Source organism: Scleropages formosus, chromosome 11 (genome assembly GCF_900964775.1).
Source record: "Scleropages formosus chromosome 11, fSclFor1.1, whole genome shotgun sequence".
NCBI classification, from domain to species: Eukaryota; Metazoa; Chordata; class Actinopteri; order Osteoglossiformes; family Osteoglossidae; genus Scleropages; species Scleropages formosus.
In genome coordinates this window covers 27,619,710-27,722,959 of record NC_041816.1, presented here as the reverse complement: position 1 = coordinate 27,722,959, position 103,250 = coordinate 27,619,710, and the positions used below count along the sequence as shown (strand labels likewise).

Genomic DNA, 103,250 nt, shown 5'->3' with positions numbered 1-103,250 from the left:
TGTCTTTTCTCAGACATTTATGAATAATATAAATAACTTCACATGATGGTATAAGTTCCAATAAACTTGTCTATACAACAAAAACATAATGTAGTATGTGTTGGTAGTGTGGATTGTTTTTAAAAGCATTTTGAAACGGGTCATGATTCCACAAAAGCAGCATGAGCATTGGCATTTGCAAACTAGTACCGTTTTTGAATTTCATTCTCAATCAACTCAAATGATGAAAACCCAAAATGCAATAAAATTCATAAAGATAAAAAGCAGAGATGTTAGCCTTGTTGTCTGAATACAACACTTGATAGTTAACTATTTTAGGACTAAAAGGACCCAGTTGAAAATGAAAACCCAAAAGTTCGTGCTATAAAAGTTAGTCTTCAAAACATCTTGACTGGTCTTAAATTAAAATAATGAACGAAACCAGAGCAGGTAAGTCGGCAACCAAGCGATGCGGCCAAACGCAGTCTGTGGCAGACTGACCACCTGGGCCGAGTGATGGCCAAGACATGACTGATGATGATGGTTTAGTTGATTTATTGAAACTAACTTGACAACCTCCACCAACGTAAGAGCTGGTGTAAAAAAAAAAAAAAAAAAAAAAGACAAATATTTAACATTTAGCTTCCGTTCAGTCCGGCAATATATTATATATATATATATATATATATATACACACACACATACATACATGCCAGAGAGTAACAGAGCCGTAACCATCTCATTTCCATGGACAAAACAAGAACAATTACATCAACAAAAAAAAAAAAAAAAAAAAGAGAAAACATTTACAACAATATACATGTACAAATCTTGTGCCTCTTCGGAGGGTTGCGAATCCTTATATTAAACAAAATTATTTAGTTCTTGCAGCACGCAGCTAACCACAAGTTGGGATAACATATCTGCGCGCCAACCGCATTAAACTAATTCGTCGAATCTAAATGCAGGCCTGGGTGTGTCCCCTCCCCCTCCGGCCTTACGCCCCGAGTTGCCGGGTAGGCTCCGGTTCCCCGCGACCCCACATGGGACAAGCGGTTCAGAAAGTGTGTGTGTGTGTGTGTGTGTGTGTGTGTGTGTGTGTGTGTGTAAATGCAGGGCTCTTGGGAATACAAGACCGTGTCAAAATAAAAGCCCCCTTATAATGACCGTATGCCATTGCAGTTATATGACAAAATAAAAGTACAAATACAAAAGGAAAAATTTTACGAAAAAGGTATTCACAAAGGAAGACAAGTTTTAAACATCAACTGGGGTCCTTTACAGTCTGCGTGTAACGGATATCAGTGGTGTGTGTGCGCACCATATTCACACTAGGAATTCACCTTGAATAATAAATAAGCATGAACTGTCCATGACTCCATACATTTGCAGTTAACTTATTTATACACCTATTTTAAAACACCTCAATATAAAATGTACCTTCATGAGATAAAAAGCCTTGTACTTTTAACCCAGTGATCAGCATGAAACGCACAGTTATTTGGAAAGACATTTATTATGCGACATTGTATCATTGTGAATAACCTAAAGCCCAGAACGTTTTGCATATTTTGTAACACATCATGGCGATTACAGATACACTCAGGTAACAAATTGACAATGTAATGGTTTAAAATGTGTGAAAACGGCTCACGGAAATGAACACCCGCTCGTCTTCAGCTCTTATCGCTGCAACCACAATCTAAGAGCACTGGAGTCCAAAGTACACCGTGCCAAGTTAAACATGTTCTGTACTACAACGGAAGAAAGCAAAGCAACTCGAAGATCAACGCGAAAATCCCGTTAACCCTTGCAGCCCCCCTTCATCTGAGCAGTTCTCAAATTCAGAGAAAAATGTTGCCCTACCAGAAGAGGCGTTCTTCGTCTTCGACTGATCTGACCTTCCAGGGAGAACGTGTAGGTCCTCGGTGTCTTTCAGTCAAAGTCATACGGAAATTGTGTCCGAAACCCTCCCTCTCAAGGGCTGGGAGTGTTTTCCTGGGTCATAAAACACTGATGAGGTGCGTCCCAGTACTCAGAGTCTCAGGTTCAGAGCAGAAGAATCAGACTCGACCCCTGGAGGTCTATGTGAACGCAGGGAGGGTTTCAAACATCCCTGGCCTGTTCTCCTGACTGAATCTGTCAAATACCCAGTCAGTGATCTCTGCCTCTTGCACCATATTTACCACAGTACATATCAGTCAAGAATAAATAGCCACATGGCTGCAGTCTTGAATTTTACCTCACCGTTACTGAAAGCGGTCAACACGGTATTAACGTGGGAGGAAGCAGGAGAATGAACCTCTGGTCTTGGTACACTTAGATGGCTTAGGATGCTGATGATGCTATGATAGGAGTCACAGATGCACAGAACCCAAGTGTCTTTTCAATCAATCAATCACAGGAGTCCAATACAAAGGACTAGAGAGGTAGCCACCAATTTACTGCAAAGATAATTTAGACCAGAACAACGTGTTTCATGCATCATTTTGTAATTATCCTGAGTCAACATGTAAATTACACTGAAAAAGAAAATACTGTTCTGTTTCTACAGTTACAAAAATGAGGAAAAATTAACATTTCATGTCGGAAGGAAAAAAGTTTGAGCAAGAGAAATGAGAAGCACTAGACAGGAACATCATGTAGACACACACACTTATAAACAAATAGATGCTGACAGTGCATTTATAAATAACTACACACACAATTTTTATGATAGGATTCACTATATTTTGATGATGGGGGTGATAATGAGAGGGCCGGTATTTTCAGGGGAAGTATTGAGACAGGGACTAAAGATTGGATAGAGTTTCTCGGTGAAGGTATAGTTGGTGAACGTGCAGATGCAACACTTTTTAGATACATCGTAGAAGGAGACCTGACCCTCCTCATAATCCACATAGATTCCAACCTTCAGGGGCTTCTCTGTCAGTTCGAGGACAACAGGGGGTGAGCAGTTGGCAGACAACTCTTTCCCATTTCTGAGCCAAATTGTCCAGAAGCCGTTTTCAGGGAACGCAATGAGCTCGCCCTTCCGATTGATGGATCCTCTGACCACTCCAATGTCCCAGTTTGTCTTTCCGCCTACAAACACTTCCCAGTAATGGCGTCCACATGCAAAGCCCTTCGTACCCAGGACACACAGACAGGAGTCAAACCTCTCTGGGTTGTTGGGGACGCACAGTTCTGTGGTCCCATCACTCACCTGCTTCCCATCCTCTGAGACAATAAGAGCTGGGTGTGAGGTGTTGGGGTCAAGTGTCACTTCAACTGGAAAAAATAATTTTTTTTTTTTTTTTTTTAAATCTGGCAACAAGAGACACTTCTGACTGATAAATATTTCAGCAGATATTTCGCTACCAACCTGCATACTTCTGTATTCTTTGAAATTCTGAGATGACAAAAAAAAAAAAAAAAAACTTGTTAGTATGGTGTCTTTTTACAGAAAATTTATTAAAATACAGATTTATTAACACTGAATGTGGGAGTTATATGGATGTTACATTTCCTACAAACCTTTGAACCCTGATACACACCAGTCTCCAATTGCTCATCAATAGCTTTGTTGATGGTCTCTCCCAGCAGATTGTAAGCCTCCAGTTTGCTACCCACACACATGTCGGTGTGGACCATGACCTCAGACCAGTCCTTAGTGTGTGGAAGGGTGGACAGAGATGGGAAACTCTGCAGCAGAACACAAAAGAGATCCTTGACCATGAAGAACTGTCTATTGGCACTTGTGGAAATTCAATTCCTGCTGACCAACAATGACTAGTAGAGGTCAGTGACCTGTAGGAAGTGGATGTGGTCATCAGTGTTAGAGAGCTGCTCCAACTCAGCATTTTTCTTCTCAAGCTCAGCTATCTCCCGCTCCAGCTCCTCAACAACCCCTTCAGCCCTTTTCTCCATTGCTCTTTGCTTCTCCTCCAGCACCTCAATAAGATCTGCCTGGCTTTTCTTGATGGAGAAGACCAAATCAGTGAACACGTGCACAGTGTTCTCGATCTCCTTGTCTGTGTTGGTCTTGGAAGCAAGAAGAACAGTAAATACACACTTCTCACAATGAGTTGCATACAGACCAGACTAAAGGGTCAAAAAACACCTGTTGATGAAAACTCACCTTGCTAAGCTGGATTGATTCTTTTATTAAAATCACTTTATTTTTTCTGTTTTGGATCATCTGCTGAACTTCTGCTTCAGTCTTTTCGAGCTCAAACTAGAAAGAATAAAACAATTTCTTCAGCAAATCACTTTTCAAAACAACTAATAACTGAAATATAGAATATTACTTTTTAGCTGATGCCTTTACACTAAGCAACTAACAATCATTTACCAGTTAGGTACCATAAAAGGAGTGTTACCTGAAACAGCAGCCTTTGGATTAAGGCTGTAACCACCACCCTACAATATGCTGACCCCTGGCCTGGTATTTCCATTGCTCACCTTTCTCTCTTTCCACTCTTTCTCCCCTGGCAATGTGTTGTGTCCATTGTGGTCCATTAGACTGCATAGCATACAGATACATGTCTGGTCCTTTCTGCAGAACAGCTCCAAGGGTCTCTCATGTTTTCTACACATCCTGTCTTCCAGGTCATTCACAGGGTCAATGAGCTTGTGCCCCTTCAGGGTTACCACCCTTTTGTGAGGCTCCAGGTGGGTCTCGCAGTACGAGGTGAGACACACTAAGCAGGACTTCATGGCCTTGACCTTCCTTCTTGTGCATATGTCACAGGTCACCTCCCCAGGTCCCGCCAAACACATGATACCCATGGTCTTGAAGTTCTCAGTCATTTCAGCAATAAAAGTATTTACACGGAGTTCCGGTCTGTTTTTAAAGACCTGCATGCACAGTGGGCACTGGCAAAGGTCACTGCTGCCCCAGTAGCATTCAATGCAGGACATACAGAAGTTGTGGCCGCATGAGAGGGAGACGGGAGAGGTGAACACATCCAGGCATATGGAGCAATAGTACTGTTCTTCAGACATAAAGTCATATATGGTGGTCATTCTTCAGGATTATGTGCAAGAGGTTGTTTCCCTATATTAATAAATAGATGTCAAGTCATTTCCAAAATATACAAGAATCTATCATGGAACACCCCTAGGGAAAGATCGCAGCCATGAACTTCCCGCATGAGACATTTCTGACAGTCTTTACCATATGGCAATAATTTGAGCTTTAAGATCACCAAAATACTTCAGTCATCCAAATACAGTGGCTCAGTGGAAGAAGAGAATGTGTCCTCAAAGGGGCTACTGTAGGACTAACCATAAGCAGGACTGTAAATGTTAATTACTTTTCCAAAACAGTATCAGCAAATACAGCAAGTTTAATTCTGTTGGTACCGTGTTAGTGTTGAGTTCAGGTTATCAAGTCTGGAACATGTGTACTACATTTTACATTACATTATTCATTTAGCTGATGCTTTTCTCCAAACCAACTAACAATGTCAAGGTACTTACAATTTTTTACCCATTATACGGCTGGATAACGTTATTGGAGCAATTCAGGGTAAGTACCTTGCTCAAGGATACGACAGCCAGAGGTGGGGATTCAACCTGCAACCTTTGGGTCTAAAGGCAGTACTAACCACTACGCTACCAGCACCTCATAACTATACATACACCACTGCTGAAAGATTTATGAAAATAAACCCCCCCCTCATTTTCCAACTCACAAAATACATATTGTGACAACTCCACTGTTTGGAAAAAGGAGTTTTCCCAACATCCCTAGGACTTAAAAATATGTCCCCATTAGCAGTCTTACTAAAGACAGTAAGAAGACTTTTTATTTAGCCTCAGAAAGGCGATATCGGGGTGGGGGGGGGGTATCAGAATCCCAGAACCAACGTACTCATTCTGAATTGCCTTCAAAAATCAAGAACCAAAACACAAACTGGTTCATTTCAACCCTGAATTATTTAAACAGGGCCCTCTGTGCACAATAGGAAGTGATCTACATGCCACTTTTGTTTTGGCAAATAGTAAAAATATTTATGAAATGCTTGAATAACCGAGGTATACGCGGTGTATCAGTGAGTAAGTAGTTACATATTAGCTACAGAGTTCAACTATCATTAACTAAGTAGATGAGGTCATCTGGGAGGATTTAAAGTGCTCACCCCTTGGTAAGTGGTCCCACAGCCTCTGGCTACTCTGTTCAAACAGATTGCCGATCAAGCAACACAGGAAGCGTTTGTTTTGCTCCGAGTATCTTCAAGTTTCACTTCAGCAGCATGACATCGTTGAGGCCCCGCCCACCTAACACAGCTGAAAGGCTTCCACTGTGTGTCCATGGGGTAGCATGTTTGTCTGAGCTCGTTTGTAGTCTTTCCTATTTTTTTCTTTTTTTTTTTCTGGGTGTGTCCGGAATTTAAAAGCATAGCTGATCCGGCATAGCTGCAGTAATGAGGCTGTTTATTGGATGCGTTGCATTGGGGGGATGGTAAAAGACAAAGAAGCAACTCCATGAACTGAGTAATTGGTTTGTTTACATTGTTTACATTATAGCAGCAGAGCCTAAAGATTTCAGGATGGCTTGATGGAGATTGTTTGCACCTGTCTTGTGAAGAAAGACTTTTTGTCTTGCTTCTGTATATTTAATATTTTATTTATATATATTAATCATTTTAATTATATTGAATTCATATGGGGGGCGTGGTGGCACAGTGGGTTGGACCACAGTCCTGCTGTCCGGTGGGTCTGGGGTTCGAGTCCCGCTTGGGGTACCTTGCGACGGACTGGCGTCCCGTCCTGGGTGTGTCCCTTCCCCCTCCGGCCTTACGCCCTGTGTTGCCGGGTAGGCTCCGGTTCCCCGTGACCCCGTAAGGGACAGGCGGCTCTGAAGATGTGTGTGTGTATATTAATCATTTTAATTATATTGAATTCATATGGGGGGCGTGGTGGCACAGTGGGCTGGACCGGGTCCTGCTCTCCGGTGGGTCTGGGGTTCGAGTCCCGCTTGGGGTGCCTTGCGGTGGACTGGCGTCCCGCCCTGGGTGTGTCTCCTCCCCCTCCGGCCTTACGCCCTGTGTTGCCGGGGTAGGCTCCGGTTCCCTGCAACCCCGTATGGAACAAGCGGTTTGGAAAATGTGTGTGTGTGTGTGTGTGTGTGTACATATGTATTGAACACTTTTAGTAGTATAGAATATATGCAGTTGCTTAGTTAATTTGCAAAACAGAATGATTCTCATTAATTATCAGCATAGAATATTTGTTGTTCCAAGATAATTTTATTGGGAGGGTGGTTGTGTGGAGAGAGGATGCAGTGGTGCAGTGGGTTTGACCTGTGCTTGCTCTCTGGTGGGTCTGGGGTTTGAGTCCTGCTTGGGGTGCCTTCTGATGGGCTGGTGTTGTGTCCTGTCCTGTCCTGTCCTGGGTGTGTCCCCTCCTCCTCCAGCCTTAGGTCCTGTGTTACCAGGTTAGGCTCTGGCTTGCTGCAACCCTGCTTTGGATAAGTGGTTTCAGTGTGTGTGGTTGTTGTGAGATTTATGAAAGGGTGACTTAATAATGAGGATGGTTAATAAAAGAGCTCTAATTGTTTTGTAATTAGATGAAAAATTATCATAGTGGGTAATTATTACCATAGTCCAGCTACCATTCTCAGTCAGCTTGTACAAAGGTTTTAGCTACATATAAGTTAAGTGGGGAGCTGCAGTTTTTTTTCTTCTTCTTTATCAACATTTTCATTTTGTTGAACAAAGAACATAATTGGAGAAAAATGCGTTCAAATTTTTGGAAAATTTTTGGTCCTTATATTGAGATCCATGATGAAGTTGTTTTTATAGGCAGGAGTTTAAAGTGTTAAATGTTATATTGACATTCGGAACCATTTCTCCATTCATCTCGTCCTTGTATGAAGGGAAGTGATAAGAGAAGGAGTGAAATAACAGGATCCAACATCTGAGAATGAGTGGATAAGTGGCTGTGGACTGCACCAGTGGGCAATTTCCAGCTACATTTTGATTATCCTGTAGAAGAAACTATCTGGTCAAAGTTTGTGATACGTATTTGAAGGCTTGGGACAGTTATACAGCATTATTGTGACATTGCTGATAGCATATTTAAATGTGGTTGTGATAGTTGGATGAATCATTGGCCTGTCATTTAGCCATTTCACAGCACTCCAAACATAGTCTTGTTGCAGAGGCCTGTAAACCACAAAAGCAGAGCACATCCAATCTTCATATTTACATTTATTTATTTAACAGATGCTTTTCTCTAAAGCATCTTCCAACTCTATGTAGTGTTATCAGTCCACACACCTTATTCACCATACTGACTTACACTGCTAGATAGACTACTTACAATGGGTCACTCACCCATACATCAATGGAACACACTTGCTCTGTCACTCAGACACAGTGGGTGAACCTGAACAGCATGTCTTTGGACTGTGGGAGGAAACCAGAGCACCCAGAGGATACCCACACAGACATCAAGAGAACATGCAAACTCCCCACAGACAAAGCAGGGATCAAACCCATGTCCTCTCACACCAGCCAGATGCTGTGAGACAGCAATGCTACTCACTGTGCCACCATGCCACCCAGGATAGTGGGAAACTTGTTATGCAGATACTAAAACAACTGGGAATTTGGATATCCTCGAATCAGCGGGGTTGGGCTAGGAAGGGTACACGGTGAACTGGTCACCAGCCAATTTGAGGGTAGCCACACACACACACACACACACACACACACACACACACACACACACACACACACACACACACACAGACAGACAGACAGACAGACAGAGTCATACTTCACGGGACACCACACACAAAAGCACGTCTGCTGGGCAGTTGGTGTCAGGAGGATGCACTACTGCCATATTTAGTGAGAGGCTATATCCTTTGGCGGAATCATGGATTGTATTATTTAAATACATGAAAAATCACTCATTTCATTTCAACATGCCATTCAGGAAATGAATTCAACTTCTACTTTCATTCTATATGTCCTTTATGGGATGATAATTTGGTAGATTATTAGACATTATAGCTCTTCACAAAGATACCTGGATCTTACATGTATATATATTATATATATATATACACATACACACAGCCTAAAACCACTTGTCCCAAGCAGGGTCATGGCAAGCCAGAGCCTAACCCAGCAACACACAGGGCATAAGGTTGAAGAGAGAGGGGACACACCCAGGACAGGACACCAGTCCATCAGAAGGCACCCCAAGCAGGATTTGAACCCCAGACTCACCGAAGAGCAGGACCTGGTCAAACTAGCTGTGTCAACACACCACTGTGCCCCCTCTTTTTGTTAAATAGTTTTACTTAATATTTATTAGTGTTACATAATTCCTACTATGTTCCACTTTACAAATGTTTTTAATTTTTTTGTAATCTTAATGCATGTTGTTACTTTTTTATCACCCCCCTCCCCACCAAGCTTGCAGAAAAAGACATTTCATTGCCAGGAACCACTGCTGTGCTGTATTGTTGTGCATTTGATAAAAAAACCATTGACTGATTGACACACCACGAGCATTTTTTTTTTTAAATTAATACTATAATTAGGAGGGGCGCGGTGGCGCAGTGGATTGGACCGCAGTCCTGCTCTCCGGTGGGTCTGGGGTTCAAGTCCCGCTTGGGGTGCCTTGCGACGGACTGGCGTCCCGTCCTGGGTGTGTCCCCTACCTCTCTCCAGCCTTACGCCCTGTGTTGCCGGGTAGGCTCCGGTTCCCCGTGACCCCGTATGGGACAAGCGGTTCTGAAAGTGTGTGTGTGTGTGTGTGTGTACTATAGTTAATGAAATCCTTTTTTCATGCTGTTCCTGCAGGGAGTGGTACGCTATAACTAATTGTGTGCATTTCATGTGCAGGGAATCAAAATCACTTCAGGTCTGTGATCAGGTCAAGAGCTGGAAGCATTACTGGCAGAGAATTGCTTCCAATAAAACAATATAATTAAATTATTAACCAGCCAATGGGGGGGGTGCGGTGGCGCAGTGGGTTGGACCGGGTCCTGCTCTCCGGTGGGTCTGGGATTCGAGTCCCGCTTGGGGTGCCTTGCGACGGACTGGCGTCCCGTCCTGGGTGTGTCCCCTCCCCTTCCGGCCTTACGCCCTGTGTTGCTGGGTTAGGCTCCAGTTCCCCGCCACCCCGTATGGGACAAGCGGTTCAGAAAATGTGTGTGTGTGTGTGTATATATGTGTATATATTAACCAGCCATCTGAATGGTCTTACAGATTTATAGTGAAAAGGTGGAGTGCTGAAAGTGGCACCGACTTGGCAGGCTTATCAGGAAATATAAATCGGTAGGCTAAGAAAAAAGCACACAACTTAGTGAAAGCTTAATGGATGTGAAGAAGTCTGCAAGCTCCGCCCAAAACTCAGAAAGGAGAAACTTCCTGCTTCTCTCCCTGTTGTTACAAAAAGTGGATCTCACTTGAAACTCGGTGCTCTGCTTCTTGTTTTTGCAGTAACTCCTCCAGAAGCACTGACTCAACATGGCAGACATTCACTCCTTGCTTTTCTCTGCTCTGGATGATCTGGAACGAGATGATCTGAAGCGCTTCAAGATGTACTTGCAGCAGGGCGTCGCTGAAGGTCTAGGCCGCATTCCGAAGGGTCAGTTGGAGGACAAGGGGGTGACCGATGTGGTTGAAAAGATGGTGGTGAGCTTTGGAAGAGAGGAGGCCCTCAGAGTGACTCTTCTGATCCTGAAGAAGATCAACCAAAATGACCTCGCTCAACAGCTGGAAAAAGAATACGAAAAGCGTGAGATTACTTTACATTTACATTTATTAATTTATCAGACACTTTTCTCCAGAACGACGTACATGTCATAGAAAATACAGTGTGTTCATTACATTAACAGAAAGAGACACTTAGATGCAGACGTGTGATTCTAGTACAGTCAGTTTGTTTCCACCTTATGAACCAATGCTCATCAGACAAGTAGCTACATAAGACATTATCTCAATATCCATGATTCCAAATCACCTTTCTTGTAATATATTATATATATATGTATATACAGAAATGAACATTTATGTTACATTGCAGAAGTAGCTGTGTAAAGGTTTATCCGGGCATGATCTTAAAGTTATAGGGCATGAACATTTACACCTTATATGAACTTAAGAGATCATGGGCAAAGTGAGTCTGGAAGAGGAGGGTTTTCAGACCCTTTTTAAATCTGGACAGAGATTCAGCAGTTTTGAGTGAGAAGGGGAGGTCATTCCACCACAACGGAGCCAGAACCAAGAACTTTTGCACTTTACCTTTCGTACGTGGGAACGCCAAAGAGATGCATAACTTCGGCTGTGGGTTCTTTCAGTGGCAGTCCTTTGTATGCATAGTTCGGACACAACGCTCTCTGACAAGTTTGTTGTATGGAGGACATTATCTTGGATGTATGGTATATGGAGCACTAATGTTTTACTCATGTCAGAAGTATGATGTGAAGTAAGAAAAAACCTTGCCAAAGAAACTCCTGCTTAATTCTGTGCTGTACAGAATGACACATGTTCATTCATAACGATGCATATTGATACATGAACTTCTCAGTTTGCTCAATGAGTGTAAATTATTTCCTAATACATAAATTTTACATATTTATCTTCTATTTATTCTTATCTACAATATCTGTGTGACTATTGCAAAATCTGTCTCCAAAAGTACTCTAGTGTCCTGTTTTGGGTTAAGGAACTACTCAGTGTTGTTGGGTTAAGGAACTACTCAGTGTTGTTGGGTTAGGGAGCTACTCAGTTTTATTGGGTTAAGGAGCTGCTCGACGTTGTTGGGTTAAGGAGCTACTCAATGTAGTTAGGATAGGGAGCTACTCGATGTTGCTGTGTTAGGGAGCTACTCAATGTTTTTGGCTTAGGGAGCTACTCAATGTAGTTAGGATAGGTAGCTATTCAATGCTGTTGGGTTAAGGAGCTACTCAGTATTTCTGGTTAAGGGAGCTACTCAATGTTCTTGTAAGCAGTGTGCTATTTGCTGCACCACAGGTCAGTTAAGTACTCAGATTAACACCTGGTTCAACTGTTTTGTTTCCCTACAGAGATCAGTGAACAGCAGAGGGATATGAGGAGGGCTGAGGCTGAGAATCAGATTGAGGAGCACATTCAGAAGCTGGAGCAGGAAATTGCTGAGCTGAGGAGGAGAAATTCAGAGTTGGAGCAGCTTCCACTTGGGGAGGACTTTGTGAGCCCCACGCAAGTGCGTGCTGAGAATAGGACTGGAGCTGTGTTTGTGAATGAACTGTTGTGAGATTACACAACTGTGAATTAAAACATACAAAATTCACAATTTCAAGAAAAAAAAAAAAACTGCTAATCCAAACAATTTCTTTCTTAAAAAAGAGCACCTGCATTTCTTACAATGTCTTACCCACTTGTGCCCATCACTCAAGCTGTCAGTGTTTGTTTAAAAAACTAAGAGAAATGCACATGAAGACATTGTGTCCTCTGTCCTGCTGTAGAGCTCCCCAACCCAGTTCCCATCCAGTGCGGAGGAGGACACATCCAACAAGCCTAATCAAGCGACCAAACCAAAAGAGTTATTGAAAAAAGATGTGGTTAAACTGGAGGACAAGCTCAGGAGAGAAAGACTGAGTCTTAAAGAGCTCAGTGAGTAACATTTTGCAGTTATTTTTCAAACTAGTCTTTGGAACAGTCCTCATAAGGTAAGGCCTTACTCCTAGTCTAAAACACATTAAAACTTTAGTTCTTGTATAAAACCTTGCATGAAACAAACTGCTACCAAAATAGGATATTATGATACTGATAATTATAATTTATCAAGGTCATGACAAGCAGAATATTTGCATAATTTACCCATTTGCTGAAATTCTTTTTTTTCACAGAGGAAAGAAGACAGCAGAAAAGTCAAGGTAAGGAAGTCCATTAAATACTTGTTTAGCTTGCTGAACCCATTCCCTGTTGATACTGATGTGAAGCTCTAGTTTATTCATGGTCCTTTATTTGTTTTTCAGATTCTACACAGGAATTGAATTCCAAGTGCTGCGATGTAAAGAAACCTCAGCCTCAGCCACGCTCTCCCCAAACATGCGACAAGTCAGATCTGCCCAGTTCTGTCTTAGTTTCTTCGTCTTCTTCTCCATGTTCCACAGCCTACAAAGAACCAGAACCTTTGATTCAGTGTAATACCAGTCCTACTGGGTTTGTGCCCCAGAATCCAACTCAACCCACTTATCCTTCTGGATCACCTGGAAGGTTCACAGCCAACAATCCTACAGAGTCTTTCTCACCAACAAGTTCTACACGTGAAAGTTCTATGAACAAGAATCCAGCAGGACCTTCTTTTGTGTCCAGTTCTGTTTTCAGAAGTTCTACTACTTCAAATCCAAGATCAAAGTTCCCTCTGTCTTACACATCCCATTCCACATTTGTTAGTTCAACCATACAGAAAACAGCAGACCCAGTCTCCTTCTCCAGGTCCTTGCCTCGTTCCACTGCTATGCCCTCAACAGGGTCTCGTGAGTCTCACTTTATTTTTATCACAAAACATGGTAAAGTGCTTTTTTTCTATTGTTCTGCTTATTAGTTTAAGTAAAGGGAAAATATATAACGTGAACATCATTTACTTTGAAAGTAGAATATAATAAGGATATATTTTATCTGCGAGTAGGACAGTTAATAATAATAATAATAATAATAATAATAAAATCTGAAATTGCTTTATCGACCAATAGGCAGGTCTCTGTCTTCTTGTGCAGCACTGACTCAGTACAGTTCCTTGATAGTGTACTATCTGTGACTATCAGCAAATCCCAAGTAATGGTAAAATTTATGATATTTACTTTGATGAATCTTCTTTGGCTTAATCTCGTAGTACTTCACACTGAGTTGGACACCAAGGTGCTTGCATAGTGCCCTGTGGATATAGCTAGTCACCTTGTATCTGTTAATGTGTTCAGACATGGTTTGAGCGATTTGCAGATATTGGGTTTATATGTTGATCCTTCTAATTATTATTATTGTTCTTGTGTTGTGTTGTCTTGAACTGGTTCCTTTCTCAGTGGTGTAGTGGTTGCCCGACCTTTTCTTGGGGGGCCCCAGCTGCTCTTTATTTTGGACTAATTTTGCCACAATAACAACACATTTCTTATTGTATAATAATTTTAATCAAGCACCGATGATGGAATAGAGCAAATATGCGGGACAGTCCGTGAGGAAGGAAGTACCTGGGAAAAATGTGTTATGGTGCCACTTTTTATTTACTTTTTTGCTTAAAAACTGAAATATTTGTGAAATACAGAAAACGGTATGATCTTACACTGCAAATTGATCTTGGCATTCGAATATAATTTATTTATTCATTCAATCTTTCATTGATTCTGACCAGATCAGTTTCGTATTCACCAACAGGCCCTTGCAGACCATTTAATCTTATTTCTGAAGAACATCAACCATCTTCTCAGGATGTGGAACATTTCTTCTGTCTTTTGTACTAATACAAAAGCTAACTGCTGTTTATTCCTCTTTTTTTCCACCAAAGAGCTGAGGAATGTGCCCCACTTTTCACGTATGTGTAACTTTTTGAAATTTTTAATATTTTGCTGTGTGTTTTTTGGTGATGCTCGTTGTGTTCTCTGTTCTCCCGTATCCAGTGTAATCTCATTCCTCCTATTGCTTTATGTGGCCTTTTCTTTCTGTGTCTTTCCCATATTTTAAATATTTCTGAGGATACCTTGCATAGTCTGTGTGTTAGATGTGCTCCATACAATGTTGCTTGGAATTATGTGAAGCCCTGGTGTCCCTTAGTTTTTCCATGAAGTGGTAAGATTTAGACTTTATAAGTTTAATATTTTATTCAGGAGTACTGACCATCCCTACAGGGTTCGCATAATTTCAAGTAGCACTGAATTTTACTTTCAATATTCTTTATTTCCCATATGTTTCGCGTGCCTTTTATGTATCTCGCTTCAGGTGTGCTACGCTTCCTTCCACCATGAAAATTTCCTTGTGTCAGTGTGAGGGTCAGCACTAAAAACAGGTGTATGTGCCTCTTTCTTCTAGTGGAGGAAGCTTTGGACTATACCTCATCCGCTCCTCAGTTCATGCCCAAAACTGCCACCCTTGCTGCTGTACAGCAGGACCTTCTGAGAAGTAGACCGGGAGACCTTCTCAACATGCCAGGGATGTTCACAGGGCCCTCAGGTGTCCTGAGAAGCCCACAACTCACAGCTGGAACTCACCTAATGAATTCCAATGTCATAAGAGACATCAGTGCACTGCATTTAGGAGTCCCCCGGTCAACAGGAAAGCGTCTTTCTCTGCCTGATATCAATACTTTTGGTTTATAAGTGTTCTTAAAAGTTAAGATGAAACTTGTAACCTCAGTGGAATGTTTTTTTTTTTATTATTATTTTAAAATGATTTAAATTAATAATTTAAGACCCTTCCATACATTTAAGGGGGTTCTCAAAACTCACATCTTTCATGCTTTACCCCAGCCTCATAAGTGCTTGATAAACATATACATGCTTGTTACATGTAATAATTTTTAATAAGTGTTTTTTTTTTTTTTTTTTTTTTCATAATGGCAAGACTTTGTTCAGCTATTCATGTGATGTGTACCGGTTCACATGGTGGAGTGTGACAAACTGACTGAAGAATCTTGTGTCTGCACCCAAATCGCTCCTCATCTTGATGTAATGCACTCTTTATATTATTCTTTGAGATGTATGTCACTTTCGAGAAAAGTGTCTGCTAAATGAATACATTTAAATATAACTTCAATGGACAAAGTACAGTTTTACCTGAGGTATGTTGTAAGACATATTTTGAAAACCTGAGTAATGTTTTTAAAGACATCTGTAAAATATTTAAAGGTATCTTTAAATGCATCTGAATATTGTAATTAGTAACACATCGAAATAGATTGTTTTGTTGTTTTTGTATGTACTGATGTCTATGTTCATATTATTTTTGTGTATAAAATTTCTTGTAGTTAAATGAACACACTAGAATTCCTTAAAGTGCCAGAACATCCCTCCACTCACTTTTACTTGTTGTTTCTTCTAAAGATGATCTCTTTTTTTGGTGAATTTAATGATTTTTTTTAAAAAAATTCTTTCCCAGAAAACTGGGAAATAAATGTTTAGGACATACTGTAACTGACAGTACATGTTTTAGGCAATTCTCCAATAAAATGTCATTTCTTCTGCAGGCCAACAATCTTTGTTTTAATTGTTTTATTTGTATTTTATGTGTGCAAAGTTAGTGCAAACAAATCATTTCAACACTGGCTACGCTGTTTATTTTTTTAATGTTCAGTTTTACCCTGAGATAGCATCTTACACCACTTTGGCTGTTCAGACACACTCAAGTATATGTTCTTTTTCTGTGTGTGTGGGGGGTTTGCTACCGTGCGAAGGATGTTTGTCCTGTCCAGACGGGACCCTGCACTTCTGGGATAGGCACCGGACTGAAAGGATCCTGAGTGCTAAGCGATTAACGATACTGAGTGAGATTCACTCTGATTTTTCATTTAATCTGTGATTTTTTTTCTCATTGCAAAATGCTGGATTACAGCTAAAAACAGACAGCAGATTAACATACTCAAAATATTAACAATATGTTGTCTATCAAAGGCAAAGGCAGAATTTTCTTAACACACACTTCTTATGCTATATGAGAAAGGACCTTTAATACATAGTACTGGTACAGAATAATTATGAAAAAAACCTCCACCAACTGTAATTTTATCCATACAAATCCTACATTAAAATATCCTCTTGAATAAATTGTCTCAAATATTTTCAGTTACATCCATACGGAAACATGCAAAATAATTGTAGAAAAAAACAAAATCATGATCTCAGTTTTCAAATTACATTTACAGTTATTCATTTAGCTGATGCTTTTCTCCAAAGCAACTTACAAAGTTAATTACGTGTCAAAGCATTCCACTGAATCTTAGAAGACCTCAGATGAACGGTGCAGATTTGGTGCAGAAAGACACCGGATTCCCTGAAGGAGAAAGAAATGAAAGAGGAGCATTTAAAATCTCTTCTTCTCCTCATGGGAATACGTGGATAATGTTGGAAGCACTGAGCAGAAGCCCTTGAATCACCTTAACAATGGAAGCAGATGAAGTTGAGTTTCTGAGTCTCAGGCAGACTGACCCACTGATGTTCTCCTCCAGATTGTACAGCCCCAGTGTTCCCACAGTGTCCAGTTCCAGTCCCATTACCTAGGAACCAGTTGTCATAGCAGACAGGTTCTGCACTGACCCAGAACCAGAAGCTCAGAGTACAAGAGAAGCGCAGACCCAACCACACATGATCACTGGTGGCATTTTCAGCCATCCTCGCCACCCACTGCTGAGTCTCATTACTGTGGACAGACACCAGGTCTGTGTAGTTTTCTCTGCAGTAGTTCAAGGCTTCATTCCAGGTCATGTTCTCCTGGACCAAAATCAGGTGATCTGGAAGCGAAGGCTGATTATGAACAACTACAGCAAAAGCATTCATTTGAAGACTGGAATAATTTCTACTGTATTCTCTTTTTCAGCGTAGCTCTATCGCTGTATAATTTCTTTTAAACACATCATTGTCACTATTATAAGTGGAAGTTGAGCCATGAACGAATACAGTAGAAAAGGTTACTGCCCTGCTGTTTTACTGCTGATGTAAAACTGAAATGAAAGCTGATTACTAGAAATAAAGGCTGATTATGAACAACTATAGCAAAAAAAAACATTAATTTAGGAACTGGAGTAATTTATAGTGTGTTCTTTTTCAGTGTAGAACTGTCACCATATATATGTTATCGCGGCACGTCCTGTTTTTCTTCTCCTTTTTTTTAAATTTTTAAACACATCTTTCCTCATTAATTTAATAATTAATTGGAAATGGAGCCCGTGAACTAATATAACACAAAAGGCTACTACCCTGCTGTTTTACAATATTAAACTGAAATATTTATTAGTACATGTACAAATGTTAATGGACATAGAAAATATAGATTGAAAAAGCAGAGTTCATTAGGCAGCCATCTCTGTTGTCAGTGAAAATGATGGATTTTGTGAAAAGTCACCTTTTTTAGCAGAAATAGGGAAAGTGCTAAATACAGGCTTGTTTACAGAATGAATTTCTACTATTGTTTGTAATATCTTGGTTTTCAGTATGTAAACATAAGATCAGAACGACTGAAAATGATGCAAAACAGCAAAGAAATGTAATGTAACAGCTGCAAATTGTGTATCTGTGAACACGCAGTGTAGATCAAACTCAACTCACCATCATAACATATGAACGGGTGATTTTCACCACACTGTCGATCATCCCACGTTCCATCGAGTGTCTGTGTGATCGAGGCTATAGTACACTTCTCATTCCCATCAAAATTATCAGGTTTTCCTGGTGCCCAGTAGCGGAATGAGGAGTTTCTCTGGTCTGACCACTGCCAGTTGTCTTTGTACAGACCGATCCACACAAAGGTTCCACTTCTAAACATGTTGTGTATGAGATCATTCTCAGTCTGGTTCCTCACACTGACCAGGTCTGTATAATTCTCTCTGCAGTATCTCTGTGCCTCCGACCAGGTCTTATTACTTTGATTAATGAAGACGTAGCTCTGATTGGTTTGTTTTCTCCCTGGAAAGAGTCCAGTGGTTTTCAAAAAGACATTAAAATCAGGGCTTAAAAGATACATTTTGCAGACATCTCATGGCTATGACACACACACACACACACACACACACACACACACACACACACACACACACTGAAACCGCTTGTCCCAAGCAGGGTCGCAGCAAACCAGAGCCTAACCTGACAAAACAGAGCACAAGGCTGGAAGGGGAGGGGACACACCCAGGACGGGACACCGGTCCATCGCATGGCACCCCAGGCCACCGCAGCGCAGGACCTGGCCAAACCTGCTGTGACACGACGCCCCTGCAGGGCAGTCACTTCTTTCTAATTTAATTACTTTAAAACTTTTTTAGACTATGTATACAGTCATTTTAAAACTGCTGCTGCAGTGACATGTAGGTGTGAGTCCAGCTCAGTGTTGGCAGTTTGCCTGTTCAGCGTGGTTTCATGTATGTTTTTTCCAGAGGCCACCATCACACTCTGTGTGTTTCCAGTTAACTGGTCACTATACTTTTTATACAGTGTGTCTCCCTTGTGACGGATTGACATCCAGTCCAGGTTTAATTTACATTTACTTATTTAGCAGACATTGGGTCTGGGTTCAAGTCCTGCTTGGGGTACCTTGTACACACTGACATCCTGTCTGGGGTGTGTCCTCTCCCCCTCCAGCCTTGCACTCTGTGTTGCCAGGTCAGGCTCCAGATCATCACGACAAATGGTTGTAGACATTCTGTCTGTGTATTTAGCAGATGCTTTTCTCCAAAGCAACTTCCAATGAGCTCTATATGCAGTATCAGCCCACACACCTTATTCACTGCGGAGACTTACACTCCAAGATACACTACTTACACTGGGTCACTCATCCATACTTCAGTGGAACACACACACTCTCTCTGTCTTACACACACACACTCTTTTTATCGACTTACAGTCATTTTCCCATTTATACAATATAATTCTTTTTCTTCACCACTGTGTAGTACTCACTGCTCTGGTAATAACATGTACTTTTCTACCTGTATTAGTGGTGTATAATGAGGACCATCAGGAAATAAACTGTATGTAAGTAAATCTCCCAAGAAAATATATTTCTGAGAGTATTTTAAAGTTGTGAAAATCACACTATTTAAAAGATCCCAAATAATGTTTTGTGCTTTAGAAAACAAATTTCTCACGACTCACCATCATAACAAACAAAGAATCCTGTGGGAGATTTAGAGGCACAGCCAATATCATTCCATTTCCCATTGTGTCTCATCCCCACACAGTTGGTATTCCCATCCGCAGTGTGAGGTGCTCCTACGCTGGTGTCCCAGTTCCAAAACCCAGTCTGTCCATCACTGTAGAGACGTCTCTCTTCCAGGGACCACTGCCATTTCCACGAATTTCCCTTCTTCAGTCCTATCCATGCTGGTCCAGTATAACCAGTGAGGTTTACCCTGTTAATCAATCTGTTCATTTCCTCTGGGTTGTCAATGGTAACCAGGTCAGTGTACTTCTCTCTGCAGTAACTCTGTGCTTCGGTCCAGTTCTTAGTCATGTTCACAAAGTGATATTGATGAGTGAAACATGAGGACAGTGTACAGAGTCCTGGTATTTACAAAAACACACAAGCATTAGATGCATTTAAATGTCATACTATGATACTATGTCACTACAGTTTAAAACCTGGCTTTGAAAACACAGACATACACTTAGAAAAAGAAGCATATATCAGTAAGATTTGTTCTTTTTTTTCTTGTGTTTTTTTAACCTTACAGCAAAGGTTAATGCAGGGAACACTGGCCTGGAATGAGCAGGAGGAGAATCATGGTACTCTGCATGACTGTTGTTTGTCACCCTGCAGAGACACATGTACAGAAAAAAAGAGGGTTTTTTTATATTAATAATGTAGTTTAATTTACACAGGGATAGATGTACTGAACTCACAAAGAGAAACATAGACATGTAAAGATTAAAAGACACAGCTTGTAGTGAAAACATTAGGGGTAAACAATCCAAATGATGCCTTTCTGACCCGCTGTGTAAAATATTTTTTTATGATTTCTATAATTATAATTTTTGCCCTTGGTGATAATATCCATTTATTAGATCAACACATATTTGCTCACATAATGTCATTTACTTGAAAGTGAAGACTGTGTTAAACACCAATAAGAGTCACAAAGTCCCTTTATTTCTTTAACAAAAAAGCCCAGGTTTCACGATCCTCTCACAGCCGGGTTTGCTTTCCCACAGGACTTAGCACTACACGGTACTTGTCCTTATGACAATAAACCTTGAACTTGAACCTGAACTTGACTTTCTCATATTTACTTAAGCTGCTGTGTGTTTAACAGTCTGCCAGCTCTCCTGCTGCAATCTGTATAAAGTACTCATGTTGAACAGGTCACTGTAAAAAATTTTAATTTTTGCAGGAATATACTGTATTCCGACCAGATTAAATTAAATACCCTGTAATACTGTGTAACTGATAAACAGGCTGCAATCATACAGTAAGTTGGTGCATTATGTTCAGTATAACCCTGCTAAAAATATTTACACCATGGTACTGTATTAATGAAGGGGAGCAACAAATGCCCATTTAATTATCTCTTCACTTGCTCTGAAGTCCACTGGCTGTTCATTACTGCAGAACATTCTGGAAGGAATGATGGGTCCAAAGATGACTCCTGTCCCAATAAGTAATCTTTCTGTTGGAATAAACTTTCCTTCAACCTTGCCTTCAACCACCTGGGATTGTGACATCTCTCTATTATATTTAGTTTTGCAGTCACACATGTTAATGAAGGGTCCTTCAGGTTTCTAAAACATGTTTAAATTATGTGAATCCCTTGCGGGTGAAGACGTCTGTGTTCCACTTGCTGAATTAGTGTTAAGTGAGTTTCAGAATTATTTGACTGGGAAAAGAAATGTTGAGCAAACAGTGCACCTCTGAACGGTTACATCTAAGTAACTAGTAACTATTTTGTAACATCTAAGTAAGCAGTAGCTGTGCATCATAATTTTTTGTTTAAAGTAGCTCAAATGCACCAAAAAAACCTTACAGTGAACATTCAGATCATAATAGAATACACACACACACACACACACACACACACTTTCTGAACCGCTTGTCCCATACGGGGTCGAGGGGAACCGGAGCCGAACCCGGTAACACAGGGCGTAAGGCCGGAGGGGGAGGGGACACACCCAGGACGGGACGCCAGTCCATCGCAAGGCACCCCAAGCAGGACTCAAACCCCAGACCCACCGGAGAGCAGGACTGTAGTTCAACCCACTGCGCCACTGCACCCCCTATCATAATAGAATAGTGATTCCAAAGTGATTCTAATCACTTGTTTCCGCTCGGCTGATCGAACCCGATTTATTACTTTGAACAAATAGATGTAAGTTTCACAAACTTGTCGCAAATTGTTAGTTATCTGTCAGTGCTCTTAGGGGTGTTAAAGGAGAGCAGCTCAATATACTTGATTTTAAAACCCTAAAATCATTAGCCATGTTACTATGACAAGGAAATGTCCAGTCAGCAAAACAAGGAACAGCTTTAATTTGTTCAGTTAAGACTGAGCAGGTCTGTCCTGCAAAGTGAACACCTCCTGATCCAATCAAGCATATTCAAGTGTTACTGTACCCTGTCTGAGTAATAAACGACTCTGGTTACAGCCATCAAGCCCTGCGCCCTGATACCTACAGGATCCGAAAACTTGCTACACCCCAACCGGACTGCGACACACCTCCACCTCCACCTGCCTGGTGGTCACCCACACCAGCGGTCTCATGTTGTCTCAAAACACTTTCTCCCCTGATGTCCATGGTAAACATGTACTACCTTCTCTGTTTGTATAAAAGTAAGAGAGACAGACAAGTAACATAAGTGTCATCCAGAGACACAAAAAAAAAGAGGAAAAAAAATAATGAAATGAAATAACTTTAATGTTCAAGGTGCCACAGCAAAGATATAAATAGATGAAAATAACTATAAATAGATGAAAGAAGGTCGAGCTTTGGATAACATAAGTGCATCAGTTTTTTCGTAATAATAGTCATTAATTTTCATTCATGAAGATTTTTGCTCAACTGAACATAAATACTTATACCAATATAAAGTACATCTGGTAATTATTCTTGCATAAAATATCAAAATAAACCTTTAAATTATATGATTTAAAGCAGCATATGGAATTGGTCATTACAGACCTATTATGTCACAAGCAAAAGACTGATTCTCATTAAATAACCATTTCGTGGTAAAAATAAGGGACACACATGTTTTCAAGTAGCACTGTACAGCTTTCTCTATAAAGCTGTGTCACTTTTTTTTGCTCAACTATTTCCCGAGTAGGAGGGAGCGGGGGCACAGTGGGACAGTGGGTTTGGCCAAGTCCTTCTTACCTGTGGGTCTGAGGTTCAAGTCCTGTTTGGGATGCCCTATGATGGACTGGCATCCTGTTCTGGGTGTTGCCCCTCCCGCCTTATGGCCAGTGTTGCCGAGTTAGGCTCTGGTTAGCTGCAACCTCGCTTGGGACAAGCGGTTTCAGACAATGTGTGTGTGTGTGTGTGTGTGTGTTTGTACTTCCCTTGTGAGCTGTTTTTTTCTGTGGCTGATATATTCAAATCCCTCAGAGCCTCAGTAAAAATGTTCTGTCCCTGTATAATAAGGCTTTGTGTCAGTTACTTTCTCCCTGTTTCCCCTAGTAAGTTCACCTTAATAGTGTTAATAAAATTAATCATAATTTATGGATGAGTAACCGATTGCAAGTAGTGTATCTAGCAGTGTAAGTCACCGCGGTGAATAAGGTGTGTTGGCTCATAACACTACATAGAGTTCATTGGAAGTTGCTTTGGGGAAAAGTGTCAACTAAATAAATAAATGTCAATTTAAATGTTAGATTCCCTTTGTGTTCAAGTGTTGGAAAAATCACTGCACATAATAACAACATACTGAAAATGAATTTGAATGGGAATAAAAATTAAGAAATGAATAAAAAAGAGAATAAAAGAGAGAAGAAATAATAAAGAGACCAAAAAAACCTTACCTGTGTCACACCTCTTTACCGCCCTACAGGTATCTTCTCCTCAGTGTTTGATCTCTGATCCTGAGCAGTTTTCAGTGTTGATTTCAAGTCAGCTTTACTGTAGTGAAAAGGTGCTCATGCCATCAAAGCAGTTTTACAGAAATCAGTGGTGAATATTGTTTGTACATAGAATTTCAAAGAAAGAAAAACTTACCGCAGTAAATTACTGACTTTTGGAAACCAGAAGGAAACCTGCTCGCTGCTTACACTGCTCCTTTTTATGTATAATCTGCAAAGCACCGGCAAAGCATCACACTTTTCTGTGTAAATTTCCATTAATGCAAATGTAACACAATAAACCTTATTAAGAAAATTTACCCAAAGGTTCAAGGTTCAGGTATTGGCAGGTAAATGCAAAATCCTTGAGATGTGTAGTTTGTTAACCATTTCCAGAGTACCGTTATTGCAGCAGTGGAACACAGCACAGTTACTGAGCACCATGTACAACTTTTGGAGAAGAAGGAAACCAGAACTATTTAAATGCAGAACAGCTTTTCATTAGAATATCATGAAAAACATTCTCAAACTTGGTCATTTCTCAAATGTTTTAAATCTCAGGTCTCCAAATTTCTTTATTTATTTAGTTAACAGTTTAGAGATAGGAATAAAAATTCAGAGAACTGGCAAAGTGGACAGTTTGGAGACAGGAAGCACAGACAAGTAGTACAGTGTGTTTTAAAGGTGGCACAGCATGTAGTACCCCTGAGCAAGGTATTTACCCTAAATTGCTCCAGTAAAATTACCCAGGTGTATATATGTGTGATAGTTGTAACCTTAGCACTGTAAGTCGCTTTAGAGAAAAGTGTCAGCTAGAGGAGTAAATTCCTACTGGCCACGGAGGGAAGGAACAAAAGAAACTGAAAGTCGAGGGAGAAAAAACCTCTGGGGGTCCAAGTACCAGTGGCTGCCCACCCCTCCTGGGCATCCTTCATTAAATAGGACTTCTAAGTCAGATAACAGGTAATAATAGCATTGTTGCTGTATGGTAGCTTGATTTCCCAGTTCAGCAAGGTATGTCTCGCCCATCGCAGCGGTTGGTCATCATCTCCACTCAGCATGGGATGCTTCTGTAACAGCCTGTCGGACTCCTCAGGTCTTTTTATAGGGAAACAATACTCAGACGTTCAATGTTTGATCCCGGTTCAGTCTGTGTGGAGTTTGCATGTTCTCCCTGTGCCTGCAGAGGTTCCCTATGGGTGCTCTGGTTTCCTCCCACAGTCCAAAGACACACTGTTCAAGTTCACCTATAGTGTGTGAGTGACAGAGAGCAAGAGTGTGTTCCACTGATGTATGGATGAGTGACCCAGTGTAAGTAGTGTATCTAGCAGTGTAAGTCACCATGGTGAATAAGGTGTGTGGGCTGATAACACTACATACAGTTCGCTGGAAGTCGCTTTGGAGAAAAGTGTCTCCTAAAAGTAATTAAATTAAAATTAATGTGAAGAAAAAGGGGTAAGTTAGCCAAAGACAGTAGGGTTGTTTCACCAGAACACTTCTGATGGTCCAGTGTCAGATGGAAGCATCACTTTCCAGGGTCTTGAGATGAGGTCTGGTGGACGATGGAAACCTCTGGAATGCTGAAGGCGGAATTATGGTTTTTTTAATTTTTTATTTTTTTTTTCAATCAGAGCAATGTGAAATGTGGTGAGTTTGTATAGAAAAGTGTCTCAGGGTAGAGCTGGAGATATACAGAGGAATAAACCTTAGCTGGATGATTAAATGAGCTGAACATTGAACACTTCAGTTAAAGGAAAAAGAAAAGCTTTTGGTGTAAACAATTTGTGACATATGCTGTTTGCACCGTGTTATTTTAGGAAAAGAGCTGTGTCAGTCTTTATTTCACTCATCTGTTGTATTGATTCGGAGTGGACAACACCCATCCTGGTTCAGCAAAGAAATGCAAATACGCTTCCTGAAAAAAAACAATAAAACAAGTGATGTTTTCAGGAGGCGACATAAACGAGACAAGTCATTTGTTTATTGTGCGTAGGGATGGCACCACCTTATTTCCACAGACGCACGAAGGATTTTTTGACAGTGGTTTGTCTGTTCAAGAGCTTCAACATGACTTGTGTCCCGTATGTTTCGAAATTTCCATAGAAATACTATCATACAGGTCACTGCTGCTTTTGCTGTTTCTATCGCAAAATTCAATTCAGAGCATAAAAACTTCAATGTAAACATGAACCCCCCTCCCCCCCAACCAAAAGTAACATCATGGTACTAATTTGTGGTGCATGAAAACAAAAGATTTTCTTTTTCCTTTAGAGATTCTATTCTTATTTGAAAGCCTTTCTGTTTGACAGCCTTCTGAGATGCTACACTTCTGTAAGTGTTCTGCCTGCACTACCCTAATTTGATGCTACAATCTTAAAGAAATCCTTAATACATGTTTATTTGGGATTTTTATACGATTGTAAGAGTTGTGTTGTTCTGAGTTCATGTTACAAATAACAAAGCCACAAACACACACATTGGCTGAAACTGCTTGTCCTGAGTGGGGTTGCGATGAGGAGGGTGGGACACACCCAGGACGGGACGCCCGTCTGGTACAAGGCACCCCAAGCAGGACACGAACCCCAGACCCACTAGAGAGCAAGACACGGCCAAACCTGCTGTGCCACCACACCTCCCTGAATTTTATGATCAGAAAAACCAAATTAATTTGTCTCTTAAATTAATAAGTAGATGGCCATATGTACAGGCTGAGGATGCTGGGAAAGCATAATGTTTACTAGAGACACTACATCAAGTTCTTGGTACCCAACTCTATTTTAACTGATCCTGGTGCTTTGTGAGCAGTTTGTGTAGATGTTCATGTGAAACTTAAGTTTGGTACTTGATTTTTAAAATAAGTTATGACTTATGTTTTGATTCACTGGAAAAAACACACAAGGCTGGAGCTTTTCCAAAGTTTAATACACCAGGGACATTTCCATTAGTTTACATTCTCATGAATAAAAAACCCTGCTGACACTGGGCAAATATTGACAGTTATTTTCAGTTTTGAACAAGCACAGAACACTGAAACGCACAAAAGCACACAATAAAAGCTCAGAGGAGATACTATACCACAGGAAATCCTAAAACCATGAAAATATAAATTAAAAATTAGTGCTCTTCAGATAATCTATATCGAGATATGCAGAATGCTCTTGTTCCCATGAGATTAACCCTGATTGACTAAGACCCTATTTGAACAAACCATCAGTGAAAATGAACTTACAGTGAAATTAATCTGTCCAGAAAGATTCAGGAGATTGAAACCAAAGTTGAAAGTATAACTGAAAACTAACAAACCTTTATTAATATCACAATACTACACAAAAAACTCAACCACCATTACATAAATCACCAAAGGGAGACATGGCTAGAGCTGCCACTAGACCTATAGGTTGCAGGTTTAAATCCCAGCTCCAGCTGTTGTAGTACCCTTGAGCAAGGTACTTACCCGAAATTGCTCCAGTAAAATTACCCAGCTCTCTAAATGAGTAAAATGTTAGAAGTCCCCTTGAAGAAGATCATCAGCTAAACATTTTGCTTTTCTGCAAATAAGCAAAAAAATTTTGAAATGATAACCTCACCCTGACATTTTTAACTGTGCTTATGTTTCAAATGAATTTCAACATTTAAAAGAAAAGTCAACTCAACTCAACCATAACAAGAATGATGATAATAACAGGAAAAATAGCTCTTTCTTAAGTTCAACCTCAGAGATGTTCAGAATCTCAGAGGATCCAGTGCTGAAGATGTAGGAACTGATTAGATGTCTAGAGCAGAACAAACAAGAAATAGTTAGAAGAGCATCTGCACACCTCCGCCCGTAAAACACCTGAGTAATCATACAGGTTCTGCGTGAAGGTCTGTAGGTTATATGTTCATGCGCAGGTTATATTGCAGGAGGTGAGTAGAACTTTCGATCAGACTCACCTTGACATTTCACACAGATGAAGTTGAGTTTCTGAGTCTCAGGCAGACTGACCCACCGATGTTCTCCTCTAGATTGTACAGCCCCAGTGTTTCCACAGTGTCCAGTTCCAGTCCCATTATCTGAAGACCAGTGGACATAGCAGACAGGTTCTGCACTGACCCAGAACCAGAAGCTCAAAGTACAGGAGAAGCGCAGACCCAACCACACATGGGCACTGGTGGCATTTCTAGCCTTCCTCTCCACCCACTGCTGGATCTCCTCATCGTGGACAGACACCAGGTCTGTGTAGTTTTCTCTGCAGTAGTTCAAGGCTTCATTCCAGGTCATGTTCTCCTGGACCAAAATCAGGTGATCTGGAAGCGAAGGCTGATTATGAACAACTACAGGAAAAAGCATTAATTTGAAAACTGGAATGAATACAGTAGCAAAGGCTGCTGCCCTGCTCTTTTACTGTTAATATAAACAGAAATTTTTATTTCCTTTACTTTACTGTACTTTATCCGAACAGCAAAGGGTTCATGCGAAAGTCGTGGTCCAATGAACAAGGACCGATGGACATGCAATCTCCGCAGAGATTCCGTAAGTGTTTGTGGTCAGAACCCCTGTTTGTTTTTTTTAACACTGCTTAGCTGTGTAAAGAGCTTTAAATGTGGCCTTTCACGCTGTTGGCCCAAGGTCATGATATTAGGCAGCAGTTATCTTTGTTGTCAGTCAACCTGAAGAATTTGGATGAAGTTGCAGTTTTCAATTTTTAAAAACTGATGAAAGAAGCAGACTTGTTTACAGAAAGAATTTCTACTATTGGTTGTAATTTCTTGGTTTTCCGTATCAGTACGACTGAAAATGATGCAAAACAGCAAAGAAATGTAACATCTGCAAATTATGTATCTGTGAACACACAGTGTAGTTCAAACTCAACTCACCATCATAACACAGGAACGGGTGATTTTCACCACACTGTCGATCATCCCACGTTCCACTGAGTGTCTGTGTGATCGTGGCTACAGTACACTTCTCATTCCCAGTATTATTATCAGGTTTTCCTGGTGCCCAGTAGCGGAATGAGGAGTTTCTCTGGTCTGACCACTGCCAGTAGTCTCTGTACAGACTGATCCACACAAAGGTTTGAGTTTTTATCATGGTGTGTATGAGATCATTCTCAGTCTGGTTCCTCACACTGACCAGGTCTGTGTGATTCTCTCTGCAGTATCTCTGTGCCTCCGACCAGGTCTTATTACTTTGATTAATGAAGACGTATCTCTGATTGGTTTGTTTTCTCCCTGAAAAGAGTCCAGTGGTTTTCAAAAAGACATTAAAATCAGAGCATAAAAGATATGTATTGCAGACATCTCATGGCTATAACACACACAGAAACTGCTTGTCCCAAGCAGGGTCGTAGCGAACCGGAGCCTAACCTGCCAACACAGGGAGGGAAGGGGAGGGGACACACCCAGGACAGGACGCCAGTCCATCGCATGGTACCCCAAGCAGGATTCAAACCCCAGACCCACCGCAGAGCAGGACCTGGCCAAACCCACTGCACCACCACACCAACGCAGGGAAGTTTCTTCATTTTAACTTAATTACTTTAAAACTTTTTTAGACTATGCATACAATCATTTAAAAACTGCTGCTGCAGTGACATGTAGGTGTGAGTCCAGCTCAGTGTGTTCGCAGTTCTCCTGTTCAGCATGGCTTTATGTGTGTTTTTCCCAGAGGCCACCACGACACTCTGTGTGTTTCCAGCTAACTGGTCACTATAGATTTTATACAGTGTGTCTGCATGTGTGTCTCCCTTGTGATGGATTGACATCCAGTCCAGGTTTAATTTACATTTATTTATTTAGATTGGGTCTGGGTTCAAGTCCTGCTTGGGGTACCTTGTGAGAGACTGACATCCAGTCCATCCTTGCAGCTTGTGTTGCCTGGTTAGGCTGCAGATCATCACAACCCCATGTGGGATGAACAGTTGTAGACATTGTGTGTGCACATTTAGCAGACACTTTTGTCCAAAGTGACTTCCAATGAACTCAATTTAGTGTTATCAGCCCACACACCTTATTCACCAGGGTAACTTACACTGCTAGATACACTACTTACATTGGGTCACTCATCCATACATCAGTGGAACACACTCTTGCTCTCTGTCACTCACACACTATGGGGGACCCTGACCAGCATGTCTATGGAGTGTGGGAGTAAACCAGAGCACCCATAGGGAACCTCTGTAGGCACAGGGAGAACATGCAAACTCCACACAGACTGAGCGGGGATCGAACCCGTGTCCTTTCACACCACTCAGGGGCTGTAAAACAGAAGCACTACTTGCTGTGCCACCCACACAAACCTCCTTGCTTTTTCCTGCAACACTTTCTTTTAGGTGAAAAAGAGGTTGACCTGGACATGCTGTTTTTAGAAGTTGTTTATTGTTGTTAACAGTTTTAAAAAACACAGTAAATTTGTAGTATGTCTTTTACAGTACAATACTGTATCTTTTTCCTAAAAAGAGCTTGCTTTGAGGAAAAAGAAACCATGGAAATCTGTACAGAAAATAATCATAATACACACACACACATTGTCAGAACCGCTTGTCCCATACGGGGTCACGGGGAACCGGAGCCTACCCGGCAACACAGGGCGTAAGGCCGGAAGGGGAGGGGGACACACCCAGGACGGGACGCCAGTCCGCCGCAAGGCACCCCAAGCGGGACTCGAACCCCAGACCCACCCGAGAGCAGGACTGTGGCCCAACCCACTGCGCCACCGCGCCCCTCAATAATCATAATACTCAGTTTAAAGTAATTTGTCTAACATGTATCAACTCTAAGGGGGGGCAGTGGCACAGTGGGCTGGACCGGGTCTTCTTCTCTGGTGGGTCTGGGGTTTGAGTCCTGCTTGGGGGGCCTTGTGATGGATTGGTGTCCCATCCTGGGTGTGTCCTTGCTGGGTTAGGCTCTGGTTCCCTGTGACCCTGTATGGGACAAGAGGTTCTGAAAGTGTGTGTGTGTGTGTGTGTGTGTGTGTGTGTGTGTGTGTGTGTGTGTGTGTGTTTTTTAGAAAATAAATTTCTCACGACTCACCATCATAACAAACAAAGAATCCTGTGGGAGATTTAGAGTCACAGCCAATATCATTCCATTTCCCAGTGTCTCTCATCCCCACACAGCTGGTATTCCCATCCGCAGTGTGAGGTGCTCCTTCGCTGGTGTCCCAGTTTGAGAACCCAGTCTGTCCATCACTGTAGAGACGTCTCTCTTCCAGGGACCACTGCCAGTTCCACGAGTTTCCCTTCTCCAGTCCTATCCAGGCTGGTCCAGTATAACCAGTGAGGTTTACCCTGTTAATCACTCTGTTCATTTCCTCTGGGTTGTCAATGGTAACCAGGTCAGTGTACTTCTCTCTGCAGTAACTCTGTGCTTCAGTCCAGTTCTTACTCATGTTCACAAAGTGATATTGAGGAGTGAGACATGAGAAGAGACCTATGATATGTAAGCACACATGTAAAATGATTAGATGTCTTCAAATACATTTACTAGATGTTATAATCAAATCAGAATCAAAATAGAATAGGAAATAAGTTTTTAAAACTTTTGTAGACACATATGTACAAATTAAAATAATGGGGTAAAACTTAAGGTTGCAAATGTTCATGGGTTGAGCATTTTCTCAGGTATAAAGGCAGAAACAAATGAATAGGAAAAACACTAACCTGGGAAGAGCAGTTGGAGGAGAAACACATTACAATCCATAACCGGTTTGTCGCACATGGTGAGCAAAAATGTATTTTTTCTTCTTTGCACCGAAACAGTCCGTATTACACACAAACATGTACTTCACCCACAGAAAACAATGTCCTGTACATATGAACATGCAACAAAAATGAGAGTAAAAGGATGAGTCTTTATACATCTAACAATTTTTTTCTTTAATAATCTCACTTATATGTTGCCAGTGATTTTGTATCTATTGTATTCATTCAGACAAGGAGTATAAACTTGAACCTGTTATAAATAAGCACTATAATAAATCTTGACCATGACATTGACAATTGGCATGATTCAAATACACCATAAAGGAGTACAATAATACAGTTATTTAACATCTGACTATAATTCATCTTCTGAAATGATGGCATCACTTGTAACAGATACATTGATTATTTTAAAGACAATGCATGATTTCTGATGAAAAGCTGTACAATGGACTATATCTGCTGCAGTGATCGTGTGCAGGACCTGAAAAGACTTACCTGCGTAGAATGATCGGGTTCGGTGGAGCAGGTGACACTTATTCTGTCCGTCGCTTCTCTGCTCCGTTCTCTTTTTATGCGTATAATCTGGTTAATTTGAATGAATTTTCTCTTCTGCTCGTACGGTCAGTCACTTTTTTCACTCTTATTTTCTACATGTAATTTAAATAAATTCTCCTCTCTCCCTCCCTCCCATGATCCCGCACTCACATGTACATAGTTTGACTATACTGAATATGCAAAAAGAATTCCAGAGCCCCAGAAAAATACAATGGCATATTATTTGTACACATTATTTCCTCTTTTTATAAAGGCCTGCTGCTTTTTTTTTTACAGCATGTGAGGTCACTTTCAGGAATTCCATCTCATCTTGTCTTAACTCATCTAATGTCACCTCATTTTACGAGAAGGTGGATGCATTTGCAGATTCTTACCATTAATAGCTGCTCAAGGGCAACATGATGTTGGAACTGATAATGCCGGTACTCCACGGTGTCTGAGCTGTGTGTTTGGATAGGATTGTGTGGCTGCTGTGCTGTGGGGGCTATGACATGTCATATGTGTCCCATCCAAGGAAGAGTAGTGTGTGATGTGGTCTACGGCAAAGCAATGAAAATAAACGTGTTTCCGACATCCAATTCTCTGGTGTTTAATACACACACACACACACACACACACACACACCACCTGAAACCGCTCGTTCCATACAGGGTTGCAGGGAGCTGGAGCCTAGCCCGGCAACACAGGGGGTAAGAGTGGAGGGGGAGGGGACACACCCAGGACGGGACACCAGTCCCTTGCAGGACACCCCAGACCCATTAGAGAGCAGGACCCAGTCAAACCCACTGCACCGCTCCACCGCCCCCCCCAGAAAATAATTGTAGTTATTTTTTATGTATTTACATGGAAGTTGGGGGTGTGGTGGCGCAGTGGGTTGGAACACAGTCTTGCTCCCTGGTGGGTCTGGGGTTCAAGTCCCCCTTGGGGTGCTGTGCGACGGACTGCCGTCCTGTCCTGGGTGTGTCCCCTCCCCCTCCAGCCTTACACCCTGCGTTGCTGGGTAGGCTCTGGTTCCCCCGTATGGAACAAGCGGTTCTGAAAATGTGTGTGTGTGTGTGTGTACTTGGAAGTTCAAATGATTTGTGCTATAGTAATTTATCTTGTTTCAATTATTTATTCACTACTTAGTTATTTATATTGTATTTAAATTTTTTTACACTCTCCTTTTTGACTTCACCCATTAGAGAAGAGGGGTTTTATATATTTATTACATTTTAAAAGTTTGTAAACTAAAGGACTTAAACAAGACTCATGAAGAGTGATTTTTCAGGTGAATCAAGTAAATGTCCTTCCTTTTCTCACTTTTTCTTCTCCTACCACTCCTTTACACTCACACACATTTTCAGAACCGCTTGTCCCGTATAGAGTCACAGGGAACCGGAGCCTACCCGGCAACACAGGGCATAAGGCTGGAGGGGGAGGGGACACACCCAGGACGGGACGCCAGTCCGCCGCAAGGCACCCCAAGCAGGACTCGAACCCCAGACCCACCGAAGAGCAGGACTGCGGTCCAACCCACTGCGCCACCGCACCTCTTCCTTTATACTTTCTTATGGATATTATGAGCTTTGAATTCTTCTCTGTTATTTGATCTTTCTTGACATCACTATCTGTTTTTAATCACATATGCAAACTATTTTTTTTTTCCAGAACCCCAGAGAAACACAAAGGACAACATTATTTCTGTTTTTTTGCAAAATGCAAAATGCAAAATGCTGTTTTGCAAAATGCAAAGAAGAAAAATGTGCAAAATGTACATATGTACATGTAACCTGATACAATGGAAACAAAATATCTCTCAGTTTCTGTTTCCAGGAAAAAAAAAAAAACACCCATAGAAATTTACTGGATATTAAAATTCAGCCTCTCGCACTGAAAAAAAAAAAGGCATTTTATTGAGACAGAATTAATGTCCATGATGTGAAAGTTATAAAAAAAATATAATAAAACCAAAGGAAGTGAGGTCTGGGACAAGAACTTTCAGACACACTTTACTCCGGCAGCCGCCAACAGAACTAAGAGTGAAATAGGAAACACAGAGATGATCATGGTATATGGTGTGATGCAATTTTACATAGCTGGTAGTACATCAGCAGAGAAATGGGTCCAAAAGTTATGGGTTTAATGACCCCTCTTGAATGGCATGAAGAATTCAGCAGTCCTGAGGGACAGAGGGAGTTAAATCCACCTAATAAGGGCCAAAACCGAGATCTCACAGACTTTTCATTTTGGACACTGTATAAATATAAATATGAACAGATACACTGGTAAACACAAATGTATACAGCCACATACATGCGTCTCGCCCTCATCCAGCAGCCAATCGATGACACCTGTGCCCATCCCGAGGAGCACAGCATAAAAGGGCGCCCTGGAAACACCTCAGTGCGGAACCTCCCACGAGAAACTGCAGCGCTCTTCTTCCATGCTTCCTGTTTGTGTTTTCCCGCTGTTTCTTGGATTGTCTTTGGACCATGAGTATTGCCGTATCCCCTGACCGAAGTTTGCCAGTCGCCCAACCTCCGCCTTAATTCAGACCCTCCTTAAGTCCAGTCCTGTTAATAAAACCTGCGAGCCCGGACTTGTGTCCGTCTCTCATTCTGGATCCTGTCACGACAACATGCATGAGCTCTGAGATCACAGCAAAAAGGAAACTGTCAAAAGCAGTTATTACAAAGTGAGAAGTTCAATGTCTTTTAACTGTAATTGCAATTGCTTTTGTACAACTAGAATTTTGGTGTATTTAATATGCATCCACACACACACACACACACAGATATAGATTTTAACTAATTCATGGATTTAAGTCAAACTACCACTACTGCATATTCAAATAATTTTCATTTTCCGATGCAAAGAGATACAAAGTTGACAAGAAAGAGAGAGAGTCCATAACTGTCGGGCTCTACAAGATGTTGATGGGCTCCTTGTTCCCTAAAGAAGAAACAGAGGAAAAAGAACTAAAGTGTTTCCTTGTGCAGGGGGGTGTGATGGGTTTGACTGGGTCTTGCTCTCTGGTGGGTCTGGGGTTCGAGTCCTGCTTGGGGTGCCTTGCGATGAGCTGGGATCCTGTCCTGCGTGTATCCCCTGTGCTGCCGATTTAGGCTCTGGCTCCCAGGAACAGGTAGTCTCAGATGTTGTGTGTGTTTCCTTGTTCATGTACAGCACAGACAGTCCTACAAATCAGTGGATTAGACTCACCTGCCTATTTGCAACAGATGAAGTTGAGCTCTTCAGTCAGTTTGGTTTAAATCCATACATTACTCCAAACCTGCATCTGTACTGAGATGACTTCCAGATGTTGGTCATACCCCGGAAAACTCCCCTGGCCTTTCCTAGCGTGCTGTGCATGTCATGCTTTGCTCCTCTTCTATCGTTCCTCACAACGTTACTCAAGTATGTGGACTTTCCTGTGCTCACTAGGTACACTCCAATAATTATATAATTATATATTAATATCTTTGTACTGTGTTCTCCATTGGTGAACTTGGTGTCTCTTCTCTTTTTTCTTTATTAGTTGCTTCTCTCCTGCACTCAGTCTTTATTCTTACATAATTTAGTTAATTTGGATTAAAGTTTCTTCCCTCCCTCTCAGGTTACTTATCAGGACGTTGGTTCAGATTGCGTATGCAAAGAGTACTTCGGAATCCAGTGATACATAGTGTCGAACATTGTTTTTATTTCTTATTTGGATTCCTTAAAGGAGATATGTTAAACAACAACCCCGAGGTTGTCCAGGGTGTAACATAAGGATTTTGTATCAAGCTGTGAGTTATGAATGGAAAAGATAACAAATTGTGAGTATTTAATGTTCTGGTGAAAGGGCAAATAATCAAATTGTACTAAATAAAAACCAGCAAACCTTACAAATGTGGACAGAAATCACAGGATATTCAAAAAACAAATAAAAAGCTTTTATGAATAAAATAAAAAATAGAACTTAAAAATAAAAACACATGGGGTTCTGAACAACTGATTAAACCACTAACAAGAAATTGTCCCTGTAGACAAGATAGTTTCTAACTCAAACCCGGAAACAAAAAGGGGTCCAAACGCAAAAGTGTTCCGCCACCTTCTTACCTGCACTATTTATATACTACATAAAGAAAAAAATCAAACAACCGAGAAGGTGTAGAAGCAGTATAGAAGTAGTGCAAGCAAAGAAAGAAGCAAAAATGTCAAAATACCAACAAGGATAGCAAATAATGAATAGAATAGAGTAGCCTTGCTGTCTCACAGCGCCTGGGTGGTGCGAGAGGACATGGTTCGATCCCTGCTCAGTCTGTGCGGAGTTTGCATGTTCTCCCCGTGTCTGTGAGGGTTTTCGCCGGGTGCTCTGGTTTCCTCGCACAGTCCAAAGACATGCTGTTTATGCTGTAGTGTGTGAGTGACAGAGAGAGTCTGTGTGTTCCACTGAGGTCTGGATCAGAGACCCAGAGTAAGTAGTGTACCTAGCAGTGTAAGTCACTGCAGTGAATAAGGTGTGTGGGCTGATAACACTACATAGAGCTCATTGGAAGTTGCTTTGGAGAAAAGTTTCTGCTAAGTAAATAAATGTAAATCTGTTTGTTTGTCAAACAGTCACATGGCATTGACTTGTTCTGCTGCTCCCTCCCTGCACCATCATGTGGATGTCTCCGCTCGTGTCTCGGTCACGGTCGGCATGGTGTGCCTCTTACTACTGCATCAAGTGCTGGTCGGATTGTTCCTGGATCCTGTCCACAGGTTTATGTTATGAAGGGATCTGCCAGAAGAATGGCAACCTGCAGCGTGTGGCCCAGCTCCCGGAGAGCTTCCGGAAGGAGGCTCGCAGTGTCAAACTGAAGGCTTTCGAACACCAGCTGGAGGACGTCACCGATGTGGTCAAGGGCTTTCTGGCCCAAACCGAGGATGTCATCTTGGTGAATAAGGTGTGTGGGCTGATAACACTACATAGAGTTCACCGGAGAACACTGTCTGATAAATGAATAAATATAAGTATGTGTAACGAAACACTGGAATCAGAGGTAAAATTCTGCAGTCACCTCAACAGTTGAAAAGAAGTGATTTCTGCCAAAGGGGGTAAAACCAGTTGTTGAAACTAGGGAGTGTACTTATTGTACTTATTTTTGCCATAGTAGACAATTGCATTTCTGACTTTTTATGTTAAATAAATTATTGCAACAAATAATTTTTATTGTTTTTATTATATACTTCACTTATCAGTGTTATCAAAATGAAGGTATAATATCCATACTTAGAAAAAAAGATGAAAACCACACATCTTTTCACTTTAAATAGTTTTCATTCACATGGAAATAATTATGTGATGCACACAAAGGAACCAGCTGGTTATACGGCCAATATCTAATAAAATACGAGGGATCATAAAACATCGGGTGACCAAAATAGAATGTATGCAATAAAGCTTTATTTATAATTTTCAGTTTACAAAACATTAAATGAATCACTTGCTTCAACATAATGCAGTACAAGCACTCTGTGAAAAAAATACTTTTAACACATACTGATGTTCACAACGAAATGCTTAAAGAGAAACATAATTAAACAGAGTAATGAACCTGTAGGGGGTGCAGTGGTGCAGTGGGTTGGACTGGGTCCTGCTCTCCGGTGGGTCTGGGGTTCGAGTCCTGCTTGGGGTGCCTTGCAATGGACTGGCGTCCCGCTCTGGGTGTGTCCCCTCCCCCTCCAGCCTTATGCCCTGCGCTGCCAGGTTAGGCTCTGGTTCCCCGTGACCCCCCGTATGGGACAAGCGGTTCAGACAATGTGTGTGTGATGAATCCTCACTTTTTCTTCTCACACATCTCAAAACTATATAACTATTATAATGGATTTAATAAGTATCAGTTTCAGTCTAATTCTTATTGTTTGTTTATTTCTTTATTAATTTATTTTAAGTGTTCTTTCTGCTGCTGTTTTCTGAGGATTGCCACACAAAATTTCATTGTGTTGCCTACAATTACAATAAAGTATCTTTTCTTATTTTATCTTATCATTACAGTCGAGAATTATGATGATCTAGCTGCTGTCAAGTCCTAGTCATCTAATATAGAAATATGAGAAAAAGAATAGAAAATGTAGTTTTCCCCATGTTCATAAACAGATTATATTACGGATTCTGAATTACACTGACCTAGACATTTGGAACAAATGAAATTGAGTTTTTCTGCCTCATGCAGACTGACCCACTGATGTCCTCTTTCAGATTGTACAGCCCCAGTGATCCCACAGTGTCCATTTCCAGTCTTATTACCTGGGGCCTAGTTGTCATAGCACACCGTCTGTGCACTGACCCAGAACCAGAAGTTCAGGGCACAGGAATAGCGCAGACCCAACCACACATGGGTAGTAGTTGCTTTTTCAGCCTTCTTCTCCACAATCAGCTGGATCTCCTTACTATGGACTGACACAAGGTCCATGTTGTTCTCCCTGCAGTGGTTCAGTGCTTCATTCCAGGTCTTATTCTGCTGCACCAAAATCAAGAGATCTGGAGGCAAAGGGGGTGGGTGATTATAAAGAATAAAATTCCTAGAATTTCAAAGACTGGAACAGCTGCAGATGGAGTTTTTAGAAATTACTGCTTTAGTTGTACAAAGTTTTATTTTCATAAATACTGGGTCTATATGTGTTGGAGGAGAGTTCAGCACAACATTATTTAACGTATGTTCTTCCTCCATGTCACTGTTGAGTAGCTGTGCATTGATTATTTATTGGTGTCCTGCACAGATTTTTTTAAATTGATACATTTTTTTGCACTTTTAATGTTTTATTATACTTACTATACTATACTTAATGTTTTACTATAATTAGATGTAAGGAAATGCACTGGCAGCACAGTTTTCAATAATGATGACTGAAATAAATTTGCGATCCTAAACAATTCTAGGTTCAGATTACATCTGTTGCTCTGATAGTGTTCAATAATGTAGAGTTCAGAGGTGGAGCACCTCCGTGTTCTTTAGGGTAATGATGACTAAATTTCTCTTTTATAATCAGGATTTTAGGATTCGAAAATGTGCTATATTAACATTTGACAGAATGCAGAGAGACAGAATCCTAAAATGAATGCTTAAAAATAGCAACAGATTCCCTTTTTGGTGCTTTTTTCTCAAATAAAAAAATAAACTCTAGAGTGTTAAAGGACTAAACAGCTAATTAAAGGACTCAAATGGAAAGTTACAGAGCACTGGTAAATGTTACTGTTCTGAGAGTGTATCCTTAGAAACAATATTTTGGTTAATACTTATCATGGTGTGCGATCAAAAAGTATGAAATTCATATTTATTACAAGCAGTCTTTCATGGCAAAGTTTTTAAAGTCAGGTCATAATCACTATAAATAAAAAAGGACAATAAAGTAGGATATTGGACTGATTGTCCTTCAGTTCCGACTGATTGTATAAACGAAACAAATCTTATATGCCATGGATATTTTTGTGGTTGATCACTTTTTAATTACATGACTACATGTTGTGAATCTGACTCAACTCACCATCGTAACACAGGAACGGGTGATTTTCACCACACTGTCGATCATCCCACGTTCCACTGAGTGTCTGTGTGATCGAGGCTACAGTACAGTTCTCATTCCCAGTATTATTATCAGGTTTTCCTGGTGCCCAGTAGCGGAATGAGGAGTTTCTCTGGTCTGACCACTGCCAGTAGTCTCTGTACAGACCGATCCACACCCAGGTTCCATTTCTAGTCATGTTGTGTATGAGATCATTCTCAGTCTGGTTCCTCACACTGACCAGGTCTGTGTGATTCTCTCTGCAGTATCTCTGCGCCTCCATCCAGGTCCTATTACTTTGATTAATGAAGATGTAGCTCTGGTTGGTTTGTTTTCTCCCTGTGAAAAGTCCAGTGGTTTTAAGACTTTAAAAGCAAGGAACAGCAAAAAAATGGAAATATACACATGAACTCCTAAGGAACAAGTTTTTATCTTCTCCCTAAGAAACAATGTGAATTAATCCATCCATCCATCCATCCAATTTCAATAATTGCTTTGTCCTGAGCAGGGCTGTGGTGAACCAGAGACGTATCCTGGAAGCATTGGAGTGAGAGGGGGATACACCCTGGAGTATTGCAGGAGTAAACTAATGTATGTATCCTGGAATTTCATTTTGTGTGTAAATGTGTCTGAGGCTGAAAGGCACAGTAAGACTCACTGCTGTACTCTTAGTAAGACATGTTAAGTGGAGACTGCACTGCGGGGGAAACTGCAGCCGAAACAGTAACTGTATGTCCCCCAGTCTGGGTCACAGTGATTGTGTTGAGTGCATGATTGGTGAGATCATTTTATTCTACTAAATGTTTATTTTAAACATTTCGAACAGCGTGGCAATTGAACGATTTACTTTTTAAGGATAGAGAACTGAAGGTGGCTTTGCCACGTGACAGTGCTGTAAATGGAAACAAGAGGCAGAAAAATGATTAGGGAGTCACAGGGAAGCACTCTAGTATTCACAGCTATTACCACTGAGAAAGTCCTTAGAAAAAATTTAAACTCCGTAAGCACCGCTTACCATCCATTACTCTAGTAAAATTGATTCTGTTGTGTAAATTTGCTGTATATTATCGTAAGCTGCCAGCTGCACATAGATACCATAGTTGGCCCCCTTGGATAAAATAGATCAGCTTGAATAAATAGATAAAATGAATACGAACTCTATATTTTGTGTACGTTTCCTTCCCTTTTTTGCGTACGAACTGAGGTGCTCTGGTTTCCTCCCAAGGTCCCCCTTGTGTTTCAAGTGAACTGGTAACTTTGAGTTGCCCACCTTGTGGACTGGCAACCTGACTAATGGCAGTTGCTTCCAGCATAGGCTCCAAACTGCTGCCATGTTGATTTGTGGTTAAAGAAAGTAAGCGAGAGTAATTAAAATTCCTGTGGTTGAGAATTTTAAAGGAAAACCTGTGTCATAACTGACAGGCTATTTGATGAGCAAAACTAATCCTTTATCCATCCTAAAAATAAAGTAACCAGTGAAAGTCCCACCAACGAAAATGTTCAGAATGTTGAGTTTGAGATAATAAAAGTCCCACAACTCACCATCATAACAAATGAAGAATCCATTGGAACTTCTGGAGTTACATGGAAGATCATTCCATTTCCCGTTGTCTCTCATCCCCACACAGCTGGTATTCCCATCCGCAGTGTGAGGTGCTCCTTTGCTGCTGTCCCAGTTTGAGAACCCAGTCTGTCCATCACTGTAGAGACGTCTCTCTTCCAGGGACCACTTCCATGAGTTTCCCTTCTCCAGTCCTATCCAGGCTGGTCCAGTATAACCAGTGAGGTTTACCCTGTTAATCACTCTGTTCATTTCCTCTGGGTTGTTAATGGTAACCAGGTCAGTGTAGTTCTTTCTGCAGTAACTCTGTGCTTCAGTCCAGTTTTTACTCATGTTCACAAAGTGATATTGTTGAGGGAAACATGAGGACAGTGTACAGAGTCCTGTATTGTACAAACACACATTGATTAGATAATGTAATATTCAGATCGCAATAATCGATATGGATTTAAACCACACACACTGACACACACATACTTTCCACACTCAGACACATGTTTGTTTTACTCTCATTATGAGGATTTCACACAACAATGTGAGCACCTCGATGGACTAAGGAGACACCGCAGTTCGGTACATTTATACCGTAGTACAAACAGTGGAGACACTGACCTGAGACCAGCAGGAGGAGAAACACTCGACACTCCATACCTGTGTTCTGTCAGCCTGCAGGGAACACACACAATTTAGACTTATGGGTTTTGTGGCAATGATACTGTCCGGTGCACACAGACACATGTAGGCAACAACACTGACTGGTAATCAGGACCATTTCTTCCTAGCAGTATAATCAGTAGCTTAGAGCCCCATGGGTGTTTTTTTTTTTTTTTTTTTAATATTTTATTGAACATTCCTCATTGCCTTTTCACTACAAGCTCTCTCCAATGCATGGCTCAGGCAAATGTTTCTAAGTTTTTTGTTGAAAACAATAATAGTTAAACATTTCCTGTATTTTATCTGATGTTCAAATGATTCCTTTTGGTCTTTTTGTGTTGTTATAGTGTCAGTTATGCATCATGACAGTTTGAATTTATGACTGCCCTGTAATCAACCATTTGAATACATATACCGCTATGTTGTTTATAATACACTGTTTTTGAATGAGTGTATGGAAGCTGTACCATGTTAAATTATTCTTTTACTGAAAATATGACTTTACCCATTGGAGAACAGGGTTGTTACACATTTGACACATATTAAACGCTACTAGAGTACAGGACTTACCTGTGAAGAGTAATTTTTCAGGTGAATCAGGTAAGTGTCCTTCCTGTTTTCACTTGAGCTTCTCGTACCTCTCCTCTACACTCTCTTCTGGATATTACGTGCTTTAAATTTTCTGCTCTGTTTAATTTCTCTGTTCGTTTTCACAGCTTATCACTGTCAATAGTGTAATTACATATTCAAATCCTCTTTTTTTTTTTTTTCCAGAAGCACAGAGAAACACAATAGCTGACATTATTTCTGTTTTTAGAAGGCTGCGCTGAGTTAAAACAGTGGGAGAGCAAAGTTCCTGACCCTCAGTGCTGAACAGATGAGTTAGTGTTGTACGTTCATGCACCGAAATGCGGTGGTGTTCATAGGAGAATGACAAACGTGATCTTCACGTGAAGTTACTTAAGAAAGTCATGTACGATGAGTTACTGCCTGAATAAAAGATGGAAAACACCACACGTTGTCTTGGTAGCAATTGTCCTCGTTTTTAGCAGAACCACGACAATAGACTTGTCAGATTGTGCAGTGTGAACAAGTATCGTGGTGGGAAAGTGTGTCAAAAACACACTGGACGCTGTGAGAAAACTGGAGGCCAAGTTTCATAACTGTCTGTATAAGGAATGGCAAGTTTTTGTGCAATTATATGAATGACCTTTATCATTTCCATGATGAGAACGATTTTAATGTAACTCTGATGTGGATGCGTTTTTTTAACTTTAATACAATCTGGGGAAAAAAATCCACATTTGTGTGTTTTTTTCTCCAGGTGCTTCAGTTTCCTCCTATAGACATTTTATGTGAAAGACACAGTTTAATGGATGTTTCTCTGGTATGTGGACATTTGACAAAGGTGTATGATTTTAGGTAGGAAATGAGGGTTTTGGAGTAAAGGAATGTTCCCACTGTTACTTGGTGCCAGCAAAATATTCCTCTGAGTATCAAGCTATTATTTTTTTAATGCCGGGCCTTTTTTTTTCCAATTTTTTTCACCCTCTTTTTATTTTACGGAAAAACAGAACAACTGCTGACCTGTTAAACTGAAAAAAAGTCTGTCGATGTGCAAAATTCCACTTTTAGAAATTTGTCAGTTGTGTCTTGTGCCACGGACCCTATTTATGCTCCTTTTTTAATTTTATCCCACTTCTTGTGAAGTGCTTGTGTGCATCATCAGTAAATTTACCCCGTGGGGTGTGATCAGATCAGACTTCATCAAACCCCAACCTGAACCCATGCAGTATTACAGTCATATTCAATTCTATTTATTTTGATGAAGTGCTCTTCTCACGCAGTGACACAGGGCACTTGAACACAGGCATAAGGCAAGAAAAACAAATAAATCAGATAAATAAACAAAGAAGACAGTTAACTACTGACTATCGTAATACAATATCTTTATAGAGCGATAATTATGCCTACTGGCCACGGAGAAAAGGAACAAAAACTCCCAACCGAAAATCGAGGGATAAAAAAATTGCTGGGGGTCCAAGGGCCACTGGTTGCCCACCCCTCCGGGGCATTCTAGATTAAGTAACAATTCTAAGCCAGTTTACAAGTAATAATGATATTGTTGCTGTATGGTAGCTTAAATTCCCAGCTCAGCATGGTACATTTCATCCATCATGGCAGTTGCTCATCATCTTCAGTCAGCATGGGGTATGTCTGTAACAGTCAGCCAGCCTCCTCAGGCCTCATCTAAGGAGGCAATGTTCAACAAGAAGAAATTTTAAGTAATTTGTAACTTAAACAAATAAATTTAATTGGCATTGGTATAGAAATGGAAAAAACAAACACAGCCAAGTGGAATTACATTTCGAGCTGGAATGCATGAGTAAACCTATAAGTCTTTAGTCTGGATTTGAAGATGGATACAGATGGGACATTTCTGACAGTAATTGGGACACTAGTCCACAGTTTAGGAGCTCTATAACTAAAGGCATGACCTCCTACTGAGGTCTTATTGATCACAGGTACTGTAAGGTAACCTGCATCTAATGAACGGAGATATCATCCTGGGTTATAAAAATTAAATAACATGATAATATTATGCCCACACACTGTCTGAAACTGCTTGTCCCATAAGGGGTCATGGGGAGCTGGAGCCTAACCAGGCAACACAGGGCGTAAGGCTGGAGGGGGAGGGGACACACCCAGGATGGGACACCAGTCTGCCGCAAGACACCCCAACCGGGACTCGAACCCGCGGCCCACCGGAGAGCAGGACACGATCCAACCCACTGCGCTGCCGTGCCCCCCACGTAATAATCTTATATCATAAATAAATATAATCATATAATAAAACATGACACAAATCCATTTGTAAGCTGGTAGGCAATAAGTCCATGTACAGGTGGGACAGACCAGAATGAGTTCTCCACTACCTGCTCTTTCTAATCCAGGTTTATAACAAACAGCTGGTGCCCTAGAAGAATAATCAACATAGACACATGAACAGTTTGTTTGAGAGCCATGGGGAGAAGTACAGTGTAAGTGGAGGTGAGCCCCAATAGTTTCTTGGCAAACAAAGTTGTAGTTCATGTAGTTGTAAATTTCATCTGCTTCTGTGATTGTTACGGAAAGAAACCTACCCGCACTTGGGTCCATACCATACCTCCTGGCCTTTTTACTGACACTGTGCTTAGCCTTTAAGAGACCAGGTTCCCATTTTTGTCTTCTTGATTTTCTTTACAAAACACCTTTGGCTTGGGAATTCTGCTCGTCTTTACACTGTCCGGAACACGTGGCTACCTGTACACCACAAGCAGCCTGACAGTCTGGCTCCAGCTTCTTTTTTCCCCTTATTTCCCTGTCCTTTGTGATATGCTCATGTTTTGCCTTTCTTCTGTCCTCATAAAAATGCCATGCCCTCATACTAAGCACCATATTCTTCGAACTGCTAGCTTTATTTAAATAAGCAAATCATGTTATGTGAACATACAAATGTGAACAATATGAAGTTGTTAGTAGCTCACATCCACTCCAAATTTGTTTGAGAAATGTAACGTTTTTGTTTGGGGAGCCCTGCCTTCTCAGCACTGGTCCGATTGCTGAAATGCTGTCCGGTGATGTGCTGAATAAAACCTTATTACTTTTATTTGCTGAGTGCTGATAAGTGGTAATAGTATTTCCAGGACAGTTGAACTCGGATGCAGAGTTTGTGTGCTAGTGCTGCTAGAGAAGGAGATTGTACAGAATGTACAGAAAATCACAAAAGGAAAATTTGGGACAAAGCAGTAAGATGACATCATCAACGGGACTTTATTGGACAAGGACAGGAATCAAAGACGTGGGAATTTCAGGTGAGGTACACACAGTAAATACACTAAACCTGAGTGCTGAGTGCAATTGTGAACTAGTGTGTGGGGGTGGATCCTCAATGGGAGATGTGATGAATCTAAGTACATTTTAAAGTTCAAAACTATTCCGTCAACCAACTTTAAAACATTTTGCAACCTATCAGAAAGGAAAACTGAGGAAGTCTGAGAAGATTATTTGGGCAGATGAGGCCCTGGTGATCAGCTTTTTGTATTGTGTTTTTAGAAGAGTGAATTACATTCATTTATTTAGCTGACACTTCTCTCCAAAGCAACAATGAACACTATGAAGTGTTCCAGCCCTCACACCTTATTCACTACTGTGAAGCTACTGTGGGGAAATGATCCATAGTTCTTCACCTATTCTCTATAATGAGGAATTACAACCTCTGTGAATCTGACCTCTGTGACCTCATTCGAAACAAACATGTAACATTTAGGATGGACATATGGATGTTGTTTCCCTTTGCATTGAAATGCAAGGTTTCTCAGAAGTCCAGTTTGATAGGAATTTATTCACCAACACTGATGTTCGTAAAGCACTACACTAGTGTATGAATGAATTTATCTATGACATTTCCTTCATAAAGCTACATTTTCAATACTGAAATACAAACCACCAGGACTGCAGGAATGTGAGAGTGTTTGAGATCTCTGGTTATGCTATTACAGCCTTGAAGCACTGAAAATTAAATTTAATCAGTAAAAAAGCCTTTTTAAAAAATTTGTCCCATATCCAGAGTAAGAAAATAAGATGCTGCCCTTTTCCTAGGTTGATGGTTTCAGGCTTCTCACATTTGAATATACTCTCAGCTATTGTGTTTCCTAGCAGTTCTGGGGAAGTGTTTGCATATATCTTCATAATGTTTGCATTGAAAGCCTGAAAAAAACTGGAAGAAAGAGACTCCAAAGAAGCCAAAGTGAGAGCGAAGAACAGTAGACGAAGAAGTGACACAAAGAGAATTAGACGATTCTTGCACGTAAGGTTTAGGTAAGTCTTCTGTTGCTTAGAGTTTTATATTAATTGTGTGTGTGTGTGTGTGTGTGTGTTTGTGTGTGTGTGTGTGTGTGTGTGTGTGTGTGTGCGCGTTCCAGTTAGAATATTTTCATCTAGAAAATATTTCAGTATTGGCACATTATGAATGTTTTAATGTTAAAGCAAATTTTTTAAATGGGACTGAATAAAGCAGTATCTGTGGAATGAAATTTACGATCTCATCTGTTCTTCCTTTGTGTGTCTCTGTAGGCTCATAAACCAGAATCATGGAGTGCAGAACATTTCTTTTTCTTTTCTCAGGTCTGTGTGCTTTGTTGTATCTATTATCTTTTAATGCTTACAATCACTGTATAAAAGTGTTCAGATGAGTGTGTGTTTTTATTACAGGACTCTGTACACTATCCTCATGTATCGCTCATCAATATTACTTTGTGAACATGAATAAGAGCTGGACTGAAGCACAGAGTTACTGCAGAGAGAAGTACACTGACCTGGTTACCATTGACAACCCAGAGGAAATGAACAGAGTGATTAACAGGGTAAACCTCACTGGTTATACTGGACCAGCCTGGATAGGACTGGAGAAGGGAAACTCGTGGAAGTGGCAGTGGTCCCTGGAAGAGAGACGTCTCTACAGTGATGGACAGACTGGGTTCTCAAACTGGGACAGCAGCGTAGGAGCACCTCACACTGCGGATGGGAATACCAACTGTGTGGGGATGAGAGACACTGCGAAATGGAATGATATTCCCTGTGCCTCTAAATCTCCCACAGGATTCTTTGTTTGTTATGATGGTGAGTACTATGCTACATACTCAGCAGCTGGTAGTGTAGTGGTTAGGGCTATTGCCTTTAGACGTAATGGGCAGAGGTTTGATCCCTGCTCTGGCTGTAGTACCCTTATGCAAAATTCTTACCCTACAATTGCTCTAGTAAGATTACCCAGCTGTATACATTCATAAATGATTGTGACCTTAACATTCTAAGTTGCTTTGGAGGAAAGTGTCAGCCAAATGAGTAAATATAAGTATAGTTTAATAAAGAATTTGAACAGTATATTTTCTGAAATTGTATTATCCAAGTGGGGATGCGGTGGCACAGTGGGTTGGACTGGGTCCTGCTCTCGGGTGGGTCTGGGACTCGAGTCCCGCTTGGAGTGCCTTGCAACGGACTGGTGTTCCGTCCTGGGTGTGTCCCCTCCCCCTCCAGGCTGGGTTAGGCTCTGGTTCCCCATGACCCTGTATGGGACAAGCGGTTCAGAAAGTGTGTGTATGTGTGTATTTATTATCCAACACGTGACACACATACATTTCCATTGCTGGAAAATCACCTGCAAAAGTGTTTTGGATTAAATTTGTATCGTTTTCAACCTGTATCTCAGCGATCAGGTCTACCACCTTGTACTCAATCGCAGCTCTTGCTGTTGTACCCTTGAACAAGCAGTTACCCTAACTTGTTGCAGCACAAATACCCAGCTATATAAACAAGTAAGTTATTGCAAGCTGATTTACAGAAAGGACTCAGTTGATTTTTTTTTTATTTTTTTTTATATTTATTAAGCTTTTCGGATGGAAAATCAAATTTAATTTAGGTGCATAAAATGATGCCCACTTGTACTGTATTCACACACAGTACAGTAGGACCCTGAAGTATTTGGAAATACAGGTAACACAGCAGTGAACTCCTCACAGACTGGATCTGATCTAAGACAAGATGCAAAAGTTGTGCATCAGCAGCGCTGTTCACTGCACCATCAGAACAATTACATGCAGTAAAAATTCAAAAGATTCACTTATTTTCATGTAAATGAAATAAAAATTTATTCACTTTCTCCAAAGCGACTTACAATGGACTCCATGTAGTGTTACAAGCCCACACATCTTATTCACCATGGTGACTTACACTGCTAGATACACTACTTACACGGGGTCTCTCATCCATACCTCAGTGGAACACACTCTCTCTGTGACACTCACACACTATGGGGGAACCTGAACAGCATGTCTTTGGACTGTGGGAGGAAACCAGAGCACCTGGAGAAAACCCACACAGACACAGGGAGAACATGCAAACTCCACACAGACTGAGCAGGGAGCAAACCCATGTTTTCTCATCCTACACAGGCACTGTAAGACAGCAGCACTACCCGCTGTGCCACCGTGCCACCTACTGTTGATCTCATCATGAAAACCACACTGATTTTAAAAGGAGATGAACCTGAGTCACTCTGAACTGCCTGGATTGTTTCTGGTCATCTGAATTACCTGATCCAGTTGTGTTGTTTTTTCCTCCACTTTTTCAGTTGATATTTTCTGCAGTGCAATGTCAAGCTACTTACACTTATTTACCCATTTATACAGCTGGGCATTTTTTCTTTGGACACACACACACACACACACACACACACACACACACACACACACACACACACACACACACACACACACACATTTTCAGAACCGCTTGTCCCAAACGGGGTCGCGGGGAACCGGAGCCTACCCGGCAACACAGGGCGTAAGGCCAGAGGGGGAGGGGACACACCCAGGACGGGACACCAGTCCGTCACAAGGCACCCCAAGCGGGAATTGAACCCCAGACCTACCGGAGTGCAGGACCAGGACCAGGACCAGGACCAGGACCAGGGCCAACCCACTGCTCCACCACCCCCCCCTTTAAAAATGCCTTTGATTAAAGGTACCGCAGCTAGGGGTGGGAATGCAACTTTTGGGTTTAATGAAGCCATTTTAACTATTGTGCTACCATCTTAGCTAGCTGTGACTTAGGTAATATATTTATTCAAAGCAACTTACAGTAATTTTCCTATTTATACAGGATGGTGTCCTTAAATCAGGGTCTGTGCCTTGAACAAGAGGAAAATAGTTGAAGTAGAAAAGAAATGCACTCATGTTTTTCTGTAAGATATATGTTGTTTTGGAGAAAAGTGTCTGCTCAATTAATAAATGTAAATGTTTTCACATTCAGACGTGATCAGGGGAGAAGTGAGTTCAAAAGATGGAGTTTTGGGATGCTTGATATTGAAAATGTACCCCTTTTATAAATCCAATCTTTATAGAGAGAAAACAAACCAACCAGAGCTACGTCTTCATTAATCAAAATAATATGAACTGGACGGAGACACAGAGATACTGCAGAGAGAAACACACAGACCTGGTCAGTGTGAGGAACCAGACTGAGAATGATCTCATACACAATATGTTTAGAAGTGGAACCTTTGTGTGGATCGGTCTGTACAGAGACTACTGGCAGTGGTCAGACCAGAGAAACTCCTCATTCCGCTACTGGAAATTAGGGAAACCGGACAATGGTGATGGAAATCAATGTGCTGTGGCCTGGATGACAGCGACAGATAAGGGACGATGGGATGATCAGAAATGTAATGGAAAGTACCCATTTATCTGCTATGGAGGTAAATATTGTTATTCATAGGTGCACTGAGGGTATATATGACAATAAAACAGTGAAAATATACATAATAGTGTTGTCATGACGATCAGCTGCAGTAACAAGACACACACCAGTTCCAGTCGCAGAATAAGGTGTAAAAGTCAAGCAGGAGGCTGGGGCAGCTGTGGATTCCCAACTCTTTGTGATCCCTTATCACAAACAGCGATAGATTCAGAATTAAATGGCTTTGCAAAAAATTTTTTAAACCTTCTGTGTTCAGAATGTATAGTTTTGATAATTCTGAAGAAGAAAATGATTCAGCCAGTGGTATGTTTCACTCTTCAGATAAGTACAGAGAGTCATTACGGCAAAGGAACAAATAAATCAGGAATATATAAGCAATAAGAGAATATATGAAAAAAAAATTACGGCTAAAAGTCCATGCTTCTTTTTTCAGATGAATTCACTACTCAGGTCATTCCTACCTCAGTGGATCCAGGAAGAAACATGAACTTAACCACACGTGAGTAAAATTCAGAAAGTTATTGCACAAAATCATTTGCAAAATGTGTGCGTGTGTGTGTGTGTGTGTGTGCAAAATCTCATATATAAATGTACGTATACATATATATGTATAAAGCCAATTTCTTCTTTTTGAACAATTTTTTTCAAGCATTTGCTTTGTTATGAGCCCGAGGCTGTCTCCGGTTGTGGTGGTGTATAACAAAGTTTGTACCAAGTTATTTCATTTGAATAAATAGGACTGCAAGTATTGTGCAACAAATACTACCTGCAGTCCTATTTATTGTTCTTATGAAAGAAAGGCAATAATTGACGTTCAGACAAAAAGAACACACTAGAACACCTTAGAAAAGTTGATTGAATACCAGGTGAACTAATCAAAGCAAACCATTTTAATCCTTCACAATAAGCAACATAAAATTTCAAAGTGAAAGTAAGAAAATAAAATGAGCTATGACTGAGAAATATTGCTTCCAAAAACCACCAGTTTGATGTCTTGCAGATGGAGTCACAACTCATGAAATGAGCTCTTCCACTAGTGAGTTTTGCTTTTAAAAATTGCATTTAAAATCAAGCAAAAGGGTCCAGTAGAGATAATCAAATTCATACTTACCAAATTTAACTGTAGAAACCTCAGAATTTAAGAGTTTTAAGATTCACATGACAATTAAAAGTGGAAATGAGAAAATAAAATAAGCTATCTCTGAGAAATGCTGCTACCGGAAGCCATCAGTTTGTTGTCTTGCAGATAAAGTCACTGCTCATGTCAATTCCACCACAGTCGAATCACAGTAAGTGGTTTTTTTTTATTCTTATTCTGTGAACTTCAGTTCAGAATCTTTCAATCTGAAAGAAACACCTAGATTTAAATATTTAATTTGTGGCTTCATGTTTGTTTACAGGCAAACTGGGACCCTGGGTGGAGTAACAAGTTCCTCTACAAGTGAGTTTTACTTTACAAAATTGCATTTAAAATCATAAGCAAAAGGTTTCAGTAGAGTTGATAAAATTTATGATTCACCAAAGCTCCATCTCTACTCTTTTTTTAAACTCATCAAATTGCTTTGAATTTGATCTATAAAACCAGTCCTTTCACTCAGTACGTTTTACACTCACTGTTCATAAAAATCCATCCACTGATCAATCCATTGCCTGTAACCGCTTATCCAATACAAGTTTTTCCAGAACCTTCCAAAACACCATGAGATGGGTAGATGGGCTATTGATAATAGCTGGCTGGATGGATATTCATTTAAACTGCATTGATCCTGAAGATATTTATCTCATCAGGACAAACATAAGACCCCATTTTAACACTGGTGCATTAGGTGCAAATTGTGTTTTAGTGCTGTAGAGCAAAGAACACTTTAACACACACACACACATTTACAGAACCGCTCGTCCCATACGGGGTCACGGGGAACCGGAGCCTAACCCGGCAACACAGGGCGTAAGGCCAGAGGGGGAGGGGACACACCCAGGACGGGACGCCAGTCCGTCGCAAGGCACCCCAAGCGGGACTCAAACCCCAGACCCAGCAGAGAGCAGGACCGTGGTCCAACCCACTGCGCCACCGCACCCCCTAGAAAACTTTAACATAAAACAATAATAATAAAAATAAAAATTGTAGCTACAGTATTTATAATAGAGAAACATAGAAAGATATAAGAAATATTACTACAGTATTTATAACAGAGGGGGTGCGGTGGCGCAGTTGGTTGGACCGGGTCCTTGTCTCTGGTGGGTCTGGGGTTCGAGTCCCGCTTGGGGTGCCTTGCGACGAACTGGCGTCCCGTCCTGGGTGTGTCCCCTCCCCCTCCGTCCTTACGCCCTGAGTTGCCGGGTAGGCTCCGGTTTCCTACGACCCCATATGGGACAAGTGGTTCAGAAAGTGTGTGTGTGTGTGTGTGTGTGTGTGTGTATTTATGACAGAGAGAGAGAATGTGTTTGTAGGTATAAGAAACTTTAATGTTTGCTTTTCCAGTGTTCGTTGGCGTTTCATCTTTTTCTGATAACTTTCTTATTTCCACTTTAGTTTCGGTCATGATCATTGACCTTTTCTTTGATGCATCGCCATCACTTGCATCACATTTATGCTTTGGTTCCATAGTTAGGAGTGTAAAAACAAAAAAATTAAAGCCAAAAGTAGTAACACACAAGACACTGTTAACAGCAATGTGGTCCGTGTCATACTGAGCGGGCAGGAGACTGAGGCAGGCGTGTGGACTCTATCGTGGGTTCTTTATTGTCGGTACACAAGAAAGCATGCGAGATTTGTGGTCAGGAACAGGCATGGGTCGGTCAATGCACAAACGTAGGTCTTGGGGAGAATCCACTGTAATAGTCGAGGAGACGATCCAAGCACCAGGAACCGTGGACATCAGGAAGGGGAACGAGGGATTGAGGAGAATCAGGGACTTGGAAGGACGGGTAGATTGTAATGGATCCACTGGAGAACACTGGAGAGTCTAGTTTCTCAAATGAGAGATTCCACAACCAGGGTGCGTGTGTGTGTGTGTGTGTGTGTGTGTGTGTGTGTGTGTGTGTGTTCTGATTTCAACCAGGTGCAGATGTTCAGTATGAGACAGTGGGTGTGATAATCCCACTGAAACGAGCAAAGTCTTTGTCCTATATTGAGCTCATGTACCTACAAGCCAACAAACTGCTGTAGACACAAAATATTTTGATGTGTGTCACAAAGTGGGGGGAGGGGGTGAACATACTAAAAACATACTAGAGCACCTTAGAAAAGCTTATAGAAACCCAGGTGAACTAATAAAGCATAACCATTCTAATGCTTCACAATAAGCAACATACTAATTCAGAGTGAAAGTAAATAAATAAAATGAGCTATGTATGAGAAATACTGCTTCCAATAACCACCAGTTTTTTGTCTTGCAGATGGAGTCACTACTCATAAAATGAGCTCTTCCACAAGTGAGTTTTTACTTTCAAAAATTGCATTCAAGATGATAAGCAAAAGGTTCCACTAGAGCTGGTCAGACTTGTTCTCACCATATTTAACAGTAGATGCCTCAGAATGTCAGATTTTTAAGATGGGTGCTTCACCGATCCTCATCTCCAGGGTTGGATGTGGATCCAAATATGGCTCAGTCTTTGTGAAGTTGCATGTTCTTGTAGGTTTCATCTCACAGTCCAGCACCATCGTTCAGTTGAATTGTTTATTTTAAATTGTCCGTAGTATGAGTGTGTGTGGTGACCCTCTGATGGATTGGAGTACTTCCGTAGCCTAGAACCTCATGTTTCTGACATTGGCTCCAGACCGATATGCCGCTGCATTAATGTGAGAGATTATCAATATTTCTCAGTAACATGACAATTCAAAGTAGCAGTGAGTAAGTAAAATGAGCTATGTGTGAGAAATATTGCTTCCGCAATGCAACACCAGTCTGTTTTCTTGCAGATGGAGTCACAACTGATGGAATGAGCTCTTCCGCAAGTGAGTTTTTACTTTCAAAAATTGCATTCAAAATCATGAGCAAAAGGTTCCAGTAGAGCTGATCAAATTTATTCTCACCAGATTTAACTGCAGAAGCCCCAAAATTTCACATTTTTAACATGGCTTCTTCACCAATCCTCAACTCCAGGGTTGGATGTGGATGCAAATATGGCTCAATCTTTGTGAATTTGCATGTTCTTTTAGGTTTCATCGCACAGTCAGACAACACCATCTTTCGATTGAATTGCTGATTTTAAATTGTCACTAGTATGAGTGTGTGTGGCTACCCTCTGATGGATTGGAGCACTTCCGTAGCCTAGAACCTCATGTTTCTGACATTGGCTCCAGACCGATATGCCGCTGCATTAACGTGAGAGATTATCAATATTTCTCAGTAACATGACAATTCAAAGTAGCAGTGAGTAAGTAAAATGAGCTATGTGTGAGAAATATTGCTTCCAAAATGCAACACCAGTTTGTTTTCTTGCAGATGGAGTCACAACTGACGGAATGAACTCTTCCAGAAGTGAGTTTTTACTTTCAAAAATTGCATTCAAAATCATAAGCAAAAGGTTCCAGTAGAGCTGATCAAATTTGTTCTCTCCAGATCTACCTGTAGAAGCCTCAGAATGTCAGATTTTTAAGATGGGTGCTTCACCGATCCTCGTCTCTAGGGTTGGATATAAGTGCAAATATGGCTCATTCTTTGTGAAGTTGCATGTTCTTGTAGGTTTCATCTCACAGTCCAACACCATTGTTCAATTGAATTGTTTATTTTAAATTGTCCCTAGTATGAATGTGTGTGGCTACCCTCTGATGGATTGGAGCACTCCCCTAGCCTAGAACCTCAAATTTATTCTCACCAGATTTAATTGTTCAAGCCTCAGAATTTCAGATTTTTAACATTCACCAAGGCCCCAATTAGGTACACTTTTTTACCACTAAAATCTGTACATTTTCACTGAGCGTTAAGCATTGTTCAGTAACATGTTCTGTTTATCTTAAAGTTCCCTTCAGGGACATGGTTGCTTCACTTATCCTGGACTCTAGGGTTGGATGTGGGTTTGAATTTCACTCAGTCTTTTTTTTTTAAATTTTTGTTCTCCCCATCTTCATTAAATTTCATGTTCAAGTTGTTTTTATTGTCATTCCTCTGTATAGCTTGTATACACTGGAACTTAATGTCGTTTCTCTGGAGACCATGGTGCAACACAAAACAGGAGCACAAGACTGTAAAGAAATACACAGGCATGGGCTCTGAACTTTGGGCAGTTTGTAATGTTTGGAGTCATGTTGGGTTAGCCATTTGACTGTGCCAGGGGAACGTTGGGAGGCAGCAGGGTGTTGAGTAATCTGACTGCCTCAGGAAAGAATCTGTTGTGGAGTCTGCTGGTGTTGGCACAGATTCTCCTGTACAAAGGTCCTGATGACCCCATTTTAATACAGGTGTATTAGGTGCAGATTATGTTTTCGTTCTGTGGAGCAAAGAAAACTGCATAAATCTCTTGTATAACGCATGTACCTCTGAAAAGTGCTCAAGACACTATTGCACTATGGAAAGAAAGAAAGAAACTCCTTAACCCCGTGGACATGTCCTCCTACCAGGGGACAGTGTCGGATGACTGTAGTGGATTAAAACCCTTCACTGTTTCCAGAGTTTTACGACAATGCAAGTCCTCCAGAGTGGCAGGGCTGCAGGGGTCGATGATATTTGTCCAGATATGCTAAAAGTTGGGGTTGGGGCTGTGTGGTTAATGCACCTCTTCAGTGCTATGGTTAGGAGTGTAAAAACAAAAAAATTAAAGCGAAATGCAGTATCACACAAGGCACTGTTCACAGCAATGTGGTCCATGTCAAATTGAGCAGGCAGGAGGCTGAGGTAGTGTGTGGACTCTTATCACGGGATCTTAACTGTCAGTACACAAGAGAGCAGGCTAAATTTGTGGTGAGGAACAGGCATGGGTTGGTCAAAGCCCAAACGTAGGTCTTGGGGAGAATCCACTGTCAGACTCGAGGAGGTGTTGCAAGTGTTGGGAGCAGAAACGAGGGATTGAGGCGAATGAGGGACTTGGAAGGGCGGGTAGATTGTCGTGGATTCACTCTAGAGCGGTGGAGAGACGGGTTTCTCAAATGAGATTCCACAGCCAGGGTATGCAGGTGCATCTTCTTTATACCCTGCTCTGATTTCAGGCAGGTGTGGACGTTCGTGACGAGGTCCTGAGCATGACAGTTTGACTGAACAGAACAAAGTCTTTGTCGTACCTCAAGCTCATGTGCTCACGAGCCAACGAACCGCTGTAAACGTGTAATGTTTGAATGTGTGTCACAATGTAACGCCGTAACCCGGGACTTGCAATTACTAAACAGCATTGTTTAGTAACATGTTCAGTTTATCATAACCATTACCTCATGTTTCTGAAATTGGCTCCAGACCACTGTGCCGATGCAATAACATGAGAGATTTTCAATATTTCTCAGATACATGATACCCAATTTAATTTAGTTACCTTTTCAATTTTCCCTCTAGATCCACTGCTCTTGGTCCAGGAGAATAAAACTTGGAATGAAGCCCTGAGATACTGCCGAGATAACAATATGGAGCTGGTGTCTGTCCACAATGCCGATGTCCAGAAGTGGGTGGAGGAGACGGTGAAAAATGCCACCAGTGGCCATGTGTGGCTGGGTCTGCGTTATACCTGTGTCCTAAACTTCTGGTTCTGGGTCAGCGCACAATCCATTCAGTACGAACACTGGGCTCCCAGCAATGAGACAGGAGCCATAGACTGTGGAACTACAGGAGCTGTGAAATCTTCAGAAGGTTATAAGTGGGTCCCTCTCCTTGACACTGAGAAGCTCAACTTCATCTGCTACAAATGTTTGTTAGTCTGATCCAAGGACCTGTGGTTAGTACCTGGATTGTGTTCACCGTGTAAATGTGAGCAGATGTTTGAATGTTTATTACATATAGTTTAGATTCCTTTGCTGTGGGTTCTTTAAAATTTTAAATCTGTACACTGAACACAGACATGTGTGAACAGAAAAAGTGAAGATACATTTTTAGTTTTTAATTTTTATAACTTTTGAATATATTTTGAAAAGGTGTTTTATAAGTAGGATAGTTATTTTTTGGTGATGGTATTATCTCTTATAGCCAGATTGTAGCAGAAGTTTGTCTTAACATGCCTGCAATATTACTTCACACAGACTTACATGTGTGCTTCAGTTGTAAACCTTCAAGATGAATTTTGTCAAATCTATTTAAAAAAATAATAATAAAATAATAAAGCCAGTACTCACAAATTATAACTTGTTCATCTCAGTCACTTCAGCAACCATGAACAGAAGGTAGTAAGACAAACTGTTTTACAAATAATCGGATGTATTCACTCGTGACGATGGAGACGTTGGCTGCATACCCAGTCTGAAGTTGAAAAACAATCTAGTAGATGATACCACAAGGGATGACACCCCTGCTACAACTCTATCCCACAACCCCTTTATAAGGAAGTTTAAGAATACATGTAAAATCTTTTGGAAAGAAGTTGGATTAAGAAATCTGTATCAGTTTATTCCTCGCCAGTGGTGTGTGTACAGAAAAAGAACAGTGGCTTAAACCTCTGTGTAGATTTTCAAGAGTTGAATCACAATCCCCCTGAGTTGGCATCCCCTCCCGTGGATACCAGAGCTGCTGGATAGTTTGGGTGGCAATGCATGGTTTTCCACTCTGGATCAGGGTAGTGCCTATCATCAAGGCTTTGGAAGTAAAGAATCCAGACGTGTTACAGTTTTTAGCACACCCTGAGGGCTATATGAGTGGGTCCGCATACCGTTTGAATTGACAAATGCCTCAGCAACATTTCAGAGATATATGGAAAGAGTGTTGGAGGATCTTAGAGATGTGTGCTGAGTCTTATACTTAGAAGATGTGCTTTGCTACTCAAAGACCTTTAGGGAACATGTGGACCACCTCAAAAAAGTACTGCATTGTATGTGTGAACATGGCATAAACCTTCAGCCAAAGAAGTGTGAGCTGTTTAACAGGAAAGTGAGTTACATTGGTCGCTTGGTGTCAGAGGAAGGATTTCAGGTCAATCCAAAAGACCTGGAAGCAGTAATGGCACTGAAGGATAGAAAACCTCGCACAGTTGGAGAGAAAGGTTCTACTGGCCCTTCATGCAGAAAGAGATAGAAGAATATGTGATAAAAATGTGCCTGCATAAAATAGAAGCATCATCATGTCCAGCACAAAGCACCAATGGGCTCTATTTCTACCAGTTCACCATTTGAGCTGAAGAGTGTAAACTATTTGGATCTGAAAGCAAGTAAACGGGTATATGAATACGTCCTAGTCCTGGTTGATCATTTCACACGTTTTGCTCAAGCTTACCCAAAAAAGGATTAGTCTGGAAAGACAGCTGCCGAAAAGATATTCCAAAACTTCATTCCTTGATTTAGCAACTCTGAAATAGTTTACCATGATCAAGGATGTAAGTTTGAGAATAGCCTATTCCAACGACTGCAACAACAGTAAGGAGTTACTTGCTCGCATACTACTCCATATCATCCTCATGGCACTTCTTCAGATGTTGCAGAGTTTAGAAGAGAGGAAGAAAAGTGAATGGAAAGACCACTTGCCTCATATAGTGCATGCCTGCAATTGTACAAGGCGTGACGCAACTGGATATTCTCAATTTTTTCTCCTTTATGGCAGGGCTACACGATTCCCTATTGACCTGTTGTTTAATTAGAAGTCGAAGACTGGGAAATCAGACAGTCAGGCTTCTGCGTGAAAGTGGACAGCCAGAATACAAAAAGCTTACCATGTTGCAGCAGAAAATAGTCAGAAATCTTCAGCCAAGCGAAAGAAATACTATGACCGGACAGTGAGAGGTGCTACCCAGCAGCCAGACTCTCAGGATACTACACCACAATCTCTTACTGCCCATCAGTGACTTATCCGTTGAAAACCTAGTTCCTGTAGAAAAGGAAACAAGGAGAATAAGACAAAAAAGACCGTTACAAGCTTATCCTGTCACTAAGCCAGAGAGTGATGACTCAGATGAGGAAGAATTAAAGGAAAGGACTTACCATTATGACCTTCAAAGTCAAATACCTTGTTACCAACCCTGTGAACCTCAGCAACTGAAATTGGACAAGGTACGACAGACTCCTGTGCACCACTCCAACATTTGTGCAAGAGCCAGTGAATTTTGTCCTTCCACTGTGAGTGTTACACCCTCGTTCGCCAGCCCATTGGCCATCAAGGGAACACAGGAAAAAAGGCATCCTGGAAGACCTTCCATGCAGGACCTTTTCCTAGAGCAACTGCAACGCTCCATTCTTGTTTTGTGATTCACTTTGTGCTTGGTCCTCTCGGTCCTGATCCCTTTACTGTGTGTACTTACCACCGTTTCTGTTACATCTATTGGACGACGTTTGCTGATTGCTTGACCCTTGCCTGTATTTTTATACTACTCTTTTGCCTGACCCTTCGGACCATTAAAGGATTTTGAGCCCCACTCTTGAGTACGTCACTCTATTCTTTTCGCTGCAATGACAGGCAGGAGCATCAGAGAAAGTCAGGACATGGGTGTGGTTCAAGATGAACAGGTGCAGCCTCCCCAGTCTCCTAGCCACCAGCAAGCAATTGAAGATGGGGATCGAAGAGAGATAGATCAGTTGCGGACAGAAAGGGTGGATGGGAAACAAGAGGCAAAGAATGTAGAGAGAGGAATGGATGCCATGGAAATAGAAGGGGTTGTAAGGATATCTCAAAGGATTTGAAGGCCAAGCGAAATATTTACTTATGATTGACTTGGTCAGCCATCATACAGACCATGGACAACGGAGGTGAAATCACTGTGGTCTATCCCTGTTTGGTGTACACTTCATACTCCTTTCTACCATCCTATGTTCAGTTATCCATGCTGTTACCACTGTCATGACCATACCTATTGAAGAAATAATAGTGTAGATGACATGGGACATGTAAACAAATAGGGGAGAGTGCAGTGGACTCAAAATTAGATGTATGAAAGGAATGAGAGGGCACCCAAAAGTATTTTGTTTTGTTTGCTTGTTACAGAAAAGTTCCTTATTGACCAATCCATGAATGCTGTTCCGTAGTATATCCTGTAGATGGTGCTGGCAGTGATAAGGAATCCCTGGTTCTGGCAAGAGTAAAGGGGGTCAAAAGCTAAAGAAATAAAAGTCACCGGCAGAACCAATGACACACTAACTCGTGCCTGGTCTCCTTATCACTTTGCAGTTCACTCCAACTCAGACACCCCTGAGAGTGGGGAAACAATTACAGTGTAGAAACAATAGAGATGAAAAAGGCTTCTCACAACTTAAACAAGAAGTTTTCTAGGACTTTGATGTTTCTGTTCTTCATGTGTGCAGGTTTTAACTGAAGTGCTGCAGTATGTACAGAACTGCACTTAACTGCCACAGACTCATTTTGAAGTCTTTTTAAAATGTTGTGTTACATTTCTCGGATTTCCCATTTCTAGTTAACAGGAAAGAAAAGGTTTCAACTTCAAGCTGTATTATGAAAATTTTGCTTTCTCTGTAACGGTGTAGTTCTGCCTGTTTATAATAAACACCGCACATTCTCTTTGTAGCAATTGTCCTCATTTTTAGCAAAATCACAATAATATACTTTCCAGATTTTGCAGTGTGAATAAGTATCACCGTGGAAAAGTGTGTCGAAGACACACTGGATGCTGTGAGAAAACTGGAGCCCAAGTGCCAACAACAGGCCAGGTTTCATAACGATGATCAGTCTCACTTTTGTGTTTGTTTCACTGCGTCTTGTTGAAATAAATGAAATAGAATACATACACACAATGTCTACACCCACTTTTCCTGAGCAGGGTCACTGCAAACTGGAGCCTAACCCAGAAACACAGGGCGCAAGGCTGAGGGGGGCAAGGGACACACCCCGGACAGGATGCCAGTCTGCAGTAAAGCACCTCAAGCAGAACTTAAACCCCAGACACACCACAGAGCAGGCTCTGGCCAAACCTGCTGTGCCACCGCATCCAACCCCCGAAATGGAATATGAAAATCAAAATAGAAATGCAATAAACCACATCATGAGCTCAGTTGATGAACAGTCAGGCTAAAAACGTTGGCTACATATACTGCACATGTTAATTACAACAATCCAGTTCTACACTTAGCACATAATGTCCAAGGACTTTTGGGACTTCCAGTGGAGAACATTGTCTGTATCCAGCAGAATGAGCTGTCATCCTTCTTTGACGTCACACTGGCGATCGATGAATGGTATCGAAAGGTGTTGGAGACGTGTAGGATGAGTGCTTTGCATGTGGCGCTACTCTTCTACTCCACTGAGCCTTTGTAGAGGACTGATAAGGGAGGAGGGACTGCCCACATCTTCAACTCCCTCCTGTAGGTGGATGTCATGGTAGCCTTCCTGGAGGGGTTAATCAGAGTCTTCCCTGGACACAAAGGAGAGTGGGACATTCTGGGCACCTGGAATGGACCCAGATGCTTTTTGGACCTGCGTTCTGACCCGGCATGGACAGATGGATTCAGCCACCCTCTTTTATCAGAGTCTCTCCTCCTCCTGCCTCCTGCCATTGTGTCGGTCGGGGACACACCAGTAGAAACTGTGAAAGTATGAAGTGCCAGCAGTGTTTGGAGACCAGCTTTCTGGCCAAAGACTGTGTAGACCCTCGTTACTGTGCCCAGTGTGGGGGAAAGGACTATGTTTCCCACAGCTGCCCGAAGCACAAGCCATCAGCGTTCAGCGTTCAGCGTTCAGCGTTCTGCTCCCAACACCCTGTTCCCTGGTCTTTGTTCTTGTTTCTCCTGGCTTTTGACCTCTGCTTATTTAACCATGTTCTGCGTTCTCGCCTCGCCCCTGAAAAGACGTTTGTTCCTTAAAAATCCCACGCCCATCGATTTCATCTGCTTCTGTGATTGTTACGGAAAGAAACCTACCCGCACTTGGGTCCAAACCATACCTCCTGGCCTTTTTACTGACACTGTGCTTAGCCTTTAAGAGACCAGGTTCCCATTTTTGTCTTCTTGATTTTCTTTACAAAACACCTTTGGCTTGTGAATTCTGCTTGTCTTTACTCTCTCCAGACCACATGGCCACCTCTATACCAGCAGCCTGACAGTCTGGCTCCAGCTTCTTTTTTCCCCTTATTTCCCTGTCCTTTGTGATATGCTCATGTTTTGCATTTCTTCTGTCCTCATAAAAATGCCATGCCCTCATACTAAGCACCATATTCTTGGAACTACTAGCTTTGTGTCAATAAGCAAATCATGTTAGGTAAACATATGAATGTGAACAATATGATGTTGTTAGCAGCTCACATCCACTCCAAATTTGTTTGAGAAATGTAACGTTTTTGTTTGGGGAGCCCTGCCTTCTCAGCACTGGTCCGATTGCTGAAATGCTGTCCGGTGATGTGCTGAATAAAACCTTATTACTTTTATTTGCTGAGTGCTGATAAATGGTAATAGAATTCCAGGGCAGCTGAACTCAGATGCAGAGTTTGTGTGCTAGTGCTGCTAGAGAAGGAGATTGTACAAAACGTACAGAAAATCACAAAAGGAAAATTTGGGACAAAGCAGTAAGATGACATCATCAGCTGGACTTGATTGGACAAGGACAGGAATCAAAGACAGCGGAGATTTAAGGCGAGGTAAACACAGCAAGAACACTGAACCATCTGTGTCTTCAGTAACCATGGTCGTTGAGTGTGATCGTGAACTGGTGTGTGGGGGTGGATCCTCAATGGGAGATGTGATGAATCTAAGTACATTTTAAAGTTCAAAACTATTCCGTCACCCAACTTTAAAACATTTTACAACCTATCAAAAAAGGAAACTGAGGAAGTTTGAGAACATTAGTTGGGCTGAGGAGGCCTTGGTAGTTAGCTTTTGTATTGCATTTTCAGAAGAGTGAATTACATTTATTTATTTATTTAGCTGACACTTCTTTCCAAAGCGACAATGAACACTGTGTAGTGTTACCAGCCCTCACACCTTATTCACCAAGGTGACTCACACTGATAAATACACTACTTACAATGGTCACTCATCCATACATCAGTGGAACACACACACTCTCTCTTTCACTCACACACTATGGGTGAACCTGAACAGCATGTCTTTGGAGTGTGGGAGGAAACCAGACCAAATCCACACAGACATGGGGAGAACATACAAATTCCACACAGACTGAGGGGGAATCAAACCCACATCCTCTTACACCATGAAGGGACTGTAAGACAGCAATACTACTCCCTGTGCGGCCATGCTGTCACAATAAAAGCTAAATATAACACATAAATATAAGTATAATACACTGAAAAAAAATGGAAAGCAGCTCTACTGAAAATACTAAAACAATACATTTACAATCACCTTAATACATTTATGTTTGAGATGAGAACATAATTATATTGCATAAAGTCCAAGTGAAATTCATCACAGTCATCAAAAAGTGGTATGATCACGCTGCAATAAAATGTTCCAATCTATTTAGACTTCTAACAGACATGTTCACTCAACTGGATTTTTACTGCTTGTTCAGATTTACTTAATTAAAATTAGTCGATGCAACACAATTCTTTTGCATTTGTTTCAACTTAATTTCATTGTGAACAATCCATCTATGTATATTTAATCCAGTTGTGTTAGGACTATGAGAATAATATTTCTTGGGTCAGTGTATTGCTGAAACTGACCTGAAAAAGGGAGGATCTATTAGAAATATATATCTATTTATAGAGTAAATTGTATTATATAGAGTTATAATTTATTATATAGTTTAACATTCTATCACTTTATTAAATATATATGAATGACATGTAATTAATAATAAATTTAATTAAAAATTTTATGCGGTTGACACAGGGATAGATGTTTTTTCCTCTCGTTTTCTCGAAAAAAGGAGAAAACCGCAAGTTTCTTTTCGAAAATGTTGGCTTCAGTGTGTTCCGAGTCTGAACTGCTTCCGAATGCATGCTTCCACTAAGGTTTATCACAGCTTCATTTCTATGGGAAAAAAATTAGATGGACTTCTTTTGAAACGGTGCCCATGCGTTTAGCTTGTATTCAAGAAATATCAAGTTTATTCCTCATATATTTATGTCTCTGCCTTCTGCGAGTTTTTTTTTTTTTTTTTTTTTGCACGGGAGCAACTTCAAAGCGAGCGAGCTGCTAATTGCTGCTTTTTCTCTCTATTATTTGAGGGTGTGATTCTTGTGCTTCGGGACCTCAAGAATGTGGCTTTTGCAACTCCAGTGTTGTTTAGTCTCATGTATGCTCTCAACCTTTAGTACCTATCATGAGTACTGGTACCCCTGGCATGCCTGACGACTGCGCGTCTACTGTCACGGGTACTGGCACGCCCGACGACTGCGAGTCTAGCAACTGCGTGCTCGACGACCACCTCGACCGCCCTTGTGACAACCCAGTATGAAAGCACCCACTGCGACGCACCTGGCCGCGGAACCTCCAACTGAGACATGTTCTTCTCACCTATTTCTTCCGAGGTTGATTGTTCTGCTCTGTTCTCTGGGTGCAACCCCTTGGGTGATACAAATAAAGCGAGTTAGCATCAGCACTTGAGTCTGCTCTCCTGATCCCCTGCATACTGCGTGACAGTACCCCACAAAGTTGTGCTACACTTTTGAGGTTTCAAGTTATGTAGAAGAGTGTGAGAGAACAAAGTTATTTTATTAAGTAAAATTATTAATTCTGTTATGTTCTGTTTGTTTATAGAGACATGACGTTTAATGTTTATGCAGAAATGTGAGGTGTAACTTATGTTGCTTATGGTCTTTTTTACAAAATGTTTCTTATGATGTTTGTGGCCTTCATAACGGAATAGTTAATATGTCAAGCTGTAAAATGGTTGTGTATGTATACATCAGCTCATTTTTTACATATTTTCAGGTACAAGTTGCTTTTATGTCACACAGTTGCCAATTGGCCTGTTAAAGAGATGTAATTTAAACTGTTTTCACTTAATGAAATAGAGCTTTTGAGTCTAAAGCTCTTTGTTTTATTGAAAATAAAATGGAAAATACTGAGTAACAACATAACCATTAAAACTGAACAAAGATAATGATGTAAAGAGGATGTTATTAGACTGAATAAAAATAACATGATTCAGACATGTGTCTGAATATAAAAGAATGAAGGCAAGTCAACATGACTGAATTATGTTAGGATAACTTAATTAGAGCATGTACACTTTATTAAAATACATCTGATTAACATAAAATTATTCTATTGAAACCATGTGAATGTGTAGGATACTGTGAACCCAAACAAATTATGTGGAACCAATGTCCATAATTCATTTGAGTAAATCCAACAAACTTTTTTCAGTGTGTAGCACGCCGGGGCGTTCCGAAGGGGGGACGGAGCGGGAACAGCTGGAAATAATCACCACCTCTATTTCTTCCCCGGCCGCCAACAGTGAAGAGAGAGAGCCTACGGACGTCCTGTGGCCGACGACCTCTGCCGCCGACCCAAGTCGAGATCGCCTACAGCCCTGTTCTCCGCACCCTTCCCCCTGTGACCCTGACCTGCACCTATTCCCTACACCTCCGTTCCTCCCCTCACTGATCCCTGTGTACCGCCCACTACAAAGTAAAACCCCTTCACCGCATCTTACCTGTTGTGCCGGCTCCTCTCTTGCTACACAGTGTATAAATATAATCTCAAAATACAGATCAGACATGATTAAAAAGGTGTGAAGCTACTGTGGGGAAATGATCCCTAGTTCTTCACCTATTCTCTGTAAAGAGGAATTACAAGACAAGAAACTGACCTCTGTGACCTCATTCGAAACAAACATGTAACATTTAGGATGGACATATGGATGTTGTTTCCCTTTGCATTGAAATGCAAGGTTTCTCAGAAGTCCAGCTTGATGGGAGTTTATTCACCAACACTGATGTTTGTAAAGCACTACACTAGTGTATGAATGAATTTATCTATGACATTTCCTTCATGAAGCTACATTTTCAATACTGAAATACAAACCACTAGGACTGCAAGAATGCGACAATGTCTGAGATCTCTGGTTATGCTATTACAGCCTTGCAGTGTTGAAGATTAAAGAAAATCTGTAAAAAAGTCTTTTTAAAAATTTGTCCCATATCCAGAGTAAGAAAATAAGATGCTGCCCTTTTCCTAGATTGTTGTCAAAACATGGTTTCAGGCTTCTCACATTCGCGTATAATATCAGCCATTGTTTTTCCTTGGGGTTCTGGGGAAGTGTTTGCATATATCTTCATAATGTTTGCATTGGAAGCCTAAAAAAAAACTGGAAGATACTGGAACTGGAAGAACTGGAAGAGAATAAAATGGATCCAGAGTGAAAACAAGGTTCAGTAGATGAAGAAGTGACACAAAGAGAACTAACAGATTCAGCGTAAAAATCCCTGCAAACACGTAAGGTTTAGATAAGTCTTCTGTAGCTTAGACTCCTTGTTGGTAATAAATACTGGATAGAGAAAGTTTGCAGCTATTATATGTTATTTGTTTGTGTGTGTGTGCTCCAGTTAGAATATTTCTAACTAGAAAATATTTCAGTATTGGCTCATTACAAAAATTTTAATGTTAAAAAAAAATTCTTAAATGTGACTGAATAAAGCATCTGTGATATGAAATTTACGATCTTATCTTTTCTTCGTTTGTATGTCTTTGTAGGCTCATAAACGAGAATCATGGAATGCAGAATATTTCTTCTTCTGTTCTCAGGTCCGTGTGCTTTGTTGTATTTATTATCTTTTAATGCTTACATTCACTGCAAAAGGTGTTCAAATGAGTGTGTGTGGTTACGTTACAGGACTCTGTACACTGTCCTCATGTTTCCCTCATCTATATCACTTTGTGAACATGAATAAGAGCTGGAATGAAGCACAGAGTTACTGCAGAAAGAACTACACTGACCTGGTTACCATTAACAACCCAGAGGAAATGAACAGAGTGATTAACAGTGTAAACCTCACTGGTTATACTGGACCAGCCTGGATAGGACTGGAGAAGGGAAACTCGTGGAACTGGCAGTGGTCCCTGGAAGAGAGACGTCTCTACAGTGATGGACAGACTGGGTTCTCAAACTGGGACAGCAGCGTAGGAGCACCTCACACTGCGGATGGGAATACCAACTGTGTGGGCATGAGAGACAACGGGAAATGGAATGATATTCCCTGTGCCTCTAAAACTCCCACAGGATTCTTTATTTGTTATGATGGTGAGTACTGTGCTACATAATCTCAAAAAAACATTCATGTGGAGTAAATGTTTAGTTTAGCAAAATAATTTGAACAGTATATTTTCTGAAATTGTATCATGCAACATATGACACACATACATTTCCATTGCTGGGAAAATAACCTGCAAAAGTGTTTCGGATAACATTTTTATTGTTTTCAAACTGAATCTCAGCGATCAGGTCTACCACCTTGTACTCAGTTGCAGCTCCTGCTGTTGTACCCTTGAACAAGCAGTTACCCTAACTTGCTGTAGCACAAATACCCAGCTATATAAACAAGTAAATCATTACCAGCTGCTCTGCAGAAAGGGATCAGTTGAATATTTTTTCATCTTTTTAAATCCTTTAGCACGGAAAAAAAAAAAAATTAATTTAGGTGCATAAAAATCATATTTACTTGGAATCATGTTGCAACAGACGAGGCAGGAGCCAACAGATGCGGTGCCTGTCTGTGAAGGGGTTTTATTTAGTCTCAGTTCGGGGAGAAGGAAGGGGATGGAAAAGGGGGGACAGGGAACTGGTAGAATGGGGCTTCGTGTGGGTCGGGGGGCTAGGAGCCTCAGGTCGGTCCGGGCAGCGTCGTCTCCGGGCTCGGGTTCAGGTTGGGGTTCGAATTTGTGCTCATGCTCATCTGCGTGGATTTGCTTTCCTCCTCCGTGTCTCTCTCTCACTGCTGGACACAGGGTAAGAAATAGGGAGTGCAATCAACCCTAGCTGTGACCACTTCGTCCCCATCTCCGCCCCTTTCCCTGGCCACCTCGGCATGCTACACATGTTTATATGGAAATACAGGTAACACAGCAGTAAACTCCTCACAGACTGGATCTGATCAAAGACAAGATGCAAAAGATGTGCATCAGCAGTATTTTTCACTGCACCATTACAGCAATTAGATGCAGTAAAAATTCAAAAGCTTCACTTATTTTCATGTAAATAATAATGAATATTGATCACCAGTCAGTTAAGATAACATTTTTTAAAATGCAGTGACATTTCGTAGCTTACGAGGCATAAGGTATGTCCCCAAACATCATGCAAGACGTTGCCAACCAGAGACCCCCTCTCTAGGGCACCAACAGACACCCTGCACCCCCACTCATCATGAAAACCACACAGCTTTTAAGAGGGAATGAATCTGAGTCACTTTGAGCTACCTGGGTTGTTTCTGGTCTTTTCAATTCCCTGGTCCAGTTGTGTTGCCTGTTTCTCCACTTTATCAGCTAAAAAATTTACAAACTGATTTTTTTAAGTTATTTACATTTATTCACTTAGCAGACACTTTTCTCCAATGTAAGGTAAAATGTCAAGCTACTTAGTTATTTACCCATTTATACAGCTGGGCATTTTTTTCCTGGGATAATTTAGTAAAACTTTGTTTAAAGGTACCACAGCTAGAGGTGGGAATAAAACCTGCAACCTTTGGGTCCAAATGAAGCAGTTCTAACCATTATGCTATCAGCTTAGCTAATTGTTATTTGTTAATATGTTTATTCAAAGCAACCTGCAATAATTTTCCTGTATATACAGGATGGTGTTCTTAAATCAGGGACCTTGAACAAGAGTTGTACAGTTAAAGTAGAAAAGAAATGCACAAATGTTTTTCTGCAAGATGAGAATCAGAATCAGAATCAGAACGAGCTTTATTGCCAAGTATGTTCACACATACAAGGAATTTGTCTTGGTGACAGAAACTTCCACAGCACAGACAGAATGACAGTGACAAGACACAGATGAGAAGATAGAGTATGTGAATGAAGGATAAAAAATATATAAAAAATATAAAGTAGCCAATATACAAAAATAGTCACTAGACATTGTACGTATGTACAGGTATTTTCTATACAAATGCAACGGAGTGTGAGTAAGAGATATGATGTGATAAATAGTTATAAATATAAATAGCGTTGTGTATTGCACTGGTTTACTCTCTACAGGGGATTTAGCTGTTCATGAGGTAGACGGCCTGAGGAAAGAAACTTTTCTTGTGCCCGGCTGTCCTGGTGCTCGGTGCTCCGTAGCGCCGGCCAGATGGCAAAGGTTCGAAGAGGAAGTGGCCTGGATGTGAGGGGTCTAGAATGATTTTGCTCGCCCTTTTACTGACTCTGGACGAGTGCAGTTCTTGGAGAGCTGGGGGGGATGTGCCGATGATTCTTCCAGCAGTCCGAACTATCCGCTGCAGTCTTCTGATGTCTGACTTCGTAGCTGAGCCGAACCAGACAGTTATAGAGGTGCAGAGGACAGACTCAATGACTGCGGAGTAGAATTGCATCAGTAGCTCCTGTGGCAGGTTGAACTTCCTCAGCTGGCAAAGGAAGTACAACCTCTGCTGGGCCTTTTTCACAATGGGGTCTGTGTGGGGCTCCCACTTCAGGTCCTGTGAGATGGTGGTGCCCAGGAACCTGAATGACTCCACTGTTGCCACAGTGCTGTTCATGATGGTGAGTGGGGATAATGTTGAGGTGTTTCTCCTGAAGTCTACAATCATCTCCACCGTTTTGAGCGTGTTCAGCTCCAGGTTGTTATGACTGCATCAGACAGCCAGCTCTTTAACCTCCTGTCTGTAAGCAGACTCGTCACCATCCCGGATGAGGCCAATGAGTGTGGTGTCGTCTGCGAACTTCAGAAGCTTGACAAAGGGGTCTTTTGCGGTGCAGTCATTGGTGTACAGGGAGAAGAGTAGTGGGGAGAGCACACATCCCTAGAGGGTGCCAGTACTGATCGTGCAAGTATTGGATGAACATTTTCCCAGCCTCACTAGCTGCTGCCTGTCTGTCAGAAAGTTGGTAATCAACCGACAGATGGTGGTGGGCACAGAGAGTTAGGTTAATTTGGATAGGAGGAGGTGTGGGATGATGGTGTTGAAGGCTGAGCTGAAGTCCACAAACAGGATTCTCGCATAAGTCCTTAGTTTGTCCAGATGTTGCAGGATGTAGTGCAGTCCCATGTTGACTGCATCATCCACAGACCTGTTTGCTCGATAAACAAACTGCAGGGGGTCCAGCAAGGGTCCAGTGATGTCCTTCAGGTAGTCCAACACCAGTTTTTCAAGTGACTTCATGACCACAGACGTTAAGGCGACAGGTCTGTAGTCATTAAGTCCTGTGATTTTGGGTTTCTTCGGAATGGGGATGATGGTGGAGTGTTTGAAGCAGGAAGGAACTTCGCACAGCTCCGGTGATCTGTTGAAGATCTTTGAAGATAGGGGCCAGCTGGTCAGCACAGGTTTTTAGGCAGGCCGGTGAGACACCGTCTGGGCCTAGTGCTTTTGTTGTCTTCTGTTTGACGAAGACCCGACACACCTCCTCTTCACAGATCAAAGGTGCAGGGGGGGGGTTACTGGAGGTGTTAATTGATGCGTGGAGAGAGGGTCTGAATGGGTGTTGGGTGTGAGACAGGGTTTTTCAAACCTGCAATAAAACTCATTCAAATCGTTGAGTTGACACGGTGCTGAAGGATGGTGTCTTGTCTTGTAATTGGTGATGTCTTTCAGGCCTTTCCACACTGATGCTGAGTCATTGGCTGAAAACTGTTTTTTCAGCTTTTCAAAGTAGTTCCTCTTAGCCACTGTGATCTCCTTTGTCCGTGTGTTTTTGGCTTGTTTATACAAGACTCTGTCCCCGTTCCTGCAGGCATCTTCTTTGGCCTGACGAAGCTGTCTGAGTTTTGCAGTGAACCGCGGTTTGTCACTCTCGTATGTTAAACGAGTCCTGGTAGGGATGCACATATCCTCACAGAAACTGATATATGATGTTACAAAGTCTGTGAGCTCATCCAGATCGGTAGCAGCAGCCTCAAAAACACTCCAATCCGTACACTCGAAGCAGGCTTGTAAGTCCTGCTCTGCTTCCTCAGTCCATCTTTTAAGAGTCCTTATTACAGGTTTAGCTGATTTCAGTTTCTGCCTGTAGGTCGGAATAAGATGAACCAGGCAGTGATCAGAGAGCCCCAAAGCTGCCCGTGGGACAGAGTGATATGCATCCTTTATTGAGGTGTAGCAGTGGTCCAAAATATTACTGTCTGTGGTGGGACATTAAATATGCTGTCTGTATTTTGGCAGTTCACGGGAGAGATTTGCTTTATTAAAGTCCCCGAGAATGATTATATCAGACTCCAGGTGTTGTTGCTCTGTGTCTGTGATCTGGTCGCCCAGCTGTTGCAGCGCTGCGTTCACGCACGCTTGCGGTGGAATGTAAACGCTTACGAGGATGAACGAGGAAAACTCCTGCAGCGAGTAGAAAGGCTTACAGTTGATGAAGAGCGCTTCTAGGTCGGGACAGCACATCTTCTTCAACGCTGTCACATCTGTACACCACCTTTCGTTGATGTAGAAGCATATCCCCCCGCCACGTGATTTCCCCGCTGATTCCGCGTCGCGATCCCCTCTGAACAGCTGGAATTCCGGCAGATGTAGCGCGCTGTCCGGAATTAATGGCTTCATTCAGCCAGGTTTCCGTGAAACACAGAGCAGCAGAGTTTAAAAAGTCCTTGTTTTTTTGGGACAGAAGGAGAAGTTCGTCCATTTTGTTGGGTAGGGAGCGGAGAGTTGCCAGATGGATACTAGGCAGCGCTGTTCTAAAGCCGCGCTTTCGGAGCTTGACTAGTGCGCCAGCGGCTCGCTTTCCACGCTTGTGCGTCTTGAAGCGCTTGAGCAGCACCGCTGCACCTCCGACTACAGTGATGTCCAGCAAAACGTCAGAATAATCGAAAACCGGTAAAAACCTGGGTGTGGTGTGTGCTGCCGAATGTTCAGCAGTTCTTCCCTGGTAAAACTGACTGTGGGAGTATAGCTAAAGACAGGGCAAACTAACAAAAACAGTAAAACAACTATGGAGCTCCACACCGAGGCGGCCATTCATTCGCGGCGCCATTCTATAGCAATAAGCAATAAGATATATGTTGTTTTGCAGAAAAAGTGTCCGTTAAATTAATAAATGTCAATGTTTAGCATAAACTGACATGTTCAGGAGAGAAGTGCGTTAAAAAGAGGGAATTTTGGGACAATTGATATTGAAAATGTATCCCTTTAATCCAATCTTTACAGAGAGAAAACAAACCAACCAGAGATACGTCTTCATTAATCAAAATAATAGGACCTGGACGGAGGCACAGAGATACTGCAGAGAGAATTATACAGACCTGGTCAGTGTGAGGAACCAGACTGAGAATGATCTCATACACAACATGTTTCCAAGTAAAACCTGGGTGTGGATCGGTCTGTACAGAGACTACTGGCAGTGGTCAGACCAGAGAAACTCCTCATTCCGCTACTGGGCACCAGGAAAACCTGATAATAATACTGGGAATGAGAACTGTACTGTAGCCTCGATCACACAGATACTCAATGGAACGTGGGATGATCAAGAGTGTGGTGAAAATCACCCGTTCCTGTGTTACAATGGTGAGTTGAGTCAGATTCACAACTTGTAATCACACACACACACACATTTTCAGAACCACTTGTCCCATACAGGGTCACAGGGAACCAGAGCCTAATCTGGCAACTCAGGGCATAAGGCTGGAGGGGGAGGGGACACACCCAGGATGGGACACAAGTCCATCACAAGGCACCCCAAGCAGGATTCAAACCCCAGACCCACTAGAGAGCAGGACCCGGTCCAACCCACTGCGCCACCGCACCCCCTTAACTTGTAATCATGTAATTTAAAAGTGATCAACCACAAAAATGTCCATGGCATATAAGATTTGTTTGGTTTATACAGTCAGTCAGAACTGAAGGACAATCAATCCACTATCCTACTTTATTGTCCTTTTTTATTTATAGTGATTATGACCTGACTTTCTTATGAAGGACCATTTGTAATAAATATGAATTTCACACTTTTTGATCGCACACCAGGATAAGTATTAACCAAAATATTGTTTCTAAGGATACAACCTCAGAACAGTAACATTTACCAGTACTCTGTAACTTTCCATTTGAGTCCTTTAATTAGTTAGTCCTTTAACACTCTAGAGTTTATTTTTTTATTTGAGAAAAAAGCACCAAAACAGGAATCCATTGCTATTTTTAAGCATTCATTTTAGGATTCTGTCTCTCTGCATTCTGTCAAATGTTAATTTAGGACATTTTCAGATCCTAAAATCCTAATTATAGACAAGAAATTTAGTCATTACCCTAAAGAACATGGAGGTGCTCCACCCCTGAACTCTACATTATTGAAACCAACAATAATGGAAATTAGGGAAACCGGACAATGGCAATGCAACTAAATGTGCTGTGGCCTGGATGACAGCGACAGATAAGGGGCGATGGGATGATCAACAATGTAATGAAAAGTACCCATTTATCTGCTATGGAAGTAAATATTGTTATTCCTAGATGCATTGAGGGTATATATGACAATAAAACAGTGAAAATAAACATAATAGTGTTGTCATGACGATTAGCTGTAGTAACAATCCACACACAGGTTTCAATCGCAGAATAAGGTATTAAAGTCAAGCAGAAGGCTGGAGTGGTTGTGGATCCTTGATCAGCATTACATGATGTTAGTGATGAACACTGAGCTTCCTTGGGTCTCTCATCTACTCAGACAGTGGTGTGTCTCTTGTTTTATTATGTTTCCTATCATGCTGACTGTTTTTTCTTTGTTATGTGTGCCAGGAGGAGTGATGAACAGAACCACCGGAGCTCCGGGTCCAGATCAGCTGGCAGAATCCAGCACAACTGTTCCTAGTGATTCAACTGGAGAAGAAGAAGGTATAAAAGGGACCGGACTTCCTTTGGTCTCTCATCTATTTTCCAAGTTTCCATACTTGTTGTGTTTCTCTCATCCTGATCTTCTGTCTTGTCTGCTCCCATCATCCGAGTTCTCTTCCTCATCCTGAGCTTCAGTCCTGATGTTGTCACATCGCTTTGTCCAAGTCCTGCTCTCGTCCTTCTGTGTCACTGGGGGAACTTGTTGATAAACACTCACTACATCCCTTTGTTTCATGTTTATTCTGTCACATTCACACTTTGTTTCATAAGTCACATGGTGCACTTCACTGTCACTCTGCTGTTGAGATCACGACCCCTCGTTACATTAAACAGCATCTGTGTTACTGTCATTGTCTCCTCCAGTCACATTACATGTGTTCATTAGGCAGATGTGAGAAAAAGTGAATGTTGCTGAAATTGAAAATTTTTTAAAGCTGATATGTTCAGAATACACAGTTTTGATCATTCTGAAGAAAACAACTCAACCAGTGGCGAGTCTCACTCTTCAGATAAGTGAAGAGAATAAATAAAGAATATAGAAGTGATAAGTGAATATATGGGGAAAAAAATGGCTAAAAGTACATGCTTCTTTTCCAGAAAAATGTACTACTCAGGTAATTCCTACCTCAGTGGATCTGGAAAAAGAAATTAACTCATCCACACGTGAGTATCATTCAGAAAGTTATTACATAGTGTCATGCCTCCCTCTGGGAAGTGAGTCATCAGACCAAGTGCAGCGCAGAGGCGCACAGGATGAGAGGATGATCCAAGAGTCGTGGTCAGGAAACTAGCAAGGGTCACCGAGGAGTAGATGTCGTTACGAGGAGAATCCGAAAACCATGAGTCGAGGATCAGCTAATGGGTTGAGGGAGATGAAGAGAGTGAGCAGAATCAGGGACAGGGAGAGGGACAGGGAAACGGCAAGCGAACAATCCGATGTGCAAGGGGAGCAAAGAGAAAGGCTGACCGAGGTTCCGCATCTTGCTGCGCTCCGGGCTGTCCTTATGTGCCCGGACCCTGGTCAGCCGCAGGTGTTGCTCGTTACCGAGGGCGACACATATTTCCAAAATGTTAAAGTAAAATTAAAAACAGTCATCGATATTTACAAGGTGTATGTAGGAATTCTGCCCCTGATGGGTTTAATACACTCATTTTCTGGCTCAATTTCTGGGCCCTTTCCAGGCATATCTCATTTGTATATAAATATACATACATAAAGCCAATTTTGTCTTTTTGAACCATTCTTTCAAGCATTTAATCTGTTACGAGCCCAAGGCTGTCTCCGGTTGTTGTTGTGTGTAACAAAGTTTGAACCAGGTTATTTCATATCAACAAACAGGAGTGCAAGTTGTGTGCAACAAAAAGAAGTATATTTATTGTTTTAATGAAAGAAAGGCAATTATCGACCATCAGAGAAAACAGACATACTGAAACACCGTAGAAAAGTTCATCAAAACCAAGGTGAACTAATCAAAGCCTAGCCATTCTAATCATTCACGAGAAGCAAAAGACTAAATCAAAGTGAAAGTAAGTAAATAAAATGAGTTATGTATTACAAATACTGCTTCTAACAACCACCAGTTTCTTGTTTTGCACGGATCCTCAACTCTAGGGTTGGATGTGGATCCAAATATGGCTCATTCTTCGTGAAGTTGCATGTTCTTGTAGGTTTCATCTCACAGTCCAACACCATCGTTCAGTTGAATTGTTTATTTTAAATTGTCCCTAGTATGAGTGTGTGTGGCTACCCTCTGATGGATTGGAGCACTTCCGTAGCCTAGAACCTCATGTTTCCGGCATTGGCTCCAGACCGATATTCCGCTGCATTAACGAGAGAGATTATCAATATTTCTCAGATACATGACAATTCAAAGTAGCAGTGAGTAAGTAAAATGAGCTATGTGTGAGAAATTTTGCTTCCAAAATGCAACACCAGTTTGTTTTCTTGCAGATGGAGTCACAACTGACGGAATGAACTCTTCCACAAGTGAGTTTTTACTTTCAAAAATTGCATTTAAAATCATGAGCTAAAGGTTCCAGTAGAGCTGATTGAATGTATTCTCACCAGATTTAACTGCAGAAGCCTCAGAATTTCACATTTTTAACATGGCTTCTTCACCAATCCTCAACTCCAGGGTTGGATGTGGATGCAAATATGGCTCATTCTTTGTGAAGTTGCATGTTCTTGTAGGTTTCATCTCACACTCCAACACCATCGTTCAGTTGAATTGTTTATTTTAAATTGTCCCTAGTATGAGTGTGTGTGGCTACCCTCTGATGGATTGGAGCACTTCCGTAGCCTAGAACCTCATGTTTCTGACATTGGCTCCAGACCGATATGCCGCTGCATTAACGTGAGAGATTATCAATATTTCTCAGATACATGACAATTCAAAGTAGAAGTCAGTAAATAATATGAGCTATATGTGAGAAATATTGCTTCCAAAATGCAACACCAGTTTGTTTTCTTGCAGATGGAGTCACAACTGACGGAATGAGCTCTTCCACAAGTGAGTTTTTACTTTTAAAAACTGCCTTTAAAATCATAAGCAAAAGGTTCCAGTAGAGCTGATCAAATTTGTTCTCTCCAGATCTACCTGTAGAAGCCTCAGAATGTCAGATTTTTAAGATGGGTGCTTCACCGATCCTTGTCTCTAGGGTTGGATGTGGATCCAAATATGGCTCATTCTTTGTGAAGTTGCATGTTCTTGTAGGTTTCATCTCACACTCCAACACCATCGTTCAGTTGAATTGTTTATTTTAAATTGTCCCTAGTATGAGTGTGTGTGGCTACCCTCTGATGGATTGGAGCACTTCCGTAGCCTAGAACCTCATGTTTCTGACATTGGCTCCAGACCGATATGCCGCTGCATTAACGTGAGAGATTATCAATATTTCTCAGAAATATGACAATTCAAAGTAGCAGTGAGTAAATAATATGAGCTATATGTGAGAAATTTTGCTTCCAAAATGCAACACCAGTTTGTTTTCTTGCAGATGGAGTCACAACTGACGGAATGAACTCTTCCACAAGTGAGTTTTTACTTTCAAAAATTGCATTTAAAATCATGAGCTAAAGGTTCCAGTAGAGCTGATTGAATGTATTCTCACCAGATTTAACTGCAGAAGCCTCAGAATTTCACATTTTTAACATGGCTTCTTCACCAATCCTCAACTCCAGGGTTGGATGTGGATGCAAATATGGCTCAGTCTTTGTGAATTTGCATGTTCTTGTAGGTTTCATCGCACAGTCAGACAACACCATCTTTCGATTGAATTGCTGATTTTAAATTGTCACTAGTATGAGTGTGTGTGGTGACCCTCTGAGGGTTTGGACCACTCCCTAGCCTAGAACCTCATGTTTCTGACATTGGCTCCAGACCGATATGCCGCTGCATTAATGTGAGAGATTATCAATATTTCTCAGATACATGACAATTCAAAGTAGAAGTCAGTAAATAATATGAGCTATATGTGAGAAATATTGCTTCCAAAATGCAACAGCAGTTTGTTTTCTTGCAGATGGAGTCACAACTGACGGAATGAGCTCTTCCACAAGTGAGTTTTTACTTTTAAAAACTGCCTTTAAAATCATAAGCAAAAGGTTCCAGTAGAGCTGATCAAATTTGTTCTCTCCAGATCTACCTGTAGAAGCCTCAGAATGTCAGATTTTTAAGATGGGTGCTTCACTGATCCTTGTCTCTAGGGTTGGATGTGGATCCAAATATGGCTCATTCTTTGTGAAGTTGCATGTTCTTGTAGGTTTCATCTCACACTCCAACACCATCGTTCAGTTGAATTGTTTATTTTAAATTGTCCCTAGTATGAGTGTGTGTGGCTACCCTCTGATGGATTGGAGCACTTCCGTAGCCTAGAACCTCATGTTTCCGACATTGGCTCCAGACCGATATTCCGCTGCATTAACGTGAGAGATTATCAATATTTCTCAGAAATATGACAATTCAAAGTAGCAGTGAGTAAGTAAAATGAGCTATGTGTGAGAAATATTGCTTCCAAAATGCAACACCAGTTTGTTTTCTTGCAGATGGAGTCACAACTGACGGAATGAACTCTTCCACAAGTGAGTTTTTACTTTCAAAAATTGCATTTAAAATCATGAGCTAAAGGTTCCAGTAGAGCTGATTGAATTTATTCTCACCAGATTTAACTGCAGAATCCTCAGAATTCTTTGTGAATTTGCATGTTCTTGTAGGTTTCATCGCACAGTCAGACAACACCATCTTTCGATGAATTGCTGATTTTAAATTGTCACTAGTATGAGTGTGTGTGGTGACCCTCTGAGGGTTTGGACCACTCCCTAGCCTAGAACCTCATGTTTCTGACATTGGCTCCAGACCGATATGCCGCTGCATTAATGTGAGAGATTATCAATATTTCTCAGATACATGACAATTCAAAGTAGAAGTCAGTAAATAATATGAGCTATATGTGAGAAATATTGCTTCCAAAATGCAACAGCAGTTTGTTTTCTTGCAGATGGAGTCACAACTGACGGAATGAGCTCTTCCACAAGTGAGTTTTTACTTTTAAAAACTGCCTTTAAAATCATAAGCAAAAGGTTCCAGTAGAGCTGATCAAATTTGTTCTCTCCAGATCTACCTGTAGAAGCCTCAGAATGTCAGATTTTTAAGATGGGTGCTTCACTGATCCTTGTCTCTAGGGTTGGATGTGGATCCAAATATGGCTCATTCTTTGTGAAGTTGCATGTTCTTGTAGGTTTCATCTCACACTCCAACACCATCGTTCATTGAATTGTATTTTAAATTGTCCCTAGTATGAGTGTGTGTGGACCCTCATGGATTGGAGCACTTCCGTAGCCTAGAACCTCATGTTTCCGACATTGGCTCCAGACCGATATCCGCTGCATTAACGTGAGAGATTATCAATATTTCTCAGATATGACAATTCAAAGTAGCAGTCAGTAAGTAAAATGAGCTATGTGTGAGAAATATTGCTTCCAAAATGCAACACCAGTTTGTTTTCTTGCAGATGGAGTCACAACTGACGGAATGCTCTTCCACAAGTGAGTTTTTACTTTCAAAAATTGCATTTAAAATCATGAGCTAAAGGTTCCAGTAGAGCTGATTGAATTTATTCTCACCAGATTTAACTGCAGAATCCTCAGAATTTCACATTTTAAATGTTCACCTTAGCCCCAATTTGGCACACTTTTCTACCCCTCAAATGTGAATTTTTTCACTGAGCATTAACCAATGTTTAGTAACATGTTCAATTTTTCATGAAGCTCCTATCAGGGACAACGGTGCTTCACAGATCCTTGACTCTAGGGTTGGATTTGGCTTAGAATTTTGCTTAGCCTTTGTGTAAAATCTTGTTCCCCCCATGTTCATTAGATTTCATGTTCAAGTTGTTTTTATTGTCATTCCTCTTCATAGCTTGTATACAGTGGAACTTAATGTCTTTCTTCTGGAGACCATGGTACAACACAGAACATTAGTACAAGACAGTAAATAAATACACAGGACAGGACCTGGACACAGACATGGGCTGTGAATTTTGGGCATTTTGTAGCATATGGAGTCATGTTGGGTTAGCCGTTTGACTGTGCCAGGTGAATGTTGGGAGGTAGCAAGGTGTAAAGTAATCTGACTGCCTCAGGGAAAAAACTGTTGGAGTCTCCTGATGGTGGCATGGATGCTCCTGTACAAAGGTCCTGAAGAACCCATTTTCATACCGGCGCATTGGGTTCAGATTGATTTTTAGTACTGTGGAGCAAAGAAAACTGTATAAATTTCTTATATAACACATGCACCTTTGAAAAGTGTGCAAGATACTATAGCACTGTGGGAAGAAAGAAACTCATTAACCCGGTGTCCTCCTTCCAGGGGGTAGTGTCTGATGACTGTAGTGGACTAAAACCCTTCACTGTTCCTGAATTTGCTATGACAATGCAAGGCCTCCAGAGTGGCAGGGTTACAGGGGTCGATGAACTGGAGAGTTGGGTTTTTCAAATGAGATTCTACAAACAGGGTATGCAGGGGTGGCTTCTTTATACCCCGCTGCTCTGATTTCGGGCAGGTGTGGACGTTCACAACAAGGTCGTTGGCCTGGCAGTCTGACTGAACAGAACAAAATTTTTGTCCTACCTCAAGCTCATGCGCTCACAAGCTGACGAACCGCTATTGACGTGTCATGTTTGAATGTGTCTCGCAAAGTAGCGCTCATTTATTGTTTCAAACTATTGAATATAACTCAAATTTTTAATATTATAGGCTTTGCTTGGGGGTGTGGTTCGTAACTACAGGTTGTACATAAGTCAGATGTTCATAGCCCAGGTCTTGCAATTCCTAAACAGCATTGCTTAGTAACATGTTCAGTTTATCATAACCATTACCTCATGTTTCTGAAATTGGCTCCAGATCACTGTGCCGATGCAATAACATGAGAGATTTTCAATATTTCTCAGATACATGATACCCAATTTAATTTAGTTACCTTTTCAATTTTCCCTCTAGATCCACTGCTCTTGGTCCAGGAGAATAAAACTTGGAATGAAGCCCTGAGATACTGCCGAGATAACAATATGGAGCTGGTGTCTGTCCACAATGCTGATGTCCAGAAGTGGGTGGAGGAGACGGTGAAAAATGCCACCAGTGGCCATGTGTGGCTGGGTCTGCGTTATACCTGTGTCCTAAACTTCTGGTTCTGGGTCAGCGCACAATCCATTCAGTACGAACACTGGGCTCCCAGCAATGAGACAGGAGCCATAGACTGTGGAACTACAGGAGCTGTGAAATCTTCAGAAGGTTATAAGTGGGTCCCTCTCCTTGACACTGAGAAGCTCAACTTCATCTGCTACAAATGTTTGTTAGTCTGATCCAAGGACCTGTGGTTAGTACCTGGATTGTGTTCACCGTGTAAATGTGAGCAGATGTTTGAATGTTTATTACATATAGTTTAGATTCCTTTGCTGTGGGTTCTTTAAAATTTTAAATCTGTACACTGAACACAGACATGTGTGAACAGAAAAAGTGAAGATTAATTTTTTAGTTTTTAATTTTCTTAACTTTGAATATATTTGGAAAAGGTGCTTTATAAGTGGAGGGCACGGTGGCGCAGTGGGTTGGACCGGGTCCTGCTCTCCGGTGGGTCTGGGGTTCGAGTCCCGCTTGGGGTGCCTTGTGACGGACTGGCGTCCCGTCCTGGCTGTGTCCCCTCTGGCCTTACACCCTGTGTTGCCGGGAAGGCTCTGGTTCCCTGCGATTTCGTATAGGACAAGCGGTTCAGAAAGTGTGTGGGTGTGTGTTTTATAAGTAGGATTGGTGATGGTATTCTCTCTTATAGCCAGATTGTAGCAGAAGTTTGTCTTAAGGTGTCTGCAACATTACTTCACACAAACTTACATGTATGCGTCAGTTATAAATCTTCAAGATGAAATTTCTCCAATCTATTAAAAAACAATTTAATAAAGCCAACACTGACAAAGTGATCAATTCTAAACTTCACTGGATCTTTAGCTTATGATGCTGTTGAGTAATTTTAATTCATTCATTGAGTAAACTCACTTGAGGATGAGTTCATATCTTCCTGATGGTCCTGAGTTTGTCTAAACAGGAAGAAGAAGACACTTGTGAAACATAAAGATGTTGCCTTCAGAAAATTGCAATATTTCATGTTACAAGTAACTTCTGCTGCAGGGACACTTATTCATGGTGCACTGTTGTAGTGGTGAATTGATCTAAAAATAACAGGCACACTACTTTTCCTAGTAATGTTCCTCCATACATTCATGAATTTACATATTTGTTTACTTCCATTCTTTTCATATTGAGTATTTTTTAAAAAAGAAAACCTCAAACTGGTCTGAAGCATTAATGGAATTATACTTTTTCATACAGGCAGTCCCCAGGTTACGAACGTCCGACTTACGTGCAACCTGTAATTATGAACCCCCCCCTTCCGTAAACCCTATTCTATTAAAAATTGCATACAATGGTTCGTAATAACAAATGGGCACTACTTTGCAACGTGCATCAAATCATCGTGCATCTAAAGCAGTTCATCGGCTCATGGCCATGTGAGCCCGAGGTAGGAGAAAGACTTTGTTCTTTTCAGCCGGACCATGTTGCTGTTAAGTGTCTTGTGTGTGTTACTGTCTTTGGCTTTAATTTTTTTTGTTTTACCCTTGTAATCATGGCACCAAAGCTTAAGTGTGATGTAAGTAATGGTGATGCATCAACGAAAAGGAAAACGATCACAACTTAAATTAAAGTGGAAATAATAAAGTAATTGGAAAAAGTATATAGTACTGGCGTTGACCTAAGACAAACATTTGGCGTAATTGATGTTAGATACAAACCGTACCTAACTGCTCGGACTTAGTACAAATTCGATTTTTGAGTATAGCCTCAAAAATTCCCAAAGAACTGAATCATAACCTCTGAGTCAGTCAAAAAAAAAAAAAAAAAAACTTTCTTGAGCTTCACAAAACTGGAATTTATTGCAGGACTGCCAGTATATTTATTTTTATTCTAAATGTAGGTAATTTAAGACTCACTGTCAAATAAAAGGAATTAGTTCAAAATAATTAGTTCAGAATAAAAGGAATTAGTTCAAAATATTCTTTTGTTTTTGATTTGTCATACTTATATAAAAAAAAATTGGTGTAATACTGCATTCCAGGCTCGAATCCCATTCCCAGCTGAAAGGTGCCTACCCAAAATTGCTCTGATTAGAACAAAGGATCTGCATCCTAAAACCCAGAGAGCAGGATCCCTTTTGAAATTCAGCAAGGGTCTTAAAATGCATCTCTTCAGGACCTACTTCTCTCCCATTCTCCTAGCTGTTCCAGAAACTTGCGTTACATCATTTGTCAGAATCACCGGTATGCTCTGTAGGCACAGCTGACCATGTTAATGTCATACAGAAATTGGCAGAGATGGTGGCATTTGACAACTGACCCTGTTTCGTGCATCACGTGTCTGTATCTTCGTTTTGAAATCCACTTTTGTTTACTCTGAGTTGTATGTTACCGGAGAAAAGCATCTGAAAATGAATGGAACCAAGTACTAAATAATCAGAAAATAGTACGCTATTATTAGAATAAGATTGGACAAAGATATCATCTTAATATTGCGGCACGCGACACTCTGGGTTTGGATAGGGAGAAGGACACACAGGTAGCGGTCATTTCGAACATTTTAGTAGAACACCGGTACACAGGGAAATAATGCTGTCGATCCGAGGACCCCCTTTCTTCAAAGACATACGCTTTTTTTTAAATTAACTTTATTTAATGAAGTTATTAATACAATACACAATTAAAAACAAACATCAACAAATTTACAGTCAAACAAATCCAAAACCACATTTCCTACTGTTGGTCAACAAAGCTTACTAAAAAGCAATCGCATAAAATGCATTGTCAAGACAATAACAAAGTCTCTTTCCCATAACAATCCCCCTTCCTGGCTTAAGAATATATAACTGACCTACGTCTTCCCCACAGCAACATACCCATGAAAGGACTGTCCCCCAATGGCAGCTTAACCTGAGTCATCATATCACATACATGCATCTTCCAAAACACATAAAATACTTCTAAAATACAATATAAAACTTTACCATACCCCCCAAAACCTAAAATCAGACAAATAAATACAAAGCAAACATACACATAATAAGTTAATCAATATAAAAAAGTTAGAAGTGCACAAAATAACCTAATAAAACAAGGCCACTAAAATCTGTGAATAAAATGCTATACAGATAAAATCCACACAAATTAATAGAAAAAATATAAAAGGGAAATATAGATATACAAGGGGGTAGGATACAAAAAAGTACAATATGTTTTAAAAAGATGCAGTTCCATAAAGCAGATGTCCATCCTTGGAGCTTCAAGCACATTTTTCCATGAGGCCTTTCCATCTGTCCTTTGCCTCGCGGTAGCCCCAGGCGATCACATAAATTTATCCTCAACTTCAGGTCAGCTCGAATTTTCAAAAAAAATACCATAGGCTCCCATTTTCAACCCCTTTCGGACAAGGTTAATGCGTGCATTCCACAATTCTTTCTTTGTCAAACTCACAATCAACCATATCCTACCAGAGGCTGCTTTGTTTACCTTGGGGGACAGTCTCTTCATGATATCATCGAAAGTCGACGCCATCTCACCATCTAACTCCCTGCACAAGGGCTCGACCAGTGACCGGACTGTGCCGGCATAACCGCAATCCCAAAACACGTTTGATCGTTTTCGAACCTAAACACTGGGGTCGAGGGCAGTTGGGACGTCCAGTCAACCCGTACCTATAAAGTTTCTCCATTACGGGTAATCTTTCATGGAGGTACTGCCAGTTTAAATCCTGTAGCCTATTGGCTGAATTCAAGTCCAAATGTCTTCCACAAGGCCCAACATCACTCGCGTTCCCCTCCTCTCCAGCAAAGCATTATATAACACTTTGTGCTTGAGGAGGGTACTTGTGTCAGTGTCTGCCGGAATGATCTTACTCCATTTCACCATCTGTTTATAGTGGTCTGGCAGAGACTCGGCCTTTGGTCCAACATTGGACCACGAATTCACCAAATGCCGCAATGGGAAAGACAGGCAGAGGGGAACAAAATGCTGGTACATTTTGATCTTAGCCGAAAGGCTGAGAAGCGATTAGGCTTTTTTTTTTTTCCCCCTTTTCCTTTCTCTCCTCCTCATGGATCAGAATGGATCACCAACCCACCCAAAGGTGGCTGGCTCCACACACTGTCTTACTCGACAGAAATAAATTTCTCCATTCATCATTTCCGATAATTAAAATCTTTAGTCAATAAATAAATTAATCCTAAAAACTGCCATGCAAACAATAAAATTTAAAATAATACTAAAATCAATAAGACCAACTAATATAAGAACCACATGGCAGAACCTTAAAAACACTAAAAGACATACCCCAAGGCTTAAAACCATGCTTAATAAATAATTAAAGGAAAACTTACCCAGAAACATTTACCGCTCAAGATGGGCGGTCCCCTGGCCTGTTCCCAGGGTGTTACCATACACCTTACTTACCGTTTTTGGGCAATTCCCTTTTCGCAACGTCTCCCTTATTGTTGTTTTAGTAGAGTAGGTGAACGATAAAGTACATATGCAGAGTTAAAACACAACATGCACCGCACAACAAAACTAAATCTACACTACATTAAAGTTAATTAATACATAAATAACAATAAATAAATAAGAAAATACAAACACAACCCACACGTTGTCATTTATAGGTGACTACTTAAAAGTCCAATCAGTGCTATAAATTTTTAAAATAGCGCAAAATAAATAAAATGTGCTATAGAAATTATAAATCCTACACCTAACATAAGACATATAACACACCATAAAACGCAACACTTACATGCACCAAAAATAGGGGTTACGGTGTTTTGTAAGTGCGAAAGGACGTGTGTTACTTACCGCAGGATGGAGGATCTCTCACAAACCTGTGGGGTCATAGCCAAAAGAAGCCTTTCCACCTCTCTTTGGCTTCCGAGCAACCCCACTGAGTGACATTTTTCTCCATCCTAAACGTTAGGTCAGCCCGGATTTTATGATACACACCCTGGACGCCCAAGTCTACCTCTGTCTGGACCAGCTGGGTTCTTGCGTTTCAAAGCATTTGCTTGGCCATGCTAATCACCAGCCACATCCGGGCGACTGCTGCCTTCTGAACGCTAGGGTTCCATCCCCTCAAGACTTTGTTGTACATCAGTACCATATGCGGATTGATCTTCCTGCACAGGCGAGTCACCAAATGCCAGACATCCCGCACCTGCCCGCAGTCCCAAAAGGCATGTGCAAGAGTTTCACTCTCGCCACACTAGAGTCGAGGGCAGAGTGGGTGGCTGGTCAATTTGTGCCTATACAGAACTACTTTGACCGGTAAGTTACTGTGTATACAACGCCAGTTCAAATCTTGCAGATGGTGATCAAGCCCCTTTGGCTGAAACCTGGCCCAGGTACCCTCCTCAAGTCCCAAAAGAGCTCGAGCTCCTCTCCTCTTGACCAAGGCCTTATACAAGGCCCCGTGCTTAAGGAGGGTCTCTGCCTCGACACGGCTGTAATGGGCGGGCCGTGTCTCGGCATTAGGCCCGGTGTTGGACCAAGACTTCACCAACTGGCACATTGGAAGGGCCAACCAAAGACCCACAAAGTACTGGTGGGGATGCATAATCGGAGCTGCCAGTCAGTTACATAACTGGGAGAGGAAGAGACAATCTAGTTTAAGAGGAATATCAGGCACATACCTCCCTCCCTCTTCCTTTGGAAGGTACATGACCTCCAACCTCACATACTCATACCTGCCCCCCCCCCACACAAGATCAAAAACGTCCTTCGTGAGGCCTCTCTGCATTGTGCGGGGCAAGGGGTACACCTGCACAAGGTAGAGCAAAGTGGGGAGGATGTCCACCTTTAGCGCTAATGTTTTCCCTATTAAGGAGAGGGACCTTGTCCTCTACAAACCCATTTTCCATCTTGCTTTGGTCAAACATTCTTCCTAATTGCACCTTCTGCAAGAAAGTTAACCCCTAACACCTTAAGAAGACCCTTGCATTGGGGAAAAACCATGAGAAGCAATTACACATTAAGTCAAAACACAGACACCCCTTTATTATCCCCTTAAACCCCCCCAGTGGTTGCACACTTCATTCACATCTTTCCCACAATGCAACTAATCACAATAAACATTCTCCGCTCGAACTCGCAGTAACGCAGGTCGTTACAATATGTAAATGTTCAGTGCAGCATCAGTATAACCACTTAGTCACTCAGAACATTTACATATTGTCATTCAGGGGTTGATCCAAATACTAACTCAGAATAAATATGCAAGATATTAAGAGGTGCCCATGCTGGACAGTATTGTACAGGGCACTGAAACCTGTAGAATTTAGTCACAACTATGCCTGAAGCAGGTGGATTTGAACTGAGAGACATTTAGACCAAAGCGGGGGGGGGGGGGGGAGACAGATACACGCAAGCCTTTTAACATGAAAACTGATTCTAACATACTAAATAAGGGACTGAAGAAATATAGGCTTTTTTAAGGGCACCAGACAAAATGTTTGCCCCAATTCAGTTAGTGTGAACACTGAACCCACTGCATAGTGATTAAAAAAAAAAAAAAAAAAAAAAAAAAAAAAAAAAAAACCACACAAATTTTATGGGCTTCTATTTTAGAATTTACCCCAAAGCCCTGAAATAAACATCCATACCTAAACCCAAACCATAACATTGAAGCTATAAACCCCTTTCTGCAGTGATAAGGAAAAGTTCAAAAGAGGCTGTATGCAAATCACCACTCCAAAAAAAAGCTATAGAAATAAAGCACTTTATTTAAATACTGACAATTCTGAATCGTAAAAAGAACCATTTTTGCACTCGAGTTTCGGATCTTTGTCTGTAGAATCTGGCATGTATTAACATATGATACCAACACCCACTGATGATCTGCAGAGAAATCTTGACCATCTTTATCCTCTGGATACTGAATATTTTATATATTACACATGCACGCACAACCTTTCCTCATGTAGTCAAAAAAAAATCATCGAATTGCAAGATAATTTCACCGAGAAATTTAAATTAACATAACAAGCTGTCAACTCTTACAAGGGATACCTTATGAGAACAAACATTTAAATTCAAAATATGCACCTTGGTGAAAGGAACAATCACAAAGGGTGTCTGCCATCATTTGGTACATCGTGAAAAATGCTCCTTCCTTTCTTTAGATCAACAACGTAAAGCACCAATTTTAAAAGATCACGAAGGACAATGCAATCACTTAGACTGGTGCAAGTTAGACAAACATCTGAAATGCATATGTTCAGTATGAAGTTTCTTAAAACAAATATTACAGCCATTAAGACAACACTTCAGTTAAAACAAAATAATTTATATTAATTCTTTGAATACCCCTCTCCCCCAGACTGTCCTTCCCTTGACATTACATATTGAATATCCAACCAAATTAAGCTATTAACTTACTATTTAAAAACTTTACCTTTATAATTATTTAACATAAAAGTAAGACCTGGTGTCTGCTCGCACAAGTCTGTTTCATAACCCTTCCTGGAGTTCCAACACCAAATTAACAACTTTGATATTTCAACCATCTAAGAGTCTTTTCCTGCTGCTTGGCTTTTTTTTCCCTGGACCCTTCTCTGTCATCTCCTCCCATAACCACACTCTTGCCTAAGTAATCGCCTCCATTTCTCCTTCACACTTTAACTGTTTCTTGCCCTTTCCTCCAGGACTTGCAGGATGATATCAGACAGCGAGTTGGTATCAGTGATGCTGGGGTTGCAGGTCAGAACCATTGTGACCACACTGTCTTCCCCTTTAAACACCTGACACAACTGCTCCCTGAGGTTTGAGGTCTGAGCCGCACTCCTCTCCTTCCCTCCACTCATATGTACTGGCTCCGGTCTGATTCCGCCCCTCCCCTTTCCTCTGCTTTGACCCCGGCCCCTCCCTCCTTCGAACCCATGAAGACCTCCTCTGTGCAGTGGAAACCCAACTGTCCGATCTCGGTACTGCAAGACTTCTGTCTGGGCATTGGGTGGGGGAAGGGGAGGGAAGGGGGATCCCAGTCCTGAAAATGTGTGGCTTCCAGGGACTGGAGATCTGCGAGACAAAGACCGAAAGAAACAGGAAAGAGTGTTCAGAAAAATACCTTCCATGTCTTAACTTCCTGGCACAAATTCAGTTTTATTGTTTCCAGCTCTTTGTATACCTGAACCATCTGGCTTTGTCAGGCTTTACTGGGTTTTTTTTTTCCCATTCCCATCTTAGTCATACTTCACTGAGCTCCTGACTGAAAGAACTGAATGGGTCTAAATGAGTAAACGGAGCACAAAAGCAGTTTTGAATAAAATTCTTTTAGGGGTGCAAAACTTGTAATGATGGAGGAAAAAAGTGCATTTCTGTAATTAAAATAGGCTCTCAATCACAGTAAAACTAAAAAAAAAAAAAAACTGCATGCCTTATTTAATTCACATTACTCGATCATTTAGAGGATTCTTTTGTTTGAATATAAATGACACAGGCACACACTGTCTGTCTGAACCACTTGTCCCCTATGGGGTTGCGGGGGAGCCAGAGCCTAACCCAGCAACACAGGGCGTAGGGCTGGAGGGGAAGGGGACACACCCAGGGCAGGATGCCAGTCCGTCACAAGGCACCCCAAGCGGGACTCAAACCCCAGACCCACCAGAGAGCAGGACCCGGTCCAACCGACTACGCCACCACACCTCCTGATGCCACAGGCAGCAAAACAAAAAGGGAGTACAGGTGGTGTAGTGGTTAGTTCTACCACTTTGCACTCAAAGGACTGGGGTTTCAGTGCCACCTCCTGCTGTAGTAGCCTGAGCAAGAATCCAACTCTAAATTGCTCCAGAAAAAAAATTACTCAGCTCAGCACTGTAACTCCCTTTGGAGATAAATGTCAGCTAAAGAAATAAATTAAATCTGAGGCATTGATTAGACACATCCCACCAGTAATGCAAATGTCAAGGTGTACAAGATACAGAACAGGTAACCCAGGCAGGTATACTTGTTAAAATACCTGTGTCTGAGGTTCTTGGTATATCCAAAGCTCAATACGTCTGGGGTTTATTGTGTATCCAAAGCCCTAGCACCTGGGGCATACCTGTCCTGAGATCGGAGGAAGTCTTTCAAGTGGGGTCCTCCACGGCCAAGCGGGTCATCAGGCACCATGAAGAGATCACCAACGAATGTGTACTGGAGCAACCTGTGAGAGAACTTGCATTACAGCAGAGTACGAGACCAGGAGGGTGAAGACTTTCTAGAGCAACACCTGCGTGACCAGGGTTGATTAGTGTGTAACAACAGAGACTCCAGCCAAAAGCAGTCTTTAAAGGAGAGTGAGGACCCTTCAGGGTCCAAGCAGAAGGGCAATACTTAAATCATAGCGAGTCTTCAGAGATAAGATAAAGGAGATGCGCAAAACCGCACAAGTTTCTGAACATTCCTTTCATCTCATCTATCTTTAATTCCTCAGTCTCCTCCCTTTGCCTCCCATCTTCCTTCAAAAGTGGGCATTCCTCAGCTCTGATGAAGAAATCTTCTCTTCACCCAGACTCAGTCCAGAATTACAGACCAGCCTCCCACCTCTATTCTTTCAAAAACCCTTGAATATGTCATTAACAATCAATTATCCACATTCCTTAGCCAGAGTGATCTCCAGGAGATCAGCCTACACTGAAGATCACCTACTCTACTAAAATTGCCCTTCTTGCAGCATCAGAAGCTCTTTGATCTGATAGCGACCTTCAGCTCATTGAGAAAGCTTCAATCTGACACAGCCACCGCATTCTCCTTACCTCACAGCATGGTATCAGAACACTACCACTGAAATAGTAAGATCTGCCTGATAAAGATTCATACCAGGTGGTTTAGTGCGTTTCCTTCTCGGCTTGTTTAACAATCTCAAGAGGTGTTCCGCAGGGCACGATACTTAGATGTTTTTTTTTTTTTTTTTTCTTTATCTGAACCACTTCCCTTGGTTTGGTCTCCATTTCTCATTACTTCTCCTATCTCTACTCTGCAAAGGACATACAGCTCTTCCTCTCCTCCCCTTCAGTTCTCTCTCTACCTTTTCTTGATGATGTCTCTCCAGGCTGGCGATTCGTCCAAAAGGTCTCTCAGGTTGTCATTCGTCACAATCACTCCATCTGTCTTCTGAGCCAGATGGAGCAGGAACCTGTAGCACCATTAGTATCACAATCATTACTGCTGACATGAAAAAATCCTTTCAGTGCCTTTTTTCCTACTTTACAGTATGCTTCATACCCTTTTTAATCACTGCTTTCCAGCATTTGCAATAACATTAAATGTGGGAAAGATATTTTTACATGTCAAAGATGTCACCAACTATAGTGCTGCTTCAAAATATTTGAAGCCTCTGCGTTGCTTCGTTTCACCATAGAATTGTTATTTAATCAGTGTTTCTCATGTGACATTATAAGTGTGTAGTGATCAGTTCTATATGCTGCTTAGGAGGAAATCGTGTGTGGTAGAAACAAGTAGTGCAGGTGTAAAAATAAGTGAACCCAAAGTTCATTAAGCCAAGTAGGTAAGTAGAGTCGGGTGTGTAAATTATAATTATTTATATCTTAAGATTTATCATTTAGATTTTATCTAATATTTTGAACAAGAATAATGACCATCCCTATAGGGTTCACATACTTTTAAGCAGCTCTGACCACTGGTAGTGTAATGGTCAAAGCTGCTGTTTTGGGGCCCAAAAGCTGAGGGTTCAAATCCCACCTCAAGCTGTAGTACCTCTGGAAAAAAAGGACTCATCCTGAGTTGCTCCAGGAAAACTATCCAGCTGCATAAATGGGTAAATAATTGCAAGTTGTTCTGGCAAAAAGCACTAGTAAATGCATTGTATATTTACAGAAATTAGACAAGTATATAAAAACTGGGATAAGTTACAACTATTCACTAATCGAATTTCACCCTTGAAAATGTGAAACAAATTTATTTATTAGATTATCAGAATTATGGCTGAATGTTACACCCTGCTGATAGCGAATGGTACAGGACGGCAATCCTGTAGACACCTCAACATGTCTTAAATGTGACAAGAATGCTCCATCAATTTGTATTACATGTTATGTGTTCATACAGCTACATTCAACATTTTAATGGAATAAACAATTTAATCTTGGTCAAGAGGACACAGCATGGCATCTTCTGGGATGTAAACCTGTAACCTTAACATCAATAGTACAGGGCAGTGCAACCTAATTTCTCAAAAATCACCCCCCCCCCCCTTTTACATAAGAGTTTTCCTTATGTTTGATGTTTACACCTTTCCCTTTCTGAGAGCCGTTTCCTTGAACTACATTCTTGGAGTTCTTCTAAAGACTGTAGTTTTACTTTTTCTCATAGTCCCTCAGTACTGATCATATTGATAACCCTAAGTGAGGGTCATTTTGGTATTCTCGGACATACAGGGTGCACTCCCCACACCCACACCCACACACACACACAGTAACATGGGCCCTTTCGAATCACTAAGGCATCTGAAACATGTCTTTAGACTATGGGAGGAACATGGAAACTCCACACAGACTGAACAGGAACAGATCCGACCCCCTGTCAAAGAGCCCGCATGAAATCGGTTATCTGCTGTACCATTGTGCCTCCCTTTACTTCAATCTGATGAGCGGGGGATAGGGGATGGTGGTTATCATTCATGCTTTGATCTAATATAGTAACGTTTCATTATTCGTCTTTTAGCAGCAACTGTTTCCTAACAATCCTAAAGGCCATGTAACATCTCATTTTAAAACCGAAAAACCTCCTGAGCCCAAAAATATTATTAGAAATGTTGGTTATGTACACAGGGGGGCATGGTGGCTCTCTCTGGCAGGTCTGGGGTTCAAGTCCTGCTTGGGGTGCCTGGCAATGGACTGGCGCCCCGTCCTGGGTGTGTCCCCTCCCCCTCCAGCCTTGCACCCTGTGTTGCCAGGTTAGGCTCCGGTTCACCACGACCCTGCTTGGGACAAGCGGTTTCAGATAATATATGTGTGTGTGTGTGTGTGGGTTATGTACCCAATATAGTGCATTTAATACTTCCCAATTACTCAAACTGACACAAGCAAGACATTTTAATCAATGTTCCTATGTATGCAAAACCAAAACAAGTTTGTTTTTGAGGTTTCTATGAAAATTAAGCACTTTTTTGAATTATACTATCATCCTGCCTCCTGTAAAATTAAAGCCTGAAAAAGAGCCACACATGGTGCACAAAAAGGGGCCTGAATGGAAGGATGGGGTGAGACCCACCTGTCATCGTAGGAGTTGATTCTCATTCCTTGCACCTCTCTTGATGGAGTTAAGGAGAGAAGACCCAGGTTTTGGAGCTCAGTCAAGTAGTGTTGCTCTGGAAGGGCAATAGAGGTCATTAAAGAACCCTAAATGTACAACTGCACTTTTTTTAATGACTATTGCATTCTCCCAACTCTTGCCAGTGGCGTAATAGCTAGAGCGCTGCCTTCCACTCAATAGATCCAGGTTCAAATACCACCTCCTGCTGCAGTATCCTCTAGTAAGGTACTTAAACCTAATTGCTCCAGTAAAAATGACCCAGCTGTATAAAAGGATAAATAATTGTAGTCTAAGTGTCAAATAAATACATATAACTTAACCGGAAATAACCATACACTCAGAAACTGCCCATATGACACTATTTATGCACTTTGTTTCAGCAGGACTAAATCAACACCTGAATTTTTTTTTTTTTTTTTTTTGTGTTTAACCCATCTCTTCAAAGTCTGGCTGTGTTTTTAAAATTATTTACTACTGTGTTTAAAAGCTGATTTCACTAAATCTATACTTAAGTACTGCAAAAGTATTACAGCTGCTCCTATATTACCGAGTTAACACTGCTAGAGGCCATCTGAAAAACTAAATTTCACCAATAAGTGTACCTCTGAAACACAAAGAAAGAAGGAGATGGTCACGTCTGCATTTTTTCCAACCCCCTTAAGTGCCAATGAAAGAAGACCCCAGCAGCTGCTGAAATTTAACATTGAGTGAAAATCTGTGCAAAATAAAATATGGTAAAGCTTCATTACGCCTCATCAGCGAGTCTCCAAAGAACCTGGAATAATCTGCAAAAGATCCACTCCAACACTTCACAGTAAGAGAAACTGGTCCAGTGAGGACTGGGTCTGGCAATCTGGTTTATGGCTCAACAGAGACATTCTCCAGATTCTCTAGATTCTCCAGGTTCAGGTGTATTTGTTTCTTCGCCCTATGCCTGTGTTCAAGCCCTCTGTGTCAATGCATGAGAAGAGCGCTCTATAAAAATAAATAGAACTGAAAATTAATTGTCTGGCAGCAGAATGTAACCACATGGCAACATCACACATTCAGGAACCTGAAGATCCCTTTACCCTTTTTGTCTCCCTCCCCACACACACACACACACACACACACACACATTTTACACCTGTCGCTGTTTCTCAAAAGCCCACCTGTGACCTTCGGATGTCTCTTCAGCCGCCACTGGGGGACAAAGGTGGTGACGTTGCGGTGGCCCCGGTTCCAGAAGAACTGGACTGCTAAGGCGATGCCACGGCATGAGAAAAACTGACTAAGACCATGGCTGGGTGGACAGGAAGGTAAAGATTATTAGGGGATTATTCTGTAAGGCTTCCTATCAACTCCCTGTCTCTGACATACATTTTACAGATATAATCTTGTGCTGAAGTGTAGTTCCATTTCACAGTTATATTATCGTTATGACCATATTATAATATCCCATTTGGGGTGCCTCGTGACGGACTGGCGTCCCCCTCCAGCCTTACCCCCTGTGTTGCTGGGTTAGGCTCTGGCTCTCCGCGACCCCGAATGGGACAAGCGGTTCAGACAGTGTGTGTGTGTGTGTACTCTGTTGTTCTAAAGATATTATTCTTTTCCTTTTACTGATTATGGTGAACTACACAGAAGCACTGAACAGCACTGTGATTAGAGCTGCTGCCTTTCAATCCAAAAGTTTCTGGTTCAAATCCTGTCTACAGCGATAGTACCCTTGAGCAAGGTACTTAACCCAGGGGTGGGCAAACTTTTTGACTCAAGGGCCACACTGTGTTTTAAAATTTGACAGACGGGCCGGGCCAGTAGCAGATGGGAGGAGGGTGAACTAATAAAAATTACATGTTAAACCCATTACCTAAAAAGTAAAGAAAACTTTTATTCAATTTCAGTGGGAACAGTGTTGTTGGTGAACAGCACTATCTAGTGGAATCAATAATTGAAACGCAGGGTATTGCAGGAAAAATGCGAAATGATGCGGTCTTTAGGACAATTTTGGAAATACTTGACGGGCCGGATTAAACAGCCCAACGGGCCGTAGTTTGCCCACCACTGTACTTAATCTATAGTGCTCCAGTAAAAATTACCAGCTGTATCAATGGGTAAACATTCCCAAGTTGTTTTGGAGAAATGTGTAAGTGAATAAATGTAAATACAGAGTGTTTTAGAATACACAGTATATGTATTTAGGTATCTGGTAATTTTCCACAAAAGCAGGGATGGGACCCTAAAGGCCTTGACCGCTTTTGTTTTCAGAACGCCCTGATATGCAAGTTTCAGGGTGTATTAAAAGGCAAAACAGAAAATGCGCTAGGCAACAAGCAGAAAACACACGGGCACATTAACATCAGCGCAGCCGTACTTCCTTTTCAAATGTGTATGAAATCAAACGTAAAAATTTAAGCTGGTAGTGTATTGGTCAGAGCTGCTGCCTTTAGACCCAAAGGTTGCAGGTTCAAATCCCACATTTAGTTGCAGTACCCTTGAGCAAGGGATTAACTCTAACTTGCTCCAGTAAAACCCCCAGCTGTATAAATGGTAAATCACTTGTAAGTAACTTAACATTGTAAGCTGCTTTGGCGAAGTGTCAGCTAAATAAATAAATGGAAATATCAGCTTTGAGGTGACCCATCACTGAGATTCCAAAGAACCTCGAACCGTCTGAAAAAAGATCAGTTCCAGTACACTGTTGCTGCGTAAATGCATTTACGTTGACATTTATTCATTTAGCTGACACTTCTCTCCAAAGCAACTTACAATGTGAAGGTTACAATTATTTACCCATTTATACAGCTGGATAATTTTACTGGAGCAATTGAGGGTAAGTACCTTACTCAAGGGTACTACAGCTGGAGGTGAGGCTCAAATCTGCAACCTTTGGGTCCAAAGGCAGTTGTTCTAACCACTACACTACAGGCTGAGAAAAACAAACTTAAGACTTATGAGAAAGTGTTATAAGAGTGCAATAGTGTGTAGAAAACCTGCACACACTGGGGAATGGAGAAGCTATAAAGAGTTCGTACCGAGCAGACTGACTCCCCATCCATTTTCAGTGTGAAATCAGAATTGTTTACTCAAGAAAAGATAAACGTTGCATTATTTTTCCCCTACATTTCACTAAGGATTTATTTTCCCGATTGCACATTTGATATGCTCACATATAAATGTAAATAAATTCAGGAAGTGTATATTTATTTGGTCCTAGTATAACAGGGCGAGATGTTGAATGTTCTACATCTCGGGTCTTCACTGAACTGTTTCAGCCCATTTCCATACCCCCTCGACTCACCTCATGGCAACGTTGCTCCCATCGATGATCACGCGCCGTAGGCTGGGGTCCCCGGGGCTATCAGTCAGCTTCAGGTCAAAGGGCGTTAACAAGCTATCGAGGAATCGCTGTTCACCCGTTACCATAACTGCTGGGGTGACGTTCACCAGGCCGGGTTGATCCTGGGACTTCACCGAGAGTGGGGAGCAGGCGCTCAAGGCAGGTGGAACACCTGGAGGGTATGTGGGCTTGGGGGGTCCCCTGACATCACTTCCTGGGCTTAGTGGAAGCAGGACTGGCGGGTTATCCATACTCACAGCATCGCTACTCACGTCACCTGATTCTGAAGCGCGATGAGACTTCTTCTCATGTCTCCCTCTGCCCTTTGCTCCCCTCTTGTGCTCCACAGCAGGAGATGTGCGAGCTTCCCAATGTCTCCCTGCCCCACCCCCAACTCCTCGTCCCAACTCCTTCCCCTTCCCTCTTCCCCTCATGGCCTCTTTCTGCAGCTCCTTGAGCAGGTCTCCTGTGGACAGACCTGGGAGGTTGTTGTACAGCTCTATGACCCTCTCTTCTGGGTATCCACAGCTGGCGGCGGCATTCTTCAGCACTCCCAGAACAAAGTCATCCTTCCCCACCGCTGTTGCGTTTTCCTCACACGCAGCCTCCCCTTCCCCTGTCACCAGCTCTGCTGCCCCCCTCTGCCCTTTATTCCTACCTCTCTGCTCTTTATCACTGTCCTCCTCTCGCTCCCTGCTTGGATCTCCTGCAGCATCTTCCTCTTCCCCCCATCTTCCCACACCTGTGTGCGAGTGACCTGTCGGGACATGTGTCCGCTCTTCTTCTGCCTTCTTATCTTGCTCCTGCTGGACAAGGTCCAAAATCTGGGAGACCTCTTTTGGACCAGTCTTAGCCAAGACTCTCTTTACCACATCTTCACTGTACCCCATAGCTGTAAAGAACTTCAGCTGGAGTCCAAACTCCTCAGCACTGCCCACTGACAGCGCCAGCCCTTCCTCCTCCCCCAGCTCTTGAGGTCCATGTCTGTAACCTCTGTCTTCCATCTGTGGACTCTGTAGGGGGTCATGGATTGGGGGGACAACCTGACAGGATGAATCAAGTGCTGCCGACTCCTTCAGCTCCTCAACATTTCTCTCTCCCAAGTGTTGCTTTTCTCCACTGAACTTCTGGACGGTTTGACACCGTGGCTGATGAGATGGTGGAACTTGTGAAAATCCAATCATTCTTCCATTGTAGAGATATGGATTCTCCAAGTTGGTGTGACCCTGTACGTATCCTTCTTTGTCCCAAGGTGTCCATCTTAGGACATCCCTCAGCATAGACCTCTCTGCCTCTCCTGCTTCTCTGTATCCCTCTACAGAGGCAAACCCTGGACCTTCTCCCTCAATGACCAGTCTGGACTCTCTTACCACATTCAGCAGAATCTCTTTCACCGGCCTAGGCAAGAGCAGCAGGTCCAATGTGTGTCGGTCCGACCACTGCTCAACCAGAACCTTGAAAGCCCGGCGGGAATCAAGGCAATCTCCTAACACATCCACTCCAGCTTCAATGTTCTGTCCTTGACTAGCCCTGTAATTCTCCAACAGGGTGAGTATGAGGGAATAGGCCTGGACCACAGGCTCCATCAGACCAGAAACAAGCATGGATCCTTGAGAAACTGTCTGGAGAACAGAGGGAGAGACAGAAACAGACAAACTTGAGAGCAAATAAATAATAAGTCAGCCAAGTTTTTTTCCAAGAGTTTTAAAGCATTTGATCTCACTTCAAGTGATCATGAGCCACGCCAAATACAGATCACGCGTTAACCAATGGCGTCAAATTTTGTCCATGACAAGGGCACTGGTACACAACCATCTTGTTTCCATCGAGAAGACCTAAAAATGTACTTTTCCAGGGCCAACGTGCACCATCAAACATCTCATGTCATGTGAAGTATCAAGAGAAATTCTACCTCATTGCCTCTCCATTTGCACCAGTGCAGCTTCCCGTTTTTATAGCCCCAAACCCTTGGTTCCTCACCACCATGAGTGCAGAGGTATTCCTGATCAGGCAGTCCATGAACAACCCTCTGGCACCACAAAACACACAATTTAAGGCCTCTGGGTACGATATCTCTTGCTGCTCTTCCTGGTTCACCAAACCTTTCACAAAAAGCTGAAATATGGCAGAGAGAAGCAGAATAAGACAATAAAACCATAACAAGGGCTCAAGCAAATTTTTGAATGTCTAACACGATCACACAAGGAGGATGGCAAAGCAAGAAGAAGTAAAGAACCAAAAAAAGGATGGCAGTGTTTGTCTATATGAGCAAGACAGTCCAAGAAGGAGTAAAGAAGCCTGGAAAGGCAAGTCTGGCAGAGCCAACAGGTGGAAAAACAGCACCAAACGGTTCTGGTCAGCAAGATGACCGAAACACAAGACAATGAAGACCAATAAAGCAAAGAAATGCAAGGAAATGAGCAGAGCTACACAATTCAGTCTAACAGGAAGGAAGCAAGTATGGCCAAATACCAGTGCTGTGGAGTCGGAGTCGTAGTCGGAAGCAATCATTGGGTTGCTGGAGTCAGAGTTGGTAAAAATGTACTCCGACTAAATGTACCACATATGCCGGTGTATAAGTCGACCCTCAAAAATTAGAGGTATAAGAAATCTTTAGGCCTATATTCACCAGATAAGTCGACCCCCAAAATAATGTGCAACTTGTGGGCAGTGCTGTGGAGTCGGAAGCAATTTTTGGGTTACTTAATTCGGAGTTGAAGGTTTTGTGTACTGACTTCGCAGCCCTGCTATAGACACAGAAGCAATTCAGCGACTAGGCAAATGAGCATGACTGATGTAACAGTGTCGACATGCAAATAAGCTTGGTAAAGCAGCAGGATCAACAAGAGCACCGGAGCATGTAGGACCAACACAACAACGATGACAGCAAGCGAAAGAGAAGGGACAGAAGCGAAGATGAATGGTCACAACCAGAAACGAGTCATCTGACTGTGACATCTGAGTATTACATCATAGTTTCCAAAAAAAAAAAAAAAAAAAAAAAAGAGAGAGAAACCTTGGCCGCCTCCACTTCCGTTTTGTCTCCAGTCATCTTCAGCCAAGTCTGATCGTTTCCAGGAAACAATGATTCCTCCTCGCCCCCGATTACAAACTTGACCCTGAACACACGCTCCACCATGGGCTGGAGGGACTGCACCAGCCTCTGCACCCCCGTAGGGCACGCGAACTCATCCACCACCAGCTCTCTGTCGCCGCCTAGCGTCAGAGGAAAGTACTGCGCCGATGCCATGGCAGTCCCGCGGGGGCGTGTTCAGGTGTGAGAGTCATAAAGAGCTCCCTGCCAACAAAGAAGAAAACACATTCGTTAATAAACTACACTCCGTCAGTGACAAACATAAGGCACCGACCGTCGCGATTTTATATATTAATGCAACACACACAGGTGGCTCCGGCCGCAAGAAGCGCGCTCGTAACTTAGCGCCTTTTTTTCTTGAGAGTATTAATTCACATTGAAGTTAAAGTAAGTGAAACCGATAAAACGTCACCTAAGCAACCCAGAGGTCCCCTTGTGGAAGAAATGCTGGCTGGGCTGTTTTACCTCACTTTTCGTGTGCGAATTGTCGCAGGAGACGCAGCAGAGGTTTCGATCGCAGCTCCTACCGCGCCTTCCGCAGACTCACCGCTTGCTGACGCCACAACTTTAAGGAACTATACTCTATTTCAAACGTCTCCTACATACGTGATGCTCGTGTTCTTATTAAAAAAAAAAAGAGAAAAAAGAACAGCGTAAGACGCCATACAGCCAGAGAATGCGAATATAAGGGAAACGTCGGCTATTTCGTAAAGCGTGGGGGTTTTTTTTGATTAAACTGAAACTCTTTCTGGAGACCGTAAACTTCATAATACAAGCGCAATACAGCGCTTCCCGAGATAGTTCGATACTTCCACTTTCTAGTGGCTCCATAAAAAACAGGTACGGGGGACAGTAAACCTTCCTTTATTTCATATCAAAGTGAGCCGTATTTTTCTTTGCGTCTTAATACACAAACACGTTGTATGTTTGGCTGAAAAAAAATTGCTAAATAATAACGTCAAAAAACATGAACAATACGTGAAGGAAAAAACTGATGAGCATATATACAAAGCAGTACGGCGCATTACCCCCAGACTGCCCCCCGCGGCACTGCGGTGTTTCTGAAACTAAAACAAACATGGGAGGGGAATTCCTTTAGCGTCACCTGCCATTAAAATATTGGGTTCCTTTAAACTGGGGTAACTTCCTCGTATGTCACATACTTAAACACTACGACATGTCTTTTTTTTTTACCCCATCATGGGCCATGGATGGACCGCCAAGCGTCGCTTTTGCGCCGGAGCGATGCAATTACTGTAGAGCAAACAAATACTATTTGCTATCCAGTTAATTTTTAATGGCGTTCTATCTATAAATACGTGCAATAGTATTAGCCACCACTTCGCCTGAAACACGCGTCTTTGGACGGATTTGCCCTACAATAATACGGACACGTACTGCTCCACCGAAACTGAAATTGCAAATCTTCATTCAGTTGTATTCATTTGTTTATTTTGCATTCACAGTGCTAGTACATAAAAGATACTTCACTACTTTATCATATTTCTGGGTTTTTGCATAAAATTTTCGAACATATTGTTTAATCACACATGTCTGTAGAGCTACATATACTTAATAGAAGATTTATTTACTTACATACTTACTTACAGGTTTAAACAGTTGAAAAGCAAAGATTTCCAAATCGGACGCTGGAATTAGTTTATGTATGTGCACAAGATAGAGATTTACGGTTTCTTTATTTTATTTATTTGTTTATGCATATAGTTAAAGGCATTTAATCGCTCATTTCAGTTAAATGAAAGAAAAACCGTCTTTTGAAACATTACTAGCCCTCTTAGTTTTATAATGTCACTATTTCAGTTTGCATGTTGTTGTCTAAAAATGTACAGCGTAGCGGAGAACTTAAAAAATATCGTCATGTTTTTTGACAGTCCCAGGCTTATACAGAAGAGGGATTTTTAATTTTTTGGTTAATGATTGATTGTTGTCTAAAAAAAAAAGAAAAGCACAATATATGCGAAATACGAGAACAAAGCATGCTTTCAGTTTTAACAAAACCTGTAGAAATGCCGATACGATAAACCGGTCTGTGTCGAGTGTCCCATTCGTACCGCTGATACCACTGACGTCATACATTTAGGAGCATCTGTGACACAAACGGAGTGACAGCGAAGTGTAATGTTTTGTTCGGTGAGTCCGGAACTGAGGCCACGCCCCCTTCTTACCCCGCCCCTCAGACGTCACTGCCGCGTGTTTTTCAGAAGCGAAAGCAGACGAAGCCGGAACAGCGCAGCCGCGGCTCGAGAGCTTCCCCGCTAAAGTCTGAGGAAGCGCGTGCGGCTCCCGTCCCGATTTAGCGCCATGGTTTTTCACAAATAAAGTTCATCATGTCGTGTTTTGTCGCGGAACCTTTCCAGGCTACTCGTACACCGTACCTGCTCTAGTCGGCAACCTCCTGCTGAAGACACAGGTCAGGTATACGTGTCATAAATAACATGATTGATTCTCTTTCTCAGTCAGTGATCGGAGGGACGGTCACGGGTAAAAAAATCAGGAAGTGGAGACAAAAGACACCAGAAATTTCTATACATCGTTCTTAGATTCCTGCGACAAATTATTACTTCTTTTATCATAAAATCAGAAAATTCATGATAAGCCGGGCTACAAATATAACTTTATATACAGTACTCCTACCGGTTACTGTAGTTTTACTGTAATCATGTTGTATCCAACAGGTTGAGTCTGTTTCTTTTGTCTTGTTGACTTGAATGTTCATTAACTGAATATTTCAATTCAGTCCTAAATGTGTCAGGATCCATTCTGTAAACTGTTGATGGATTTCGTTGACCAGATGTGTTTGCACTGTGTTCACATTCTTTGACTTCATTGTCAGGGTGCTGTTTTATACACTTTGCGCCACATCCTTTACATTTCAGTGCGTTGAGCTGTGTGAGCAGGGAGGCAGGTGTTGCGGTGATTTGGTCGTATCTTCAGTTCTCTTACATTGTTAACAGCGATTTACCCATGCATGTATACGGCCGAGTCATTTTACTGGAGCGGTTGGGTCTCGCTGAAGGGCGTTACAGCAGAACCTGCCACCACTACTCCACCTGCTGCCCTAAGTTAGGGATGTCGCTTTGTACCCTGAAGGTTTTGCGTTTGAATCCCTGCACCTGCTGTTGTACCTTGAGAACAGTAGTTATTGTGAGTTTCTCCACTAGGAACATCCTATAAAGGTGTAGTTGTCAAGATGCTTTTCTAACATTGTCGGTCACATTGGACAAGCGTCCTTATTTAACTGCTTTTGAGGTGATGTTTCCACTCTGACAAAATTGATAAAAACATGATTTATTAATGGATTAACTAATACATAAATTATTGTCATCAATAATGATAATAAAACTGTTTTGGATCCTAGCAGCTAGGGAAGAATGGATATGCCAGCCCTCATTTGTGACTCCAGCCTGGAGTCCTGGCAGCACATTGGCTCTGGAGGGTTTGGCCAGATCTACAAGGTCAAACACACAGAATGGAGGATGGACGTGGTCGTCAAACTGCTGCACGTCAGGTAATACACTGTTTACTGCCAAACACACATACACGCTACAGCACAGGCGGATGAACTTTTATGAACCTTTTTAAGATGTGCACCAGGCAAGATCAATTTACTCTCATACCCCGTTATCTGGCCCTTGTTTGTTCCTGAAAAGGGAACAAAAATCGTTGGATAATAAAATTAGGAATTCCATTATTTTTCGTGGGGAAAAATTCAAGTTAATTCCCAGACCATCCCAACTCAGAATCACCCTAATTGATGTGTAATATCAAATGGTAATGTTGTGTAACATTAAAATTGAATGAACTGCAGTTATAATTACCCAGCTGCATGAATGGGTAAATAATTTTTAGTCACTTTGGAGAAAAGTATCAGTGAAATACACACACACACATTTTCAGAGCCGCTTGTCCCATACGGGGTCGCGGGGAACCGGAGCCTACCCGGTAACACAGGGCGTAAGGCCAGAGAGGGAGGGGACACACCCAGGACGGGACACCAGTCCATCGCAAGGCACCCCAAGCAGGACTCGAACCCCAGACCCACCGGAGAG

At 41.6% G+C, this 103,250-nt stretch overlaps 8 protein-coding genes and 2 long non-coding RNA genes across 15 annotated transcripts in view; 5 read left to right on the top strand and 5 right to left on the bottom strand.

Annotated features, from left to right (window-relative positions):
* Nucleotides 1-1,456: 1,456 nt before the first annotated feature.
* Nucleotides 1,457-6,187, bottom strand: LOC108933038 (E3 ubiquitin-protein ligase TRIM39-like). Its single transcript, XM_029255977.1, has 7 exons — nt 6,105-6,187; nt 4,423-5,017; nt 4,100-4,195; nt 3,769-4,002; nt 3,516-3,663; nt 3,344-3,370; nt 1,457-3,249 (listed from the first exon to the last, which is right to left on the bottom strand). The coding sequence occupies exons 2-7, from the start codon at nt 4,984-4,986 to the stop codon at nt 2,705-2,707; spliced, it is 1,614 nt and encodes a 537-aa protein (XP_029111810.1). The 5' UTR covers nt 4,987-5,017; nt 6,105-6,187; the 3' UTR covers nt 1,457-2,704.
* Nucleotides 6,188-10,394: 4,207 nt separating this feature from the next.
* On the top strand, nt 10,395-15,283 carry LOC114911928 (uncharacterized). Its single transcript, XM_029256443.1, has 6 exons — nt 10,395-10,725; nt 12,017-12,174; nt 12,437-12,584; nt 12,821-12,847; nt 12,950-13,117; nt 14,997-15,283. The coding sequence occupies exons 1-6, from the start codon at nt 10,455-10,457 to the stop codon at nt 15,281-15,283; spliced, it is 1,059 nt and encodes a 352-aa protein (XP_029112276.1). The 5' UTR covers nt 10,395-10,454.
* Nucleotides 15,284-16,896: 1,613 nt separating this feature from the next.
* LOC108933040 (macrophage mannose receptor 1-like) lies at nt 16,897-20,120 on the bottom strand. The gene is made up of 4 exons (XM_029256442.1): nt 19,763-20,120; nt 18,224-18,580; nt 17,056-17,409; nt 16,897-16,952 (listed from the first exon to the last, which is right to left on the bottom strand). Exons 1-3 carry the CDS (start codon nt 20,118-20,120, stop codon nt 17,057-17,059), a joined length of 1,068 nt encoding a protein of 355 aa, XP_029112275.1. The 3' UTR covers nt 16,897-16,952; nt 17,056.
* Nucleotides 20,121-27,140: 7,020 nt separating this feature from the next.
* On the bottom strand, nt 27,141-41,301 carry LOC108936297 (C-type mannose receptor 2-like). Its single transcript, XM_029256441.1, has 3 exons — nt 40,950-41,301; nt 39,390-39,746; nt 27,141-27,942 (listed from the first exon to the last, which is right to left on the bottom strand). The coding sequence occupies exons 1-3, from the start codon at nt 41,299-41,301 to the stop codon at nt 27,548-27,550; spliced, it is 1,104 nt and encodes a 367-aa protein (XP_029112274.1). The 3' UTR covers nt 27,141-27,547.
* On the bottom strand, nt 30,802-31,936 carry LOC114911855 (uncharacterized). The gene is made up of 3 exons (XR_003797987.1): nt 31,839-31,936; nt 31,299-31,443; nt 30,802-31,068 (listed from the first exon to the last, which is right to left on the bottom strand). It is a non-coding gene; the product is annotated as an uncharacterized LOC114911855 (long non-coding RNA).
* A 5,624-nt stretch (nt 41,302-46,925) lies between the features above and the next one.
* On the top strand, nt 46,926-56,881 carry LOC108930629 (C-type mannose receptor 2-like). The gene is made up of 3 exons (XM_029256440.1): nt 46,926-47,283; nt 49,562-49,915; nt 56,403-56,881. The coding sequence occupies exons 1-3, from the start codon at nt 46,926-46,928 to the stop codon at nt 56,762-56,764; spliced, it is 1,074 nt and encodes a 357-aa protein (XP_029112273.1). The 3' UTR covers nt 56,765-56,881.
* Nucleotides 50,393-51,206, top strand: LOC114911858 (uncharacterized). The gene is made up of 3 exons (XR_003797990.1): nt 50,393-50,416; nt 50,918-50,953; nt 51,164-51,206. It is a non-coding gene; the product is annotated as an uncharacterized LOC114911858 (long non-coding RNA).
* A 9,371-nt stretch (nt 56,882-66,252) lies between the features above and the next one.
* LOC114911927 (macrophage mannose receptor 1-like) lies at nt 66,253-80,734 on the top strand. The gene is made up of 13 exons (XM_029256439.1): nt 66,253-66,328; nt 66,587-66,637; nt 66,726-67,133; nt 72,196-72,552; nt 73,780-73,875; nt 74,473-74,538; nt 75,827-75,862; nt 77,398-77,433; nt 78,373-78,408; nt 78,886-78,919; nt 79,293-79,335; nt 79,743-79,887; nt 80,373-80,734. Exons 2-13 carry the CDS (start codon nt 66,604-66,606, stop codon nt 80,732-80,734), a joined length of 1,653 nt encoding a protein of 550 aa, XP_029112272.1. The 5' UTR covers nt 66,253-66,328; nt 66,587-66,603.
* A 6,339-nt stretch (nt 80,735-87,073) lies between these two features.
* LOC114909062 (protein KHNYN-like) lies at nt 87,074-99,818 on the bottom strand. 3 transcript variants are annotated; one of them, XM_029255961.1, is made up of 9 exons: nt 99,646-99,818; nt 99,103-99,384; nt 98,067-98,201; nt 96,048-97,708; nt 93,919-94,049; nt 92,726-92,822; nt 90,522-90,629; nt 89,556-89,657; nt 87,074-88,531 (listed from the first exon to the last, which is right to left on the bottom strand). In XM_029255961.1, the coding sequence occupies exons 2-9, from the start codon at nt 99,334-99,336 to the stop codon at nt 88,132-88,134; spliced, it is 2,868 nt and encodes a 955-aa protein (XP_029111794.1). In that variant the 5' UTR covers nt 99,337-99,384; nt 99,646-99,818; the 3' UTR covers nt 87,074-88,131. The 3 variants fall into 3 exon arrangements, with proteins under 3 accessions (XP_029111794.1, XP_029111795.1, XP_029111796.1); XM_029255962.1 differs by having other exon boundaries at nt 99,593-99,656; XM_029255963.1 differs by lacking the exons at nt 87,074-88,531; nt 89,556-89,657 and having other exon boundaries at nt 90,518-90,629.
* A 1,598-nt stretch (nt 99,819-101,416) lies between these two features.
* LOC108930640 (receptor-interacting serine/threonine-protein kinase 4-like) overlaps nt 101,417-103,250 on the top strand; it is a 10,943-nt gene continuing 9,109 nt past the window's right edge. The window contains exons 1-2 of one of the 4 annotated variants that reach the window (XM_018745994.2): nt 101,417-101,611; nt 102,563-102,709. In XM_018745994.2, coding sequence (XP_018601510.1) covers nt 102,573-102,709 — 137 coding nt within the window. In that variant the 5' untranslated portion in view covers nt 101,417-101,611; nt 102,563-102,572. Of the gene's footprint in view, nt 101,617-102,559; nt 102,710-103,250 lie in introns of all 4 variants that reach the window. The other 3 variants (XM_018745995.2, XM_018745996.2, XM_029255996.1) reach the window with 3 other exon arrangements.

Excerpts from the sequence above, each read along its gene's own strand:
- LOC108930629 (XM_029256440.1), top strand. The coding sequence starts at position 46,926 with ATGAATAAGAGCTGGACTGAAGCACAGAGTTACTGCAGAGAGAAGTAC. Across the intron at positions 47,284-49,561 it reads ATTCTTTGTTTGTTATGATG|AGAGAAAACAAACCAACCAG; the intron begins GTGAGTACTATG and ends CAATCTTTATAG. Across the intron at positions 49,916-56,402 it reads CCCATTTATCTGCTATGGAG|ATCCACTGCTCTTGGTCCAG; the intron begins GTAAATATTGTT and ends TTTTCCCTCTAG.
- LOC114911928 (XM_029256443.1), top strand. The coding sequence starts at position 10,455 with ATGGCAGACATTCACTCCTTGCTTTTCTCTGCTCTGGATGATCTGGAA. Across the intron at positions 10,726-12,016 it reads GGAAAAAGAATACGAAAAGC|AGATCAGTGAACAGCAGAGG; the intron begins GTGAGATTACTT and ends GTTTCCCTACAG. Across the intron at positions 12,175-12,436 it reads ACTTTGTGAGCCCCACGCAA|AGCTCCCCAACCCAGTTCCC; the intron begins GTGCGTGCTGAG and ends GTCCTGCTGTAG.
- LOC108933038 (XM_029255977.1), bottom strand. The coding sequence starts at position 4,986 with ATGACCACCATATATGACTTTATGTCTGAAGAACAGTACTATTGCTCC. Across the intron at positions 4,003-4,099 it reads AATCAATCCAGCTTAGCAAG|ACCAACACAGACAAGGAGAT; the intron begins GTGAGTTTTCAT and ends CTTGCTTCCAAG. Across the intron at positions 3,371-3,515 it reads TGATGAGCAATTGGAGACTG|AATTTCAAAGAATACAGAAG; the intron begins GTGTGTATCAGG and ends TTGTCATCTCAG.
- LOC114909062 (XM_029255961.1), bottom strand. The coding sequence starts at position 99,336 with ATGGCATCGGCGCAGTACTTTCCTCTGACGCTAGGCGGCGACAGAGAG. Across the intron at positions 94,050-96,047 it reads GGGAGCAACGTTGCCATGAG|CCATGGTCTTAGTCAGTTTT; the intron begins GTGAGTCGAGGG and ends CTGTCCACCCAG. Across the intron at positions 88,532-89,555 it reads TTCCTCCGATCTCAGGACAG|ATCTCCAGTCCCTGGAAGCC; the intron begins GTATGCCCCAGG and ends TTTGTCTCGCAG.
- LOC108936297 (XM_029256441.1), bottom strand. The coding sequence starts at position 41,301 with ATGAGTAAAAACTGGACTGAAGCACAGAGTTACTGCAGAAAGAACTAC. Across the intron at positions 39,747-40,949 it reads ATTCTTCATTTGTTATGATG|GGAGAAAACAAACCAACCAG; the intron begins GTGAGTTGTGGG and ends GACTTTTCACAG. Across the intron at positions 27,943-39,389 it reads CCCGTTCCTGTGTTACGATG|ATCACCTGATTTTGGTCCAG; the intron begins GTGAGTTGAGTC and ends CTTCGCTTCCAG.
- LOC114911927 (XM_029256439.1), top strand. The coding sequence starts at position 66,604 with ATGGAATGCAGAATATTTCTTCTTCTGTTCTCAG. Across the intron at positions 66,638-66,725 it reads ATTTCTTCTTCTGTTCTCAG|GACTCTGTACACTGTCCTCA; the intron begins GTCCGTGTGCTT and ends GTTACGTTACAG. Across the intron at positions 74,539-75,826 it reads AGAAATTAACTCATCCACAC|ATGGAGTCACAACTGACGGA; the intron begins GTGAGTATCATT and ends GTTTTCTTGCAG.
- LOC108933040 (XM_029256442.1), bottom strand. The coding sequence starts at position 20,120 with ATGACTAAGAACTGGACCGAAGCACAGAGTTACTGCAGAGAGAAGTAC. Across the intron at positions 18,581-19,762 it reads ATTCTTTGTTTGTTATGATG|GGAGAAAACAAACCAATCAG; the intron begins GTGAGTCGTGAG and ends GACTCTTTCCAG. Across the intron at positions 17,410-18,223 it reads CCCGTTCATATGTTATGATG|ATCACCTGATTTTGGTCCAG; the intron begins GTGAGTTGAGTT and ends CTTCGCTTCCAG.